Source organism: Episyrphus balteatus, chromosome 2 (genome assembly GCF_945859705.1).
Source record: "Episyrphus balteatus chromosome 2, idEpiBalt1.1, whole genome shotgun sequence".
Classification (NCBI taxonomy): Eukaryota; Metazoa; Arthropoda; class Insecta; order Diptera; family Syrphidae; genus Episyrphus; species Episyrphus balteatus.
Window position 1 is genome coordinate 79,447,090 of NC_079135.1, and position 144,179 is coordinate 79,591,268.

The 144,179-nt window shown below is 31.2% G+C and overlaps 7 protein-coding genes across 8 annotated transcripts; 3 read left to right on the top strand and 4 right to left on the bottom strand.

Annotated features, from left to right (window-relative positions):
- The first annotated feature begins 13,135 nt into the window (after window positions 1–13,135).
- On the top strand, window positions 13,136–26,898 carry LOC129908928 (myb-like protein Q). Of its 2 annotated transcripts, XM_055985767.1 has the most exons (2): window positions 13,136–17,238; window positions 26,758–26,898. In XM_055985767.1, exons 1-2 carry the CDS (start codon window positions 13,839–13,841, stop codon window positions 26,763–26,765), a joined length of 3,408 nt encoding a protein of 1,135 aa, XP_055841742.1. In that variant the 5' UTR covers window positions 13,136–13,838; the 3' UTR covers window positions 26,766–26,898. The 2 variants fall into 2 exon arrangements, with proteins under 2 accessions (XP_055841742.1, XP_055841741.1); XM_055985766.1 differs by lacking the exon at window positions 26,758–26,898 and having other exon boundaries at window positions 13,137–18,288.
- A 3,622-nt stretch (window positions 26,899–30,520) lies between these two features.
- Window positions 30,521–32,474, bottom strand: LOC129912436 (GLIPR1-like protein 1). Its single transcript, XM_055990655.1, has 5 exons — window positions 32,340–32,474; window positions 32,200–32,281; window positions 31,896–32,115; window positions 31,660–31,805; window positions 30,521–30,636 (listed from the first exon to the last, which is right to left on the bottom strand). The coding sequence occupies exons 1-5, from the start codon at window positions 32,433–32,435 to the stop codon at window positions 30,542–30,544; spliced, it is 639 nt and encodes a 212-aa protein (XP_055846630.1). The 5' UTR covers window positions 32,436–32,474; the 3' UTR covers window positions 30,521–30,541.
- Window positions 32,475–46,757: 14,283 nt separating this feature from the next.
- Window positions 46,758–50,834, bottom strand: LOC129910152 (uncharacterized). Its single transcript, XM_055987425.1, has 3 exons — window positions 50,783–50,834; window positions 48,458–48,625; window positions 46,758–47,314 (listed from the first exon to the last, which is right to left on the bottom strand). The coding sequence occupies exons 2-3, from the start codon at window positions 48,619–48,621 to the stop codon at window positions 46,774–46,776; spliced, it is 705 nt and encodes a 234-aa protein (XP_055843400.1). The 5' UTR covers window positions 48,622–48,625; window positions 50,783–50,834; the 3' UTR covers window positions 46,758–46,773.
- A 26,964-nt stretch (window positions 50,835–77,798) lies between these two features.
- LOC129910151 (mitochondrial outer membrane protein SLC25A46-like) lies at window positions 77,799–84,956 on the bottom strand. The gene is made up of 8 exons (XM_055987424.1): window positions 84,764–84,956; window positions 84,522–84,692; window positions 84,242–84,444; window positions 84,053–84,176; window positions 78,995–79,153; window positions 78,858–78,914; window positions 78,586–78,801; window positions 77,799–78,519 (listed from the first exon to the last, which is right to left on the bottom strand). Exons 1-8 carry the CDS (start codon window positions 84,793–84,795, stop codon window positions 77,973–77,975), a joined length of 1,509 nt encoding a protein of 502 aa, XP_055843399.1. The 5' UTR covers window positions 84,796–84,956; the 3' UTR covers window positions 77,799–77,972.
- Window positions 84,957–88,417: 3,461 nt separating this feature from the next.
- On the top strand, window positions 88,418–88,964 carry LOC129912237 (probable small nuclear ribonucleoprotein G). Its single transcript, XM_055990390.1, has 3 exons — window positions 88,418–88,556; window positions 88,614–88,761; window positions 88,819–88,964. The coding sequence occupies exons 1-3, from the start codon at window positions 88,525–88,527 to the stop codon at window positions 88,867–88,869; spliced, it is 231 nt and encodes a 76-aa protein (XP_055846365.1). The 5' UTR covers window positions 88,418–88,524; the 3' UTR covers window positions 88,870–88,964.
- Window positions 88,965–93,722: 4,758 nt separating this feature from the next.
- On the bottom strand, window positions 93,723–120,696 carry LOC129909537 (zinc finger protein 91-like). The gene is made up of 21 exons (XM_055986612.1): window positions 120,475–120,696; window positions 120,125–120,415; window positions 119,922–120,067; window positions 119,687–119,859; window positions 114,363–114,915; window positions 113,977–114,301; window positions 109,844–110,095; window positions 109,532–109,785; window positions 106,446–106,916; window positions 106,075–106,384; window positions 105,894–105,977; window positions 105,719–105,817; window positions 105,493–105,636; window positions 102,296–102,436; window positions 101,968–102,225; window positions 101,658–101,899; window positions 101,374–101,589; window positions 98,163–98,506; window positions 95,387–96,107; window positions 94,990–95,314; window positions 93,723–94,070 (listed from the first exon to the last, which is right to left on the bottom strand). The coding sequence occupies exons 1-21, from the start codon at window positions 120,616–120,618 to the stop codon at window positions 93,885–93,887; spliced, it is 5,679 nt and encodes a 1,892-aa protein (XP_055842587.1). The 5' UTR covers window positions 120,619–120,696; the 3' UTR covers window positions 93,723–93,884.
- Window positions 120,697–122,430: 1,734 nt separating this feature from the next.
- LOC129912236 (DNA-binding protein K10) lies at window positions 122,431–125,778 on the top strand. The gene is made up of 2 exons (XM_055990389.1): window positions 122,431–123,541; window positions 125,638–125,778. The coding sequence occupies exons 1-2, from the start codon at window positions 122,609–122,611 to the stop codon at window positions 125,671–125,673; spliced, it is 969 nt and encodes a 322-aa protein (XP_055846364.1). The 5' UTR covers window positions 122,431–122,608; the 3' UTR covers window positions 125,674–125,778.
- Window positions 125,779–144,179: the final 18,401 nt, after the last annotated feature.

A 144,179-nucleotide genomic window follows, 5' to 3' on the forward strand; every position in this document is an offset into this window, starting at 1 on the left:
TGCTCCGTAACACAAATTCGGCCTTCCACTTGGGGCCTCTTAAAATTTCAATAATGTAATTCTGCTGTGAATGCAGATTTGTTTGTGATCCAAACATACCGTCTATAATGTATATGTACATTAGGGCGTTCGTTATTTAGGTTTTTTTCGGGAATAAAGTTCCTAAGTGGAGAAACTGTTTATAAATAATTTTTAAAAAATCCCCGATTTTTGTTTTGACGCTAGATGGCGCCCCAAGAAGGTTAAAGGTTTTTCATATTTGAAAAAGATATACATATGTTGACTTATGAGAAAATTTTTTTAGTTATAGCCTTATAATGTAAATTTTTTTGATGAGGTTCTTGTCTATATTAAATACCTTTTTCAAAAAGGTATAAACCATTTTTCTAGGGCTAGGGGTTTAGTCAGGACATGCATGTCTTTTTTGGGTTTTATTTTATTTTTCATGCTAATCATAAGCTTGTTTTAATAAAATATGCTTGGTTCAATAAACCCAAAAAAGCCATGCATGTCCTGACTAAACCCCTAATCCTAGAAAAATGGTTTAAACCTTTTTGAAAAGGGTATTTAATATAGACAAGAACCTCATCAAAAAATTTTACATTAAGGCTATATCTAAAAAAAATGGCCTCATAAGGTACCTTTTTCAAATAAGAAAAAACTTTAACCTTTTTGGGGCGCCATCTAGCGCCAGAATAAAAATCTGAAAAAATCAGGGGATTTTTTTTTTAATTATTTAGAAACAGTTTTTCCACTTAGGAACTTGATTCAAAAATAACGAACTCCCTAATGTACATATCTATGTAAAAAGCCCCAACATAGTATGACTGAATCTAAAATGTTCCTCTATAAGAAATGTTTCAGTGGATATAAATTAATATTTACATATAGCTATCTATGTGCGTAGATTTTGCGCTGTGAGCTTTTTAAATGGGATAGGTCGCACGAAACTTTTAAGTTACGTGCGTATAAAAATGAACTCTGGGCTGGGATGTTAGATTTATTGGATTATTTAAGATTGTCATTCCTTATCTTCATTTTCTATCTGCTTCCATATATGAAGAATTATTGAAGATGTATTCATTCTTTTTCTTTTATCTTTTTAAGAGACGCTATCTTAAGTATCTATTGGTTTTCAAAGATAGCAGTTACTCTCGATAATACGTTACGTTCATAAATTTTCCAGTGTGAGACCCGCCGACGCGCATCTGCATTGTTCAGATACAAAAAGAAAAAAAAAACATGAATCCAATAAATTTTTAGCAAAACGCACATGCGATTTTCCTTTTCTCGTCTATGTTTCTGTTGTGCACAGCTAACAAAAATTCTTCTATCCTTCTATTTACTTAACAGATAACCTATATAATATACCTATTTATATACCCATGTACGTTCGGTGTATAGGTAAAGAACCAATACTTGCAAACAAAGATATTCCTTTTGTTCGATTGCAGATGCGTTTTTCAAATTCCAATGCATGCATGAGTGCACAAAAATCTGGGTTTCACTTTATTGATATTTCAGAAATTCAATAAACCCAGGAATACCGATAACCGATGCAGCAAGCAGCACATTATTGTAATATGTGCCACACAACACATAGATACCTATACATTGAAGCAATCATGAGAATCCTTGATGTGGCGGGATTTTTTCTAGAAAACAGTTTTTTATTTTGTTTTCTTTTTTTTTTTTCAGGAAGCTGCGTGAGATGTTTGCGTCTTGTGTGATCTGCGGTGGTGTGTTTATTATATTTAAAAGGATTTTATGTTTGTAGTGGTTTATTTGTACCTGTGTCAAATGTATGTCAATGTTATTTGACCTTATTCCTTCTGTATTGGCATATGGTAAGCTAAATAAATAATGAAAATTCTGAGTTGAATTGTGAATTTTTAAGGCAAGGACGAATAAAAATTAATTGATTTTTAAGATTTTTACTTATATTTACTTAATCTTAACCATTTATCTCACATTATTGGCGCAAAATTTAAACAACTGCTACTTTAAAGAGGTTTTATATGTAGTTCCGTCAAATATTTCTAAATTCACTTTAAAAAAGATTTTAGTATTAATCAATAAACATATAAACATTAATGCCTTTAATGTTTAATCGTTAGTACCTATTACCAAAATAAATACATTCTTGGGATTGTATAACGTTTTCCAAACAAAACCGAATTTGAACTTGAATATGTAGGTATTGATTTTTTTTAACTAAATAGCAAATTGAAATTTTTCAGCCAAATAAAAACAAAATTGCAATTTTAGGCCCTAGCTTTAATAAATTATTCAAGAAAATAACTATTATATTATTTTATAATAATAATAATATAGACAATACAGATAAATAATTTTAAATTGTTTTGAAAACTAAATTTTGTTTGCACTCTTTTGCTATGTGCCGAAAAATATTTGTAAACAAAAATATAACAAAAATAATTGCAGCAATTAAATTGGCCCTAGTGCTTCATGGTCCATGAAGTTTTCACGAGTTATCAGTGTTGAAATATTTTTACCGAAAATATATAATATTTAAATTGTTGACAAATTTTTCTTAATTTCGTTCTACAGGAATTGTAGCCAAGGATTTTTGGTGAAATACTCTGTTGCTTACGTCACCGATTCCAGAATGATTTTCGATTTTAGTCTATGTCGAGCCCGCACCAAATTTTGGGGAGCGGAGGTATAACCAAGATTTGGCTATGTGAAGTTGGCACCCCCAAATGCTATACCTACCTATTTTTTTTTTTTTTTTTCAAACCTGTCTGGTTCGATTGCTTAAGGTTATACCAAGGATAGCCCGAGATTTTTTTCGCTAGCTCACCCTTAGTTCTAAAATTGTAAAGGAATTATTTTTTTTTCATCTCAAAAATAATAAAAAATAATTCTTTTTTTATTCAGTGCAAAAATTGTTGGTTTTGCGCTGTGGTTCGTTTGCCCAACTTTAACACAGGATAGTCCAACTTTTTTTTCTTTATTCCACTATTTTTTCAAAAGATAAAAAAAAAACTTTTTTTCATATCTGAAACCGAAAAATGATTTTTGTTTCCTATACAAAAATTGTTAGTTTAAAACCGTGGTTTGTTTGCCCAAGGTTAGCTCAGGATAGCCCAACTTTTAGTTTCCATATCCTATGCGCTTAGTTTAAAAATTATAGAAGCATTAGTTTTTATTCACCTCACAAAAAAAAAAAAAAATAATACGCATACGTCATAGTGACCTTTTTTAATTTATAATTTATAAAAAGTACCTAAATGCACTGGTGTGGGCATTGTGCCTCAAATGTTATTTATTTGATTTAGATTTAGAATTCTTACTTGATTGATAACATTATATAACATTATTGTTAAGAAGCTTAAGTCAATTTTTTTCATTTCACCTTAAAACCACAAAATACGAATATTTTTTCAAATGTAAAAGTCATTGATTTTTTTTTTTGGTTTGCCGTATAAGCACCTAGAAAAGCTTCATGCTTAGTAAAATCTATCGAAACATTTTTCACATGTAACAACAAATATAAAATGGTGAGGTGATTATTTTTCAGTACACGAATAAAACTTTTTAGGCCTTTCTCAACTAATCCTGGTAATTCCAACAAATTACATCACTTTCTTTCGTTAGCCCACCCTTATTAAAAAATTATGACAAAAAACTTTTTCAAATTAGGTACTTTTTCTTTTTCTTTCAGTGAAAACAGACAAAATTTCAAATGAAGTCTTCTTTTCTACGAATTTAACTATCTATTTGGTAGTCACCGTTATTTTTGCTTGTTGGTACAAAATTAATTCCAAAAACACCCCAGTGCCCCTGTTCTGTAACTTTTATCACTGGCGATAAAATTTTTGAACGACTCTAAAATCCATTTTATAACATCAAGAAATTTCGTTCAATATCATATTTCTTTCTTCATAATTTTGGAATTTGAAAGAAGTTTTGCTTTATTTATAGAAGAAAGTGGATTTTTTAGACATTCAAAAGCGTTTATCGCCAGCGATAAAGTTACAGAACAGGGGCCCAGGAGCAGGAGAGTCTTCAAAAAATGTAAGGTTCCATGTTTGAAGTTAATCCCCCATCCGTTGAACTCTGTAGCCTAGCTTCCTTGATAAACTATAAACAGCAATGAAATAGACAGAATGCGAGGGCTCCTTTTTTATTAATTAATGTAATAAAATCTTGGAACTAAATTTTGACCCACTTCTAATAATCATATCGACCTGAAACTTCGTACATATATGTAGTTCGGACGGCAACACACTATTTTAGTATTCCGGACCCTGGGGAGGAACATTAGGGGGTTGATATACTCCAAATCAATTTTAGCCTACTTCCAATTATTGTTGTATCGAACTTAAACTTTGTACTTGTATGTAGTTCGGATGACAACACAATATTTTTGTAGTCCGAACCCTAAGGAGAGTCATTGGGAGTCGAAACACCCCAAATCAATTTTAGCCTTGCAGGTATGAGTGAAAGAGAGGGGCTTCGGAGGCTAATACAACCCAAGACGAATTTAACCTACTTTCAATTATTATGATAAGACTAAAAAGTAAAAAATAAAATATATAGTTTAAAAATACTAAAAATACGCTTTTATCATGCACTAAAAACCACTAAAAACTATAAAATAAACTAATTGACTTATAGGAAATGGTAAGATCAAAAAGCGTAGAGCCTATTTTGTTGCTAAATTAAAACCATCCTACCTATATAAGTTTAAGGAACCATGACCTAGGTATACATGTTAGATACTTAGTCGTTCCAGACTGATTTAATTTGTAAAGTCCCTAAATTATGTATAGGTATCTATAAAAGAAATTATCTATCCATTTCTAACAATAAAATAAACAAGTGTTGAGTTTCACGGCTATCGCTATGCTAGTACTAGGACCCGATAACATAGGTACATTATTTAAAGTTGATTGAGGTAGGCATATAGACACCACCTATTCAAAAATTAACTCGCTTTTTTTTTTGACAACATAACCTTTACCACATTATTATAGATAAACGAATATACACATAGAGGATACAAATTATGACCTGAGAATAAAAATTAAAAATATTTACGGATCAAGAAGTCAACGACCGACCCAATCCTTAAGCGTGCCACAACAGTTAGCCCCTTTGTCAACAATAAAAAAAAAAAATGGGTTTAGCGAGCCTAAATACCATCCTTAATGTAGGTAGGAAGGTAAATTTTATTTCTCAAATGTGGTTACATATACCTACGAATTTAGGTATCCCTTCATACGAATTTATAAACACCATTCAATCTTCCACCTTCGCCTTGAAAATAATCTCAATATCTTATAGCATCTTGGTACCTACCTATTCCAGTCAATTTCAACAACCACATGCACCACTCTTTTATGATGAACAAAAAAAGTCCCAAGGAGCGCCAAAAAAATCCAAAGTAGCTAGGTAGAAAGGCACATTCCTTACATTAACTCTTGATTCATAATCTCAAATTACGAAACCCAATGTGTGGGATGCCTTCATTATCATTCATCATTTAGCAACAACCCCACTATCAGCAGCCAATTTAACCAAACAAAAAAAAATAAAACCAACCCTTAGCAAATAATGATGTCCCACTCAACTTGAACTGTCATCATAATGCAAAAGAAAGTCTCCCGGTTCCTATTATAAGCCATAGCTACCTACCTACCCAATGCCCCATGTAAACCCCAAAACTTCAGGCTCCCAAAACCTGATTCACTTGCAGTTCGGTCTGATTTCCCAGTGTGTAGGTATCTTTTTCCACATGTGGTGACTCACTTCGAATGCATTTACAAGGTCAAATGCGTGCCAATGAAGCCATGGCTCCAGAGACGCGGTACGGGGGAGACACTTTTTCATTCATCGTGTGTGCATTTAGCAGCAATCCCTGAAGCCCCCCCTCAACTCCGTAATATCCTCATCTAAACACCATCTCCATTCATTGAAGGAAGGACCCACATTCCGAAAAAATACAACAAAAACAACAACAACAACAAAAAAAAAAAGAAATAACTTTCTTTTTCCTTCACTAGATAAAATGTTTATGGTTCGGACGGATACATTACCTATATCCGAATTTTGCTTGCTTTTCAAATCATTTTTCGTTTGTTTATTTTCAAAAAGAATAAAAAAAAAAAAATTGAATGTGTAGAGAGAAGCCTAGGTTTCATTGTTTTCTTCTGCATTTTCATCATTCTCTTCTACACATACTTACATGGTGTAGGCATGTATGATACGTATATATGCAGTATGGAAGATTATATATATATTACATACTACCGTAGATGATTGTCTTTGGTTGTCATCTTCTTTTCGTATTTTTTTCTTTCTTAGATCATGGAAAAAAAAAGACGCGGGACCATGTGCTACAACTACAACATTACCCGGTCTGACTCAACTCAAGTCCATCTTGATCTCCATTTTTTGTTCACTTTTACTGCTGCTGCTTCTTCTTTGGACCACCACGGGTTAGGGTTGCCATGATAAATATTTTTTAAATTTTTGTGGACATGAGAAAGACTAAAGCCGTGTTTTTGTGAGAATTAAGCAAAGTACCTAACACAAATTTTTTTTCTCATGCAGTCGCTACATTTTTTTTTATTTTTAAACTCTTTTAAATTTTACCATATTTCACAACTTATTTTGAGTTAAAGAAAAAAAGTAGATAATGACAGTTAAAGTTACCTTGTTTCCAAGAAGATTTTGCTGTCGGTTAAGTTCTTTCTGGCTAGATTTCAAAGTTTCAAGGAAAGACAATGTATGAATCATTGTTGATTGATTGAGATCAAAAAAGTCTTCAATGAAGAGAAAAAACCCACCGAACCACAGCCGTGCAATGATCAAGAATTACTTGTTACACGCTTTGTATATAGAATGTATAGTAGGGTGGGTCAAAAAAATGGAAATTCGTTTTTTGATTTGGTACTTCGAAAACTCGATTACTAGACACCTCTAGTATATACTCACCAAATATGAGCTCTTTATCTTAATGGGAAGGTCCTCCGCTTTTCAATTTTCCATTTTTACATCAAGCTTCTACCAAAAAAAAAAAATTTAATTATAATTTTTTTACATATATTCTTGTAGAAAATTGAACGCTCTACAAAAAAGGTTAAATACACTTTTTTGAATTATCTAACCATTTAGTAGATATTTGAGGTCCAAAAATCGAGAAAATCTTTAAAAATTCGTTTTTTGTTCTTAATTTATAAGAAAACTATTGAAAAGTCTACATTGGTTTGGATGCGAATATCTTCTAAACGGTTAAAGCAACTTATTTGAGACCAAGGATTTTTTTGTAGAATATTTAAGCCCCTACAATAATCCATCTTACTAATTTAATAATAATGACTGTTCAGTGAATTAAAAAATTTTGAAAAGTAAAAAAAGTTTTTATATTTTTGTTTAACTTAGACCTCGAATATCTTTCAAATGGTTAGATTAACAAAAAAAGTTAATAAGACCTTTTTTGTGGAGCAATCTGTTTTCTACAAGAATATGTTATGCGCGTTTGATTATTATAATTTTTCAATTTGTTACAAAATTAAGAACAAAAAACGAATTTTTAAAGATTTTCTCGATTTTTGGATCTCAAATATCTACTAAACGGTTAGATAATTCAAAAAAGTGTATTTAACCTTTTTTGTAGAGCGTTCAATTTTCTAGAAGAGTATGTAAAAAAATTGGCTATAAATTCAATTAATAAAAAAAATATTTTTTTTTAGTAGAAGCTTGATGTAAAATTGGAAAATTGAAAAGCGGAGGACCTTCCCATTAAGATTAAGAGCTCATATTTGGTGAGTATATTCTAGAGATGTCTAACAATCAAGTTTTCGAGGTACCAAATAAAAAAAACAAATTTCGATTTTTTTTTTGACCCACCCTAATGTATAGTATAGTATCATGAAGTGAAATTTTTACTTGGGATATCAAGTTATGCATTCGTACAGAAAAAAAGTTGAGATAACAATTTTTCCATGACATTACGATGGTGGAGAATGCCATAAAAGTGGGTCCCGGGAGTCCGTCTGTCTGTCTGTCTGTCTGTCTGTCTGTCAGTCTGTCTGTCTGAAAACGAAGCTACAGCCTAAACGGATGGACAGATTGATATCAAACTTGGTATGTAGCATTATTTGGTGACTCTCCAGAGGGGTTTTTGGAATTAATTTTTTTGGGCCGGTACTTGTCATATACCGATTTTAGTAAAGTTGAAATTGCTCAAAAACGGCTCCAACGATTTTGTTTAAAAAAATCAAATGTAAGTTTTCAGACAAGGTGTATCTTTAAATGAAACATTTTTTTTTTTGAAAACCATTATTAACGGTACCTGCCATAGAACCGTTTTTTTTTTTTAAATAAGTTTTCTCCGAAACTACTTATTCGATTTCAACGAAACTTTTTATGAAGAAGAATTTATATAATTTAAATATAATCCAAAAATAAAATTAAAAAAAAAATAATTTTTGGATTTAAAAAAAAAAGATTAGAATTTTTTTTTTTGAAAAATCAAATTGTCGAAAACGTGACATTGAATTTTTTGAAATTTCGTTTTTAGATGTTGATTAGTGATTTCTACAAAAAAGCATACCAATTTTATATTTAAAATTTTTGTCCAAAAAATTATTTATAAAAAATTAATTTTTTTTTTTTAAAACGGCTCTAACATTTTTGAAATTTTTTTTTTCTTAAAATGCATGTTAATATCAATCAAAACTGCATACTAGTTTTGTGGGACAATTTGATTTCAGATGTTGTTTTATTTTTTTTGAAAAACGAATTTTATTTTTTTTTATAAATCTACATTTCCCAATTTTTATATAAAAAGTCGTGCATTTTATTTAGTTTGTTCGTTAGCTGAGTGGTCACTTAGAGCCATTCCCATAATAGGAGTAACTAGATGATATAATACATTTCTATTTGAAAACTTACATATTTTTTAGTTCGTTCATTAGCTTACCATTTTTGTGACGCTTTTTATCTCCATGATAGTATAGATTTTATATAAAAAGCTTACACGAACCACAAACGCATGCAATGAGTGGCGCAATTTTTATGTCAAACGTATGTATTTCGTCGCTCAAAACAAGATTATTTTTTAATAGTTAAATTTTCATTTTTACTCGGGAATTCTAAAATACGCCACATATGAAATACGGTGCATATGAGGCAACACCAAAATTCTATATAAAATTAATACTTTTAATGCATTATATTTCTTAATCTAATACAAGATTTATTAAAATTTAATGTAATTGAAAATAAAGTTATATTTTAGGTGGCTACACAGTGTTTTCCCTTACGTGTTAAATTATAGCTTTAATATTAGTCCCGTTATATGATTTTAAAAAATTAAAAGGATTAAGGAATTAAATAAGAGATTTCTCTTAATACCTACTTTTAATAAGCCGTAATTTATTAAACCCATGATCTGATCGGGATTACTTTTCTTTCCAATAAAACAAAGAAATGACATGAACCTGCTTTGTTGATTCCATTTGTATATTGCAGTGATCCACCAAACATATGAACCACATTTCTATCAAGTTGAAAAAACCAATGTCTTAGAAAAAAAATTTACTTAGAAATGTAGTATTAATTTAAGGCCCTTTAAAATGTATTTTTAACTATCCCTTATATTGTAATGAACAAATTAAGAACTCTCGCGTATCGAAACATTCAAAATTGGCCAAATTACGGGCATTTTTGGAAAGGAATTGACTCACTACGGTCGGTTGACTTAATTTCTTTTGCGATTATTTCGAAACTACATTTTTTTGACCTCGTACCTTCGAGATCTCGAAAACTACTTGTCCGATTGCTTTCAAATTTTTACTGAATATTCTTTTGAATATACAAAATATCTTCAATGTAGCGTAGGATACTTTTTTAATAGATGGATTTGTTTTGTTTTTATTAATGTTTTTACTTGAAAAATGTTGGTATGAAATGTAAAAAAAAATGTTTGACGGCTCACCATAATTTTTCTTAAGGTCCCAAAACGAAATCGGCTACGCTACATTGTAGTCATTACTACTTAAAAATAACTTGATTTTGTATTTTGTTTTATTTAGATGTACCAAAACCGATTACCAGATGGGACAAGGACAGTGCGTTTCGTGTGTAGGACCTCCGTGGTGACCATTATAACGGCGCCATTTATCTATATTTTCAAACAAAATTTAACAATGTTGATCTTGAAATCCTTTTTGATATTGAGTTAAAAAATAAAAATATTCCGGCCCATAGTTTTTTAGGCATTGAATATAATTTTTTTCTAAATAAGTACCTACTTTTTTATGAGCGGTAATTAACCATTTTTTTTTTTTTTTTCAAGTCATGAAATTCTTCTAGCTATGTAGGTACACTTTCCAATGATCCGAAAATGTATTAAATTTGGATTATAATCACAATCATGAAAATAGACTTATCAGACTTTCAAAGACACGCGCATATTTTACTTCTACGGAAAAAATTGGATTTATTATTATAAACTTGTAAATCTTAAGGCTATATTGTTCACTAGTTTAAAAATACATCTGAATGTGAGGAAATTTAAATCCATAAAATGAATCCAAATCCATAATATCCACTATACTTTAATCCAAACTTTAATCCAATTTTTCAAATCCAATCTTGTTAAATCCAAATAAACTTAAACTGTTCTCTGGAGGGCTGTTTAACTTTATAAATATGTAGGTACAGATGTAAAAATCTCATTCAAAGTGTTCAGTTGTTTTTTCAAGTATTTTGAAAAAGACAAAGATAAATGCAAAATATAAAATAGGTATTTGTTGAGTAATCACATACATAATTTATTTTGAGTACAAAAAATGAAATCCTTGGATTTATGAAATTCGGATTTCAGCGATTGGATTTAAAATTAACTTTAATCCAAACAAAATCCAGAGTAAATAAAATGGACATTAGCTTAACATTAAAAATATCGAACAAAATTTAATAAAAAATTCTACTTATAAAATTTATTTCACCTTTTCATGAAGCGATCTTGAAAAAAAAATTGTAAAAGTGCATATGGCATCCCTATTCTTCTTCAGTACTTTACTTTGCCAAAAAAAAAAAAAAAAAAAAACACATCTCAAGCAAATAGAAACCAAACAAAAAATCTGTTGTCATGCTTTCTATTCTTTTGCTTGCATTTTGTTCGTTAAATTTAATTAACAGCAAAAAATTATGAAATGCATTCTTTTGTATTCCTAAATGCATACATATGCCTCTAATCATTTACCCCGTTTGTATGGCGATTTGAATCCGAATTGAATCAGGATTTAGGTCTATATATACCTGAATCGAATTGAATCCGGATTTGTCGATCCGATCCGACTGGGGGAGCTGAATCGAATCGAAAATATGCATATATACCAAACGAATTGAATACTCGAGATATAATTTATGGTGGAAATTGTGTGTGATTGTCTTCTTATTTGAAAATTTTACTGTATGTATGTATTATGATACAGTGGAATCTCGCTAACTTGAACATACGATAACTTGAACAATCCAATAACTTGAACATTCTATTTTCTTGAACTTTTTTATTGCTGATTCTATAAGTTGAATAATTAAAATATTTGAAGCTCTTTAACTTGAACTAAATTGTATTTAAACAGATATTTGAATTTGCTCAATGTAGGTTACTACGTTTGTAATTATTGTATTTTGCGTTATTTACATTAATTTATAAAAACAAATTGAATTCATACAAAAACGAAGACTTTTTATATGTTCCAGTAACTTGAACAATCCAATAACTTGAACGGGCCTGGTTTCGTACGTGTTCAAATTAGCGAGATTCCACTGTATCTAGTTTTACTTGCACTTTGTTTTTGGTTAGATTTTTCTATTTTACTGCAAATATATTTAAAAGAAAAATTGTGTTTTCGATTCTATTTCAATTCGATTCCTCGATCTGGTACTTCCATATACCTGGATCGAAATTTCGATTCAGTTTCAATTCGATCTTTAAATCAGTCATACAAACGGGGTAATTTTCTCCAATTCTTAATATTTTCTTCTCATTTTGGCAACCACACCAAAGCATTTCTTCAAACAAACAAAAAAGAAATCTCATCTCTTTTGGGTATCTCTGAAATTCAGCCGATGTTTAACAAAAAAAAAAAAAAAAAAACTACTCACCTCCACACAATGACACAAAATCCAAACATAATTTTTGCCATCGAAATTTCTTTTTTTTTTTTTGTTGTTGCTATTTTTTTTTTCCACAATGTCCGTTTGTTGGATAGAGGACAGTGTGGAATGGAGAATACTCACAAAACAACCACTCTTCTTCATCACTTCCACTAATATACACACATGCACATTTATATCATAAGTATAACATATAGCTAGATAGATATTAGAAATTATCTCACAGATGTGTATTGTATGGATATTATGCTGACTATTTCCGAAGGAATGTCCATTTCTTAAGCTTGGCCATGTGCCTATAAATATGTATGCGTGGTAAACAGGTAGGCAAAATTTATCAAAGTGTATGTGTTAACAAGCAAATATAATTTTACACACACAAGAAAAAGTCACTATGTGTGTATATTTAAGTAGTATGGAGAAATTTTGAAGTTTTTGCCTTTTGCTTTATTTCCCCTATTTTCTATCATAGTATTTGTAAAATATATGAAATGATTATTTTTCTTCTTTTTTTTTTTTGTGATTCCTCTTTCCCCTTTTTTGTTCAATTTTGTTTTGTATTGTGTGTAGAAAATGCGAACACAGAATCTAAAAACCGAAATCTATCGTCATTTGTATTTGCAACGTCGACCAGGACAAACGCTTTTTTTGTTTTTTGGAAATTTTTATATTTCTTCATAACCCATTTCGGCTCGTTGGCATAATTATTAAAAAAAAAATTTATTAATTTTTTATTATTTCTTCTTCTTCTTTTATTATAATTTTAAACAAAAAAAAAAATTAAAATTAATTATCTTTTTTGTTCTCAAAATTAATACAAAATTCTAAAAAAAAAAAAAAAATCATTAACGATTTTAATTATTAATTAATTACTTTTATTTTTATGATTTCTTTATTATTTTACTGAACTCGAAATATACAAAAGAAATTAGCAAATATAATTAAAAATAACGAATATAAAGTAACGACGTGCAATCGGTAATTTGAACAGTTGATTATTTGAATTTGAATAATAACGATCAAAATTAAATTTATTCGGGTCGTGATTTGAACAAATACAAAAAAAAGAAAACAAATATTAAACAAAAAAGAAAATTAATTAACTAAACAAAACTCAACTCAACCAACAACAACAAAAAAAAAAAGTGAAATGCAATTAGTGCGTTTGCATGTATGTGTGTGAGTTTAATATAAAACAAAATCTACTACAAGAAGTAAAGAAAAAGTACAAAAAATAAGTGAAGGTGGGCAACACAGTACAGTACTATAATAAATAGCAAACACCGCCAACAGCAGCTACAAGTGTTTTCTTCTTTCGTGTCTCTGTCATTTTGGTGGTTCTTTTTTTTATGAGAGAGATTTTTGTTTTGAACGCGGCGGCAAAAGAGAAAACAAACGAAAAACCAAGCACACACAAAGATTTTAGAAAGTGATTACTACAATATTTTTTTCTTGTCCATCGTTGGTTCATGTGTTTAACTTAACGTTGTTTTAGTAAGGTGCTGCGCTCTGAAAACAACGGCAACGTCGTGGTGTGGACTTTTTTTCAACCTAACCTCAAAATTTTGGTTCGTTGTTTATTATTTTTTTTTTTGTATGTAATTTTCTCTCCTCTTTGTTTTGATTGAAAAATTAAAAAAAAAAAACGGTTAACGTTTTCGTATTAAAATGAAATGAGCCTAAATTGGAGTAACACAGATTCTATCAAAACTCTCCAAGGTTCATCTACAGAGAATCAATTTACTCCATCAACAAACATAAATACCGGTGAAAGTGAAAGAATCACCGAAGAGAGAGAAGGTGGCAAAGCCAACAACGTGTTATGTGGTGAAGCGCCAATTGTTGTAGCAACCGATTCGAGTGTATTTACTATAAGCACTCTATTATCACCTTCACCGTCGCTACTAACAACAAATGTTGACACACCACCAACTTCGGCAGAAATGGCAGGAATTAAAACCGAAATGCAACCGTTGCATACGGTGTCAAATAGCACGGTGAGTGCTGCGGCCGATTCAAGTGACAATCAACCGCCAACACCAACTCCCGATCAACATCAGCCAACGGCTACTTCGTCAACATCGTCATCATCAACAGCATCCACACTTCATCATCATCATCATCAGCAACAGCAGCAACAACTTCAACAACTCCATCATCATCAGCAACAACAACAGCAGCAAGCTCATCATCATCATCCGCTTTATGGAAGTACCGGAGGAGCTGGTAGTTTAACCAATTCCAATCAAATGTATCAAGATATGCATTCATATCATCCTCCGGGGGCAGGTTATTTGGGTGGCTATGAGCAATTTTATCATGCACCACCAGCCGGTGTGGATTACGGCAGTGCCATGCAACAATTGCAACAAAATCAAGCTTTGTCTTATCAAATGCAAAATCAAAGTTTAGCTGGCACTGCCGCCGGCGGTCATACAGATTATAAAGTTATGGCTTCATCTCAAAGATTCCACCCGTATTTAAACAATGGTGGTTTACATCATTTATCGCCAGTTGCTGCGGCTAGTCATAACTCGCATTCGGTAAATACTGGAGCTTTAAGTGCCAATGGTGGAGGTCCAACGGCAAATAATACAAGTAGCTCGGTATCGAATAGTTCTCTAAGTCCGAGAGTTGTTAGTTCGTCTAGTCCATCACAGAATTCTTCAGCGAATCATGGAATGGCTGAAGTTAAGAGTATGTCAAATCGTACTCCGACACCATCATCATCAAAGCAATGCAATAAATGTGGGATACTATGTGCCACTGAGGCAGAGCTCAATGAACATTATTCGACTATTCATGGGGCTCCATCGAGTGAGGATTGTATAAACTCTGCAGAACGTTCAGCATCGTCGGCATCAGAAAGAGGGCAATATCATCCATTTGCTCCATATATCAAAGAAGAACCTCCTAGTTCGGATATCCTTGATTTAGACTCTCAGAAAATGGTCTACCCACCACAGCCGGAAGATGAAGCAGCAGCAGCAGCTGCTGGAGTAGTCAATTCGGGTTTGCTTCCAATGCAACGTCCAATGACATGGCCACAAGAACTCCATCCAGCTTATATGCCTGGACCACCACATCTTCCTACAACCGACAACAAACATGGAGGAGGTTATTACTCTAAACAAGAATTCCCCATAATCAAGAGTGAATTTCATCCCATCAAATCCGAATACGGATCGCCAACAAACTTTGGAATTACATCACTAAAACCATCAATAACCAGTGTTGAATATGGCCAACCAATAGCTCCACAAACACGTCCAGATGACAAGCCATTCGGAAGTACCGATTTGGCAACAGGCCAAAATCCAGTGTCATCATCTCCGTCGGAGTTTCCATCGACTACAACACCACAAGACAATATCAGTCAATATCGCAATTTTGAACCACCATCATCATCATTGCCAAGCAGCGGTGGTTCGGCGAAGAGTGCTACTTGGAAGTCGAATGAGGCAAGGCGTCCGAAGACATATAATTGTACTGCTTGTAATAAGTGGTTTACTAGTTCGGGTCATCTTAAACGACATTATAATACAACTTTGCATAAAAATGCAGTGAAATCATCGGGTCAACCAGATCCAGCAACAATGCCAATAAGCGCCCATCATCATCCATCCCGCGATCCGAATTCCAAACACCATCGGAATAGCCAAGCAAGACAACCGCCTCCTATACCGCCGGAGCCTCCGAGAAGTCCAGATTTCTCATCACAATACACAACTCAATCGCCAAATGGATTTTCATCACAATCTCAACAACAACAACAATCACAAACATTCCAACAACAATACCACCCACAACAAAGCAATTTAAACGGTCACCCAAACGGGCTAGCAGGTCCCTCCGTCCAAGCCTCCCAACCGAGGGGCCTGCTGACCATTTCGAGCACAGAAGTATCCATCATGGATCGGGAGGAGGAACAACTTCACAACAGCAACAACACCAACAGCAGCAACAACAGCCTCCAACTGCAGGAGGAACAATATCTTCATCAGGAATTGGAGGAGGAGGATCAATCCAGTCCCAACAACAGCCCACACAGCAGCAACAACAACAACAGCCTGGAGGAGGACTATCATCAGTCAACAACCATCAGCAGCCTACATCAGCAGCAGCAGCGGCTGCAGCTGCCGCCGCTTCAATCACCCCATATTATCTCCCACCACCAATACCGGGAGGTCCACCACCACCACCACATGCCCACCCACCACCACCAACAGGAGCCCACCACCATTTTCAACACTCCCACCACTATCCACAGTATAATGGATCAGCAGCAGCAGCTGCCGCTGCAGCAGCAGCAGCAGCAATACATCATCAACCCTTTGGCTATCAACACCACCACCCCCATCACACTCAACAACACCACCACCACCATCCCATCATACCAACATCTGCAACAACAGGTGGCGGAGCACCAACAGAATTATCCCACTATTATTGGTAATGATGGACAGGATCTAATTCAACTAAACTCATTCGTTGACATTGCATCGTTAGCAAATGCAACATCCTTTCAATCGAATTCACAACAAAACCAAATGCAACAGCAAATGGTAGCTCTAGACGCTAATGGTCATATTGTCCAATTGATACATCAGCCGGGAATGTTGGATTTGCAGCGATTCTCTGGAGGACTTCCATCGTTTAAAGAAAATTTGATGCAAGCTTCGTCTCCAGCTGTTCCAGAGTCATACTACGGTCGAATGTCACCTTTCGGCTCACAAAGTTCACCCCAAGAAGCTGATATCCCACCAATGCACACTACAGCTGCGGCACCACAACAAACCGATCAAACAAATCCCTATTCCCCAACTGTGTCCTCATCGACAACGAATCAACTCTCTAATGGAGATGAACAGCCGCCACCCCAACAACCAACAATTCGAAAACAAGCTGTAAAACGTAAGCGAGAAACCACCACAAATGCCACTTCCACAACTCTGCCCACAGGACGTCTCAAGTGTGAAGAATGCAACAAAGAATTCACCAAGATTTGCTACTTGACGCAGCACAACAAGAGCTTCCATTCCGGAGAGCAGCCATACAGATGCCAAAAATGCGGTAAGCGCTTTCAATCTGAAGAAATTTATGAATCCCATTTAGACAGGCACAAATCCCAAGACAAGCCGCACAAGTGCGATTTATGTCCCAAACAATTTCATCACAAGACAGATTTGCGTCGTCATATTGAGGCCATTCATACTGGTTTCAAAGCGCACACTTGTGATTTGTGTAATAAGAGTTTTTGTCGCAAAGATCATTTGCGCAAACATAGTGACATTCATTTGCGTCCGAAGCCTGTTAAAAAGCCCAAGGCACCTGTAAGTCGTAAGAAATCAGCCAAATCATTGGCAGCAGCTGAAGCTGCTAATCAATTGGTGTCATTGGAGAGTAGTAATTCTCCAAATCATCAAGTTATCTCGAGTGTTGATGAAAATAATTCAGATTCTTCTTCTACAACAAACTCTAACACCACCACTACATTATTGCAGCCAAAGTTTGAAATAGTTAAAATAGAATCGTATTCAATGGCTGGACAGGATCTTGTTTATATATAAATTATTATTTTTATTTAATTGTATTTAAAAACAAATATATATATTCCGTGATAGCCATTTTGTAACGACAAATATTTGAAAAACAAAAAAAAAAAAATATGTATAGGAACATCTCAGGGAAAATAGATTATAGTATTTTTAATTTTTAAGTTTACTCAGGATCAGCCATTATATTCCATAGCCATAAACCGTCCTTTAAATAATAAAATTACTCACTAAAATAATAGGATCTTCCAAAAAAAAAAACTCAAGTAAAATACCATGATCTCAGGAATCACTACCATTGTTTTTACTAAAATAAAAAAAATTAAATGAAACTTAACGAAGGTTGTAATATCCGATACAAATAAAAAAAAGCATGATTTATAAATAAAAACTCCTAAAAACCTTAGAATAAGAAAAAAAAAATAAACTATAGCTTTGTGTAAATATTAATTTTATTATTAATTAATTTTTTTGTCTTATATACCTCACAAATGATATTATAAAAAATGTTAATTTCTAATTATTATTATTGATTGATTCGTTTATTTAAGTCACAAAAAGACGTAAAAATATATTTTATTTGGAATGTTGCTTCCCTATTTTTATATTTTATTTTAATTTTTTTTTTTTATTTTAATTATTATTTTAAAAATTAAGAAACAAATACAAATTATAAATGCAAAATAATTAATGTTTATGTTATTTTTGTTTTGTAAAAAAAATATAATTATTTTATGTATAAAGATAAAAAAAAACGAAACTCAGAACAAAGTAAAGTTGCCATTTTGAAATTATTTAACAAAAAAATGAAACAAAAAAAACGAAAATATACAGATTCTTCCAAAAACAATTTTTTTTCTTTTTATTTTTTTTCTTTTGTTTTTTTTTTCAGATTTTTATTTGGTTTTTCTGTTTTATTTTTTTTCCTTTGGATTGCTGTTGTGTTGTTGTTGGTTTTTTTCCTTTTTTTTGTTGTTGTTGCATGTTTGAGAGAATTGATGGTTTAAAAGGCGAGGATCTTTTTTTTTCTTAATTTTTTTTTTTTCATTTAGGTTGTGGTTGTATTTCCTGGAGATTAGGATTTGCTTTGTGTGGAGTTTTTAGCATGATATGTGATAAAGATTTTGGAAAAAAAAATATTATAAAACCAGTTTTGAGAAAGAACAAACAACATACAAAAAAAAACTAGGAATTGAAAATCGAAAACATAAAAACAGGTTACCTATATTTATTGTGTGGAGGATGACAATAAGATAATACGGGTGGACGTTAAGCAAAAAAAAATATATATATATAGGTAAAACTGAAAATAAAGTAATAAAGGTGGAATTTTTACCCAGTCATTTTTTGTTTAGTGTTTGAGAAAGAAAAGGAAGTAAAAATTTGTCCTTTTATTTAAGTTAGTTTTTTCTGTTGTTGTTCTTGTAGGTAGATATTTGAGATAGTGTGTGCATAATATATATTATTTACTTTTTTGTACCTATATGCATATGGGTGTGTTATAATTTATCAAATAAAACCTGCCCAAAAAACCAGACACATTTTTAGTATTTGCCACTGTTAAATAAAATATATGAATATGGTGGAGTTAGAATCAGTTTGAAGGTAGTTAAACAATTTTTTTTATTTTTTTGAACTTGAATGAAAGATAAGATCCAATTTTTTTTATTAAAGTTAGGTTATTAGGTGCATAAAATTAGTCATAGGTAATTTTGAAAATTGAGAGTTTTGTTTTAAATAATTCAATTGAGTGAAAAAAGAACAAGAAAATATTCTCGAATTGATACCTATAATAAAAAAGCTGATTATTTTTGTCTAGTTCAAAAAATGCATGATAATCGAGTAAACGGAAACTAAAATCAAATGCAATAAATTGGATATTGTTCATTGTTAACCCTTTCGAACCCAGTTACTAGTTACTAGTTACTGGATTATTACAAAAAGTTAGTCAAATATTAAACTTTTAATTTTTTTTTATCGAAAAAGGGACTGACATTTTTTTTATATGGTCATAATTTTGAAAAAAAAGACATAAAAAATGTAAATCCAGAAAGTATCTTGTTTCTTAGCTTAGAAGAAGTAGTATAAATTATAATTAACACTGCCGCTCATCTGAATAGGTTCACATTTTAGTTCATTTTACATTTGGCCTGTCTTGGTATTTAATGCAATGGCACATCTTTTTTATGTATGTAACGAGAGAACATCTTTATGCGCTTAGTTTAGGAGAAAAAAAATTGTCTTGGGGCTACCGTTCTTCTCACACGGTAGCTAGACCAAATCTAGTCATAAAATCAAGCATATTTTTTGGCTCATCTGAATAGGTTCAAAAGCAAAAATGTTAATAAATGTTGAGTTGCATGGGTCTGTTGGACTCAAAATTGTGTCTGTCAATAAATCTGATTGTGTATAACCTGTAAGGATGAAAACGGGTCGTGAAAAATCTTTAAGCGCGGAAAAAATGTGGAAAATAACAGAAGCCTTTGAATTAGACCGAAACCAACGATGCATTGGGACAAAAACAAACACACGTTAAAATTTAGTAAGCAGTTATTTGCGCAATATCCAAGGGTATAGAAACAACATTAAAAGTCGATGTAACTCAGTCACAACACGGGCCGATAGATGTGCAATGATCAGAATAGCATGACTTCGAGCTTAAAATAAAGCTGAAAACCGGTATAAAATGCAGTTTAACGACGGAAAAACGGGTTGTCAGAAGTGGTAAACATTTGAAGAGAACAAAACTTCGCAAAAATTATCACTTTACAAACCACGAACAGAAACTCACCTCCAATAAAAAAAAAAAAAATTGTCGTGAAAGTCGAATTTGCAACCGATGATTTTTCAAAGGAAAAAAAATGAATTAAGTGGGCCCTGAGGGCTAAATTCCTATTTTTATGAGCTTCGTAGAGAGAAGCGTTATTTTAAGGTGTCTACATAACTGTGAAGGCAGTGTCATTAAGTGCAAAGCTGTTTCCTTCTACAAAACTTTCGATCTGCAATTTCTAACACAGTTTTTTTTTACGATTGAAGGTGAGTTTCTTTTCGTGGTTTGTAAAGTGATAATTTTTGCGAAGTTTTGTTCTTCTCAAATGCTTACCACTTCTGACAACCCGTTTTGCCGTCGTTAAACTGCATTTTATACCGGTTTTCAGCTTTATTTTTAGCTCGAAGTCATGCTATTCTGATCATTGCACATCTATCGGCCCGTGTTGTGACTGAGTTACATCGACTTTTAATGCTGTTTCTATACCCTTGGATATTGCGCAAATAACTGCTTACTAAATTTTAACGTGTGTTTGTTTTTGTCCCAATGCATCGTTGGTTTCGGTCTAATTCAAAGGCTTCTGTTATTTTCCACATTTTTTCCGCGCCTAAAGATTTTTCACGACCCGTTTTCTCCTTACAGGTTATACACAATCAGATTTATTGACAGACACAATTTTGAGTCCAACAGACCCATGCAGCTCATCATTTATTAACATTTTTGGTTTGGAACCTATTCAGATGAGCCAAAAAATATGCTTGATTTTATGACTAGATTTGGTCTAGCTACCGTGTGAGAAGAACGGTAGCCCCAAGACAATTTTTTTTCTCCTAAACTAAGCGCATAAAGATGTTCTCTCGTTACATACATAAAAAAGATGTGCCATTGCATTAAATACTAAGACAGGCCAAATGTAAAATTAACTAAAATGTGAACCTATTCAGATGAGCGGCAGTGTATAATATAATTTATAATAATAATTATTATATAAAAAAATATTTTCTCAGTTGTCCGGCTTTTATTTTGGTGTCATAGACAGTGTATGAAACTTACATGTAACATGAGAGTAACACATTAGTTTTTATTTTTTTTTTATTTTGAAAAATGACTTTGCTATTCATATTTCTTAGTTGTAGTTTGTAGAGCGGAATTCAGAGTCGTCACTGAAGTTAAAATTTTACTCAAGTTAACATTCGCTCTTGCGTTTGGCTCACTTCAGCTACTTGAAGGGTTTCTTTGATTTTAGCTTATAAATACCAACTGAGGAAATTTTGAATTAAAATGCGCGAGCAAACACTCAGAAATCTTATCTCATACTTGTACTTGAGAAAAAATTGTACTTGAGGGACGTCTCTGAATTTCGCCTGTAATGTGTTTCGACACGATAATACTGAATTTTTGTTTTGTTTTAATATTGATATTCATAGTTTGGGTTCGAAAGGGTTAAAAAATTCATTGCTTATACATTGTATTAAGTTATTATTTGCTTCATTCTGTCTTTAAGTCGGTTTGGGAATATTGCTGTTGTTTTACGAAAGAAAAGTAACTTTTTGATATGAAAATATTTATACGAGAATCGAGATACTATCTAATCTCTAGGCAAAACATGATTTTTTTTTAAATTGCTTTAAAACGAACAAAAAGAATTATGTATTTCTTTGAAAAAATAGTTTCCGAATTTAGGTAGATATCGTCGATTGAAATTATTTTATTTTTCTACAGTAGGTACATAATCGTCGCACAAATCCAGAACCAGCCTAGGTCACAATTTCAAAATTATTCAGGAGAACGATTTTAAAACTTGGTCAATGAGAAAAAAGGAACAAATTCTCAAAATTTGTCAGTTAAACTGAATTACCAAAAAGTGTATTTAATGAGTAGGTATATTAAAAAAAAATAAATAACATTGTAGTGTAGTATGTAATACCCAGCTCTGGTAAAAAAAAGGAAAATAAAACTTGTCAGAGTGCGAAAATATTTTATCTTTTGCAAAGTTTGAAACTACAATAACTACAAATTATATTGTAACAAAACAACAATTTATATTGAAGAAGGGATTTTTTCCCTAACGGTAAAAGGTGTTTTTTTTTTCAAAACATAAATTAAAATGGAAAATGTAAATAGTGATTTTGAAAGTTCCATCCATGGGGTAAGTAAGTAAGTTAATAGTCAAATTCGACAATTTATGGAGAATTTTGACTATGAACTATCGACGTTAGTCGAAGCGAATATGTCTAATGAAGCTATTAAAGTAACGTTGCAAAAATTTAAACTTTGTTTTAGAGTTTTAAGAAAAATAAAAAACGAATTTGTCTAGATCAAAAAATAAATTGAATGTGCTGATTCTGAAAACAACATTAATTTTTCTCTAGCAGCTCTAGTTTTTAAATTATTTATACATATGTGTGAAAAATTAAATATTTTAAAAACTAGAGCTGCTAGAAAGAAACCAATAATGATTTTTAGGTTTAATGAATCCAAACCCATAAAATTTCATCTATGCAAATCTTTCTGGAAAATTTTAAAAAGTTGAAAATTGTTGCCTGTTGTAATTATTCTATAAAATGAGATTCTTTAAATGTTGTCGTAACGAGTTTTGCATACAAGATGCCGACCTCCCGTTATTGTATTAACAAAAGAAACATTTCACAAAAAGTGTTAAAAAAGTGAGTGCTGTCATCAACTGGAGGTTTAGTTAAAATTAAAATGGCAGCAAAAACTAAAAATGAGGCTTCGTTTGTCATTTATTTGAATATCAAAATTGATAAAACTATGCAATTTTTGACAAAAACTTGAATATTAAAAACGAGATAAGGTTCAAATAAGCCAGTCATTTCAGTAACTCTACGTAGTAAAAATATACACTGCATTGATTTTTTGGGATACTAAAGAATAGATAAGATCCGTGAAGTCAGAAATGCGACCTCAAAATTTTTGAACCAAAGGAGAATGGGCAAGTTTGTATGGAACGTGGACGTTTCGCGGCCAGGAAGGAATTTGTTATTTTTTGATGTAATTAAGGTTTACTAATATTGTGCAGAAGTTGTATCCTTGTGACGTACTTCAAAAACGAATAAAATGCATTTTTGCATTTAACACTTTATATATATTGCCTCAATGTTATAACTTAATTGTGTATTTTAAGTGCAAAATATGATACTCTGTCATTTTCCCTGAGTCTGAAGACCTTTATCTTGAATATCCAACCACTAGAACCCAAACTAAAAGCATTTTAAAACAACAATTTCAAGCCTATTTTGAGAGTTTCGTTGTTTAATTTTTTGTTAGTTTGAATTGTTTGAAAACTTTCGAACAAAATCTTGAAGTGGTTGTCTTAAAAATCTTATATTATGAGTTGTATTGGTCGTATTTTCAAGATTAATGTCTTCAGACTCAGGGAAAATGACAGAGCATCATATTTTATGTTCGAAATTAAAATATGAATCAATTTGTTTTTCATACATTAAACCATGCATTAATAATACTAATATTGCATTATCTTGCATTCTAAACGCAATACAGCGAAACGTCCATAGTAAAAGTTTTTCATAGGTTATAATTCTTTCATTTGATACCAATTTCATTGATGGCCGCTCAACGTCCAAAATGCCCATTCTCCTTTGTCTAATTCGTTTGTCCACCGTTTGCCCATGTGTGTGCACCTAAAATTTTCATTTGTTCACTCTTCAAAAAAATGTTTGAGCGCATTCTTTTTTTTATTGTAGATAAGTCTGAAAAATGAAAAATAGTCTTAAACGCTCAAATTTTGAGATAGACGTATAAAACCAACTGCAATCGTTTGTCCACCTTGAATTCTACTTACATAGCAATTATTATCGTTTTTACACCTCCAGTTTAGGAGCAATTCAAAAAACAATTTTTGCACTGAAAAATTGAAATTCCCCTAAAATCCCCAAAAATATTTTTTTTTCAAAAATTCAAACTGCTTTCTTTTGTCCATCTCGAGCTCTTTACTTTTACCAAAAAACATCGTTTGTCCACCCTCCGTTTAGGAGATATTCCAAAAAGAATTTTTTTTATAGCAACTCTCATACGTTTTTTCTAAAATCCCCAAAAATTATTTTTTGTTTTTTCAAAAATTCAAACGGCCATCGTTTGTCCACCTCGAAAAATGGATACATACCGAAAATCATCGTTTATTTACCCTACGTTTACGAGATATTCAGAAAACAAATTTTCAAAATTCCCATAAAAAAGTACGTATACACCACAGTGTACCTACTGAAAATTTCATCTTCTTCTTCTTCCTTTTTCTCGGCGCTGTTATGATCTCGATGTCGAGGGGATCATAACTATCCCACGTAACTGCTTCACACTAGTGATCCGCCTGTGGGGTTCGCCGGGTTGACGGCAAGCCTCCCGGTTTTGTATTGTTCCATTTCTAAGGCCAACTGAATGCTGTTGGTTTTGCATTTGCTTGTACCAGGAGTTTTTAGGCCTACCTTTCTTTCTATTTCGTGTTGGAACGTTGTATGATATTGCTTTTTTGACGGGGTTCTCAGGATCTCTCCTTTGAACATGGCAATACCAACTGAGTCGGTCGTGTTCAATTTTTTGGGAGATGGTGTTTTTAACATGAAGGCTTCCTCGGATCTTCGTACTTCTAATTCTATCAAGCTTTGTTACTGTACCTGCTGTCATACGAAGCATCTTTCATAGTTCCTATAATTCCCAAAAATTACTTTTTTTTTCAAAAATTAAAATTTCTGTCATTTATCCACCTCGAGTTCTTTACTAATACCAAAAATCATCGGATTTTAGGGGACTTTGAATTTTTCAGTATAAATTTTGATTTCTTAATATCTTCTAAAATTAGGGTGGACAAACGACGATTTTTGGTATATGTAAAGAACTCGAGGTGGACAAACGACAGAAATTTGAATGTCCACCTCGAGTTCTTTACATATACCAAAAATCGTCATTTGTCCAACCTGCATTTAGAAGAAATTATAAAAACAAACAAATTTTGTACTGAAAAATTCAAAGTCCCCTAAAATCCCCAAAAATGACTTTTTTTCAAAAATTCAAATTTCTGTCGTTTGTCCACCTCGAGTTCTCTGTAAATTCCAAAACATCTTGAAATAACTTACTCTAAGAGCGGAATTCAGAGTCGTTACTCAAGTAAAAATTTTTCTCAAGCACAAGTCTGAGATGAATTTTCTGAGTATTTGCCCAAGTATTTACTTCAAAATTTCCTCAGTTGGAATTCATTAGCTAAAGTAAAGGCACCCCTAGGTTTTCTTAACATAATTAGTAGTTTAAGTGGACCAAACGCAAGACCAAATGTTCACTTGAGTAAAATTTTTACTTGAGTAACGACTCTGAATTCCGCTTTAAGATTTAAAAATTTTTCCAACAAAGTAGAAAAGAAAAAATTATATGGGTTTTGGGTGAAAGTTATACAGTCATGAGCCCGTTGTCAAATAAAAGCTGGATTTCGCTTCATACCCCTTAAGAGCGGTGGTTACGCTCAAATTATACAAAATTTTATCTTCTTGTACTAGTTTCTAGAATTTTTTTTACATAATATGGAGATGGACCCTTTAGATTTTTAACCTAAAAACTGAAAAAAATCCTAAATTTAGCGGTTTTTCTTGTACCACCACCGTTTTTGTTGTCCTAGGTGACTGGCCTATAATTTAATTAATATTCTTGAGAAAACATAAAACAAATAAATAAAATAAATAAATTACTAAAATACACTCAATTTTAATAAAACGTAGGTACGAATTTTTCCAACAAAATACCTATAACACCTTGTTTGTTCTTTCGCAAGCGTTTTTTTTTTATAAAAGAAAAAAAAAAAACTACACAGATTTGAGGAAAAAACACTATTATTGAAAAGAGTAGAAATATTTCTGTGACCCAAACAAAATATTCCTGCGAAAAATGGAAGCAGAAACGGATAGTATGACGCTACACAATGTTTTAAGTCTTCACTTATCCATTTTTTTTCATTTTCTTAAAATAATTTTTTTGTCGAAAAGGAGTAGGTACATAAAATGACAAAAAATAAAAATTGTCAAAATTTTCTAAAGAACGAAAGAGAATGAAAACCCCTTCTAAAGTTCATCACTTTATTCACTATACGAATTATGTATACATATTACATATACATATAATTCGTTTTAAAAGAGTCTCTATTTTAACAAAATTATTTATTCTTACTTTCATGAATAAAAAAAAAATACCTGTAGGTATCTAATTAGTAAAATTGTTGAAATTTTATTTTTTTTTTTTTTTCAGTGAAATAATAAAACAACAAAGCTGCTGCAACCTACAACTTTAAAACACAACACGAAATGAAAAACAATCGAAAGAAAAAGCTAAATTTAATCAGGTACTGATTCCAACTTATAATTGTACTATAACTTCTTAATTTTTGATTATATTATTCAAACACAAAAATTTCTTTTAAAATTAATATTATTAATATTTAAATTTTAATTTGTTGTTAAAAAATATTTTGTTTTTTTTTTTTAATTATGTTTTCCTGTTGATACAATCATATCATTGTTATATAGTTAATAAAAAAATATTTTTCATATAATAATACATACAAGATAAAGATAATAATATGAATAATCAAAAAAAAATCTCAAACGCAATAATAAATTTTACTAAGATTTACAAGAATATTTTATTTTTTTTTATACAAAACATAAAATATAAAAATAATATAAAAAATAAGAAAAGCAAAAGTCAATTTGTTAGTTGAGATCTATTTCAAATCACTGATTAAGTCTATCACAAATACAAACTCTAATCAAAGAAACTTCTGTTCTGTACCCTTAACTACATTGGCCTAAAAAGTAAAAAAGTTCAAGATTACTAAACTTGTTGTCTGACCTTTTTTTCGGCTGCAAAACTTAAAACAAATGATTCAGCTTAGATTTTGGCCTGAAAAACAATTTGTTGAATTTTTTTCCCAAAAAAATGTGCATGTTAAAACAAATTTTTAACTTTTGTTCTTTTGCCAAAAGTGTCCAATGTAACTAAGCTTTTACAAAAGTCTTTGAAATGCTTTTCTGACATCAATCAGTTACTTTTTCAACAAAATAGAAAAACTCTATTAATTGTCGACACCATTGGTTTCGATAAGCAAACTATAATAAATTAAATATTTAAGATTTTGCTATAAATCTCAACTTACTCAAATTGACTTGAAAAACAAAAAAAAATAAACATATCTACCTCAGCATCAGACATAAAGAAAGAAAACTCATCATAAAAACGACTTCATATCAACCAACAAAACTACCTCTAAAGTGTTTTACAAAACGAAAAGAAAAAACTTAATAAGAAAAACAAACGAATAATAAACAATTGCATAATTTATTTGTAAAAATCAAAATTTATTGTATTTAATTTAGTTATCAAACTTTTTTCTTTAAAAAAATTATGTGCAATATATTTTATAATTTTTTTTAAATTAATTTAAAAATAAAATTCAAATTTAAACATATCTACTAAACTAAAAAAAAAAAAAGACAAAACATTTAATTTAAAGGTTGTACATGTATATAAATAATAATTTAATATAAAAAACAATACTTCAAAAGTATACAAAAAAAAAAATAATTCACAATGCCCTATTTGCAAAATAACAACACCGAAACTGAAGATACGATATAAAAATGAAAATAATAATTATAAATAATAGATAGTAAAATGCTCAAATAAAACTTACAAACTTATAAAAACGGGCAAGTTGTGAATTTAACAAGAAATGATAGGAAATTAATTCAATTATTGAATCTTCGATATAAAAAACGTAGTTTAAACTCTAATGTTAGTAAAACAAAGAAAATATGAATAAATTATTGTGTGTTTTTATACTATGTGGAATGTAATCTATGGAGTTTAAAAAGTGTGTAATCATTTTCGAATGAAATCAATTGGTGTTATCATTCTTAAATGATTGCAATCTTTTACAATTCTATTCACTCTTTAAATGTATATTTAAATACTATTCAGGGTATCACTCTTCAAATAATTTAACAGCAACAAAAACAGTCCACAAAATATAAAAGCATTTTTAATAAATTTGTATTCTGAAGCAATAAATGTTATCTTGAATTTATAAATATGAAAACAGAATAATTATTATCTTTACATATATAACTTTCACTCTCATCATACTGAACATAGTATTGACGAATGAAACAAAAAAGGAACACGTGTACCTCAGCGACTCAAGAGATATTGATAGTTTTAGCTTTAGCTATGTATGTATAAATATTTGAAAAAGAAAAAAAAAAACTTTAAATGTCTTTAAAGTATATATATAAAAATCTTAAAACAAAAAAAAAACAACATATAAAAAAAACTTTATAAAATCTTGTGAATTTCATTTTTAAAAATAAAACAAAAACAAAAAAAAATGACGTTAACAACTAAGGTTGACATCTTTAGATGTTTAGAAGTTTTGATAAATATGTATTTTTAAACTCATTGTGTAAAAATAAACCCAAGATAAACTTTAATTTGATATACAAATTTCAGGATTATATTAAAAATTAAATAAAAAGAACAAAACATATATAAGAAAATAAAAAAAAATCTAAATGTAAAAATTTAAATCGAAGATAAAAAGAATGCAAAATACTGTTTAATTTTAATTTTTGTTTATGAAACGAAAAATAAAAATGAAAGAAAAAATAAACAGCGACTTATCCGAATAAATAGTTAATTATCATAAATAAATAGTAAATTATTTTATTTTTTGTTTTTTATTTTATAATTTTGATTTTAACTACATAATAAAAATATTGCAAACTTTATTTTTGTAAATTTTCAAATCATGTATACAGACTCACCACGTACAAAAGAAATTTAAGAAGAAACAAAAAACAAAAAAAAAACATTATGATATTTGTTAATTAAGAAAAAAAAAAAAAAAAAATAAAAACAAAAAATGAAAACATTAAATGTGTATTATAAAAGAACTTCTATTTAAATAAGATGTCGTAGAAAATACAACGTTCAAATAAAAGTATATTATGCAAAATTTGTTTTATTTTTGAAAATTTTGAATTGCAGCAGAACTATCTTTTGCTGGATTGGAGGAGGAACAATAGATGCGGTGAATATTTTTGCCTTTTTTACTTAAATAAAATATAAAGAAATGTTGCCCACTGTAAATGTTATTAGGTTACCTATGGAATTGTTCTAAATGAAGTGTATACGAATAAAGTCCTTAAAGGCTTAAAATAAAATCTCTACAGTATAAAATTGGCCAAGAATTTTTTTCAAGTATATTCTAACTTTCTACAAATGTACCAACGTTTCGACTCTTAAGATTCGACAAGGTGACTTCAAGTGATATTTAGAACAATGTATTTAATTTCAAAAATAGTCTTGGCTTATATTAATTCGTCAAGTAATAAACAATCGAAACCGTTGGAAGGAAGAAATACGAAATTTTGACTGCCCAGAACAATACTAATGGGAGCAGAATTTATTGCTGTTTTTTGGTATTTAAAGCGTTGTTCTTATTGATGTTGTTTTTAATATACCTAAAGCACAACTTTTTGTGCTTAATGAGAAAATTTCTGTTCCTAAAAAAATCGTTAGATTTGAGTTTTGATTAATGCTGAAACACACCTTATTTTAATGTTATTATTTGTTGTGGTTGAAAATGACCTTTCAAAAATTAATAATTATTCTTTATTTTTTACTTTCATTGGTTGCAAGAAACATTAAGTTGTTTATGTTTTAAAATGCCATAAAATGGTAATAATCGGTATGTTTTGGACTTTTAAAAGTTAACTGTTAAGTTAACTGAACTTGAAGGATTGATTAAATTTAAATACATATAAACTAATAATGACAAACAAAAAAATTAAATTCCATTCTTATGGCCTTGTGTTTTCTTTTAACGAGAATTTTTGTAAATACGGACACGGAGCGAATTCAGACAAATCCACCGGGAGTTCAAATCTATACATTATGTGCATCAGGGTTCTTTTTATTTATTTGTTTTAAATTTATTGTGATAAAGTTTCAATTTATTATTATAATAATTTATTTAAAAAGAATTGAAAATATTTACAATTATAAACTGAACGAGATAAATAATAACTGCTTGGTTTGCAAGACCACGTCCAATATTGTAGGGAACATCTGAAATGGAAAAACAATAACAATATTGAAGTTAATTTGAATATTTTATGAGTTAAGAATACAAAAGGGTTATTTGTACTTGCTTTATAGGTAATGTAGGGCAAGTATATGATTTTTCGAATTTTTTCGAAAAAAAAAAATCGAACTCGAGATAACTAGAGAACAAACTGAAATTTTTCTTTTATAACCAAAACTAACGGTACCTGCCATATAAAGGAAATAGAAAATTTAATTTTTTCGGTATACCTACCAACTTTTTTTTTTGAAAAATATTACAAAATTTTTGTTTTATAAAAAAATATGGTTCTAATGATTTTCGAATTTTTTTTTCTAAAAATTTTGTTTTATACAAGAAATCAAATTGCATACTTAGTTTTGAGTAAAAGACCATTTAAAACGTTTTTTTAGGTTTTTTTGCCTCACTTAAATATTTCGAAAATCAATAAACGTCGACACAGAAGATAAGATAAAATCAAAACAAGACCTACATTTTTTTAGTTAATTATAAAAACACTTGTTATTTTCTTACACTACTTATGAAATTCCTTAAGCCTTGATTTTTCAATCGTCAGTTAGACTATCAGATGAATAAAAACTGCCAAATGTCAATATAAAAAAAAACTTTTATTCCTAGGAATAAGCTCTATCTGAGGTTTATCTGACTATTGAAAAATTGGATTTGTTCTCACAGCATATTTGTAGGCAACAAAAATGAAATTAAGATTTAAAAACCATAAGTAAATTCAAACGTTTTGTGCAGAAAAAAAATATAAAAACTTCTTTGCTATGTGAGTTGAATATCAATGTTCTTTTATTTAAATTTATAAAATGGTATTCTATTGTATTCGGCTCCAAAAAGACTCTTATTTACCAAAGGCTTAGAAATAAACTTAAAACTTCTTCAATTTTTTAATTTCCTAATTTAATCCACCAATCGTTGGAATTAAGTATAATATAAGTAAATTAATCTTACAAACCCAAAGCTCATGGTAAATTTGTTTAAAATTTTTTTTATTTATTTACCTAATCCACAAAGTTTAGTGAAATCCCTCGAACAAGTAAGCCTTTCTCTAGAGCATTTAGTACATCCTTTGCCATGAGAAAAAACATTCCAATTTTTCGAAATTGAAGGGTGATAGTAACATGTTACCATATAGCCTTCAAACATTCTATAAAAACAGAATTCAACTTTGTCGTTAGCAAGTAAAAGGTACGAATATTTTTTTTAAATCAGTATTTCGAAAAAGGAAAATACATACTTAGCTGCAGCACATCCAATAAACTCCACTGATGGCCAAATCATTTGAGTAATCTCTGTAAGAGAAATGTTTTTCTTCTCAGCTTCTCTAAATTGGTCCCAGTTTTTAATATCATAACCTAATTGGGAATACCAATGACGTATTGTTCTTCCAACCCATCTTGATCCCGGAGAAGCTTTTGAGAAGAAGACATTCTGACCAATTGTAATGTCTTTGAATACTGGAAATAACAATAATATAAAATTATTATTTGATGCTTTATTTTCCCAAGTCTTGTTTAAATATTTAAAATGTATTTACCTACCCAAGAAATCGCAAGGATCTCTTCTGACTTGACAATCTATTAGAAAATATTTCGACAATTTCTCTAGCTCCCGGCTCCAATGCTTGAGTTTAAAAAAAAATTATTAATAAGTAGAGAGCTTGAAAACCACCAAATTTTACCAGTATATTCATGTTGGCAATATCCCATTCTTTCGCAATTTTATTTCTTATTCCATTATGTCCCAAAATCATGGTGTTAATTTCTCTTCTTGACATATCCAAAAAATTAAAATCCTTACAGCGTGTATGGAGTTTAAACTTAATAAAAGAAATTACAAACCTTTTTTTAACCTTGTGGCAGATATTTTGTACTTACGTCGCGGCAAGCAGTGTGTTGCAGATCTCCTTTGCAAGTCAAATTGTTACATAACGGTTTCGTTTCCAAAAATATTCCGTGTCTATAAGCCTGCGCTTGATAAATCGAGACGATATTTATCAGTAGATAAAACGTCATAAGCATTACCAAATTTCAAAATTGTAACTGTCATTTAAACAATTTTGAAAAACATTTTCGAAAACTTACGATGTTTCGATTATTTTTTTTTTTTCTTTTTTGAAAACCAAAAGTTTTGTGTCAGACTTGCTGATTGTAGTGAAACAAAGAAAGTAACATGCTAGGTTTTCAGACTCGAGTGCCGAACGCTATATTTTAAAAATTGCAAAAAAAAATGACTTAATATTTAAGGAAGCTCTTACAATCCATGGTGAATCTCGTCCTCAACCAACATACAAAAATTTCAATATCAAATAAAACAAATAAATAAATCTGTTTAAACAGTGGTAAGCTTATAAACAAAATCCTAAAACACTAAAAAAAAACTTAGAAATCATAACACTTCAAAATATTAACCGATTTCGTTTTTTTTTTTTTATTTGTTAACCCCGTTTGTAAATAAAATTGATTAGGAGGAGAGGTATTTTAGTTATCACAAAAATAAGACCTATTCGATTCATCATCAGTTTCAGTCTTCCCAAAAGCCAGCTGCGGCATTATTCTCCGAATTCATTAAGATGATTTTTTCAACGCGCCTGTAGCAACAATACAAAGTTATTTGCATAATTTAATCGTTTTAATTTTTTTTTTTTTGCTTTCGTTTCTTATGTTCATCATGAGTATAATATTTTTGTTTCGTTTGGTTTTGCAATCACAAAGATTTTCTTCGCTCAGAATTAAAAAAAAAAAAAAAAAAAACAAATTCCTTGGGACCCCTTTGATACAACAATAATATGAACATTGAACAATCTTATTGTGCACATCATGTGTAAACGTTTCCTAGTTCGATAGGGAAGAAAATTCCCATCACATTGAAAGTCCTTTGCTTCACTATACCACAATCTGTTTAAAAGAGATCTCTCTAAGGATGATGATGATGATGCTCGGTTCGCCTTCGAACACGCATCTTCCCTTAATCTTCCAGGATGATGGCAACAAGTAGAATAACAGTTTTTACTTCCTGTGTGTCAAGTTCGTATATATGAAACATCACCATCACCAGACAGAATCAAATAAGAAGGGAGCATTATAAACATTAGGGTAGTCACCCAGTAAAGTAACTGCTCTAATTCTTATAATTTCGCACTAAAGATTTCTAGTAATGGTTTCTGTCTTCCTGTGTGCTGTGACAAAAATATTAAGAATTTGGTCTTTTTTTTTGTTGCTTGTTTTTTTTTTTTCTTTTTAACGGCTGGCTCTTTTACGATAAATAATGAACTCAACAAAAAATTAATTATACGATTGTTATCGTTGATGGTTTTTAAGGAACAAAATAAAAGATTTTGTGTCTGGTTGAAATAAAATTTACGAACAACGATTAATAAAATTTGACATTTGCAATTTATAAAGATTTTTATACATTTTTAACCGAATAGCATAATATTTTAAATGTATTAACAGTGTTTGTAGTTTTTTTGTATACAAAAATGTCGATCTATAAGTCATTTAAAATTATTTGACTCAGTACAAGTTGACTCTGTTTGTTAAAAACAACATTAACGATTTTTACAAACTTTCAAAGTTTGTTTTGAGCGAATTAAAACCTATTTCTGAAAGTTTCAGAATATGCACTAATTTCGGCATTTGAGTTTTCTCTGTCACCTGGATACAGAGAAGTGGGAGGGGTGAAAAAACGACTTGGTTTTTAACAATATTTTCTGATAAAACTAGGTACTTAAGACTGTATGATGTGAAATTAAAATATATTTAATACACCTCATTACTAAAAAATTGATTTTAAAAATGCGTATTTTGGGTTGTTTCCGTTTTTGACAGTATTTTTCTATAATAGGTTTAAATTTTTCTACACCATCTTAAAGTTAAAGTTATAACCAAAAAAACTGCTGTACATATTAAAATCTTCAAAATTAATGATTGAAAATGATGTAATTGAAGTATACACAAACGTTTTAAAATTTTGTAAGAACAATTTCTACAGATTTATTAAAAAAAAGGGTCCCATCTATCTTGTATTTTACAGGATACTCCTTTGGAAGGTAAATCCTGTATTCTGCAATTTAACTTTAACTCTATTTTTTCTGTTACTTTTTGCAGTAACATTATTGAATGTAAACTTCAACTTATTGTTTGAAATACAAAATTAATGTCTCAGTTAAATGTATTAACATGAATGAAAACAATCGCCTCATCTCATAAGTAAGTACTTACCTAGGTATTTTTTTTAAGTTTTGCGAAAAAAAAAATAAAGGATAACACAAAAAAATAGCCTATTATCCCTTATTCAGAGGCTGTTTTTAGTGCATGTCTTTAAATTTCTTACAACTCAAAAAATACGATTTTTTCTAATTATATGTTCTTTTTCATTGCATTATTGTTTTGATTCGTGATAATGATGGATATTTAAACATTTGTGCAAAATTTGGTTACCGTTACATAACTTTTAATGGGTTTTCGGTAGTAAGTTTGCTTCTAAGATAATACAGGTATAAATTCTTAAAATATGCTCTTAATTATCGCAACTTAATTGTAATTGCGACTTGAGGATAGCTATGAGATTTTTCTAGACTTTAGAGATAAGTTATAGAATGCCAAAAAGAAGATATTGGGCAAAATAACTTCTATTACACGGTGTATCACTCAAAATATACGCGGGCGGAGACCTATCACGTTTTGTAGAGCTAGTCGCACTGATTACGAAACGGTATTTAAAAAGTCCCTAACACCCCCAAAATCTGGAGTTAGGGGCAAAAAACAGTTTTTTTTACCTTCACCCATTGAAAAAAATCTAGCTTCGTCAAATTTTTACCCATTTTCGATTTTTTTACAGTTTCTGATAGGATAAATATACCTTTTCAACAATGTATAAAACATGTTACTCGGTTAAACCACCTAGAATTTATAAGCTGTCAAAGTTCAAAAATTCCCTTTTTTTCGTCATTTACCCAACTTCGACATCAAATTAAAATATATATTTTCACAACAACATGCTGTTTTTAAAATATATTTTAAAATTATATTCATTTTAAAATCAAACGAGGTATTTTTTATGAAAATCAGTTCATTTAATTGTAATTTTAAAATCAATATATTTCAACCGATAGTTTTTGAAATAATCGATTTCAAAGTTAAAAATAGGCGAAAAAAAATTTTAAAAACTCATTAATTTATATTTTTGTCCAGACTGTGAATTTTAATAAAAATTGACTCATGAAGAAAACTGCCTCAATTGATTTTTTATCAAACAGTGAAAACTATAATGTTTCTATGCCTTGTAGGTTTGAAAAATGAAAAATCTAATAAAATTATTTTTCAATTTTCTCAAAACTTAGAAGGCATAGAAACATAAGTTTTCAATGTTTCAATAAGTGAAGGTAAAAAAAACTGTTTTTTGCCCCTAACTCCAGATTTTGGGGGTGTTAGGGACTTTGTCAAAAACCGTTTCGTAATCAGTGCGACTAGCTCTACAAAACGTGATAGATCTCCGCCCGCGTATATTTTGAAACCTCATTTTTGTAACACTGTGTTATCATTCATTCTGAGGTTGAATCCTTACCTGTTTACAGAATTTAGGCGTTTTTGATTGTAAAAAAAAATCAGTCTGAAAGTATTTATTAAACTTCGTGTGTCAACATTTAGAGTTTGAAGTCCAGTCAAACCAAGAAACCACCAATTTAAAAATTTTTCATTTATCAAAATGCAAAAATTATCGGATAAGAAAAAAAAATCTAACATGACCAAAATGAGCGTCACTCTTATATCCATCAATTTTGTTAATGATATTTAACCAGCATTTACAAAAATCTTCTGATTTAAATAATTTGCACTTCATAACATGGTCAACTGGTTCAAATCAACTACACCCCTTATAATAATAAACCAACACAAAAATTAAAACTATTTGACCTCAATATTATGATGCACAAATTTAATTCATGAATTTCTTCAAAAAAAAAAAACCCAAATAATTACGGATCCCTGAGATAGAGGCGTTACAATTTAATAGCCTTTGATTACTAAGGAAACTCGAATCAAACAAAGAGAATAAAAATGCCATTCACATAAATTAAACCAAACAGATATAATAGCTCATTGTTAGAATTAAAAAAAAAACAAGACTGCGGTTCTTGTGATAGTTGTATACCTACAATTTTATGAATGCAAAGTAATGTTTCAAAATGTTATTTATTTGGTAGAAATTTGTAGCTTAATAAAATTTTGTTTTTCTATTGCTAAACATTTTTTTGGCATGGTTATTTTGGCATTGATAAAATAATAAGCCATGGATTCAAAAGCATAGAAAGTAGCAGGTTTAGTACGAATTAAGTCCACACTTCGATGAAACATAGTTCTTGGAAGTAAAAGCTTATGCAACATGGATTTATTTATGTCACTTAAAGGTGTTTTCAAATCACTTGGACGTTTCATAAAGGCTTTCGATTTTGTTTGATTTAATAAAATGTACCTATAACTGACTTGTCTGAATAGTTTCTTTTGTTCTTGTACTACACATCAAAAAATCTCGTTCCTGTTTCATTCACACCATATTAATTCTTTTGACACAAACATATTTTTTTTTGTTTTTGTTGCTGGTCCAATGAGTACATTTTTCATTCATATAATACAACGTTATTCCGATATATTCAAACAAAGGCAATTTTTGTTTATAATTTTATATTTACGTCACGGAGATAAGCCTTCCTTAGTATGCATAATTATAGCACTTAAATTTCCGTGAATTTCTTTCTCTTTGTGGTTTTTGGATTTGGATATAGTCTTGTGTTTTTGATTCGTTCGTTACACACTTGCTTATTAAAATTGACGGAACGTGATGTGATGCTATCAGTTGGACATCTTAAATGACAAAAATATAAAAACAAAAAAAATAACACAAACAACAAAAGACAAAAAAATGTTGAGTTGAACCAAGCCTTTAAGCGTAGAATCGGACATAAAAATGTTGACATATTCATTAGATACATCAAAAACATGTTTCGGTACTACAACAGTTCGTGTAAATTTATTACATCTTTTTTTATCAGAATTTCTGTTAGTAGGTTAATATGAACGAGTTTGTCTAGAGATGGTGTGGTATAAGCACGATGACATTTGAATTGAATGTTTTTTTTTCAAACTTGAAGTACAGATAAAGAGATTTTTTGTGCACGTCAAGACCTCCCAAGAAGCTGTCTAAAGCTTAAACTTACATTATTCACAATCGTATGGTTTTTACGAGCAGAATGAATTTTTACTTTTTAGAATAAGAACCCAGAGGATAAGGAAATAAGGTTAGCAATGAAATTCGGCTAAACTTCAAAATATTGAACTTTGTGTAAGTACCTACTAAGGTGAAATCTTGGACACTTGTCGAAAAAAAGTACGGTGGAGATTCACAGTTTTTACCTATCGAATATGTATAGTTCCTTCATGGGTGTCTTGGAGATGGTGTACCTGTACCGTATCGAAAAGTTGTAGACAATTACTGGTCGCAGAAGCTGTTTGAAGATCAAGAGTTTGGTTGATTGGTTTAATCCTTTTTTCTTTAATTCAGGTTTTGAAGGTGATTGAAATCAGGAGCTCGTTTGTTGACTCCTAGTTACATACCTACTTTGTATTGAGTTAATGCTTCTACGTCCAGCCGATCCGCCTGTTCGTTGAAGTCACAATAGTTTCCTCTTGGATGAGTTTATTTGGATACCCCATTTAATGTAAAAATTGTACAGTGTCCGAATATGAGCTTCGACTTTCCTGACAAAATTACTAAGTCAAACACACAAAATTTATTTCCGGTTTATTATTTTTGTTAACCCTGCTTCTTAAAAATCAACTTTCGAAATTTTAATGGGACACCCTTTCATTTTGTTCTTTCTGCCTTAAATATAAATTGGGTAGAATTTGGTCCAGTTTAAACACGTTCTAGGGGTCGCTACCACAATTCAAAGTTTTGAAAAATACACCAAATTTTGTTTTTTTTCTCAGAAAATTTTAAAATTTTTAATCAGAATTTAGTAGGTACTTTATATTATATCTTTAGCTGTTTTGAAAGAAATTTTCATAAAAATACAGTGGAATAAAAATGACGTTTAATTTTGAATATTTTTGAATTTTAAATTTTTTTTGTGTTATTCTGTAGAATAGCTAACTGAATGATTTTTCTAAATTAAAAAATTCAATGTTTTTATCTGATTGTTTTTGAGCCTAATATCTTTATTCGTCAGACAGTTGAAGATTGAAAATACGGGTCTTAAGCGTATTTTGTATTGTAACAAAAAAATTTTTGTTGAAATTGATCTTTTTTTTTTTTACTTAAATCTTTAGTGAATGGTAGCGACCCCTAAATTTTAATATTAAAATCGAAAAAAAAAAATACTATATTCTATGCTTATATGGTGTCCCATTAAAAAATCGAGAAAAAAAATGTTCGACCATATAAGAAGCACCGTAACCTACATGCAAAGTTAATAAAACATGGCTTTATATTGAACTACATACATTATTGTTGGTGGAAAGAAAAATTGTCTAAGTCCTTAATAAATCCTATGGAGTTAGAACAATTTTGCTTTCCGCAGACACATGTATGTATGATGTGAGTGTTGGGACAGGAAAAATTATTTCAAATATTTTTGTTTTTGTAACGCTTATAAACATTGAAGTTAAATTTTTAAATCTTACTTTCAGACACATCCCTAATTACTAGCAGCACACTGTTATTCGTTTCAATCCCCCGTCTACTCGTCATGTCTACCTGTCGTAATTAAAATGAAATATTTTCGAGACCGAAAAGAATCCGTTTCACTTCAGCTCAGTTAATGTATGATTCCTTGGTTATCTATAGATGCATTGTCATGAATACGTTGGCGGCGCCGGCTTAGTCAGATCACAACCACAGGTGGTATAAAAAAAAAACTATGGTTAACGGTACAAAAGGATGATAGGCAGGATAGGGTCCTGTATGAAAAGAATTTCAATATATTATATTGCTTTTCCTCTCTCACGCTGACTTACAGTAGAACAGCTATAAAAAAAAAAAAATGAAAACAAAAAAGAAATCAATAATAAATTATAATAATACTGGCGAAAAGTTTTCAAATATTTAAAACTGTCCTCGAATCAACTTAAAAATGGGATTCTACTTAAAAAAAAAATCACTTTATATGAGAGTTAAATTTAAAAGTGCGAAATGCTTATTTATCTTTAAAAAGAATGCTTTACTCACTTTTAGTTTGTGATTTAAAATAAAAAAGGAAATAATAGTGTTAAGTAATGAAAAAAATTCTAGCATCTTGATATTTTTGAAGGTTAAAAAAAAAGCAGCGCATGTAATTTTTCGTTTTAATTTTTTACTAAAAGTTAAAATAATTTGCTCTATATTTTTTGACTATTTTTATTTTTGTTTTTTTAAGTTGTTAAGTCCCACTGTTAAAAAGACACTGTACGTGATATTCAATTTCACGTGAGTAATTCAAAATAGAAAATGAATTCGATTTTTTTTTTTCTTTCAATCCTTAGAAAAACTATTGTTGCATTTTTCTACCTGAATAGAATATAAAAGAAATCCTTGGAAGACTGTTGGATTTAGAGATTATTTTTTTGTTGTTAAAGATAAGAATTCTCACGCAGCGCAAATATATTTTGGTAATTGTAAGATGGTGACAGTAAATATAGAAAATAATTGATTTGACAGGCGTAGAACTGGCGGTGTATACAGAAATGAGACAAGAAAAGCCGAAAAAATTTAAAAAATCAGGACTGAAAAATTGATATTTATGTTAAATTCTATTAAATTGGCACAATCGTTAAGATATAGTCAGTCAATGGAATGGAAATCTTTACTACATCATGATCGAGCATTATATTTATATTTGAAAATAATTAATGATGACATGGGTGTGCGCTTATGTGCGGAGCAGGATCAGGATTAGTGCATTTCCGTCATCAAATCCATCGAATTATTAATATCAAAATGACCACCTTAAGATAGAGAAATTTAAAATGTTCAAAACGACCAATATTAATGGTAGTTGCGATAAAACTAAAATGGAAAAGGATGTTTTCCAAAAAAAAACCGTTATTAATGGTTTTATTGATTTCTGACTTTTTCATAATTGATTTCAATGAAATTTTTTTGTGCGTAAACGTCGAAAAATTCAATTTTGGATTTCTGAAAAATATTTCAAAGTTTTTTTTTTTTTTAAATCAATTTTTTTCAAAGTTTGACTCTGTGCAGTTTCGAAAAAGGACTGTACTCTTTAACAATATTTTTTTAATAAAAACAAAACCGACTTCAATTACATACTAAAAACATTTGTCCACGTTCGACAATACATGAATTTGAAATTTTGACATTGAAATTCCTAACTGATCTTCGACTATAATGACCTTATACAAAATCGTTTGTGACGCATAAAAATTATTAGTATTATAAAAAATAAATTCTCAGAAAAGTAAGATCAAAATAATTATTGGGTACTAATCAATCGTCTTCATTTGAAATAATTTTTCATTTGATATCTTGCCGCCAGGGAATAACGTACATTATAACATTGACATTTTAATCCCATTTAACATTTTTTATGTGGATACAGAATTAAAAGGAGAAAAACAACAAATAATTCAAAAACAAAAATAAATTGTTAGCACATCTGCACATGGTATTGTTTTTTTTCTTCCAAAGACAATCATAAATAGAGGTAACGAAACAAAAGTTTCATCGTTCAGAGTCTGAGTCTGAAAGCCATTTAAAATGTAGTATTGCGTTGACACTGTCATTGATTAACAGAACATATTCAAGGCGTGTTCCATCAGAGATCAGATACCCATTTTAATCCAATCCAATATATGTCAATAATTTATTCAAAGGTTAATACCCATTCAGTACCGCTATAATAATGTGATACATATATATATTTTTATAGGTACATATCTATATATAGAAGTTATAAATTTTGACAATATGATGCGTAACATGGAAATGTGATTAGACATTATATTTCATTGTTTGTTATAAGGGATGCAATGGATTAACCATTATCCTTCAATCCGAAAGAAGATTGATTGTAATAGAAGTATGGTACATAGATTTAATTTTTATTTTGATTTGTACTTTCCCATGAAATACGTTTAAGAATTATCTGCAGCAGGAGTCGGGTGCACTAACAGTAATTTATAACTCAAAGTGGTGTGTGTCAAGCAAAATTAATTTGCGGCAACAATAAAGGAATTAACTATTCAAAATGTTACCCCAAAACTTACACTAAAACTAGCAATGAAGATATAATGAGCGTCAAAGCTTGTACAGAAAAAAACCTGTTGTCTATAATTTTGTCAGTCAGAAGTTACTGCCGATAGTGGTCGCAGCAAGGAATCATCGTCAGCCTTTCGGAATTTAAGTTGCCATTATTTTTCTCTCTTCATGACCGAAACGCTAGATTCTTTGGGATCTAAATGCTGAGTTATTTGCAATCGAAATATGTTTTGTTCTTTCATTCGGATCAAAGTCTTGAAAAAAGTTTTGGCAAAAGGATATGTCCAGTCCATAGGGAACAGGCCTATGCATTTGGGTACCAAAATTACAAATCTATTTTTTTGGACTTTCGAAAAAAATTCAAGTTAACCCTTGCCGAAAAAAATGCATTTAAAAAAATTTTCTCCAAGTCCATCGAATGAGATAACAAAAGAAAGGTATCTCTACGCTCTATTCATGACTGAAACCGAAAAGTTTCTTTGAGGTCTGGTTGCTGGGTTATTTGCAATCGAAATATTTGTTTTCTAACATTCGGAAGCAGATATATGTACATATTCGGATCAAATTCTCGAAATATGTTTTGGTTCAAAGATATGAGTTCCCAGTAAATAGGCCTACGTTTATGTACAAAAATTGCAAATACATTTTTGTCGATTTTCGACAATCGATTTTCTTTCTTTTATTCGGAAACATTTATTTAAGTACAAAATTTAAAAAACTAGAGACCAGTAGACTAAAATTTAAAACGGCATCAAATCTTTCCATCAATAAAGAGTTCTGCTATATCAAAATATTGAACGAATTCGTTTACAAAAATAAATTAAACGCAAAAAATTTAATGAAATGGGATAGTTAAGGCCACATACCAATTAGATAGTCATAAAATATCATAATGTGTCGTTTGTAATCTTCTAAAAAATATCAAACTTCTACTGTCATCACAAATGAGCTTTAAATAAAATAAATACATAATTTATACATTTCCCACAGACTTATATTCATTTTTTTAAGACGCGATGAAGCAATAAAATTGTTTTTCTTTTGTTTTGTTGTTACCGAAGTCAAGCTTAGACATGGGAAAAAAAAAAGGTTTTTGTTTTTATCTGGGGCTTCTGATCCATACGTTATAATATATTATCAGAGATTTAACTGCTTCATGCGTATCGCATAACATTAAAAATATAACACCTCTTTTAGGTGTTCGGGATTATGTTTAAAAATACTATCTAGAAAGTAAAAATTATAAGCTCTAGCATAAATCTGGGAATATACATATTATTTTATTAAAAAAAAAAAACATACTTTTCTTTGAACTATTTCAGTGGATTATTTCTTATATTTTTGCAAATTCACTAAAAAACATAGTTAATAGTTAAACAAAATATAAAAATTATGTTATATTTTTGTATAAGGGTGTGTCAAAAAATTTCACCCATGAATGTTGCTCGTACCCCATACATTTCTGGTGTGGTCTTCATCTAAGCGTTTAGAAAATATTCGTTCAATAGTACAGGAAAGTTAGTAAAAAAACAGGCATATTGTGGAACGAAATATAGGACGGCTGAATTTTTCAAATCTGCAAGAGATGTATTAGAAAAGCTTAAGTCCTGGTTTTCGGGACGCCACCCCCCTGGCGAAATCCGCCATTTTGGAAAACGCGAATCGCTCTATATCTTCAAAACTATAGGTCCTATAGAAATGGTTATCAGACCAAAGTTCTTGGAAATTTAATTATCTTTTTCTTTGTAATACATTATTTTTCTGAGCGGGTAATAGTTTTGAGGTTATGTTGCTTTAAATTATTTTTTTTCGGTTTTTTTAAGATTTTATCATTCCCGGTTTAAGTTACATAATTCTTTAAACAGTAAAAGTTATAGACCATCAAATTTCCAATAATTTGGTATATTTTTGAAAGTCATGCGATGTATGAGTCAAAAGTTATTTATCTGAAAACTTTAGTCTATAGTACAGTTAAGTTAGTAAAAAAACAGTAATTTTATGGGACGAAATATAGGGAGGCTGATTTTTTCAAATATTAAAGAAGGGTATTAGAAAAGCTTAAATCCTGGTTTTCGGGACGCCAACCACCTGCCGAAATCCGCCGTTTTGAAAAAAACGTGAATTGGTCTATATATACTACACTATTGGCTTGATCGAATGAGTTACTCAACCAAAGTTGTAGGCAATGTAAATACCTATCTTTTCTTAGAAATGCACTGTTTTTCAGCAAGGACAATACTTTTGAGGTTATGTTGTTAAATTTTTTTATTTTTCCGTTTTTTTTTTAATTTTTCTCAGTCTCTATGATAGAAACATAATTTTTAGCATCATAAAATTTGGATGTTTGACTTAAAACAAAATATGTGTACCATAATATTGTAAGTTTTACCATTACCCACCTTAATAACTCCCTCTCATATCATTTTTCTTGTTTTTACATTACGTACACGATTTAGCCTTTCTTTCATGCCTTATGCAAAAACATGTTAGTATATTTTTTGAAAATATTGAGAGGGATTGCTCTTAAAATTCCGTAAATTTGGTTTGAAAAGTTATATAATTTTCAAAAGTAAACCAAATTAATAGAAATTTGATGTTCTACAACTAACTACGACTGAGAAAAATTAAAAAAAAAAACGGAAAAATAAAAAATATAACATAACCTCAAAAGTGTTGTCCTTGCTGAAAAACAGTACATTTCTAAGAAAAGATAGGTATTTACATTGCCTACAACTTTGGTTGAGTAACTCATTCGATCAAGCCAATAGTGTAGTATATATAGACCAATTCACGTTTTTTTTCAAAACGGCGGATTTCGGCAGGTGGTTGGCGTCCCGAAAACCAGGATTTAAGCTTTTCTTACCCTTCTTTAAGATTTCAAAAAATCAGCCTCCCTATATTTCGTTCCATAAAATTACTGTTTTTTTTACTAACTTAACTGTACTATAGACTAAAGTTTTCAGATAAATAACTTTTGACTCATACATCGCATGACTTTCAAAAATATACCAAATTATTGGAAATTTGATGGTCTATAACTTTTACTGTTTAAAGAATTATGTAACTTAAACCGGGAATGATAAAATCTTAAAAAAACCGAAAAAAAATAATTTAAAGCAACATAACCTCAAAACTATTACCCGCTCAGAAAAATAATGTATTACAAAGAAAAAGATAATTAAATTTCCAAGAACTTTGGTCTGATAACCATTTCTATAGGACCTATAGTTTTGAAGATATAGAGCGATTCGCGTTTTCCAAAATGGCGGATTTCGCCAGGGGGGTGGCGTCCCGAAAACCAGGACTTAAGCTTTTCTAATACATCTCTTTCAGATTTGAAAAATTCAGCCGTCCTATATTTCGTTCCACGAAAAAGTCTATCTTTCCTGTACTACAATGCATGCTTATGATGAGGGCACACCATTAGTCCAAGGTGCCAAGTAATAAATTTGTCTGTGTCAAAACAAAAAAAAAAAACCCTAATTTATATAGGGCAGTGCTGGTGACATTTTATTGGCCAAATCAAGCAACTCCAGCTATGAGTACTTTAATTCAATTTTACAGAACTCATTTCTTTTTAAAAAGGTAAACTCAATATTTTCAGTTAATAGACATTTAAACAAAAGAGTTCAACTACAAACCTGATTTAGTGAGTTGGTGCATTTTGGAGTGAGATTTGCAGTAGTTTGCGATATCTAAGGTTTATTGTCATGGAAATCCAAGTCGAAAAATGTATAAGGATCTTTGCCAAAATATACACTAGCAGAAAAAAAATGAAGGGATAAAGCAAATTTCAAATTTTTTGAGGTTTTTCCCTTTAAAATGGTCGCACTGAAATTAAAAAAAAAAAAAAACGGTTTTAAAGCACGAACTTTCTAATTTTGAGAAATAACAATGACATTTTTTTCAAAATAGGTACGTGTTCGGTTTTTAATCCTTTATGGAATACCGAAATTTGTTTTAGAAATTTAACAAAACAAATGTTTTTCCAATTTTTGTTTGCATTTCTATTGATACAAATGTTTGAATGTATGACTTTTTTTATCAATAGTAATGCATAAAAAATTGGATATCTCAGCGTCGAAATATTCGCATCGAACCCAAAAAAAAAGAAAATTTAAGCTGAATGAACATTTTTTCCGATCTATATAGTAATTAAGTTGGAAAAATTTGTTCAAGTTCTTAGACAAAAAAAACGGAAAAATTAGTTTTCAGTGTTCAATAGGATTGAGCCAAACACGTAGCTTGAAAAAAAAAATCATAGTAATTTCTCAAAACTAGAAAGTTCGAGCTTTAAGACCCCCTTTTTAAAATTTCAGTGCGTTCCTTTTTATGGGAAATACAGTCACTTGAAGAATTTTTTTTGTATCCCCAAATTTTTTCCGCTAGTTTATTCTGTTCGTTTGCATGTCGTTATTGTATGTGTTATGGAGACTTTTCACGAGTCGATTTTTGCCGTGCGGCGAAGCTTTTCGACTCGTGTGAACGTAAGGTGCAGGCGACTAAAGTGACAATCCCCATTGAAAATCCTAGTCGACCGACATATCGTGCGGCTAAAATCGATTCGTGAAAAGTCCCCATTTCAAGTATAAGAAATGAAATTAAATTTACAAAAGAGTATTTAAAAACGATTGTTTTCGTTTTTTTTTTGGAAAGAAAAATCCACTTACTTATTCACCTGTCCAATAAGTGCATGAAATCAAAAAGTTTGTCTTCAATTAAAGCTGATCAGTATTTTGTTTTCACGAATATTAATTAAAAAAAAAATCAAAATCGCCCCACTTTCAAATGATACAATTACTAACAAAAAATATTTAATTTTTTGAATTATATACATTAAACATTACACTCTCAATTTTTTATTTACAATCTGTTAAATTTTTATTATTCATTGTTACACGTATAACTTTCAAAATATCAGGATCAAGTAAATTATTTGGTTGTGTTTCAATTCTTGGTGTTGGAGATACTAAATCCTTTTGTCTAAACGGTCTCAATGAATTACAAGTTTCAATCGTGACATAACTCATTTCATGACTATCATGTGATATTGGAAAACTGCTATTGAACAAATCACAAACACACTGACAACAATCGGTCAGTTGGATTTGTATTCCATTTCGTAAGAAATTAAGATCATCTTCATCCGGATCATAATCGTCGGTATTGCTTTCAACATTTGATGAGGTTAGGTGTGTAGCTGCACTTCCTACTTCAAAACCACGGACTATGAAATTTTCATCTATATTCTTCTTATCGCGTTGGTAATTTTTTTTAAGACTTTTGAAATGAGTACAAAATAAAGGCATTCTATAGGGAGTTCTTGTTATCTTCTTATCATTGTTGGTGTTCGGTTGGTCTTCCAAGTTTAATGAAATAACTCTCAGTTCTGGTGGTAGCCTGATGAAACAAAAAAAAAATAACATATAAGTCATCAAATCAAAAATTAGACAAATTTGTATTTTGATACATCTTTAACAAAAATGACAGCGTGGGAAATCTTTTTCGCAATAAGACAACCTTAAATCGTTAAACAAGCTTAAAAACGAGTTATTGGCAATAGTTAAAAACTTGCGAATTTCTAAACAAATGGTCTTCCATAAGCATAACTTAAAACATTATGCAAATAAAAACATTTAAGTCTAACATTAACAATCAAATAAAAAGATAATATTTTATTATGACCAGAATATAGTATTATTTATCAATTTTTCATTTCCGATAAGCTATATTCATAAAACTCTAAAATATCAAAGATAATAATCGAGCTTGGGCGGCGCATTAAGAAGCCAATATCTCGTTGGGCATTATTCAAATGAATATTTCTTTTCAAACAAAGAAATATAGGTGTCCGCACTCATGGAGTTCGAAAAGCTGCCGCGGCAGACACAAAGACCAAAATTTAAATAAATTTCCTATGCCACCATGGTAGTGTTCCAATTTATATGCAAAAGGCTGAATAATATTCAAGACTAATTATAACGTGTGTTAGCCGTATAATGTCGTTTGTAGCGTCGCGTCGCATTGGGTTGTAACTGATTCGATCATCAGTTTGTTGTATAGTTTGTAGGTTGTTTTTGGGTAGTTTGTTGATTTCGATGATGATTTACCATTGGAAACAAAGTCATGGGAAATTCAGTGTGTATCGGTTTTTGGGTGCGAGATACAATGACTTGGGAAATTAATAAAACTTATTGATCGTTTTGACAGAGATAAAAAAGATATTCGAATTAGAGTGTCATAAATTAGAAGAAGGTTACCATAATTATTTAATTGACAACATTGTATAGATAAATTTTGTATGATTTGGATATTTTGAATACTATACGATCTTTTGTTTTTCAGTCATAGTTTTTACCTATGATAGTTGTTTAGATACGTAACTATTAATATCTAGATCTAAATAATTAGGGTTCGTTATGAACATTTTGTGTTACAATATATAAATTTCTGTAAAAACGTAACAAAACTATTTCTAAATCCGTTGGCCAGTGTAAGTCAAAAATAAATAAATCTTTTTTACTAAATTTTACTGCAAGTTACCTTTTTTCTGTGACATTTTGAATGTGTGATAGCTTTTGTGGAACTTCAGTAATATTTCGCTGAGTACAAGGCCGTACAACTATAGAATCACCAACCGTGTTACTATGAATCAGTTTTGGGACCGACCTCCTTTCAGAAAGTTTAAGCTGTGAACACTTCAGCATTTTCCTATAAAAAAAATTTAAAAAAAATTGGAACAATTTCAAGTAAGCAAGGGACCTCTTGGATCAACCTAGTTATGCGCATTTTTTCTAAAAGTAAAACGAAAAAAAAATTAGGAAATATAAAATTTTGCAAAACCACTTCTGAAATTCAAAAAAACTATAAACTACATAATTAACTGTAGCAATTTTCTCAAACTCCTCAGTCCTCAATATATCTCGAGTGCCTTGTTTACTCGAACTCATAAGCCGTGCTATGCCATGGAATTAAAAAAAAAATGTAACATCATTTGAGAGATCCTTTTTATTTCCTAGAATTTAATAATCCTATTGTTTCTTTTTTTCACATGGGAGGGCTGAATGCAACATAAACTATATAGAGAAACTTGCCTTTTGTGCGTGAACAATCAACATCAACATGCAACAGATAAATCAAAATGACAAGTGATTGCGGAGAAAATGTTTAAGGGGATGGGAAAATAGTTGGCATCAGTGACGCATGAAAAATCAAAGATGTCAATTTAAATCTTTTTTTATTTTTTTTTTTTTTTTGAGTGGCAAGCACATGCAATCATTATGCCTTTTGTGGTATATAATTTTTTAGTCTGACGTACAAAAACTAGATTATCAAGAGTGTATGCGAGTTATATGAACTTGAATCAGAAATTAAAAAAACAAATAAAAGAAATAGGATCCAATTGATAGATATATTTTTCAAAAATAAAATGAGCCTGAGATTTTTATTCAATTTATTTGCTTTTATTTAACAACTAGTTTGATAGGACAGTACATAACAGTTAAAAATTTTAATAAAAAAAAATTCGATCAAAAATTCTTAAATCGGTTATATATTACGGAAATATAATTAGATATCTTGTTAGTGGATTGATTTTAGTAAGAAATTTTTATTTTTCAGTTTCACATTGGGTGCGTGCCAAAGAACCAAGTAAGAAAAGTAATATACTTTAAATTTGAAAATTTTTGGTTGTTTTGAAATAAAAGTTTGGTATTTTTAAAGACAAAGATATTTATAGGTATACATTTGGGCGTTCGTTATTTTTAAATCAAGTTCCTAAGTAGAAAACCTGTTTTTAAGTAATAAAAAAAAAAATTATCTAATTTTTTCAGATTTTTATTTTGACACTAGATGGCGCCCTAAGAGGGTTAAAGTTTTTTATCATTTGAAATAGGTATGTGTTGACTTATGGAGGCCATTTTTTTAGATATAGACTTCTATCAAAACTTCTTGATGAGGTTCTTGTCTACATTAAACAACGTTTTCAAAATGAGACGTCCACACTTAACTGAGAGTGTGGACGATTAGCATAATGGTCAACAATTTAGGAAAACAGTTTTTAATTTTGTCGATTTTCTAAGAAATGACAAAAAGTGTTTTTATCACTCCTCAATTTATTATTTTTATAAAAAATGTAAACAAATTTTTAACTTATTAATAAAAATTCGAAAATATTTTTTAAAAATCGTTTTCACCTCCAAACGCACAAATGTCACACTTTTTTTTTCTATACTGATTTTTTTTATAACAATAAAATTGTGTGTAGGAATATCTTCCCCGCAAAGTATACGAAAAAGGAAAACAGTAAGAACCATATCTTATCCAAAATATTAAACGAGGCATGGTCCAAAATTTCGCTTACTTACATAAAATCTTACACTGAGGGAAAAAACGCTTCATTCGAACCGTTTATTGGCATAAATTTAAGAAAATATTTAAAAAGTATTAATTTACTAAGGCCCAATTTATTCACACTCCATTAAATTTTAAGTCTCCATTAAAAACGGGAAATTTTAAAATTTGTATGTGATTTGACAGATTTTTATTTTTTAATGGCGACTTTAAACAAAATGGAGAGTGGAGTGGGCCTAAGCTTCGCCCTCGCCCTTATTAAAAGGACCAACATTTTTAGTTTAGAAAGCATTCGTTTACTCAAGTGTTTGAAGTTGTAGGTGGATGAAAAAACGTAAACAAACTTACCCAATTATTAATTTTAAGCTAATTCACATTTTAATCACTGAGTTTCTAGAACTTCTTCAACATAAATTTGTTATTATTAATCACAAATTTGTTAAGCTAGGTTCAGCTTAATTCCTTGAGTTAAACTCAAAAAACAAAATATAAAAACAATCTACTATGAATAAACACCTGGAATGTCCTGAATACCAGAAGCACAACAATAGACTGAATGGAATACAGGCCAACGCAAAATGCTGTAGCTCACATTAATTTCCTGGCATATTATTGTAGCAAAAGGTATCTCATGACATGCATAAAAGACATACGTAAAAATGTTAACATGCTATACCGCATCAACTTGGCAGAAACTTTGGCAGACAACAACTTACTATTATAACCTCTATACCTTTCATATTGTCCTATATACATTTTTTTTTTATTCATTAATAACTCATATGAGGTATGATAATTCCATAAGGGGGTCGATATTAAAAGCTTTGGAGGAAATTATACATCCTTGATATTGTGCCATGATATAAAAATATGCAGGATGATTCCTTCAATATTTATGAAGTTGTCTAAAATATTTTTTTTTTCGAACCAACGAACGGTGTTAAAATACCAGTAGAACTTTTCTTCAAAGAATGGCTTAAAATGTTCGATGAAAAAAAATGTAAATACGAGCAACTTGTTGATTCAAATTGGGAGCAATTTGAGGCAAAAATAATTTTGCACTTAAAAAACTGCCAATCGTTCAATCTTAGATGTTTTTCCAATATCAAATAATTCATCTACTTTTTTATAAAGCGTTATAATAAGTTAAATAATTCCACTCTTAACAAATCCTAAACTAGTTTGGTTTCAACGCTACTTAGTTTCTTGAATTTTTTTAAAAAATCTTCATAACCACCCTGTGATTTCCAACAAGTGAATATTATAGATATTTTTGTGTAACACTTGAAATGTTCATTTTCTGCCTTTATACTACCCATCATACAAGTTAAATGCACATTATAACTTCGCTAAATAGATTACTGCCAGCGATTATCCGACTGCCATGAAAGTTTCCTCGCTGTTTATGTTGTTTTTTTTTTGTTTTTGTTTATGCTTTGTTTTTATTGACTTCCCTTGTTTTGAGGATTGTAGAATTGTGTGCATGGGGAACTATGTAGATATAGAAAGTGTATACTGAGGAATTGAAGCCATCACCTCATGAAACATTATTAAGGATATGTTCAGTCTTCAGTACCTACGGGGTGTTAATTCGACAAAACATGGACTGGGTGCAATCCACCCAAGCATATAAATATTTTGACACGCGATTGTTGTAATTTCAAACAAAACAATAGAAGAACAATACCTATAATATTTTCTAGGTCATTTAGTTAAAAAAGCTTTTGTATAGTAAGGTTACTTGAAGAAAATCATCTAATGCGTTTGCTAAAGAAAATCAAGGCTAATATTGTAATCAAAATTAATAGAGGCTTTTAACTGAATTGGAAGTGTCTATTTTTAACAGCACCGTAGAGGGATATTAGCTATCAATAACAACTAAAGAGAGCAATGATTAAGTTTTTCAATCATGCTCGGTTTTCTAAGTTGTTTTTTCGCTCTTTTATTTTTTTTTTTAATATTCCGGAGATTTTTCCTTATGCAAGTATTGTCCGCCATGTGAGTTTTGGCTGACAAATACCCTAAGAAAGTAATTTGGAGTTTTCTAGACCAAACTTAACTTTGTTAAGGTTTTAAAACATGATTTGGAGGTTGTTTTAAATTCTGAATCTGTGTAAAATTTCAACAAATTTCTCCGAGAGTTTTCATTCAGAATAGGGCTGATTATTTTAATACTTCGTCGTAGCTAATTTAATTTAAATTACCTGTTAATAAATGATAATAATAATAATAATAAAAAATCATAAACTATACCTAAAAAGGAATTAAATTCTGAAGATTTGTTATCATCACCATTTCTCAAAAATACTTAAATGTACAAATACTACTTTTTGCCAATATATCTTGAACAATTTATAAAAGTAAGCTCCCTCCATTTTCGAAATAATTGAACTTAGTTCTCGTGATATTTACTGCATGCAATGCTCATTTCTCCATAAATGTTAATTATCCTTGTTTTTTGAATGAAGTCATCCAATGACGAAAACTAATTACATTCAGGATATTAAGGAAATATTGCATGATTATAAATACAGAAAAATAAAACTGAAATTAAAGTTTCTTATATCTATATTTATAAATTCATAAAAAAATATATAATTATCTATTTAAACTTTTGTTTGGCAATATAAGAAATACTGAGTTGCAAATAAATTGAACAAAAAAACATTATAATTACGACCACAAAAGTTTATGTTTAATAATGAAAGGCTAACTACCTTTGAAATAATAATTATCAAAAAGGATAGACTAAGGAAAAAGTTTTTAGTTTACAAATTAGTAATATAAATCACACTATTCAAAACATTCTTGCTTTAATTAAGCAAGAAGACTTTTAATTCGAAGTCAGATATCTGAATTTGACAACTGGAATAGGTGGCGTACTTTGAGGTGACAGGGCCCCATGACAAGACAAATGTAGTCTTGCCTTGGAGACCCTTTTTTTCTATTTATTTTTATATTTAAGTAATTGTATGGAGATTTAACAACAATTTTACTTCCAAATTTTGAAACTTAAATTCTATTGGTATGTTCCTATGCTGCCTACGCTGATATACATACAGTACCTTGCCATATTATTAGGCCCAAGCGAAAAAAATACAATTTTTCGGTTCAGTTTTTGCTGAGTTTTTCAAGTTTTTGTCGAAATATCTTGAATTTTTTGTCCCATTTACTTGCACATATCATGTAGATACGGATTGACTTGAAAATAGTTTAAAAATTCATACTTTTTGATAAAAATAACGTACAAAAGGGGATAAGCTCCAAAAAACGTACCCTGTGGAATTCACGCCCGGATAATTACCAGACCGGTCCAATACTTAATTTCCGAGGAATAACGTGACATTCTTAACTTTATGGCAAGGACCCAATCTTGCATCTGGAAAGTAAAAAATGTTCTTAGATTTGGGGTAGTTTTTTTCTTTTTTATAAGACCAGACGAGCACAGCTATTCAAAGTACATTATTCCAATAAAAAAACATCCTCTGGTCATTCTAAGCTTCTATATTTATGCAAGATTGGGTCCTTGCCATAAAGTTAAGAATGTCACGTTATTCCTCGGTACAAGAAATTAAGTATTGGACCGGTTTGGTAATTATCCGGGCGTGAATTCCACAGGGTACGTTTTTTGGAGCTTATCCCCTTTTGTACGTTATTTTTATCAAAAAGTATGAATTTTTAAACTATTTTCAAGTCAATCCGTATCTACATGATATGTGCAAGTAAATGGGACAAAAAAATTCAAGATATTTCGACAAAAACTTGAAAAACTCAGCAAAAACTGAACCGAAAAATCTTTAAAACTGAGCAAAAACTGAACCGAAAAATTGTATTTTTTTTCGCTTCGGCCTAATAATATGGCAAGGTACTGTATGTATATATGTAATTATTCTTTTTAGGATTTTCTCTGGAGCTATTTAAAGTGTCTTTATAGGTGCAACGAAAATATTTTTTTACATATACTATAATGTTTTGATATGTGTTTTTGTGCCCCTATAGGAATCCGCGCCAAAGTCCTAAAAAGCTTCTAACCCAACTAAAATTTTGATTCTATAAGATTTTTCTAATACTAACAGTTGTAGCTTTTGTTAGTAGAGTTTCAAAGCTCAAAAATTGGCATTATTAGGGAACCCGGCCGAAAAGCTTAGATTTTGATGATCTTTTTTTTTCAAACGTCGGTAATTAAAAATACTTTAAAGTCTATAGATTAAAAATTGCCGGTGTTGCATTTTGATTTTTTAAATTTAATTGAAGATTTTTGTGAACAAAACAAATGTTTTTTCAAAAATTTTTCTTAAATTTCATAAATTAATTGATGCCAAAAGATTGTCTAGAAAAAAAATATATTGGAGTGAGGGACAGTCTTCCATCGTTCAAGCGATAGATGCAATTTTCTTATTAATTGACTTCAAAAACAAAAAATTGAACACAACGGCAACACCTACAATATTTAAATATACATTTTTAAAAAGCCAGGAGCTTTTTCTTATTTATAAAATTAAAATTAAGAAAATTGAATTAAGGGCTTTTGAAAGAATGGTCATTGAACTCAGATTTTTGAAAAACAAAATTACTGACAAAATTTTAACATGTCGTTTTTAAAACTTTTTCGTAATATAAAATGCATTTATTTTTCAAATTTTTGTAGGCCACATTTATTATGATTTGAAATTATAAAAGGAAATGTCAATATGTATTGCGGTTTATGAAAAAAATTAAAAAGTATTTCATTTTCAAAGAACTTTTTTTAATAGAAGTTTTGAAAAAAAAAATTAACTTATTTTTTTTTTAAAGTCCAACATTTAAATATAAAGTTATTTTTATTTATTCAATAGCCCTTATTGTTGAAAGTTAAATAGCAAAAGTTTGAAGTTCTTATTTGCCAAAATCTTTGAGTAAATCAATTATTTCAATGCAAAAATTCAGTTTTTATCAAAAAAAACCATTGAAATTGAAGCAATTTTTTATTTTTTTTTTAAGTGTGATATATATTACCTTTTCTGCTTCGGAATTCAACTGATAATATTTATGCCCAAACATTTTTTTTTAAATAAATTCATATTTTATTAAAAAAAGTTTGAAAAAAAGTAATTTTAAATTTTTTTAATAACATTTTTTGTTTAATTCTGAATTTGAGGACCATTTTTTCAAAAACTTTTAATTAAATTTAGTGGATTTAAATTTAAGAGATAAGAATGAGTTTCTGGCTTTTTAAAAATGTATTTTAAAATATTGTAGGTGTTGCCGTTGTTTTCAAAGTATTTTTTTTTTTTTGTGTTTGAAGTCATATTGTGGGAAAATGGCATTTATCGCTTAAACGATGGAAGATTGTCCCTTACTCGATTATATTTTTTTTTCCTTAAATTACCTAGAGAATCTTTTGCTATCATATCAGAGCTGTTCGGCCGGGTTCCCTAATAATTTGCTTTAGTTACTCCACTATGTAAGGCTTTATAAAAACAAAATTTGTCCTCAAAGGGTAAGCAGCATAAACAAAAAATACCAAGACTGGAAAATTTCGTACGTCTTTCCCCCCGAAACCCTTTTGTGTACAGTGCTGTCTGTGAATATATGTGAAAGCCACCACGTTGGTAAATGACGTTAACACGCACACATTTATAGATTCACGACATTCACCACACATCCAACACGAACACAACGAAAGGTTCACGACATTCACCACACCTCCCAGCTTGTAGGCAAACGTCAGTTGACCGCCGAGTTTCCAGTCTTGGTATTTTTTGTTTATGGTAAGCAGTCTGTCAATAGTCTCTTAACCCTTTCGGTAACAGCGTTACTCTCATGTAACATATCTTTAAAATTTCGTAAAAAATATTCCATCAAATAATTTTTTAGGTTTCGATGGCTTAGGTAATTGAAATATAATAATGCCTAGTTACGGGATTAGTACAAAAAGTTATTCAAATATTATACTTTTAATTTTTTTTTATCGAAAAAGGGACTGAAATCCATATTTTTTTTTTGCAAACAAAATTTTTTTTATAGATATATGGTTATAATTTTGAAAAAAAGATATAAAAAATGTTAATCCAGAAAGTGTTTTGCTTTTTAGCTTAGAAGAAGTAGCATTTATTATTGTTCTATAAAAAGTTATTTTCTCAGTTGCCCGACTTTTTTTGGTGATCATAGGCAGTTTATGTTACTTACATGAGAATAACACATAAGTTTTGCTATTTATTATTTTGGAACATAACTTTTTGCTATTCATATGCGGGTGGCAATGGTGCAGTGGATGTAGTGCTTGACTGCTAGAATGGAGGTCAGCATTCTTTTCTTATTCCCCAGTTTGGAAGCCACCCGTGGGATTATATGAGATAATAATCATCTTATTCTCAATTCACTGTACCAACAAAAAATCTTTCCTATCTTTCTATTACTTCTAACTAGTGCCGTGCAGTATGCATTTAAAAGACCTTAGGTCTTACAGGCATATAGTTAAAATTATTATTATTAGGTATTATTATATTTCTTAGTTGTGATGTTTTTGGCACGATAATACTGAAAAAAAAAAAAAACATTTTTTAATATTGTTTTTCATAGCTTGGGTTCGAAAGGGTTAGTTTAACGTAAATTCATTAACGCTCAAGTGTGTTACTATCATTTCTTTTGTGTAAAATAGTAGGCAAAGATAAAATATCAAAAACGGTTAAAAGTTAAGGAATTCGGTCAATGTTTACAAAAAACATCAAAAAAGACCACACACATGTGAGCTTCCATGGATTAATTGCAATTGCATTGTTTTTTCTAGTGTTTTGACGTTATGCAATTTTCTCAAAATATTAAACAAGAGTCAAACCATACTCATTATTTCAGGGCGTTACTCTAAAAAAAAAAGAAATTAAGTTTTAAAAAAACTTGGAATGCTTACCTAATTAGTTCTTGGGAAAATAGAAAATTAATTTATTTTACCTATAAGATTTCCGTACTCTTTTCTAGTCACATGAAAACGAATAAATAAGATCAAATTGAAAAAGAATCCTAAATCTAATGTGTACCTACCTACATTAGTATATAAATTGGTATTTCACTTTCATTTCTCAGAACTCAAAAGGATTTTTCAAAATAAAATCAACATTTCAAAATCTTCCATAAAATTCTATTTGATACCATGAAATTGAGGATGACAACTGAAAATGAATAAATAATTAGTATTTACGGGAAAATTTGGATATGCAATTAAAGCTGGGGATGAAATGTCATTGGCGTGACGAAAGGTTTATTTTGATGATACATATATTTCTTTTTGCATCATTATTTATTAAGGGTATAATAGAAATTTTAATGATTTAATGTCAAATTCGACCTCTATTCTTATTTCGATTCCAAATAAATTTGGTCATAGCCGATGTTCTTTGGAATATTTCTGCTAACGAATTTAAATTTCTTTAAAGCGGATGCTCGTATATGTTATGTCAATTATATGATTTATTTTGAAATGGGAAATACTCAAAAAATAATTTAAAAAACTTATACGTGATAGCATTACAACATTTTATATTTTAATTTATATTGTACAAATAAAGAAGGTGGGTTTATATTTAAAATTTAATGAAATAACAAAAATTTAATTGATAACAAATTCATATTGTTTTCTTGATTCACCTAAAAATATAACGTTTAAATCGTCGGCGGAAAACAAAATTGTTCTAAGTCACAAAAAGCAAATTTAAAGGGGACGATTTTTAAGTTTCAAATTGATTGAAAGCGTTATTTTTTTGTTCGTCGGTAATTTATGTTATATTTTTTATAGTCTGTTCTTTCCTTTTGAAGAAACCACGCAAACTTACTTCATTAGTAAATACACATACTATTTTTTAATATTTCTTTAAAAACTAAAAACTCAAAATTGGACATAGAACAATTCATATACAAGTACGCACTTTCATTAAATAAAAAGTGGACTTTAAACAAAATATGACGGGACTTAGAACAATCAAGAATACTCGGGTTTAATTTTTAGAAGGCTACTTACCTGATTTTATTTTTCGATGTCCCATTAAATTATATTATACATATCGTCGGTGAAACCAGAAAAGTGTGTAACTCCAAATTTTCTGAAAATTAGATTTGAATGCCATCTGTTAGACAAACCTAATATCTACCGATCCTTGAACTCAGAATCCCCTTTAAGTTCATATTTTTTATTTTATTAGCAAATTAGAAAATGAAAACTCATACAAATGCCTTCAAAACTATTTTGTTTTTTTTTGCTCTCCTATATAATTTGCTAAAATGGAGTTACACAGTTTTCTGGTTTCACCGACGATATGCTGAAGAAATTTTTTAGACAAACACTCTTTTCAGATTCGGAAAGAGCACTCTCAAATTAGTAAATTAATTAGTGGATTTAGAACAATTTTGCTCTCCGCCGACGAAATAAAGAAATAATCAAGTTAGTTTTTTTTATGAATGTTATTTTTAAATGTTATTCAAAGTAAAGTAAGCTTGAAATCAAATTTACGTACTTTATGTGTGTAGGTTTTGTAAACCATTTTATTAGAATTTCATGGTTGTTCCGAATTGCATTCATAAAAATTTTATAGGAGACTAAAATTATAGGTTTGAAAAATTGGGCAGTTATAACTAAGTTTTGTACATAGAAAAAAATGTTACGTATACACCACAGTGACTTAATTTATATAATTTAATGTAGTTGACAGTTCTTCTTCGATCTTAAAGATTGGTGTATCAAACAAAATCATATAAAATAATCAACATAATCCAAACCAATTTTATTAATCCTACTAGAGCAAAATAATGATAAATGATAAATGATTTTGATTTCTAGACAATTTTATTTTTTTTTTTTTGGCTGGAGATTGGCAAAATGTGTAATATTTATAACCTTTATTTGGTTTATTTATAAAAAATAAATAACAGGGATGTAAGTGAAAATTGTAAAATTTTTGTACAACGCGAAAACTAAGAAAAGTAGGAAAATGCACATACATACATGCATACACAGGTTAATAAATTTTTTAATATCAAAGGAAGGTCAAAGATTGGGACTGCTTAGTACAAGCATTTATTATATCTATGCAAAATAAAAAAAAATCTAAAATGAACAAAAAAAATAAATTTAATATTTCATATTTAATTTTCAGAAAGTGTCAAAATTTCAAAACAAAAATGTTTTAATAGTCAAGAGTGTTGAGAAAAAAAAAATAATTCAATATACATATATGCCATGCCTTGTATCTTACATTGTTTTATCGTTATTTTTACAAGCATTGCTCTGATAAAATAGCAAGTTGCATTCTTCCCCTTCAAACATAACTCAACCGTAATAGGTACAATTGCACTAGACGAATGTAAAAGGCGTTACCGCGGCCTTTAGTTTTCCATCCAATTTAAAAACTCAGAGTTTCATAAATCATAACTATTGTTGATCAGTATTTTCTTCCAAAGCCTTAACTATTTTCCTAATGCCCGTACCTACTATATTTAACTTTTTTAAGCTAGATATCTTAATCTTTTCACAGCGTGTTAATAAAAAAAATTTCCTAAGTTGAATTTACTAAAGTTTTGACATTTGAAATAAACTTATTTTTCGCAAATCACTCGCTCTTCATAAATTATAATTTAAATTTATGGAATTCTTTTTTAAGTTGCATTTTATGTTCATCATGAATCTAAAGGCAATAGGAAACTTAGTAACTAAAATTACAAATAAAAAGTAAGTAGATGGCCCAAATGTGGTAAATCATATCACAGAATAATATTACTTTTATTTTCATGAAAGTTCTATAGTTCATAGTTCTCGCAATTATGTAGATAACAGTGAAAATGATTTTGCATACCTTCTTAAACATATACAAAACCATTTTGACTAAAATTTAGTTTAAAAAGTAAAAATTCACCTTTAAAGTTTCACAACTTCAATTGAACTAAACGAAGCCAATTTGTTTTATAGTAGATATGTATATGGTATTTAAGCCAAATTATAAGTTTGCATACGCATAAGTATGTATACAGCAAATATGCGTGAGTGTATCCCCTCCCTATCTTCAAAAATATAGTATAGAAGCCAAGCATGTTGTATATCCACTAATTTAAATTTCTTTTGAGAAACTTTTGTTTGCATATTACATCCACATTACAGGACCAAACATATTCTACACTATACCTACTCTACTCTACTTACATATCTACATACATATATTTCTATATGTTTAAAAGTGTGTGAACATTCTCCATACACATTATGCCTCTCTGTGTTCACATACATACATATATATAAATGTATGTATGTTTAAATTTATGTCTAAAAACCAATCTCTTGAAATCCCTTATGTCCTGCATATATTGTAAACTTTCAAACTCCAATGCCTATAGTTTGTTTATGAAAACTTTATATATTCATACAAATGTATGTGCGTGTGTTTTTATGTACGTACGTAGTCATCGTCGTCCTCCTCGTCGTCGTCCGTCCTTCTTTTGTGCCCTGCTTTTAGCCAACTCTGTTTTGTGAGGCTCCCCCAAACGCACGTTTATCACAACGCTGCTCGCTCTAGCTATACATTGTGGCTCTGTGCTGCCCAAGCCCATCTATCCCAGGCATTAGAATATGCCAGTGATATATCCAATTCCATATAGTTCACAAAATACACACATACCTACTTATAGCTACAAGCTACATACATATATTTAGATATACGGATTTAAAGTTTTCTATCGTCGTCGTCGCCTCACCCCGCACCGCACCAACTACCGCCCCCGCCCACACTTCAATGTAAAACTCGGACACGTTACAAGCCCAGCAAATCCTTCCTTCGTATAGCTCCTGTGCTACGATATCCTTTAGTTGTAGCAGCATCGCTGCCCAAATAGAATATAATATGGTAAACAGATTTTCGGGGGTTGCTGTGCTGTGCTGGGCAGGGCTAGGGCTAGGGCATTGTGCGTTATCTCTTCTTCGCAATTCGCAACGGCATCATAGGTATTGTATGTGACTTTAGTGCTAGTACTTTAGAGTGAATCTAACTCTTGTACCACCATCAACATCCACATCCCCATCCCCATCCACTTTTTCTAACTCACTCCCTTCTACCACCCCATCGTCATCAGGCAAACATATCCCTTCTGCGTATGGAGTATAGGATATTTTGAATTGAGAGAACTTTACCCAGGACGAGGACAAGGACGAAAACGAAGCACGGCGACAACGACAACAACGACGATGAGGATAATAATGTGTTGTGTATACGATACCGGAGAAGGACACAACTTGTATGTGTCCATGTCCACATGCGGCATCTCTCACCCTTTCCGCGTTATAAGAAATATCTAGTTTAAGGCCGAAATTGATGACGCTTTTAGATATGTGTATATGCATACAATTAGAGGACACGGGGTGCTAGTTGTTTTTTGGGGGGGGGGGGGGGGGTATCCCATCCTACATATATATCCGTTGCCTTTGGTTGTCGTTCTTACTACGATCCTTGTGAATATTAATTTGATCTAAGCCTTTTGGTGGAAGCACCTTTTTCCGGTGAAGCATTAAGATTCATTAGAAATTGCCTTTGCTCGTTCATAATGGAGGGTTTACTGCTGTTTTTCAAATAAATGATAGTTTATAGAAGAAAATCTTGCAACTCCTTCTTTTGGTTAATTTTGTTGTTACAATAAAAAAAACATACAGGTTAAACCATAAGTGAATATGTATAGGTAGCTCTTTCTCCCAACCCCATCGTCATGTCGTCGTAAATTTTGATAGAAGAAGACAGAGAAAATTAACAAAGTCCAAGATTTATATTGTTTACTTAGAAAGTTGAGATTTTCAAAGAGTTGAAGCATGACTTGTTATTATTTTAGATACCAAAGACCCATAATACAAAATTAAAACAAAAACAATTTTTAGGCTTTATGTGTAGATATCTACATACATATGTATAGGGTGCGTTGCAAAATAATTTTTTTTTTAATTAAATATTAATTTTTTGATTTAATTTTTACAATTTTAAAGCGGGGTATTAGAAGTCATTTTAGGACTCCTGCCATGGTAAATCACCCCTCAGCGAGTTACTCTATTTTGGAAAACTCGAATTGATATACATATTGATTTGGCCGTAAAAGTTGTTTGAGTAGAAGGGGTTTGTGTATGGCTTTTTTTCATACGCGCGGTTATGCTGCCAATGAAATCAATTCAAACTGAAGATTTTGAATGAACAGTTTTGACTCTAGGTAATTTGAGTTCAATTTTCAATTTTATTCAAGAAAATGATTAAATCTATAGCCTTTTTGATGAACCGTTATAAAATTCCAAACTCAAAAACACAATCTTTTCCATGTAAATCATATGGGAAATAGAAATTTGCGATGCGGCGGTACCTAATGTTAATATTAAGGGCTAAAACTTTTCCAGTATTTTTTTTTTCGTCATTTCCAACAATATTTTCGGTATAACTTTGAACAAAAAAAAATTTTTTTGAATCAGTATAATACAACAGTACTTTGAGCTTTTTCAAAGCATCTCTGAATATAGCCATCTAATTTCTACGACCTCATGCCGTTTGAGATAATTTTAGCATAGTCACTTCGTGTGCTTCAGTTTATTGAAACTCGTACAATTCCTCATTGTAGTTTTTAGTCAGATGTTTGTTCGGGATAAGATTTTATTCTTCAATTGCTTTTTTCAGTTCTAAGAAACAGTTATCAAGATATTTTCATCATCCTAAACTTGATTTCTGATCTGATGTTTTTTGAAAGGAAGTCATGAAGTTTCAAAGTTTTCGACTTTTGATTACTTACTTTTCTTATTAATTCAAGAACCTGTAGATAAAAACATGGAGTTTTTTGTGGGGAAAAGGTCTTATTTTTGAAACAGGTTAAAATAAAAAAAAAACACTAGTTAGTGTCCGACCGAAGCTTCGGATTCGGCCTTCGGCTTCGGCCGAATTCGGCCAAAAAAAACAACAAGTTTTGGCCGAAGCCGAAGAATCTGTTTATTACATCGAGCATCGTACCAGGCACCGGAAAAAATTTAAATTTTTGAATACCGAAGAAAATATTGCAATTTTTTCTTCGGTAGGTATTCAAAAATTTCAAAACACATTTGTGCTATCATAGTAGCCGCCGAACAAAATTTCAATTTTTGAATTTTTTAGGAGAATTCTTGACTTTTTCAACCTTAGGCTTCAGCCCAAGATTTTCTTTCAGCTTAATAATTAGGCTCAGGCTTCGGCTGAAAATCGACCTTCGGTCGGACACTACTGGATATAGCGTGCAGATTCCGAAAACATTAGTTTTTTGTTTCTAGTTTTTAAATTTTATTCATATACATACATAAAACCCGGATAAGTACCTTACCTTAAATGTCCCATTTTAGGCACTAAAGCGGATAAGGTACTTACAAGAACCCACTTAAGTGCTCAAAGGCACTTATCTCTGTATTTATTTAATAATGAAAAAACATATTTGATTACTAAAAACATAATCTTCACAAAACAAAATTACTTTGAAAGTTTAAAATAGCTAACTAGTTAATTTCTACCTTTAGTAGAATTTTTGAATTTCAAAGCGGTTCAGGAAACGAAGTTTTTCTTACAGTTTAAACTTGTTTCAAATGTGTATCTACTTAAAAGAATTTTTTGCAAGTAAATTCAATAATTATAAGTATGTATTTGAAAAGCCAGGCAATTAAGCGGGGAAGGCAGTTAAGCGAAAGGTACTTAAAAGATGAATTTTATATGAAAAAATCCTTAAAATTTTAGTTCTAAAAAAACAAAGGTACTTATGCGGGTTAGGCATTTAAGCGAGAGGCACTTATCCGGGTTTTACTGTATTTATAAAAAGGCATACAATTTCATACAATATTTTTTTGCTAAATTTTTTTTTTTTTGTTTATAAATTTTTAAAACTAAACTAAACTTTAAAAACGCATGTTATAAGAAAAACTTAAAAAAAATAGTATGAAATTATGTACCTCCAAAATGTTATTGACTTCTCCAAAAAAAAATTTCAGGAAAAATACTGTTAAAATTATAAACAAATTAAACTTTGTGGTTTTGGTAATTTTTGTATTTTTAAATAATGACGAACAATACGCTAGAATTACATAGGTTTGCATGTTTCAATTGTCAAAATCTTAATAATTTCGTTCACCGTGGTGAAATTAATAGCTCGCATTGAAGAAATTCAGTACTCAAGATATTAAAATTGCGTTACTTTTTTTTAACAATGATTATTTCTTGCAAACTTTCTTCAAAGAACTATAGCTGCTGTTAAAGATACATATATGTACAACTCACACGTTCCTAATTAAAGAATAATATAAAATTTCTTTAAAGTTTAATTCCCCAAGTAAATATCGAAAAACTTAATTATTCCAAAAGCCAGAACATGTGCGTGCATATGCATATGGATAGACAAACAAAAGACAAGTATTTCTGACTGAGTTCAGTTCATACCTTTACTTCTATTTGAAGCATATTCAAAATGTCCATATTTTTAATAAAAGACTTTTAAATTTGTCTGGAAGGAAGCCCACAGGAGAACGATGTCTTTTGATTAGGTAATAAAGACCAAGCATAGTGAACTTAAAACAAATTTTCTGTTCAAAGGATACTATCTGTATCTATGTTTGTACAAAGGATTCGTCTCTGAACAATTTGAAATTGAACAATTATATTTAAAGGTATTCATACTTCAACTGGATAAACACAAAAAGAAAGTTATTAAACTCAAAGTTAAAAACTGCTAAACATATAAACAAGAAATTAATTCTTAATTTAAATTAAATTTTTAAATCTGAGATTCAAATGATTATATTGAATCAAATTTAAATTTATGTTTCGTTTTTCACCTGAGGAAATCAAGAAAAAAAATCTTAACAAGAACATGATTGTTAAAAAGGAGCCAAGCACTGAGAAAGAAAAGGGCACAAAGTTCAAAGATTTGGTTTTAAAGGAGGATTGGTGGGTTTTTTACCTGATGAAAAAAAAAATTATTACAGAATTATTTTTTGGATTGAAAAAAAATTCAATGGTTCGGCCCATTTTCGATGTCATCAATAAAATAACTTTTAATACCAAAACACTAATAACTCGAAATTTTAAATTAAAAAAAAAATATATACATATATATATATAATGTGTGTCGAGTCCAAAGCGGTAAGCGCTATCCAAAAGTATGAGACACAATTTTCCCCAAAAAAATATTTTTATCGCATTATTTCAAAAAACGCAAATTGTCAAAAATGTCGGTTCAATTTTCATAAGCCGTTAATGTTAACAAAAATACTTTCATACAAAGTTTGTTTTAAATATAAAAATTAGAAAAAATGGGTCAATGCATTTCTTGTTGAATATTACCTGTTTTACGAGTTTTGTATAAGCTTTCGATAGCGTCAACCGTTTTAAAGTTATAAATCAATATTTTCAACATTTAAACTTAAATATATTGTGATGCGGACACGATTTTTTTAAGACTTTTGAGGAGTCATTCAGGGTGCCAAAGTATATCCAAAAAACACTAAAGCACTTCTTATGAACTGTTCGGAGTTTAAATTTTCCTATATTCAGTGGGCTATTTGTATAAACTATCAGTGCTACCATTCTACCAAGTTTAGAGACTACGAATCAGAAGTGCTCTATAATGTTTGGTAATAATTCAACGAAAATGGCATCAAATGAAAACTCATTTTTTTCCTTTGTAAGCAGCAGAAGGCCAATTACAGTTTTTTTTTAATTTTTGAAGACGTTCTTCTCATGCCAAGTATCTAGCTGAAATTCATCTTCTAAGGTGGTAACCACAAAATGGTAATACATATTCGAGTTGTTAAATTTTTTGAATACATATGTATTTACTTTGTCGAAATTTTTGAAAATTGCAAAGAACTTAATTTTAAAGAACCGTATTCATTATACGAAGTTTTCAAATTTAAATAGTTCTAACGTTCATCGATTGGGCAACATTAATCACGGTTTAATCCCTGCCATTAGAGCAAACTATAAAGAAAACGTTGCCATGGTATGGGATGGAAAATGCCTTTCTTTTGTTTATCTGGCGCAGGGACATAAGTCCCCGGGACACAAGTCCCGAATTTTTTTCCGGGACTAATGTCCCACTTCACTGGGTCATAAGTCCCGAATCCAATTCAGGAGTTATGTCCCACCCTACTGAGACAGTAGTCCTGAATTTTTTGGTCGAAAATGGGCCATAAGTCCCGAATAAAGTAAAAACTATTTTATATACCTACATATTTTTACTATAAATGTTCATATAGGTACTAAGTAATCCCAAGTGAAATAAGGAAGTCATAGAGAATTGGCATAATTTTAATTTTCAAAAGAGAAATAAAGCCATTTTTCAAGATTTGACTTTATTTCTCTTTCACGTCAATTTATTTTCAGAAAAAAAAAACAAATGTGCCTAGTTTCGGTTTATTAAAACGAAATAATACCATTATGATTTTTATATCATTCCAACTTTTCAAAGAATAAGTTTTATTTATTTGTCTTACTTCAGTTTGCCAAGGAAAAAAAAAGAACTCAAACTTCAAAGAGAATATTTTGCCATTTTAATGTTTGTTCCACAGATATGCTTGTGTTATAACTCGATAAACGCGAAGCGGACAAAAATTTCTCAGATTCGAATTCGAAAAATTAGCGCGAATTTTTATTTCCACACCTCAAAATGGATTCTCCCGTTGACAAAATTTTTTTCCGCTTCGCGTTTGGGTTGTGCAAATTAAAGAGATTCTAATCTGAGAAATTTTTTTCCGCTTAACCCTGGTAAGAACTCATATCGGTTATCACAAATTTCAATTAATAAACTGTCACTTTATACATTTGTTTATATTTTGTCGCGATGCAATTGCGACCAACCAATAAATTTGCAAACTTTGCTTTTGTTTTTCAACAGCTTGTAACCGTACCTTACATTGGAGTTGGTACTACGAAAAAAAAATCGAGAGAACAATTTCGGTTCTATTATTTCGTCAGCTGTAGTCTCTAGTAGTCTCTATAGGTATATTTATGCAAAAAAATACGTGGGACATAAGTCCCGAAAATTTTTTTCGGGACTAAAAACGAATAAGATGGCAAGTACATGGATTGTTTGCCACCCTTTATTTTTATTTTATTCATTAAACTTAATTTTAAAAATTATTTTTTGAATTTCAGGTGCGAAATAATTATAAAGGCACAACTGATTTTCACATTAAAAGTGTGGTTTAGCGAGATCAAATGTAACCAAAAGTAAGCAAAACAGTTGGAAAATGAATTTAACCCATTATGAACATTTTATAAGTAAAATTGTTCGGTTATTTTTAAATAAGGCGTGAAAAACCCTTGACGCAGGCAGAAATGGGCAAAATCAAGGCTTACCATGAAAATTGATTGTCCAACCGCGAAAAATCTGTAGGAGTAGAAAGGTCCGATTGTGTAATTGATAATTTAATTTACAAAGATGACAAGTATGGTTACCTTAAACGATCAGGAAGGAAGCCTTTGGTCGAAGAGAGAGCCAAAAGTGACAAAAAATGAAGTAATTTTCGTGAGAATTTGACAGCAAGAGAAGTTTTCGAGAAAATAAACTTGGTAGTGGAAGTACGACAAGTGCAGCAAATAATTAAGGTGGAATTAAGTCATTCCTACAAAAGAAAATGTGGAAAACCGGAGCTCTTGTCAAGGCATAAACTTTCCCGCCTTCGCCTCGGTGAAAAGTATAGATTCTGGGATGAAAAATGGAAAAACCGATGTGTACTAAAATAAAGGGTGGCAAACAATCCAGTATATACTTGTCATCTTATTCGTGCAAGGAGTAAAAATTAAATATCCTTTATATGGTTTAAAAACGAATAAAATCGACTGCCTTTATAATTATTTCGGTGGGTGTAGAAGTAATTAATATTTCTAAGCAACTACATTTCAAGAGCTAGCCGATACAGAAACTGCATTATTCAAGAAAATTTTTAACTCATTATGAATATACCCAGAAAAAAAATAATTAGATAATATTTTTACATTGTACATGAGTTTTTCATTTACAAATATGCATGAATTTAATTTAAATGTCAACCTGGTAGACGGCTTCGGCCAAACCACACAAGACTATGTGATACCTTTATTATATAAGATTAAAAAATGTGTATATTTTTGAAGTCAATAAAATTAAAAAACTAAACTTTAATCCCTGTTCCATAATGTTTTGATTTGGTTCTACATTTTAACTTAAGAAAGGAAAAAAATAATGAAAATTATTTTTATTTTTAAGGGGAGTGATTGAATATAATTCAATTAAAAAGTAAGGGTATGATGACAGCATCTGACTGATGAGCCCACTATCATACCTGGGCGAAACGCATATGAAGTTGAAATCTACATTTTAACTTAAAAACGTTTTGGTTCAACACTTCCATTTTCATTTTAAAATTTAAAGTTTTGTTTTTTTTTTTTTGTTGTAGCTTTCTTTAAAACCAACAATACATCCCACACAAGTAAATATTAAGTTTAAAAAGCAAAAGTCTATAACTATGAACACATCATATATGTACAGTACATCCCCACCCCATAGCATACTATAGAACAAACGTTTATACATAATATGCTGATAGATATGTATATCATCCAAAATGCCACTATAACAGAATCCTATAGTCCTAGAATATCATCAGCCCCATAAATTGGACTGGAAAATATCGATCCAATCCAATTTTATATGTAGATTTTCAAAATATATATTTCTTAAAATACAAGTCGCCAAAGTCCAGCAGGAGTTGAAATCTCTCCCCCTTTCTCTCTAATGGTCCCCGATCCCCACAACAACAAAACAACCAAATGTGAATCGCTGACGGGCATGATTCTACCTAACGAAAAGGATGTTCGTATAAAATTTGTATGTCACACACGTGTGTATGCATATAAAATATTAAGATAAATTTAAGTACAACACTGCTTTCTGAGCGAGAACACTGTTTAGAATATGTGCATATATAAATATTCGCACGCACATACATATAAACATATAGTATATTTGTGATATGTGTAGCAAGCAAGGATATTGTGTGTCCTGCTTCTGTTGTATGAATAGAAGTGTTCGCCTGTTCGCATATGGGCTCCGAGGACCGAGGCCGAGGACATCCCCATAGTCAGGACTCAGGACCAACAGGACTATAGTAATTGCTATAGATTTTGTGCTCGTCTGGTGTAAACAAAAAACGGGAACGAGAGGGCGAGGATGAGGACAAAGACGACTTCAACTTCGACTACGACAAGGAATTGAGTTTTATAAAATATGTAGATGTACGCATCTAAACCGATCCATATAGTCACACTTGCCAACATATTAGATTAAAATGGAGGGGTGGAATGGAAACTTCCGTACGGGCAACAAATCAATACCCTGGAGATTTCTATAGTAAAATTTACTGTCCCTTTGCCCAACTTCCAGGACGCTTTTTGTTCGATGGCTGTGCAAGGCGGGCGAGCTCACAAAGGGTATGGTAGCGGTAGGTATAGGTACTGCTATACTGCCTATAGACTCCATAGCCGGCAAGTGTGTTAGGATTTTGCTTTAACCGTCCTCGGTTTTCCTTTGACTTTGCATATAATATAGGCACCACCGACCGTGCGTTGTATTTGAAACCTATGTGAGCCGTAAAGTATATGTGAAAGTACTTTCTTGTTGGATAGAATATTGGCGAATGTCGAATTGGAATAAGAATTGCCTCCCGCGCGCACCGCACAGACATCTTAGTTTAAAGTCGCCAAAGAAAAATAACATGCTTTGGCTGTGCGATGGCCATCATCCTCCCACATACATATGAGGGGGAGAAAATGTGTGAGAACTTTTGCAGCCCTTGAATGCGGGCGCATAAATCTGTGAATCCATTCAAAAGGGAAATTGGGCCGAATAACTTTCTACTAAATAAAGTCCCAAACTATACTCGCATGTGCGGATTTGGGGTTGGGGGAAATATACACAAGTATTTTGAATTTGCTGTAGATTTTCAATTTAAACGTGTGTAATCTAATCATATTTTGACAAGGGATGATTATATATTGATGTATGTAGTGTACATATGTGTTTGAATGACTGATTTGTGGTTTTATAAGTAAGTTGAAATGTGTTTGAATTTGGTTTCTATAAAGTGACTCAATAAAACCGTAGAGCTTAAAATAAGAGCAATATGAACTCAAATTTAGTTTCTATGGATTGAATTGAAAACCTTGTTATACACCATGTTTTTTCTATTTTTGAAAATATTTTACACCCGACTGAAAATTTGAACTTTTACTGCCATAATTCTGCTATTAAAAGCTAGTTGAAATCAGACTTTAATAAATATTGTTTTTCTTCAAAATTTCAAAAATAAAAAGAAGCAACGCTTTCAAAAATAGAAGATTTTTAGAACGAAATTGAAGTTATTAAGCATCGAATAGCGGAAAAAATCTGTTAGTTCCGTATCCGAAATAAATTATCGCGGAGAGGCTCACCACTTAAGAAAATTTGAACTTTTACACGTAGACTTTCATATAGCAAACCTCTTAATCGTATATGTACAATTAAAACACCTTCTATATTGACTTTAACATAAGTATTTTAAATATCTCACTAAGAACGGATACCTCCTATATAACGATAAAAAAAATCAAATGATGAAAAAAGTTCTTTTTAAAAGTCATTCATTACTAAAGGTAGGTACCACCCATAGAACTTTTTTTTCTAATAATTTTTGACATTCCAAAACGACTACAGTGTAACACTGATAAAAGAAAGTCTAAAAATCCCAAAAAATTTGTTTATTATATCCGAGTTTTTCTTATATAAAAACTTCGGATATAAGAAAGAAAGTTTCTTATATATTAAACACGCATATAAGAAAAAAATTTCTTATATAAAATTCATGATTATCTGATGTGTTAAAATCCTGAAAATGAAGTCGGTCACAGAATATTTCTTTGCTGCCGGGTACGGGTACAAATGGGTTAGATAAAAAAAAAATCGTTTTTTGGATTGCCATTGGATTTCAGCCAGTTTTTTTCTATCGTTTGGTCCTATCGCCATAGGTCTAGCGTAGATCCTTCCTAAAGAAATAATTCGGGCCAAAGGATTTAAATCAGAAAGTTTTTAAAATTGTGTGGGGTGTATGTATGTTGACTTAACTCTTTTTTTTATATGCATTTTTTTATTTAAATAATTAAAAAGGGAGATAAAAAAGAATAGGTATCCATGTTTCTACGGTATTATACTAGCTCAAAAAACATTCTCACATTTGGTAATAATTAATCTTTAATCACATTGATATTTCCAGCTTTCTTCTATAAAATAAACTTTCTTATCAATGTAAAAAAAAGATTTTTCCTGAGTTTGTTTAAACAGGTCAAGTCAACTTTTTTTAAAAACTTAAATTTTTTTGGTCAACAGCAAATGGATATTAAAAAAGATTTTCTAGGTGATGTTTCTGCATGATTACTTTTTTTAATTAATTATATTTGGATTAATAAACAAAAATTGAAACATCAATTTCATATTCCGCAAAATAACTTTCTGACTTAACCCCTTTTTACTTGGCGCCAAAGATTTATACCCACAATATTAATCCACGTACTTAATTATACAAACAAAATTTCATTAAGAGCCAATTTTTCAATCGTTTAATAAACAGTCAGTTAATTGTTCGACGAATAACGTTATTAGGCTCATAAACAATCACATAAAAACATTGAATTTTTCAATTAAGAATAATTTATTCTACAGAATAACAAAAAAAAATTGTCAAATTCAAAAATATTTAAAATTAAACGTCATTTTTATTCATGATTGTTTTTGTTTTCTTGTGTTCCACTGTATTTTTTTCAAAATTCTTTCAAAAAAGCTTTGACAACTGACACAATATTTTTGTTGAGATTATTCCTAAGAATAACTTTTATTCGTCTCTGAAAGAAGCAGATAGTTTTATTCATAGGAATAAGGTATATCTGCTTGTTGAAAAATTGATTTTTTCTCCATCCTTAGCAATAACTACTAACTGACTGTTTAACTGAATATTGAAAAATTGGCCCTTATATATATTTTTAAACAGTAAGAAACTTTAATGAATAACAAAAAAAAAAAATGAAAGTCTTTTCTTCAACAAATAAAACTTAAATAAATTCTTCAAAAGAAAAAAAAAAACGATAAAAACAATATCTTTGCTATTAAATTGCTAAGGTACGAGAGTTTCTTATATAAGATTACTTTTAAAGTTAAATATATCGAAAAGACACGGTGTTTTTGGTTGTATTTCTTATAAGCGAGTTTTTTCTTATATAAGTGTTTCTTATATCCGTAAAATACTGTAGTTCCATTTCAACAAAATAAAAAAAAAAACACATTTTTTGATTTAAAAAACAAAACCTACACCGAACCTAATTTTTTTTTTTAATTTTGATGATTTATGATCATTAATTGATTGCGTACCATTTTTTTTTTCTTTTTCAAAAATTTTGTATAAAAAATAATAAAAAACAAACGGCTCTAACGGTTTTGATTTTTTTCCTAATATGGATCATGAAATTAATGGAATCATATTGCTTACCTCTTTTAGTCCTCAATTTCTATGTGTTTTGTTTTTTTTTTTTAATTTTTTTACTACTACTTGAGCAACTTGACCTCTTACATCAAGTTCGTGCGACCTCATGCATTTTATTTACATAACTCGACTTAAAGTACCTATAACGCAGTTAAAAAAAAGTTTTTGAAATTATATTGAAATTGAAACTTTCGCAGTGAGAATGAAATCTTTTTTGTTTTTCCAAAATGGTTTTTCTCTTAAAAATAACATATTTTTGATCCTAAATCTAGGCCGTTTCGATTGCGACAAACTATACAAAACGTGATAAATCTCCATGTAAGTACACATTTTTTTAATTTTATACCGTGCAATCAATCGGGAACAACTGCCTCTTCATACGCACTTGCCTCTTCATATATATGCACTTTTAAAATTGAAATATCAAACAACCACAATTTATAAAAATAAAATAAAAAAAAACTCGTAGTGAAATTCTGAAGAATCTATGTTATTTATGCAGTCAACTATGGAGAGGTATCTTGCCACACTTCGAAATCTCTCATATATTTTCATATTTTAATTTATGCCTATATTATAATATGAAGAAAAAACGCCTCATTTCCACTTTTGGTCAAAAATAGACTAATGATGAGGTCTTGCAGTATTTACTGAGCACTATCTGATGACATTCTTACTCTTAGAAAACAAATTTAAGCTTTCCTAAAAAAAAAAATAAATAAATGATGTGCCTTTAGTACAAAGTTGTATGGAGAACCAAAATTTAAATTGGGTTTTTCTCGGAATGAGTTGGAATGGACTTGTGCTTTTTACCCTAGACCCATCATCTTCTTCTTCCTTTTTCTCGGCGCTGTTATGATCTCGATGTCGAGGGGATCATAACTATCCCACGTAACTGCTTCACACTAGTGATCCGCCTGTGGGGTTCGCCGGGTTGACCTCAGAAATCGGCGGCAAGCCTCCCGGTTTTGTATTGTTCCATTTCTAAGGCCAACTGAATGCTGGTGGTTTTGCATTTGCTTGTACCAGGAGTTTTTAGGCCTACCTTTCTTTCTATTTCGTGTTGGAACGTTGTATGATATTGCTTTTTTGACGGGGTTCTCAGGATCTCTCCTTTGAACATGGCAATACCAACTGAGTCGGTCGTGTTCAATTTTTTGGGAGATGGTGTTTTTAACATGAAGGCTTCCTCGGATCTTCGTACTTCTAATTCTATCAAGCTTTGTTACTCCTGCTGTCATACGAAGCATCTTCATCTCAGCTGCCGTTAACTTACTCTCATACTTTTTGTACATTGTCCAACATTGTGAACCGTATGTGAGTGCTGGACGCACAACTGCGGTGTAGAGTCTTCCTTTCAGCTTAGGGGGCATTTTTCGATCACAGAAGATGGCAGAATTTTCCCGCCACTTCATCCACCCTACGCTTACGCGATGATTGATATCGTCATCACAAGTACCTTCGTTATTTATCATAGACCCCAGATATTTAAACTTTTCACACTTGGGAAGCACTACACCATTCAAATAAATGTCAGGAATAGGCCTGTGTGGATCAGAAAATGGGCAGCATAGGTATTCTGTCTTTTTCGCGCTTATGCGGTACCCACTACCTTCTAGAACATCCACCCATACATCAAGTGCTCGTTGCAGGGATATCGGGTCTTCACTTATGATGGCTCCATCGTCAGCAAAGAATAACTGATGCACTTTTGGGTCCGTCACTTTGCCTTCAAGCAGGTAATCAAGAACGGTAATAAAGAGCAGAGGACTCAAGACGCTTCCCTGGTGTACACCTACTGTGATTTCGAATTCTTCGGTGACTCCAGCTGCACATCTTACTTTAGTTACTGCTCCATCATACATGTCCATAATTATCCGCACATAGGTTTCCGGAACTCCTCGTTGTCTGAGGGCCACCCATATCAGATCTCGTGGTTGTCGATCGAATGCTTTTTCAAAATCAACCAATACCACATGCAAATCCTCCAAGGAATCTCGATGTTTTTCCATAATGATTCTTATACTCTGGATTGCATCTGTGGTTGATTTACCCGCAACAAACCCGCACTGGTCATCAGATAGCCTTATTATTTTTCGCAGTCGGCTACCCAAGACTCGCTCAACGATCTTCATGGTGTGTGACATCAGCTTAATCGAACGGTAATTATCACAGCTTCGAGTATCACCCTTTCCTTTGTATATTGGAAGAAGGTAACTTTCCCTCCATTGATTAGGCATTCGATCACCTCGTATAAGCTTGGAAACAAGAACCATGAGCCATCTAGACCCGATGTCTCCCATCTTTTTCCAAAACTCTGAGGGTATTTCGTCTGGCCCAACAGCTTTTCCCTTTTTGGAGTATTTTACAGCCTCACTAACTTCTTCGACTGTGACATCGGATACTTCGCTTAAGTTAGGTGAAGCTATTGGAAAGTGTAGCCTTGGAAATTGTTCATTTAGAAGTTCGTCACAGTACTGTCGCCACCTGTGGAGGATTTCGTCATTTTCCACAAGTAGTTGGCCTTGAGCATTGTTAATAGACTTCGGCGAACAGATCTCCTGAGCATTTCTTCTTCTTTGAGCGGCTATTTTGAAAATGGTTGCGCCCTTATTCACGTTTTGTCGTAGCTCTTGAATAGCACCAGCAGTCGGGGTAGAAATTTCATCTAGCTCCCGATATAGGTCTTCCGTATTCTTGGCTTGAATTTGGGCACATATCTTCTTCGCTTCTTTCTTGCAGTTTCTGTATTCCACTTCGAGGCGTGACTTTTGCTCTGTATTATTAGAGGGGCACTTCGACCAAGCTTTGAAAGCCATTTTCTTTTTACTTACAACTGCTTTAGCTTCATCATTCCACCACCATGTTTCTTTGCCTTGTTGGTTGTGTCCTTTTGAAACCCCTAACAGTGTTTTGGCTTTTTCTATGCAAGTTCGCTGTAGGAGGTCCCACATACTTTGTGCTGTACTCTCTTCATTTCGAAAAATGTTGGTGTTGTTATACAGATAGTTTTGCATATTCGAAATAAAAGCTTCGCCTTTTTCCTTATCCAGATTATACCATTTGATCTTCCCAAAAGTCTTTGTCTGTTTGTTGTCGTTCACTGTCTCCATAAAAAATTCTGTCAGTAGGAGACGGTGTTGGTGGGCGATCGCTTCTCCCAGTATCACTTTACAATCCTTGACCCGAGGTTTCATGAAACTAGATACCAAATGGTAATCAATCTGGGTCTCATTTCCACCACTGCTGTAAGTGACCAGGTGTCGGCTTTGTTTGATGAACATGGTATTTAGTACGATAAGACCATATGTTTTGCACGAGCTCAGGATGTCTTCACCAGGAGAGTTCCTAGTGCCGTATCCGAGGCCTCCATGGCAATCTTCATAGTCTTCGTTTGTTTTCCCGACATGTCCATTTAAATCTCCGCCCACGAACAAAAACTCTTCCTTTGGGATGTCCTTAAGTAGGTTGTGAAAATCAAGCCACCCTAGACCCATCATATGTATACAAAATTGATCAATTAAATATTTGGATTTTTCCAAATTTAAAAGAGTTTAAAAATCATGGAATGTCATGATGTCACTATTTGGTCTTCTTGTTGGACTCCTGAACTTTGAACGGAAAATTCTCCAAATGGTATATATTTATTAATGTTATTCGATAATACTTTGACCATGAGCCAAAATCAAAGTCTGATAAGTTTGAACTTGAACCTTGGACAAATAATGAATACTTAATTCACTTCTCTTTAAAACAGATAATGGATTTAAATGAGTTTTAAAATTTAGTATAAATTGGTACAGGGGACCAATTACAGATTTTACTGTCTCTTCGACAAAAAACACCCTTTCACCAAAATTTTTTTTTATGAAAACTCTTTATTCTTTCTTTTTATCCCAAAATCAATGTTTTTACCAAATTTCACTAGGGTGACCCATCATTTTTGTTTTCACTCAAAAAAACACCCTGTTAACCATGATATTTTTATAGACACTTAAGATTCTTGTTTCTTATCTTAACAGTACCATAATTGCTAAATTTCAATAGGGTACCACTAATATTACTCTAGTATTACACACTTTTTCAAATATACCCATATTTTCTTTACTTCTAAAAAAAAAAACACCCTTTCACATAAAAAAAAAATTATAGACTTACATTATTCGTAATTCCCATTGAAAAGAGAACATATTTAATGAATTTCGTAAGGGTAACATTTTATACCATTGATTTTATCGGACTTATCGCGGATTTTTTCCTATTTCCCAAAAAAACACCCTTTAATCTAAAATATTTGTATAGACTTTTCGGGTTCTTGATTTCTGTTATAAATGAAACATTTTTACCAAATTTCATTGGTGTTACAATTTTTTCCTAGTTTTTGTGGTATTAATTCCGAATTTCATCATTTCCTAAAAAAAAACAAGCACCCTTGTTTTCAATCGGCTATAACTTCTCTTAGAGCAATCGTATTGACTTTATTTTTATGTCATTAGATTCAGCATCAAAAAATACCTTGAAAACATGTGTCATATGATGATATTCAACAAACAATTTTTTCAGTATATTTTTGACCTTCACCCCCTCCCTCTTGTCCGCGAAAAAACACCCTTCCACCCAACTATTTTGTATAGACTTTTTTTTTGTACATGGTTCTTATCCCAAAAGCAAACTTTTTGCCAAGTTTCATGAGTGTAACAATTTTTTTTCTTTTAAATGCCTATTTTACCTGTACTAATGATGTTTCGAAATATTTTATTAAAGATAAGAAACAAAAAAATTACCTGAAGTTTCTGCCATGTAAAAGTGTCGGTATATTTCATTGAAATTTGATCTTTTTAAGATGACTATTCGAACGCTGGTATGAGTAAATCATTGTTGATTGTAGTTCGACTCAGCTTAAAATAATTTTGATCTCGAAACAAAAATATATCAACTAGGCAAAAGTATGTATGTATAGAAAATTTGATAGAGACAGAGAAAAATACGAACAAAAATGAAATTCAAACTGAGTGTTGTATTTCTATTCTGATTTTATCACAGTTAAACTAAGAAAAAGAGATTTTTAATGATATATTTGGTTTTTTATACACAACGCGTAATAGATTATTTTTATTTTTTTAAATAAGTTGTTAGTTTATTTGAACAACAATAATAAAAGCTCGTTTTTTATTCTACATTTTCGACACTTCCGGCAATATTGCTGCTTGAACTAAGGCTTCGCGAAATCGTTGTCGAGCTCGAAGCAGCTGCTCTATCTAAATTATAATATTGTACGACTTTAGCTGGAGGTTTACTCGATATAACCTCTGTTATTTGACCAACAACCCATTTGGTTATTTTAATAACAGCAATATGTGCAGCAAATTGAAGCACAATTGCTCCAAATCCTTTGTATAGCCCACTTATGCCTTCTGTTGCAATGGTTGTCCTATAGCAATCTCTAGCACCTTGATAGTTTGTCAAGATAGCAACAACCGAATATCCACTATCTAAATTATCAACAATAGTCCTGGTTCCTTGAAGTTGCAACCGATGGAGAATCGTCTCAAATGGATAGAAGAGAATTTCTGATGTCAGAATTGATATAAGGTTCGAATAGATCTGGACATTTTGAATGATGAGCGAATCATCTTTCACTTTTGCTCCTTTTTGTTCTTGGTTGTTTTGAATACTCCTGCGAATAATATGGCTGGATATTCCTCTTACAAAGAGACTTGCAAAATAAAAAAGAAATAATTTTAACAATTCAAATTAGCTACTAAAAACTGTTTTGTATTACCTAAAAATATATTTGGTAAGGCCAAGGGACACACTTGGTCCAAGTAGTGCCCAAACAGGTAGCATTCTTCCCTTTTGTGGAGAGCTCCAGGACAAAAGTCGCTGTCCACCCTCACGGAAGACATCAAATATTCCAGGTTTTTCACTGGCTATGTCACTTTGAACAGTTTCCACAAGAGAAGCTGCATAGAATGGCATCACAACAGCAATACTTACACTGAAATTTAAATGTAAGTTAATTCACTGTGTTCAGGAAATTAGTTAGAAACTTACCATTTTAAAATTAAATGCTGTCCGAAGCGTTTCACTGATGTGCGGCTATCAACATCCCTTTAAAAAATTTATTAGTTTCATAGACCTTGAAGTACCTAACTAACTAATTATAAAAGGAATACATTTTATTTACATACTTTGGCCATGTGGTAAGTTTTGCAATTAAATCATCGACTCCCATGGACATGCCACGAACAAGCAGACAACTGCCTAAACCTTTCCATAGCGTGGTAACACCCTGTCGTTTATGAAGATGAATAATGCTGGGTATGAGACTTATCGGAGTAAGATGATATCTGAAATAAATTGAAGTGTTTTAAAATATTATTTTAGGTGTATTAAAGAATACTGTGGGCTTTTTACTTTAAACTAGGCAAATGTTTAATACTAAACACAAGTTGACTATTATAACTAATGCTTTTATAACTTACGTTTTTTTTAATGCAACTTGCATGGGACTAGTAAGAAGAAAAAGAAAAATACTACAGAATTTTTTGTACCGTTTATTAAAAATCTAGATCCCATCCAGTAAAATCATATACATAACAAGCTCCTTGCTTTCCCTATCACTCTGCAAATTATAAATATAATGCACAACTGGGTGTCAAAAAATTGCCTAACCATTGAAAATTTAAGCTTTGGGTTATGTTATCAAAACAAAACCGAGAATTTTTTTTAAATAATTTCCAAACCTTTTTTGAAAATATAAGCGTTATCTGAATTTTTTGAGGTTAAACTAAAAGCGCAGTTTTGTTAGAATAACTTGCAGTATTTCTCTCACTAAATTTAGTCGGTTTGAGAAAATTTAATACCTCGAAATTGTTTTATGGGAGATATTCGTTTTAAATGAAATTTCAAAAAAACAACGGATCTTAAAATTAACGAAAAAAATCATCTGTATCTATCAAATCCATCCATCCGATAATGCCATAGCTTGACGTACCTACAGGCAAAAATGTTTCAATACAAGTCCATTGAAATGTTACAAAAATTTGACCGAACCTTGCATTTTGGGTAGGACAAGATTTTTTTTGTTTTGATCTGTAGGGGAGGTTAATGTGAGTATACAATCCAGTTTTCGGGGTTGAAAGCCCCCCCCCATTTGGCCGCCACATTGGAAAAAGGGGTGTAAACTGTTTTTTATTGATATCTTGCGAACCGTAAGTCCCACAAAAAAAATGTTCAAAGCGATTTTGTAGATAATTTATTTCTCTACAATTTTGAATAAGGTACTTTTTTCTGTAAAATTGAAAATAAGAAAGTTATACTTGAAAATAGATGTACATTTCCAAGAAAAAATTCTTTGAAGGACCATAGCTTTTTTTCTACAAGTTTTATTGAAAAAATACTCATTACCGTTTTTAAAGATCATTTAATTTCCAACAATTTGATGTGCTCATTTTGCAGATATCGTTTATATAAAGCTGCTGCAATGGTTTTACAAAAAAAGGTAACAATTTATTTTCGTACTTGTATATAATTCAATATATGTTTATTTTATTATTTTTTTACTTCAATACAGGCTGATTCAAAAGGATATGTAGGTTGGGTTGAAACAAGAAAAAAATCATAAAGTATAGGGGGGTCCATACCCTACCGTTTGGTCAAGAGAGCAATATTCTAAAAAAATTGTCTTACTTTTGAAAAAAAAAAATACTAAAAATCAAAGGTTACACCTATTTTAACGTGTTATATTTTTTTGTAAAGCCAAAAACCTTTTCTTTTATATTATTTTAATTAAACCTGTTTTATAGAATAGGTTTTGAAAAAATAATTTTCAAAATAAAAGCCAAAAAAAATTACAAAAAAAAATTTCGAACTAATTTTTTTCAAAATTTTATATAATTAAGTACTAATTAAATTTTCAAAATTCAATGCTGTTATGTGTTTTCCAACAAAATCAGAAAACCGGGTGCAAGAGTCTTGTCGTTTTCGAGAAATTAAAAAGAAAACAAAACTACTTTTTTATAAGAACCCCCATTATTTTTTGTTTTTAAGTGGCTGGATATGTTGGTTAATTAATTTATGAAAAATTAACCTTTCTTCTATAATAAAGTGAAACAATTTTCGATGAAACTTGAACTAACCAAAACCATTATTGATCAAAAATGTCTTGTGCACACAATGTCGATGTTTATCTGTTTAAATTTGTGCAAAAATATCTTACGGCCGTATTATTCACTAGTTAAAAAAATACATCTGGATCTAAAGAAATTTAATTTCTCGAAAACGACAAGACTCTTTTCATCCGGTTTTCTGTTTTTGTTGTATATACGTTTGTCTTTATATCTAGTTTTAAGAAAACCTACACATTTTGTAAACTCTGTAAGTGCCTTTGAGCAGCACTAAAATTTGTTCCTATTACTATATAAGTTTCCTATCTTAACATATTATAGAATTACCAAGTCTATTAATTTAAATATTGAAATGTTAAAGCTAGACCAATTCTAAGTCAGTTTTTTTAATTTACTAATGTATTTCTAACATAAGTACTTTATTGTAATCAAAAATAAGTCTCAATAAATCTAAATTTGAAATTTGAAATTTGTATAAAATTTTGAAAAAAATTAGTTCAAAATAGTTTTGTATTTTTTTTTTTTTTTTCAAAGTTTTTATTTTGAAATTTATTTTTTCAAAAGCTATTCTATAAAACAGGTTTAATTAAAAATTATATAAAAGAAAAGGTTTTTGGCTTTACAAAAAAGATATAACACGTTAAAATGGGTGTAACCGTTGATTTAAAGTAAATTTTTTTCAAAAGTTAGATATTTTTTTTTTTAGAAAATTGCCCTCCTGACTAAATGATACGGAATGGACCCCCCGTACTTTAGGATTTTTGTCTTGTTTCAACCTAACCTACATATCCTTTTAAATCAGTCTGTATTGAAGTAAAAAAAATAAAATAAACATAAAAGTACAAAAATAAATTGTTACCTTTTTTTGTAAAACCATTGCAGCAGCTTTATATAAACGAAATCTGCAAAACGAGCACATCAAATTGTTGGAAATTAAATGATCTTTAAAAACGGTCATGAGTATTTTTTTCAATAAAACTTGTAGAAAAAAAGCTATGGCCCTTCAAAGAATTTTTTCTTGAAAATGTACATCTATTTTCAAGTATAACTTTCTTATTTTCAATTTTACAGAAAAAAGTACCTTAATCAAAATTGTAGAGAAATAAATTATCTACAAAATCGCTTTACAGATTTTTTCGTGGGACTTACGGTTCGCAAGATATCGATAAAAAACAGTTTACACCACTTTTTCCAAGATGGCGGCCAAATGGGGGGGCTTTCAACCCCGAAAACTAGATTGTATACTCATATTAACCTCCCCTACAGATCAAAACAAAAAAATCTTGTCCTACCCAAAATGCAAGGTTAATGTAACATTTCAATGGACTAAATTAAGTTCGGAAAAAGCAATAAAAGAAATTTGCGTCAATTTTAGTTAAAAAGAAACTCATTCTGCAGCAGTGAAATGTGATTCGCTAGTAGAAAAGAGAACTTTTTTTTCAGAGCCAAAATTAACGGTTCAAATATCATTTTTTCCGCCATATTTGGTGGTAAAGAGTTCGTTTTATATTAACCCTCTGTAGGCACACCTCTTTTTTGCGAATTTGGTTTACACTTTTTCATGTGGGTAGAACTTTTTTCAGAGGGTTAAAAATGCAAATGACTTTAAATGCCTGCCATTTGTATTTATTTATTTAAATACAACAAAATATCACCAAAACGATAGAAAATGTTATTTTCTATATTGTGATTCACGTCGAATTGTCTTGAAGGAATTATATTTTTCGATGGCAATACATTGCTACCGCTTATTTTTGAAGTTTTCAAGAAAAACTATTTGTTTAAATTTAATTTCGACTCCCATTTAAACGCTTTTTATTTAAGACATTCACATGAATCAAAAAGGAGAATATTCTATATTTTTTAAAACATCCAATCTATTGCTATTCCATTCTTATAAATGTAAAAAAAAACTTAATTTCGTAACAAGTCAAAATAATTTATATATAATGCGGATAGAAATTTACAATTCTATTTGTAAAATATATGATCTCAGCACAAGTATGCTGTAAGCCCTGATTCAATTACCAATTAGACTATACTGGTCAATAAGGTTTTTGCCACAAGAACCAAAATATACTTTTCTAAAGGTTTTTGATGTGCTGAACTCGAATCTGAAGTGAGAAAATTTTTATTGGCCATATTGAATTACCCTACATAAAAACAGAACCTCGAAAACAGCCAAAATGACGTTTTTTTAGCATTTTATAACGGTAATATTTTAAAAACGGAGGCCAATCAAACTTTTCTGATTTTTTTCGTATTCGAGTTCAGCGCAGCAAAATCTTCTAGAAAAGTATATCTTGGATCTTGTGGCAAAAAAAAGTTCTATTTTTGTTGACCAGTGCTATCAAACAAGTAATGTCAATATAAAAAACAGAGATATTTCAAGGAATAAGCTCTGATTATTGAAAAATTAAAAAAAGACATCGCATCGAATTCACAGAAAGAAATCGAGTTATTGCCCAAATCTGAGCTTCAATAATTAAAACAAAACATGAATAATGCATTTATGAGCAATGAATTACATTTGACAAAAAATTATACTCAAATAAGAGCCATATAATGGTTGCAGTGTCAATAGGTTTAAATAATAAAAAAAACATTATACTCAAAATTTGAATATTCTTTGTTTGTATGGCTTGCAAAAATAAAATGGAATATGTATGTATTTGTAAATCTTTAGTTTTATGTATTTATTATTTATTAGCTGATGGATAGTGTAAACAGTCTAGCTACGAGGACTATTGGCTCTGAGTGTTCTTCAATAAATTCAAGTCGTCTTATAGTTTGATACGAGATTGTTAATATTTTCAATATTTTGCATGATTTGGAGTTGCAAGTAGTTTATATAAACTTTTTTTGATATTATGTACCTAAATATTATCCTATAGGCTATAGTAGAGGACGGGTTATAGTCTAAAAAGCCTTTAGGCAATAAAAAGTGACTCCAAAATAGAGACCAGACCTAAGTGGGGTAGCGGTAAGAAGGAAACCGTCCTAATAAACATCACAATATAGACCGTTAAATTATATAACTTATGTCAATTAAATACTATCGATAAATACGTTAACTAAAAAAGTTTCCTTAACATAAAACACGTTTATTTTGAAACTTACTTTTCCGATGCGTGAAATACTTGACATTGTCGTCTTAGTACAATGAAAGGATGACTCAAAAGATTCTCGGTAATAAGACTCACTACTCCAACGCTTACTGCCAAATACTTTCGTACAGATAAATCTATAAATTTCAATTAAGTTTTTCTTTGTTTTTGGAGTAAAACAAATTCAAAAAAAATAAGTTACCATCCTCAGGAGTATCGCAGAAATTTCGAAAATCCGTATGCCTGTCGAGCGACAACGATAAATCTCTTTCTGTGTTTATGTATCTGTATTTTGTATCATTATCGACCGGTGAACATAAACTATCTTGCAATCCAGAGCCACGTTCGGCTCTTTTCGAGTAATGTTGTCTGTTATTCAAGCTATTATCATCATCTTCCGAATGGCTAGAATGTGTTATTCAAAAACAAAAATAAACTCAAGGTAAGGACATTTACAAATTCATATAAGACAACTAATTTACATGAATGAATATTGATCATCGAGTTGATACATTTCTGGACGTTCGGCTGCTCCTGGTGCTAAATATCGAAAAGCAGCAGAACCATCATCATTTGGAAAAGCACTGTTATTTATGATTCTCCTTGATGGTACATGGCCAGCTGACATTTGCCGCTCTTCATCTGCAGAATATCTGAACGAATTTTTATAGTTTTGAAAAAAATCTATTTAGGTCTCTCAATTATTTTTTTCATTCAATTATACTTTAGAGCAGAGTATTTTTGGATTCCGGCCATAAAAACAAAATGTTAGATTTAAATTTTGTTAAATCTTGATTGTTGATTTAGTAATCGTTCGAAAATATATAAATCAATTAAATTATTTTTTCACATAAAAGTTATAAAATTGCGAAACAAAATTTTACCCAGATCGTATACAAAAATGGGTAAAGCAAATTTTGCACAACGAATGTCAAATTGACAGTTGCTGAGCTCGTCAAACTGTTTTGGATGTAAAAAGTTTAGATTTTGTTCCACATAAAGCTGACAACACATCGCATAGCATGAAAAAATACCAAATCCAAAAAGGTTGTGTTCCAAGGCACTATTCACATAAGCGCGACCAACGAACGACGAATGAATGAAAAAAAGTTCATACACCTTTCAAGCACAGTTGTACACATAATAAGGTAATATCTTCCGAACGTTGTCAAAATTTGTTTGTCAAAAATGGGCACCAATCTGGCAGGTCGCCCTTTAATTTTTATTTTTCAATCGCAGTAAGCACGAAATTTGTTTTTGTTTTAATTTATAAAATGTCATTTGAAAAAATTATAAATTGAAAAATAACAAATTTTCTTCGTGTTTCAACGCGGAAAATGGTCAATATTTGTTTAAAAATTAGTGGTGCGCGTGGTTTATCGGGTTTTGTTCATTTTTCGTCGGCAATTTAAACTATTAAGAATTCGGTAGCTGACATTGGTCGCCAATTTGTCATGTTTTGACAATTTGGCGACCAATGTCAATTCGGAATATATTAGGGGTATTCACGATCTGGTGCAACAGGCCTAGTAAAAATGTAAAATTTTATTTTTTTACAATAGATCGTGAACGCCCCTTTTCTTAACTATAGTAAATATTGAAGCATGAAAGAAATCCATGATGTTCTTTTTTTAACAGGGTTATTCCTCCACTGTTGCTTCTTCTTTTTTTCCATTTTTTATAATTTAATTCTTTGTTTTGTTCGGGTTAATTAATTTTCACAAATTATTTTACATCAAAAGAAACTAAATTACGGGACATGAGTACCGACAAGCCGACAACCATAATAAACAGAATAAAAAAGACAAACTGTTTATCATGGGCAACGCGACGGTGAGCTGCTATCTGTCAAAAATAATTTTACTCTATTGTATTTTTATTTTGCAATAGGTCTAGCCCAACTAGCACAACAGCTTCTATAAATTGAGATCTCGCAGGTACTACTTTTTATACAGCTTGTATTGAGCTTTCTTCAGAATTTAAATGTTTATAGAAGTTCGAACTTGTTTAACAACCTCTAATAAGTTGTTTAAATACTGTTAAAGAAACTTAAACGAAAAAAGCTTTTTTTTTCGGAAAAGCCTGCTTAGTGAATTTATAGAAGCCTTACAGAAATTACCAAGATTAGTATTTGATTTTTGTTTTTGATATTGAATAATCTAGCTCGGACACTTTTTGGTTTTGACATTGAATAATTTAGCTCAGAAATTTTTTTTTTTACATTTCTGCTATTTGAACTGATTAAGTTTTTGATTTCATTAATAAATTTACTAGGATGGCCGAGTGGGTTGAGTGGCGGACTACCACCAAGTAGGTACGAAGTTCGATTCCTGGGTGTGGCAAAAAAATTATAGGTATACTTTTAAAATTATTATCAACAGATATACTAAAAACTAATGGAATAATATAAATAATTTCAGGTCAAAAGATAAAATTCATGATTTAAAAGCAAATAAAAACCAGTTAAGGCTTGGCCACACTGGAGGGTATGCGGTAGCGGTACGGGTAGCGCTGAGGGTACTTGTATGAAAAAAATTCCAAACTGACACATCAACGTTCGGGTGTGGAATTTTTTTAGTACAAATATCGTTACCGCTATACCGCATACCCTCCGGTGTGGCCAAGCCTTTAAAAAAAAATTCTTTTTTGTTTTTGTAGATGTTTTTTTAATTTCAATAAGACATGTATTCAAGAGCTATACAAGCTCTTCCGAAGCTATCTGTCAAATCTCAAAGCTTCGGTAGAGCTTCGGTAACGCTTCGTTTAAACTTCTTATAGAGGGTCAAACTTGTATAACGTTCTCCTTTTTCCATGCCCAAAAACCTTACTAAAGTTTAAAAGAAGCTGAAATGTAGCTTTTGTAATACCTTAACCAAAGCTGAAATGTTTGTTGGGAGGGTATAGCAAAAGTGCAAGACTGTTGTAAAATTTTAATCCGTATATTTTGTTGTTGTAGTGTTGTAAGATTTTACACTTTTGCACTTCTGCAATAGCCGTTTTTTATTATCAGTTGATCCATATAGATCATTAATTAAAATGTATTACAACAACTACATGAGATTTTGCAAGATTTCGATTCGTGATCCAGATGAAAAGCAAGATCACGATTCGAGTTTTTCTGATGAAAAGCAAGATCTCATGTAGTTGTTGTAATACATTTTAAGTAATGATCTATATGGATCACGTGATAATAGGGGTATTCACGATCCGGTGTAACAAAAAAGTGTAAAAATGCAAAATTTTGTTTTCTACTACTACAACCACAATAGACAAATTTTGCACCATTGTATTTTATTTTTGCAATAGGGTTGGGGTATAGCAAAAGTGTAAAAGTGTAAAAAAAATTGTAGTCTGTATATTTGGTTGTTTTATTTTAAGAAAATGTTACACTTTTGCACTTTTACAACGATACAAGACCATTTGCATCGAATCGTGAATACCCCTAATAAAAAACGGCTAATGATACAAGACCAGTTGCATCGGATCGTGAATACCCCTATTACTTTTTTATGTTTACTGTGCGTTTCAAGCCATATATCCTCACAAATTTTCTGATACATTTATTCACTTTTTCAGGTATAACTACAAGGGCCAGTTTTCGCAAAAAGTGGGAAATTGACAAAGTGCCGGGCTACACGGTGATTTTTCAGTCGCCTAACCAGTCAGTTTGTAGGCCAAAGGGGTGAGGATTTTCTTCTTTTTGACGTTTGTTCCTTGAAAATGTGAATTGGAACGTGATTGGGCACAACACTGTGTAGCCAGGCCCAAAAGTAAATTTTTTTTCTTCCTAGGCCCATCTGATTTTGACAAAAAGTAGAAAAATTGTTTTTGTAACCTAAAAATAAGCTTCCTGCATCATTGTTTTTCATTTTGGAGTCGGAAAACTATCACAAAATGAGTTTGAAAATTTTTCAGTTTTTGACTTTTTGCAAAAAGTGCTAGTTGTGGTTATGCAGTAGTTAGGTAATATACCTCAACAATTATTCTTGTTTTGGTTTTGGTGGTAAACGTTGATTCAAACTTCAATCGTGAGAAATTAAAAACTCTCAGGTGAAAGATATGTCAAAATCAACGAATTTTCCTTCATTTGTTATTCTTGCTCATGTAAATAGTGCTTAAACCTACCCGTTTTTATTGTTGTGGGCAATGGTTACTTCAACTGTTTGTAATAGTGGATTATAGAAATTTAAAAACCAAGAAATATCTTTTCGCATACATTTAGGTAATTATCGATCGTACAACAAAGTTTTATTACAAAAAATGAACAATGTGGTGCCAGCGTAAATTAAAAACCTGAACGTAGTTTGTGGATTGTATTTATGTTCCTCTTTTTACCTACAAAATCGAACAGTACCATTTTCTACTGTCAAATTTTGGCGTTTTTTACATTACCTTTTTTTTTGGGCTTATCAAACACGCTTAATAAAAATTAAATAGTACAAAATTCGCATTAATTTATTAATAAAAAAACAATAATTATTTAAAATGTCGAAAGCACATCCACCAGAGTTAAAAAAGTTAGTAAAAATAACAAAAATGCATTGAAGCAAGTTTTTCTATTCATTTTTTTCTAGGTACATGGATAAACGTATGCTGCTGAAGTTAAATGGCGGTCGTTCTGTGGCCGGCATTCTTCGTGGTTTCGATCCATTTATGAATGTAGTCCTTGATGAGACTGTTGAGGAGTGCAAGGATAGTACAAGAAATAACATTGGAATGGTGGTAAGATAAATTTACAATACGAATATTCTGTCGAATCTAACTGAAATTTCATTTCAGGTTATTCGTGGCAACAGCATAGTAATGGTAGAGGCATTGGATAGAGTTTAGCCCTAACCACCGAAAATACGGTGCATGCTAATTATATTAGTTTTAAGCAATTCCATTCAGAATAAAATTAATAAACTAAATAATAGGAATATCAACTTCTGTTGTATTGAATTCTGCATTGGTACACAGCGATCCGATCATCAAAAGTAAGTAAAGATACTTTTGCTCTCTAGCTTGTTACATTTTATTGCAAAAAGTTTGTAATTGGGGACAAAAATTATAAAAAGACAGTAGGACTTATTCCATATTAAAATCTTGGGGAACTTTTATTTTTAAAGAGCAAGGGTTCAAAATCAAGGTAAACGGAAATTCTTTGATTGGGAGCACCTTTATTGCAAAGTACCTATTGATTGTTCACATGAGACATGAGTTATCTTTTCAAGAAGTAAGGACAAAAAATCAGATTTAATTCTAAAGAACCAGTTCCTAAATGATCACAAATGTCTTGCAAAAAACATTGCCTCGATTCCGGAGAAGGATGTCCTCTTAAAAAAAAAAAAAAACTTCTAGTAGCTCCTTGCTATTGCAAATGCAACGAAAAAAAAAAAAACATTTAAATTCTCTTGTGACATTTTAATGTCAAGATTGGGAAAGAAGCTTTTATCAAGCTTATTAACTGGGAAGAACATAATACTCAGTAGCACATGATTTTCCCGTCTTTACCAAAAGCACAAAAGCATTTGATTGTCCCTGCTGGTCGAAATTGCCAAAAATCGATAATATTCCACTCGATTTTGGCAAAGGTACTCCTCTAGAATACTTTAACTTAGGATATGTTACACTATAATGCACGTGTAAGTATAAAGAAGGAGAACCAGAAAAAATTATTTAACTATAAAAACGGGAAATTATTTTTGAAACGAGATCTTATAGCTAAGGAATGAACTAGAGATAGAGATGCCGCGAACATTGGTTTGGCCGAATACCGAATATTCGGGCACGCTCCTCGGCCGAATACCGAATATTCGGCCAAGAAAAAAACGTTGGTAGTTTCAAAAATTTTATAATTTGTTTCAAGAATAGATGTAGCTTAAAAAATTCCCAACAACATCGTATCCAAAAGAAGACATAACGCAATTATACTCGTACTTCCAAAAGCAGATATACCGACTTTTTAATAAGGAATTTTCAATATAAAGACTTGAGATATATTTATTTTGAAAACTTTAATTTTATTAAAATTTCGTAAAAAATAAATTTGTAGAAGATTATTTTGCTCTATATCTTCTGTATTACGAAGTAAAGGTTTTTGGCATTTTACTCAAAACTACCTTCAGGTCAGATAGCTGGTTTCAGAAATCACCTCCTCATTTGCTTAAGTCTACCTTTCTTCTGGGACAAGTGTTTACAGTGAAAGACTATTTTTCGAAGCAGGAATAGTCTACGAAGATAAACGTAATCGTTTACTACCAACAAATGCGGAACAAATAGTTTTCACAACACCACAACTTGCCTTTAGTAGATTTTAAGTGCTAAAATTAAAATTTTTTAATCAAACACCCTTTTTGGTATAATAATTTATGTCTTTTTTTTTCTCCATTTGGTATTCGGTATTCGGCCGAATAGTTAAACTATTCGGCCGAATACCGAATACCAGAAAAATAGGCCGAATACCGAATAGTGGCTGAATGTTCGCGGCACATCTAGAATGAACCATAAAGATGGGTAGCTTCAAGGCCGAAGAGGAACAAATACACACCCCTATTACGATTGTCAACTATCAATTGATAGTTGATAAATACTGAAATTTGGTGTTAAATGGTAAAATCTAATTTGGGGGAAAACTGATCATTTTTTAATGGAATTTTTCAATAACATTTCAAATAATAACCGTTGGCATCATTCTTTGTTTTAAATTTTTTTTGCTAATTAGATAAGAAGAGATCGAAATTTATTTTTTATCAACTATCAATTGATAGTAATAGGGGTGACAGCCTTTGCACTTTTTGAAAATATCCTTAATAACACTGTGCTACAAAATAAAAAAAAAAAAAATACACCCAAGAAATAACATAATGTAGGCTGATTGTATGGTCGAATAATGCATAAAAATATTTTTGTTATATTTTTGGAACCCTCCATTTTTTTTTTATTTACAAAAAACCATTTTTACAGACCTTACGATGTAATCTATCAATATTTCAGTCATTTTTCTAATAACTCTCAATATGTTATATGTTTTTGGAAAGAGGATTTCCAGAACTTTTGAATGATGTATATAAGTCTATTGTTAAAACAAATTAAGTGTAGGTTTTTATCCCACAAATCTTGAAAAAGTGATTTTTTTCCCAATTTTTTCAACTTTACCCAATTTTTTTTGCAAAATAAAACAAACAAAAAAATAAAATAAGGTTATATTCTGAAAGAATATACATTAAGGCACAAATTGGCGTATTTTTTATTGAATTTGACCAAAACTGCGGAATCTATGCTATTTTTTCGTAAATAGAAAATGTGGCTTTTCATGATGTGAATAGCAAGGTGCACAATAGGGTGTTCGTTATTTTAAAATAATAAGAATTTCTATGCTCCTAGGATCTTATATGGTTGAAAATAAACTAAAAAAAATATTCCCCAAGTTTCAAGTCTCTCCGCCAAGCGGTTGAAGTTTCTTATGGGAATAACATGGGGTTTCTTGGACCTTGTTCGATCAATTTTAAATTCCAGCCAAACCATTCGTTCAAAAAATTAAAACTTTACAGACTCAAATTTAATAAGTGCAGCTATCATGTGAAAATTTTTCAGATTTTTAATTGTTATAATTTTAGAGATTTAGCTTGGTAAAAAAAAGTCATTTTTTCAGACTTTTTCAAAAATCGCTTTTTACCCGTTTAATGTCAAAAAATTAAAAAACATACATTTTTATTCACAAATAAGCGTTGTATGTATATTTAAAATTTATATTTAATTCAAAGTTATATAATTAACTAGTTTTTTATTTATTTACTACAGTACTTTTTCTTAAATAGGGAACACGTTTTTTGAATATCGATGTGACTTGAAGAATGAATACACAACTAATTTTTTATATAACTATGAATTGAATTTGCATTTTAAATATACATGCTATGCTTATTTGTGAATAAAAATGTATGTTTTTAAAATTTTTTGCATTAAACAGGTAAAAAGCGATTTTTGAAAAAGTCTGAAAAAATGACTTTTTTTACCAAGCTAAATCTCTAAAATTATAACAATTAAAAATCTGAAAAATTTTCACATGATAGCTGCACTTATTAAATTTGAGTCTGTAAAGTTTTAATTTTTTGAACGAATGGTTTGGCTGGAATTTAAAATTGATCGAACAAGGTCCAAGAAACCCCATGTTATTCCCATAAGAAACTTCAACCGCTTGGCGGAGAGACTTGAAACTTGGGGAATATTTTTTTTAGTTTATTTTCAACCATATAAGATCCTAGGAGCATAGAAATTCTTATTATTTTAAAATAACGAACACCCTATTGTGCACCTTGCAATTCACATCATGAAAAGCCACATTTTCTATTTACGAAAAAATAGCATAGATTCCGCAGTTTTGGTCAAATTCAATAAAAAAAATACGCCAATTTGTGCCTTAATGTATATTCTTTCAGAATATAGCCTTATTTTATTTTTTTGTTTGTTTTATTTTGCAAAAAAAATTGAGTAAAGATGAAAACATTGGGAAAAAAATCACTTTTTCAAGATTTGTGGGATAAAAACCTACACTTAATTTGTTTAAACAATAGACTTATATACATTATTCAAAAGGTCTAGAAATCCTCTTTCCAAAAACATATAACATATTGAGAGTTGTTATAAAAATGACTGAAATATTGATAGATTACATCGTAAGGTCTGTAAAAATGGTTTTTTGTAAATTAAAAAAAAATGGAGGGTTCCAAAAATATAACAAAAATATTTTTATGCATTATTCGACCATACGAACAGCCTACACTATGTTATTTCTCGGGTGTATTTTCGGTGTCGCACCGTGTAATCAATTTCCTGACAGGAATTAAGTTAGAGAAGGAGTTTTAATATGAGGAACCAACTCAGCCAGCTTAAAAATATGGCACAATCGATCTTATAGGTCACAGTGCATCATACTCCCAAGACAAAAATTTTCTCTGTAAACCACAAAACCGATTACTTTTGTTTATCCTTAGCTTGCTGAGCTAAGTGCAGATTTACCAATAAAACACGATTATTGTGACTAAAAGAAAAATAGGACGTTCCGATTGCTATATGTAAATAAAAAGGAGGAATGGAATTCGTGATAAGGCCAATAGAGATGCTCTTACAGCAATCAAATATGAAAAGATCTAAGAATTTACAGTCCGCTCGGAGTCTTTTTAAATAAGGAGGGAAATATACCCTAGTGAATAAAGAATCAATATTCATTTGGAAATACAATTTCAGGTTCTCAATATTGATGGAATCATACATTTCACCAATATGCACACAAGTTTGCATTCTATGTGTCAACTTAAGAGGCATAATGCTTTAGAAATAACACTTTTTCCCAGATATTCACAGCTACAAATAGTATAAAAGACCCAAGAAGAACTGGACATATTGGCGCTCCAACCCGTAGTCTTCAACGTCAAGCCAAAGAACAACTTAACCGAAGACGACCTCATCTCTGACGAAACGATGAAGGTTGGAGTTGATTTCTAAAGACTGCAAAATTGGACATGAGTAGCTAGAGATCGAGCCCGAAAGGTCTATTGAAGGTTGTTTTTAAGGCACAAAGTAAAGCAAATAAGTTCAAGTTTATATTACTGACTGAAAATAAAACACAAAAACTGCACGGTGCACGGTCGTTTATTCAGTAAAATCGGAAGATTTTACAATATTTACCCATTTCATGTCATGAATATGTGAACGCATTTTTTTTAATTCTGCCCTCACTTTACTTTTTATTTGTATATGTATTTGAAAGATTACATTCTACTTATTTAATTTGCTACATATTATAATATAAGAAGTATTAAACAAAACGTACAACACACATACAAACATATTTTTGTAAAAATTTAATGAAGCGTCACACCACGAAAGACCAGGCTTGTTGCAAGAGCCATTTGCATTTTTTCTTCAGGATTATTCATCATTGTTGAAAGACCCATTTGTAATTTGTCTACAGGATCAGGATTCATCATAGTTACTTGGCCCATTTGTAATTTTTCGTCAGGATCGTTCATAACTACTTCAGGCAAAACCTAAAATTAAAAATAAATGTAACAGTAAGTAATTTTAATTTTAAAATTCTAGGTAAAGATATACATATAAGTTTCAAATTTCTCACATGAACCTGCATTGCTGAACCGATTTTTATGAAATTCGAAAACTTTTAAGTTTTAAGTAATCTAAGTTGTACTGAATTATATACTCCCAATTTAATAGATTCCTATTACGTATATGCCATGGTGATCAATTTGATAGTTTATCTAAACCTAAACTTTTACAACTTTATGAAAACAACTAACCGGCAAGACAAACAAAAAAATAATAAATATACTTGGGAGAATCCAAACATGGGCGCGGATTTCCCTTATTGGAAGGATTAAGGCCACGCTAAACCAACATCAGTAGTGCCCTTAAGGTGATAATAGCCCGTCAATTCTTCCAAAAATATTTTTTTTAAGTTTTTGTCTCTGGCCTAAACTATGTAAATTAATTGTGCCAATCAAAGTCACGAATAAATACTACAGGCCGCCATTTTGAAAATGCGTTTTTGTGATTTTCTCGGCTCCTGTTTATTGTAAAATGGATTTTTTGTCTTGTTTTGTAGAAAAACGTATTCTGTAATGTATCTGTATAAAAAGTTACTGAGGAAAATATGTAAAATTTTCGGAGATGATCGTGAGTTTTACATTTTTTTTTCGGCTTGGGTTCATCTAAGCGAAAAAGTTATCATAATAACTTAAGTACAACTCTAAGAGCGGAATTCAGAGTCGTCACTCAACTAAAAATTTTGCTCAAGTCAACATTTGCTCTTGCGTAGTAGACCTTTGCAAAAGAGCTATTCAAACGATATGTACGTATTATTTGGGCCCAGTTTTTCCTTAAGTTTTTTTTAAATTTTTTCGGACTTAAATCCTATTAACTTATGCAAGAAAATCATTATAAAATACATACCTGATGAGGTGGCTCTGATATATTTACTTTAACCACTCTGCCTAAACGAGATTCTTTTATAATGCCATGGGCATCAGCTTTGTGTTGTGTTAAGTTGTATTTTTGTATAAATCCAGCTCCACATAACTCGCATCGAAATCGCTCTCCAGTGTGCCTTCGAATGTGTGCCTTTAAATCATTGCACTGAGCAAAAGCCTTTGGACAATGCATACATTGATAGGGTTTTTCGCCAGTATGAATCCGCATATGTACGGACAATTTGTATGGTCGTGGGAACCCTTTGCCGCAGACATTGCAAAAATGTGTTTTTTCTCCGGTGTGACACCTGTAAAACAAGAATTTCAAAAAAAGTTCAATATAAAATTCACAAAATTAAAAGAATATTTAATTTTTATACTTTTCATGTGCTTTTAAGTCGGTTGATCGTGGAAAACCCTTATCGCAATATTGACATTTGTACGGTCGTTCACCATTGTGCCTTCTCATATGAATAATAAGATAATTTTTCCTCGGGAAACACAATCCACATTCCGAACACAAAAACGGTTTATCTTTGCTGTGCGTTTTGCTATGCTCCTTTAAGGCTTCATTTGTTTCAAACACAACTGAACATAGTTTACATTTCCAACATTTTTCTGTGTGTTTTAGCATATGCTTTTGTAGATAGGATTTTGAACTGTATGACTTATTACAAATTTCGCAGACTTCACCTTTGATGGGAGTAGCATTTGGATCATTGGAATGGTGCATTTCTTTGTGACGTTTAAGGTGATCTGCACGACCATAACTCGCATCGCAACTATCACACTGGAATGGCTTTACTGGATTATGTTTGGTCATGTGGTTTTTTAGATGATCAGCTCTATTAAAGCGCATCTCACACATTGTGCATGGGAATGCTTTTTCTTGTGTGTGTGATAGGAAATGCCTTTTGACGTGATATGAAGATTTGAAAGTCTTTTCACACAAATTACAACCAAATTTCCCATCTTCGATTCTGTGGAAACAATCAAATGTCGATTCATTTTTTGTATTCTTTTCTTGTTTGGGCGGTTTATAAATAATTTCGGTAATGTTGAAGTCTGGCTTTTCTTGTTTTATTGTAACTTTTTTTATTTCTGCAACAAAAAAATAAATAATTGGGTAACATTTTTTTCACATGGTAAAAAAAAACTAAAGGAAATATTCCTTCGCTTGACTTTCAAAGGACGAAAGAAAACTTGACGGTTTAAAAAAAAATGTTTACGATTATTAAAACTTTTAAGAATTGATATTTGGGTATTTCAAAACCTTAAACCAAAACAACAGGAATAACTAAAAAAAACAAAAACTTAAATATTAAATAACAACTCCCAGTCTTGGCTTGGAATTGGTTATAAAAAATCCTGCCATTTTCCTATCAAAATACACGCAAAAAAAAAATATCCCATTCCTCGCTCCTAACCTAAAACTGGCTGTTTTGACGAAACTTTTACCCCCAAAGACCTATGGAATTTAAAAGTAGGTAGACGTTATAACCATTAATCTAAGTTTGGTTTCATCAATTACTTCGTTGAGGTGCAACTTTGCTCGCCACATCTCGGGCCAGCGTTCCTCATACAAAGCGTTCCCACTGAAAAAGCCTCCAAGAGTATCATTGGAAGTGCTTTCCCATTAGCCGTTCCTACTAGGTAGAATATTGTTCGTTCGTCCAAAAAACTTGATGCATAAAACATTTTCTTAAATTTCTGCCTTTCATCTAATGCAATTATAACAAAATTGTTGATACAAATTTTTTCAGCAGCTCTTCCTTTACAAATATTTGCCGGGGAAATATTGTGTTCTTAAAAAAACATTTTTTTTTTTTGTTGTTGTTTATTTTGTCAATGATGTCTATCTGAGACTTGGTTTTGCTTTTTTTTTTTTGAAATTTGTGATATTCTACATGAATATTAATTCCTGTCTGAGCATATTTTTTTCCTTCCAAGAAAATTGAGAACAAATAAACAAAAAAATCAATACGCTAATCAACTCAAAAATAAAAACAAATAATGCTTGTTTGAATGAAAGAAATGCTAGTGAAAACAATAAACAAACGAAAAATCTGAATTTGTTTATAAATGATTTTATGGTGATGACTCCAAAATAATTGAAAAATATTAAGAAGATATTTAATGCTCAGTTATACAAATATAAAGATGTGAATAGAATTTTAAGTTTTGTAATCATCATCGGAAACTGAATTACTATCATATAAACTGGTTATTTCACCCAGACGTAAAACATTATATTCGTTAAAGATGTCCTAACTGCCTTCAAATGAAAAATAATTGTACTTTTTTGTATTGCCCGCGGATATGGAACGATGCAAACCCGGAGACTTGCTTCCTTTTTCTGAGGTTAACCCAGCGATTCTCACAGACGGATCAATTAATTAAAAAACGTTATTTTAGAAAAAGTTCAGCTGCGTCATAAATGCTTCTTTCCAGTGAGCGAATGAGATTTTTTTATTTTTTTTTCGCCCAATTTCATCACGATTTTCATTTTCTAGTTAGTCTCCACAACTTTGCATCAAGTTGTTAAGTTTATGTAATGTGTAAGTATGTTAATAAAAATATAATAAATGGCACCTATCTAACCATGTCAAGGTGTGAAGAAACACACATTACTCTTGCTTTTAAAGATTTCCAGTTTTAAATTTTGCAAACTATTTTAAGATTTGTATAGTTTCATAAGCTTAACAATAAAGATCAGTCATTTTAAAAACCGTTTAAGTTAAATCGTTACAATTTTGTGTCAATAAAAACTGATTCATACATAAATAAAATAATTTTTAAATTTAGTATTAGAATCTTAGTAAGGGTTATATTCATCTCAACAAATTTCTCAAGAGTAAGTTAAGATATTTTAAGCAATTTTATTCAAACTTGATAGGATATTATTGCGTTCTACCTATACCTTAATTCACGACACCGACTAGCATATTCTCTTTAAAATTCAATTATTTACTTAAAACACAACTCAACTAACTTAATTTAAACATTCATTATATAATCTTAAAAAAATATCATCATTCATTCCAGAATTCATACAAAAATTTGGTCAATTTTGTATTTTCAATTGTTCTCAGACATATATAAATTCGACTAGGTATGGTTTGCAAAAAGTTTCAAAAAAAAACCTTAAATATTTACCTTCAGTTGATGGTGGAACTTGTAAGGTTTCTGCTTCACATTTAATAAAACTGTTTGCCGCTACAAATTCAGTGTTGGTAACGACTGCATCTCCACTTGAATTTAAACCATCATCATTTTTACTATCATTAGCTTCATTATCATCCCCATCATTGTCATCAGCATCAGCATCATCATCATCTTCATCATCCTCGTCACTTTCGTCCTCATCATCATCATCATCGTCATCCACATCATTACCACCAATATCCTCATTATCATAATGCCCTTCATCATCTTCATTAGAATAATTTCTATAAACATCAGGCTCAGCTAGTAGTTCCACTTCATTTTCAAATGTGTTCCTAGATTTTTTTTAGAAAATAAAATAAAAACATACATAATGTATACAGGGTATCCCACAATCACCGCATCAAATAAAAACCATAGATACCAGGGGTCATTTAAGTCGAAAAACTTAAGAGGTAATTTTCCGTTTTCGTCCCGTTTTCGAGTTTTAACGGTTTTTTTGTTTTCTGCTCTCTTTTCCCTTAACTGGCCTTATCTTTGCCAAACTACAGGTCGTTTCAAATCAAAAGTCCCATGGAAAATTGAGCAAAAATAAAAAATACTCATTCGCTCACTGGAAGCAAGCATTTATGACGCGTCTTGACGCAGCTGAACTTTATTTTAAATAACGATAAAATAAGAAAAAATAGTTCTTGATATCGCTTTTTTAATTAAATAATCCGTCTATGAGATTCGCTGGGTTAACCTCAGAAGGGCACCCGGGCTTGCATCATTCCATATCCGCGGGCAATACAAAAAAAAATAAAATTACTTAATTATTTATTATTTGAAGCTTGAAGGCAGTTGGGACAACTTTGCCGAAGATATTCTTATAGGACTAGGTGAAGATACATCAGAAATGTCCAGTTTATATGACAGCAATTCATAACTTAATATTCTTTTCACCTCTTTTTATTTGTATAATTGGGGAGTAAATATGTATCTTCTTTTTATTTTTCAATTATTTTGGAGTCATCACTATAGAAATCATAAATACACAAATTCATATGTTTTCGTTTGTTTATTGTTTTCTATAGCATTTCTTTCATGATTTGTTGTTATTTTTGAGTTGATTTGTCCTAATTAGCCGATAAAATTGATTTTTTTGTTATACTCAATTTTATTGGCTCATTGCAACAAATCAACTCAAAAATAACAACAAATCATGCTTGTTTCAATGAAAGAAATGCTAGAGAAAAAAATAAAGAAACGAAAAATCTGAATTTGTTAATTACCTCCAAAATAATTGAAAAATAAAAATAAGATATTCACTGCCCAATTATACAAATGAAAGGATGTGAATAGAATTTTAAGTTATGAATTGCTATCATATAAACTGGACATTTCTGGTCCATCTTCACCTAGTCCTATAATAATATCTTCAGCAAAGTTATCCCAAGTGCCTTCAAATGATAAATAATTAAATGAAGAAGCTGGAAAATACTAGCGAAACGTTGGTAAAAATATGAATTAATTTTTTATTTAATTAATTGCATCCACAAAACTGATCATTTAAGCCCAAACATCAATAAATATAAATAATTGTATGTTTTTTGTATTGCCCGCGGATATGGAGTGATGCAAGCTCGGGAGACTTGCCTCCGCTTTCTGAGAATAACCCAGTGAATCTCACAGACGGATCAACTAATTAAAATAGGGATATCAAGAACTGTTCTTCGTTATTTTATCGTAATTTTAGAAAAAGTTCAGCTGCCTCATAAATGCTTCCTTCCAGTATGCGAATGAGTTTTTTTATTTTTGTTCAATTTTCCATGGGACTTTTGATTTTAAACGACCGTTATAATTTTTTTTAGCTTATATAATTAAAGCCCAGTTTATTTTCTAAAAAAAAATATTTTTTTTTATTAAAAAGAATATTGATAGTTAGTAATTAAACAAAAATAATAAACAAACTGAGTGAATTAAAAACAAAAAAAACTCATTTTTTAATACAAAATTATTCAAATGGTTACGAAAAGAACAAATAGAAAACGCTCAGAAAAAGTTTTAAATTCATTTGAATTTAATTATAGCTGCGTTGCTTTGGGAATATTTTTCTACTGCCTAGTACTTAAAGCTGCTTTGAACTATGTACTTTTTCAATATAGCAAAAGTACTAAGCAGTAGATAATTTTCCCAAAGGATCGCAGCTTATTCATTTAAAAATTAGTTTTTTTTTTAATTCACTCAGTTTGTTTATTTTTTTTTTATTACTTTCAGTATCTTTTTTATAAAAAAAAAAATATTTGTTTTTTTAAGAAAATAAACTGGGCTTTAATAACACTGGCCAACAATTTTCAACTTTATAAAATTTTCCAGAAAGATTTATATCAAATTTTATAGATTTGGGTTCAGTAAGCTGAAAAATATATTAAACTCAATGTATTTGGGGTGAGTAAACCTAAAAATCACATTCACTTTTTTCTAGGAGCTCTATTTTTTGAAATATTTTAGTTTTCCACATTTTTGGGGTAATTTCATACTATTTTTTTTTTAGATTTTATTATTAAAAGAGTTTTTAAAGTTTTTTTTTTTAATTTGTTTCTAATGTTATTTATTTCGGTTCAGTTAGTAAAAAAAAATACAAAACAAATTTTTTTTAATAAAAACAAATTTTAACAAAAAAAAAAAAAATTGTATTTCTATGCCTTTTCATGTATGAATAATTTAAAAACTGGAGCTGCTAGAAAAAAACTAATGTTATTTTTTGGAATCAGCACCCTAAATTTAGTAAGAAATGATAAACAACGGTCTGGTGTGTTGGGCAGTGTAATAAGTGAACAAACATTTATACTCATGAAAGTGAAAAACAACTTTAAAAACGAACAAAATGGGGTTGATGCAAAATTTCGCAAAAACGGTTGTCCGCAGAAAAAAAGTTTTGGGACAAACTAAAACTGTATCTAATAAATTCTTGATTCGTTATAAAAAAAAAAATCTTATGAATCGGACGTAGTTTGGCAAAGATAAATCCAATTAAGGAAAAAGAGAGCAAAAATCATAAAAACCATCATAACTCGAAAACGGCACGAAAACGAGAAAATTACCTCTTAAGTTTTTTCACTTCAAATGACCTCAGGAATCCATGGTTTTCATTTGCGGTGGTGACTATGGAACACCCTGTATAACCAAAACAAGTATAAATAATAAATCAACTAATTACATTTCACTATTTTGTTCCTGCTTAAGGATGTTGGTGGAATCCAATTGATGAATTTTCATCATGTGCCGATTAAGACGGTTTGGACTTGAAAAGTTTTTATAACACACAAGACATTCGATTAGCTGTTTGATCTCTGATTTCAATACACCATCTGCGTTACATTCTCCCTCTTCCACTATTGGATTTGTACATTCTTCGCTGTTGTCTGTTTTTGTTCTGCAATATAAAAAGACCAAAATGTTTATTTAAACTGTAAACAAATTATCCACTGCTTTGTAATATACATTTCTAATCCCAAGTCCATTCCAGAAGTATGAATTTTATGAACATTTCTAATGTGACGTGTAACATGATCTCGACGTGTAAACATTTTATTACAAACATAACATTGATTCGATGAGTTGTGATAACCAATTTCTGGATGTGCCGCACTAATGTGACTTTTTAGTCCTGCCAAGCGGTTAAATGATTTGTTGCATATTCGACATAGATTAGCCGATCCCTTGTGTGCGACTGCACGGTGTTCCTGTAATTAGTTTATAAATATAATTCAAAACTAATTAACTCTTTCCCCCGTTTCCCCTCATTATTTACCCTCAATCGTTCATATTTAATAAACTTTTGATCACACTTTTCACATGGATACAATGTTGAATCTATGGTTTGGGTAGATTTTTCCTCCGTGGGTATGGGTTTGATGTCACCAACTGCCTGATATTTATTGATTGAATCCAAATATGTAACAAGCTTGCGATGGGACTGCTCAAAGTCCTTTTTAAATGCATAAGCATTTTCAACTCTTTCAATGCATTCATAACAAATAAGATGTGGAAATTCATCATGCCGATGAACCTGGAATAAATTATTACAAACTTTCTCATACACATTTAATTAATTTAAAAGAAAAAAAAAAAAAACATACCTTGTAAATTGTTAGTTCAGAAATCATATCGCTGATACTGACCCCACCGATTTTCTTTGGCTCTTCAAACAACAATACAGATTCTAAATTGGTTTTCAAACAAACTCTACACATTTTTTCAATATCAAATTCCATGGCTATGTTTCAATAATTGATTTTAATAAAAGATTTAATAATTATTTTTAATAAAATATTCCTGAGAAAGTTTTATTTCTGTATGTACAAGAATTATAATTACGAATATAACTTTTTTTTTTAAGTGGAAATGGAAACAAGAGCATTTGCTGTCAAACAACGCTGACGTAAACTTAACGTGAACGGGATGATGCGCCATTTTTGTTGTTACGTTACATTTTAGCGTTGTTCAGGTTTATGAAATCTAATGTCGTTTTCTATTGACTTTTGAGATTTTTGTGTAAAATTCTCAGATTTTCCACTGCAAATAGAATATGAAATCTAGTTTTGTAATTGTGTGCGAAATCTGTGCGTATAAAAAAAATAAAACAACAACAAATGTTCAGACAAATGTCAAACAGAGGAGTGTATGTGAAAGTGCTTGTGTTTGTATGCGTGAATCTTGATAAAAATCCAGAATCAGATTCTTGAATCTCAGATTCATTTTTTTGTCATTTTTTTGAATCTCAGGACGCAAATAGATCTTGAAATCTGAGATTTGTCCACTATTTCCCCTCTTCACCCCCCCCTTTCAGCTGTCAAATTCACAAATCTCATTCTGAGATTCGTCAATAGAAAACGACATAAACTATTGTTCAAAGTGGTTAGTAGCCGCGTTCGTTTGTAAGTGATCCTGCAAAAAAAAAAAACTAAAAATTCATTTAAAATAAAATTAGTGTATTTTTTCAAGGCCCAATTTATTCACTCTCCATTATTTTTAAAGGCTCCATTAAAAATTATAAACTGTCAAATCGCATACAAATTTTAAAATTTCCCTTTTTTAATGGCGACTTTAAATTTAATGGAGTGTGAATAAATTGGACCTAAATCAATAAAAATATAAAAAAAAGATCAGCTTTTTAGTGTGCGGTGTTAAATCAGGGCTAGTTAATCCTGCAATGAAAATTAATCACTCCAGTTAAAGCCTAGTATGCAGATTGACTTCAATTTGTCTATACAATTTGGCCGAGCTAATTTGTATGTGTCACAACTCAGCGAAGGTTATAAAAACGGAGACGAAAATGTCAGCTAAATAGGATAATATAATAGGATTTACCTTTAAAAGCCTAGTACGCAGCTAAAACGACACGAAATTTTCCATACAAAAATAGCATAACGAAATCTTGAACGAAAAATTTCGTTCGCAGCTCTAGGGAAAATTGGAGAGTTTTCGCTCATTTTTCACTTCCTTTTTATTGTCCTGTTCATTTTTCTTGACTACAAACGCAGTGTTGAAGGTTTTTTTTTTTCAACTTTTAAATAAATTAATTCTTGATTTAAAAAATTTTTTCACGATTCGTGATCCCGATGAAAAGCAAGATCACCATCCATGATCCTGATGAAAAGCAAGATCACGATTCGTGATCCTGATGAAATTAAGATCTCATGTAGTTGTTGTAATACGTGTTAAATAATGATCTGTATGGATGAAGTGGGATATTAAAAAACTGCTAAAGCTTAAAACTAGTTCTTCTAGCAAAAAAAAAATGTATTTCTTATGGGAGATATTTTTTTTAGATTTTTTCCGAAAAAAAATATTTTTTAACTCACCACAGCTGTAAACAAAATTGAAAAAAAAAAATGTATGCTCACCACGATGTTTTTTCTCGCAAAATATTGTGCAGCCCATTGTTTTTGCGGAAAAAAAACTTACAGCTGCCATCTGTTCACCATAGATAATTTTTTTTTTCTTCACCACTTTTTTTTATCAAAAAGAACTGTATACTAGGCTTAAAGCCTTAAATGGAGTTCGAGCTAAATTTTAGCTGTCATACAAAATTCTATTCAAACTATTGATCTTAGATTTTGGAGAGAATTTTTTGTATGAAAGCTTAAATTTAGCTCGCACAAGTAGTTTTAAATCCATTTAAGAAATAAAAGAACAACAAATTATTTGATCGGAAAAATTGTATGCATTAATGAAACTGTCATCACTAATGTCGTTTTCTATTGACGAATCTCAGAGGGAAATAGTGGACAAATCTCAGATTTCATGATCTATTTGCGTCCTGAGATTCAAAAAAATGACAAAAAAATGAATCTGAGATTCAAGAATCTGATTCTGGATTTTTATCAAGATTCACGCATACAAACACACGCACTTTCACACACACTCCTCTGTTTGACATTTGTCTGAACATTTGTTGTTGTTTTATTTTTTTTATACGCACAGATTTCGCACACAATTACAAAACTAGATTTCATATTCTGTTTGCAGTGGAAAATCTGAGAATTTTACACAAAAATCTCAAAAGTCAATAGAAAACGACATTAGTTGTTGGCATTTCAATTTATCTCTCCCACATACTTCTAAATTGCTCTAGACTTTGTAGACTCTAGACGCGTGTAGATATTAAAATTGTTGAGATAAAATTAAGTTAAGCGCGATATGCTTACTTGAATTTTCCAATACATTTTACAATTTAAAAAATTTCTAACTGCCCCTATCTATTTTTACAGCGCTAACTCTGAACGTTTATTTGGATGCGTGGATATGAAATCATTTTAAGTTTGGTAAAGACAGATACATATAAAACGTCACCCAAAAACATATAATCGTTATAGCTCGAAAACAAAACGACATAATTACCACATGCATTATTCTATGTAGAATCATCGCAGGAATCTATGGTTTTTGTCGGTGGCGTTGACTGTGGGACACCTTGTATATAACGGTTATTGAGTGTTTAGCTTTCTCTTTCAGATTGGAAGCATCTTAATTTGTAATTTACACATACATAGAATACAAATATATTTTAAGCTTATCTGTTACAAATTCTTATTTTAATAAAATAATTTTATAATACATATCGAAGTTATTGAACAATAGCCAGTACCGAAAATAACATAAAATAGTAGCTCAGAGATAACAATTACATATAATTTAAAAAGGAGTTCGATCTTATTACATAAATATGATACGAGTTTTTTCTTTATTTTCCTTTTTTTTTCATCTAAGTTAGTTTTGCAAAGATACAAATCAACATCTCAACTCCCAAAGTAGGGTTCTAGTCAACTCCTGCCTTGCGGCTATGTTGTGGAGCAAAAATTGACTCCTGAAAACTCGACAAAGTATTACCAGAAAGCTCTTCTTTTTCAACAATGGGCTGGAAATCTTTGAAGAATTTCACAAGCGTCTCATTTGTTTCATCAGTCATTGGGGGGTCCTTAAAAGAGAATAAATTGAAAGAGAAAGAATAATGATTTGATACTTTTTCGGAAATAATGTAAAAAGTTCTAAGAAAATACCTGTGCGATAGATTGATCTGACTTTACATCAGTAACTGAACTTTTGTTTTCGCCCTTAATCCCAGTCATTGGAGACCTATAAGTCTTTTTAATTTTTTTCTTAAAAAAATAAAATAAATTGAAAACAACAAATAATGGTGATTTGATACTTTTTTTCCAGAAAAATGAAATTTACCATTTGGGTAGATTGATTTGGTTTTGCTTTCTTTTCGCTCTTTATCCCAGTCTTTGGGAGGTCATCGGCGTCCTCGATTTCGTTCTTAAAAAAATTGAATCAAATTAAAAACATCAGAAACTAAATTGGTGGTTTGATACTTTTTTTTTGAAAATAAAAAAATAATAATAATAATAATTACCTGACTTGGTTTTACTTTAGTAACTCGCCCTTTTCTTTCCCCTTCAAACCCATGCGCTTCAATTTTGTGTTGCGTTAGATGGTAGCCTTGTATAAATCCATCTCCACATATATCGCACTTAAATCTTTCACCAGTGTGCCTTCGAACGTGTGCCTTTAAGTCATTGCATTGAGCAAAATCTTTCGGACAATGTAAACATTTGTATGGTCTTTCACCAGTATGTACTCGCATGTGCACAACTAAGTTGTACGAACGTTGGAATCCTTTGCCACAAACAGTACACAAATGAGTTTTCTCGCCCGTATGATATCTAAAATAAAAAAAAAACATGTGATTTATAAAACTCAGATAAATTGAAGATTCATCATTACTTAACGTGAACATTTAAATCTGTAGCTCGTGGAAAGCCTTTACCACAATATTTACATGTGTATGGTTTTTCTCCAGTGTGCCTTCGCATATGAATTAATAAATAATCATTTCTAACAAAACGTAAACCACATTCCGAACATAGAAACGGTTTCTCTTTTCCATGTGATTTGTTGTGTTCTTTTAAAGCAGCTCTAGTCTCAAAACCTATTGGACATAATTTGCATTTCCAAGCCTTATTCGTATGCTTGTTCATGTGTTTTTGCAGGTAAGCCTTACTGCTAAATGGCTTTTTACAAACTTCACAATTCCACTCTGTCGATTTGACTATTATTAAGCTGCCGTCAGGATTGTGGTATTTGTCTAAGTGCCGTTTCAGCATAGGAGCTCGGTCATATGATCGTTTACAAAATGCACATTTGAATTCTCTGGTAACATCATGCTTGATCATGTGAGTTTTAAGATGATCACGTCTGCCGTATTTTTTATCACAGAATTTACATTGGAATGGTTTTTCATCAGAATGCAATAGAAAATGACGTTTAAGGGAGCCACTTCGCGCAAATGATTTATTACAAACGGAGCATTTGAATTGTTTTTTTAAGCGTTTGGTTTGTTCGTGAGATACATCTATAATAAGAGTTTTATTTTCTTCTGGTTTTGGGATATCTTTAGTATCGGTTTCGATTTCTATTTCGATTTCTTTTTTTAATTTTGGGTCACAAGATGTATGAAGAACGGCCAGACTATCATCAGGTTCCGATTTTATCGAAGTATTTTCCAAGTCTTTTGAGATTTATGTGAAAAGAAAGAAACAAATTGAATACTAGTGATAATAATATTGCATTGGTTTGTTAAAAGTCCACAAAACAAAAACAAATTTTAATCATAGTCTTTGAACAACAACAACAACATTTTGAAGGTCCTAGTACCAAGTGTTTATGGCTAGAGTTACAGCACTGTTTTACGGGTGCCAACCCCATCCAAATTTTGTTTTCGTTTTCTGCTTGTTAGTAACAATAATAAATAACTTGAATAACTAAATAATAGATCCAAAATGCAAATGCATTAACTCATCAAATAAAACAGATTTTGTACAGAATAATATTGGAGAATATAATATAATACCTTTGCTATGGTTCGCAATTTTATTAACAGTTTTAGGGAACACCACAAAGATTTCGGTATGGTATTTCAATATAAAATTTGATACTACAGTTTTTTCCGTATATATAATTTGGTATTATTTCTCGAATATTACTATTTCTGTTTCTTTTGCTAGATATGTATATTGTTGTTCTGAGCACCTGCTCAAAAAAGCGCAATTAGCGCTAGTGAGAGCCCTGAATAGTTGGGCAAGAAAAATCTCCCTAACTCGATTTACTCGTCTACCTAGATTTCCGTTCAGAAAATGACCCTGACATATTTAGTCCCTAATATTTCCTGAACATGCCCAGTGACATAATGTCATCAGGCATTCTATGGTGGTTTCATGAATAGGAGCTGAAAACCAATTTAATTTCCCAGTACTACTTAGTTTAAAAGAAATCACAAGCAATGGTAGAGAGAAATATACAAAACAAAATATCCAATTTAGTTGTTCTCTGAACCTGCAAACATAACCTGATACTTCTGTTCTAGAGTATTAACGAATAAAAAAAAGGTAAAAATGAAAGCAAAAATAAGACCCTTAAAATTTCAAAAATGAACTCAACTTTACTTTGGACCCTTACCATAATAATAAATAATTTAGAGATTTGAGCATACCTTTACTTTTGGAATTTATTGAACTAAGCAGATTAGCAAGCGGTTTGTCATCATCATCACTACGAAATGAATGTTCTTCTGTTCCAAAGCTCTTATCATCATCGTCATTATCATCATCATCATTTACATTATCATCATCATTATTATCATTATCATCATTATAATCATGAGTATCCTCATTTGATACTATTTCGGAGGCATCTTCGGCTTTTGTTAGAGTAGCATAATCCTCTTCTGTTTCCAAAAGCATATCTAATTCATTTACATCATGTTTTCTGTTAATAAATGATAAATTCAAATCAAAACTAGAGTACAGACGTAATGGGTCATCTTCAAGAAGAATGAGTTTAAGCTATATCTTACTTTTCAATAGATAGATAGATCTCAAGAAAATGTACTGAAAAGTGAGATTTTTCTTGCATACGACTTAGAGCGGAATTTATAGTCGTTACTCGAGTTAAGATTTTTCTCAACTCCAATAAGTTCAGAAATATTACAAGCAATCGCTCAAGGGAATTAAAAATAGGGCTGTCACTTGAGTAAAGAAAAATCTTGTCTTGAGGAAATTTTTTTCTCAAACTCGAAAATTTTACTGATTTGAATTAACTGTCATCAAAAAAAAACATTTTTTTAATAATAAATCGCCATCGATTTGCTTAGAATAGTTGTCCCACTCGTACAACTCAAGCAAATACTCGCGATTCATTTATTTTATTATAAAATAAGTACAAATTTTAATTATAAAATTAAAAAAACAAACCCTAGCAATAACACTTGCGTTTAATGTCAATTGACATTAAACTTAATCGTTTCCTCAAGTAAAAAAGCTTCCTCAGACGTTCACTTTAGAAAAATTTCGACTTCAGTAATAATTTTTAACTATATGCCTGTAAGATTTAAGGCCTTTTAAAAGCATACTGCACGGCACTAGTTAGAAGGAATAGAAAGATAGGAAAGAATGTTTTGTTGGTACATTGAATTGAGAAAAAGATGATTATTATGTCATATAATCCCACGGGTGGCTTCCAAGCTGGGGGATAAAGAAAAGAATGCTGCCTGAGGTAGGGCTCGAACCCACACCTCCAGGCTAGCAGTCAAGCACTAAATCCACTGCACCATTGCCACCCGCTATGATTAAGGATTCGCTTATCCGAATGCTTAAGATATTTCTCAACTTGAGTGACGACTATGAATTCCGCTCTTAATGTAATAAAGACTGAGGTTTTTATTGACGAGTTATTTAATGGAAACACAATAAATGCTAATGTTTGAAATGGCTGTAGGTAGGTACATATTTAAAAAAAAAAAGTTCATTACTTACACTTCATTTGGTTTATTGTCTTCCTCTTTTGATATATTTGTTCTTTCTATTTTGTGAATTTTTTCCATGTGACGATGTACATGTTCCTTGCGAGCAAACTTTCTAGAACAAATAAGACATTCATGAGGAGTGAAATACTTTTTATCTGAATGATGCATGGCAATATGGTTTTTAAGATCTCCGATGCGATTGAACTTTTTGGGACAGAACCGGCAGTCGTTTGCTGTCCCTTTATGGATGGTTTCACGATGTCTCTATAAGAATCATGTTTTAATACTTAAGACTGATAAAGTTTAAGATAAAAAGCAATACCCTGAGATCTTGTAAATTCATAAACATGTCATCGCATTTTTCACATGGATATAATGTTGTGTCCTCTGTTTGGATAGACTTGTCATTTTGTCTATCTGGTTTAATATCGACTGTTATTTTGTTAATAGACTCTAGATATGTTAAAAGTTTACGGTGAGATCTTTCAAATTGTTTCTTGAGTTCGTATGCACTTCGAACTCTTTGCATACACTCGAGACAAACTTGATGAGGAAAATCATCATAACGACGAATCTGGAAATAAATTAAATATTTTGTTTCCAACATTCATCAATTAATAAATATAAATTTCAAATTAGAATACTGTAAATATTGTCATTTCTGAAATCATGTTGAACAGGTAGACTCCATCAATTGCATGTTCCTCATCGAACAACAAGAATAAATCAAGATCTGTTTGGAGGCAGACCCTGCACATTTTATCAATATCGTAGTCTAGCATTTTTAATTGAGAATATTGTTATTCTGTTTTTTGTTTATATTTTGAGTCTTTTTAAATCATAACAATTAAAATAAAATTATTTATTTGATTTTTGTTTTCGGGAGAAAAAAAAAATTTATTTGATGACATTTGTTTTTGTACAAAAAACAATTTGGGATGTGTTCCAAGAGTGCAACAAAAACGAAGAGCGTATGACACTGCATGCGTTCATTTTTCTATCTATTTATCTGGCATTTTTTGTGTTTCAAAGATTTTTAAAGGCTTGGCCACACCGGAGGGTACGCGGTAGCGGTACGGGTAGCGGCAACGATATTTGTATTAAAAAAATTCCACACCCGAACGTTGATGTGTCAGTTTGGAATTTTTTCCATACAAATACCCGTACCGTTACCTGTACCTCTACCGCGTACCCTCCGGTGTGGCCAAGCCTTAAAGGCTTGGCCACACCGGAGGGTACGCGGTAGCGGTACGGGTAGCGGCAACGATATTTGTATTAAAAAAATTCCACACCCGAACGTTGATGTGTCAGTTTGGAATTTTTTCCATACAAATACCCGTACCGTTACCTGTACCTCTACCGCGTACCCTCCGGTGTGGCCAAGCCTTAAGGCTTGGCCACACCGGAGGGTATGCGGTAGCGGTACGGGTAGAGGTAACGGTACTTGTATGAAAAAAATTCCAAACTGACATATCAACGTTCAGATGTGGAATTTTTTTCATACAAATATCGTTACCGCTACCCGTACCTCTACCGCATACCCTCCGGTGTGGCCAAGCCTTTAAGGCTTGGCCACACCGGAGGGTATGCGGTATAGCGGTAACGATATTTGTACTAAAAAAATTCCACACCTGAACGTTGATGTGTCAGTTTGGAATTTTTTTCATACAAGTACTCTCACCGCTACCCGTACCGCTACCGCATACCCTCCAGTGTGGCCAAGCCTTTAAGTGAGACAAAAGTGTCATGCTGCGTTTTCAATGGAAATAAAATCTACAGGCTGTAGCCAAGCAAAATGTATATATTGGGTATATTGATTCTATAAATAAATCGATCAATAATGCCAACTTTTCACGAGTTAATTTTTACCGAATGGCGAAGCTTTTCGACTTAAGATTAGACCAGTAGATTAGTAGCGGTGCGGCTAATGTGCCTGGCTACACAGTGATTTTTCAATCGACAGTGGCTACACACTGTTGTGCCCAATCACGTTCCACTTTTACATTTTCTACGAACAAACGTCAAAAAGAAGAAAAATTTAGCAATGGAACTGTACTGCCCTCAGAAAATGCATCTTCCCCCTTCACTCCTCATCCCTCTTGCCTACAAGCTCACTGCTTATGCGATTAAAAAATCACCGTGTAGCCAGGCACATTGTATGAAAAAATTTCCACAGCTGAATATTGTTGTTCCAGTTTTTCCAGTTGAAAATAAAATTAAGCGTTGCTCTGCGATTTTCTCTATTTTATTATCGTTTAAAATTAAATTTTGTGCGATCCAATGCGATGTTCTCTCCCCTATTTTTCCCTACAGCAAATAGTTGCGGAAACTTATCTTTTTTACTCCAACTCCTTTTTCCCATATAACGGTTTTTTACTTTATCTTAAAAAGACTAAAGCGATTTCAACAGAACTTTGTGCCTTAAGGTACATACATATTTGTATTTTGTTTATTTTTATTTTTTATTGTTAAACAATTTCTTTTCTATATTGAAGGTTTTGAATGAACAACAACAACTTGTGTGTGTTACAACCAAGTTAATGGGCTGGAGTTATAGCTATTTCACGGGGACCAACCCGATCATCAGACTCCTTTCAGTGGTGGTAAGTCGCTTATGTTCAATCAATTTTGAAAATTGCCCGAGCTGGGCTTGAACTCACGACCTAGCGGTTGGGAAGCCGACGCACTACGCATCGCACCACCGCTGCCACTTGTGAGTTCATAACCCCGAACAGGTTTTCCAATTATCAAGTTCACTTGAACCAACTAGCATTTTTATTAACTCAGACAAGTCTGTTATTGTTCATTCATAACTTTAAAATTTTATTTTTTGGAAAAATACTCAAAGCTAGTAGTCCTAGCAGCTAGGCTCTTAACACTTTTCATTAGTCATTACCAAGTTATAAGACATCCATTTACTGTTAATTCATATAATGCTCATTTCAATGTTCAATATTGTAAATTAATACTTCATGTTTAATCACTTTAAAATACTTTATATTTGAAATCATAGATTTCATTGATTTAAAATTATTTCAAAAATCATATAAAAGGCAGAGCTTGATTCAAAACAAATCACTCTTGTTTGATATTTCATTGAGCAAAGGTTGCCTAGCGCTAACGTTCTCAAAAAAGTATCACACCAGGAGGAGGGGCTTTAATTGTAGCCAACCTTGAATCGTTTAATTATTTTTTATTATTTACGACGTTTTCTTCAAAGCGCTTAGATAATTTTATAAAAAAATAATTCAACGAAGTTTATGGTTGCCAACTCAATTCATTTAACGTAATTTTAATTACTCAATTATTTTATTAATAAAATTGTTTGTATATATATTTGAAAATACAATAAAAACGTCTTTTCATTTATATTTGTTGTTAATTCAATTTTAAATACCTTTGTTCGTTTATCTGTTCAACATTTACTGCGGTCTTGGGACAGTATAAACGCCTCAGAATAAATCTTAGAGGATATAATATATAGAGCGCTTGTTCCTATACCTAATACATTGTAACGCCATATGCATGGATAGGGATCGCTGCCTTCGTTTTTCAGTGCGAGTCCGGTTCCGCAGCTGTAAATAAACACGCTTGTTGATGACAGCCTATATATCCTCTAAGGAATAAATAAACAAAGCTGCGATTTCTAGATTTGTGGCAGATAATTTGAGAACTGATACTACACAATAGTGTGTAGTCACACCCACAAACATCCTACAAAGTTACTTTTAAGTGCTTGTTAACTAATAGTAATTAAAAAAAAACATATTATTAATTTTAAATTCAATTTATTAATAAACAACCTCATTGTTATGGTATCGTAATGTGAATGTTTTTTAAAAAATATACGAGCTTATAAGAAATATTTATAAACTAATCTATGTTTGACTTAATAAATAGTTAAACTACATTTTTCAAAAATGAAAACTTATTAATATATGTAATACAAAGTCCAAGACAATGTACTTTATAACGGATATCACGGCATACAAAGTAAAATATTAACGTTTTGAAATTATCTTCTTTATAGGGTTTCTTTAAAAATCTGCAACTAACGCGTTTTATCAATCGAAATTAATTTAGACAACAATCGAAACCCAAGATTTTGATTCTCGCTTTCCTTAAATCAACTAAGACTTAGCATAGCATTTAGAGTCTTTTATTGTTTAGCTTAACCCTAAACGGTACACTTGTGTGTACCTGTGTAGTCAAAAGATCGAACGTAAAATTTTTATTGATATTTTGAAAAATATCGCAAATTGGGTTAGTGGCGTGTTTGAAAAAAATTTAAGTCAAGCCTCTTTGTCCCAAAATCTCAAATAAAATTTGTGAAACTTGTCAAACCCTTTAATGTAAATAATAACTTTTCCAAAAGAAAAATAGTTCAAAAGTATCGTTCCCATTGATTTATGAATTTCACTCCGCAACATTTGTTAGACAGGGTTTGTTGACTACAGTTGGTTCTGAAACTTCTTTGTTAAGCTTAGCAATACGAATTATTCGTGATGGCACATCGACACCATGCACATTGCGCTTATGTTGGTTCAATACAAAAACATGTATAAATCCCATAGAGCATTGATCGCATTTGTATCGCTCGCCAGTATGACGTCGTATGTGCGCCTTTAAATCACTGCATTGTGCGAAATTCTTTGGACAATGCGGACATTGGTATGGTCGTTCGCCAGTATGTGTCCTCACATGCACCACCAGATTATAAGGTCTCTGAAAAGCTTTACCGCAAATGTTACAAACGTGTTTTTTCTCTCCTGTGTGGTATCTGAAAATAAAACAGTTCAAATTATATTAAATTTCTCCTCTGATAAGAAGTATTAATTTACCTTTCATGTACATAAACTTCAGTTGAACGAGTAAATCCTTTATTGCAATACTGACATTTATATGGTTTTTCACCTGTATGCCTACGCATATGGACAGCTAAATCCCCATTACGGACAAACCGTTGACCGCACTCTGAACACAAATACGGTTTTTCTTCGCTGTGCGTCTGCTCTTTGTGACGTTTTAAAAGATATGCTTGACCGAATGATCGCTCACACGAGTCACATTCGAATTGCTTCTTTCCATGGCTCGACATGTGCACCCTTAAATTGTCTGTTCTGCCGAATTTCTTATGACATATTGTACACTCGTATGGTTTTACTTTTGTGTGACAAAGTAAATGTTGTTTTAAATGAGAATTCCTTTTAAATGATTTTTCACAAATTTCACATTGAAATCTTCTTTCGGGATTAATGGGTTTCTTTTCTTTTGAGATTTTTATTTTATCTTTTTTCGAAGTAACTTTTTGTTTTTTTTCTTTTGTTTTTTCATGTGTTGATATTGTTGATATTTCCATGGAGTTGATTTGAGTGTCAGTTTCATCTATTTCGGCTGTTAAAAACGATTAATAAAATTGAAAATAAAAGGTTTTTGACTTCAAATAGGATCAGATAAAGAAAGTAAAATTAAATGCCAACGGTATCGATATTAATATGACACCCAATAATAATAAGGTCTGATGAGGATTTCCTTTTGCTCCCAAAAATAATTTTTGTGATCTCTTAGTTTCCAGTAGATAGATATTAACAAGTCAAAAACTATATTAATGTTCTGCCCAGCTAAATTCGAAATAAAAGAGTTGAGCAGCGAACTTTGTTTGAAACTCATCTTTTATTTTTCTGATCTTTCAAATATTTCTCAAGCTTTATTTTATTTTTCAGTACAAATTGTATGGCGCAATAAAATTCTAACTTTATGTGATTAATAACTAATAAGCATGATAAATAAAATGGGAATCTGTACATTAGGTAGGGACAAATGTCGTGAATAAATATACCTACCCACTATCCTATACCCAACGATTTTCTATAGACCTAGTTTGTGATTTACGAGCAGGCTTGTAGAGTTAAGTATTTCAAAGTCAGAAAAACTATATTAAACTATTTTCTATTCTTTAATTTTAATAGCAATTTATGCTTACGGGCTCCTAACTAATATTTCCTTATACTTTACTTATATTTGCTAAGCCGAATGATTGAACACAGCATTCAAACTCAAATTACATCTTTCCATGCTTTGATATGTGCACTTTTAAATTGTCTACTCTGTTGAATTTCTTGTTACATACAGTACACTCGTATGGTTTAATATCTGTATGAGAAAGTAAATGTTGCTTCAAATGATAATTCCTTTTGAATAATTTTGCGCACATATCACACTGAAATCTTCTTTCAGGATCTTTTGGTTTCTTTTCTTTGGATCCTTTGATTTCGTCTTCTTTCAAAGTATTTTTATGTTTTTCTTTGTTTGTTTCTTCATTTGTTGGTATTGCTGATATTTCATTGTAGTAAGAGTAAAACTCAGGTGGAGAGTGATCTTTTACCCCTATAAATACAAAGCCAAAGAAACATCAAGTTAGAAATGTAGCAGATTTAGTATTTGGAAGTTTGGAAAACTTTGCATTGCACTTTTAATAAGAGTAAGTGTTGTTAAAGTATATTTTTGCTTGTATTTTATTTTAAGGTTAAGTTTGAGCTATATTCTCTAATTTAATCAATAAAAATTCTAGAGACCCCTACTTCGCAATGAGGGACGAAATTGGGCTCATCAGATAGATGCTGTCGTATTGTACCATCAGAAATTTGATCGAGTTTACCGAGCTTTATTAAATTTACTGTGGCTTTTAATATGTTGGGGGAAATTTGTTTAGTTTCAGAAACTCAAAAATTTATGCCAATCTCAGTCTACTGAATAACAAAAGTAAATATGGATACGACAGGTTTTATGGATTTATGCTAACTGGGCGAATCATAGGCCCTTATTGCGTGTGTCGTTTGTCAATCGATAGACGATTTTTGTCTATAGTCGATCATCGAAAATGACTTTTGGTATTGTGAATCTCTATCGATAGACGATTTCTGTCGATAATGGAGCATCGAAATGAATATTGGTGTCATGAAATTCTATTGTGAACTATATTTTTTGTTTCATCCTTCGATCTTTTGCTATCGACTTAAATCGAGTTCATAGTTCACAATATCAAATATCTTTGTCAAAAGAGATACACTATAACACAACAGATATTTATCGATTCGATTGACATTTATCGCATCAAAAGTTGAACGACACTCGCAATATGGGCAATATTTTGGCCTAGAGTTCACTTGAAATTAAAGTAATCAAATTAAATTCAATCGCTCCTCTTAAAACTTTGTTTTCCAAATACTTGTTTATACATTAATATTATTTGATTGATCAATGCAGGCAGACTCAAATTGATTCTTACCATGCCTTGAAATGTGCGCCTTTAAATTGTCTGCTCTGTTGAATCTCATACAGCATATATAACACTGGTATGGTTTTAGATTTGTATGACTAAGTAAATGTTGTTTTAAATGCGCATTCCTTTTATATGATTTCGGGCATATTTCACACTGATATTTTCTCTCTAGATCAATGAGTGTCTTTTCTTTTGAGCTTTCGTTTTTTTCTTGTTCAGTTTCTCCATTTGTTGATATTGCTGTTATTTCCATTGAGTTAATTTGAGTGTCGTTGATATCTATTTCGGCTGTTGAAAAAAAAAAAACACAAAACAAAACCAATGTGATCAAAGGCAAGTAAGGCAAAATAGATGCGTACAATATAAAATTGTTAGGACATCAAGGGGTTCTACTAATAACTCTTATATGAAAAAAGAATACACATACATCGTGATGAAGAAAAACTTCGAACGCATCATGAAATCGTAGGAGCCATCAGTTTGCGCTTAGCTCCTTATACAAAAGACATACTGAAGAACTGACAAACTGACAGATAGACATACAGACGAACTTGCTTGTGACCTCAACTTCGATTGTACTTATATTGTAAGTTAATGAAACGCACGAATGCGATAATTATTTTATCACCTGAGAAATATTTGAATTAAATTCGCTACATTTCTATAATCGGCGAAAATGTTTCTAAAGAGCTTAAGATTTATGAGTGGAGAAATTCGTTTCAAATTATTTGGGTCAGTTGGGTGATTGTTCAACAACACTAATCTTTGAAGTACTTTTCATTGACACGCAGTTGTAGGGTCAGGTTCAAGGAGATATCAAGGAATTTTAATTTCTTGAACTATAAGCAAATATTGATCCAATCTTTGTGACCTTTGTTGAATTCAAATGCAATCCTAAGGGGCTTGAGGTCTTGCTAAAATATTTTTCCTGCCTTTTAGTCCAGGTTTCGACTGTGTTTACAGTCTTCTTCAAAGTCATTATAAAAAAATTTTTAAAAAAATTGTGATAGATGCTAAAAACCTAATTTCTTTACTCACAGAGTACTTTGTCTTCTAATCTTAAGAATTCAATCTCAATAAATTCTAGTTTGATAGTTTTTGCTTGCTTTTATTTATTGTAATTTAAAATATTTTAAAAATTCAAAAAAATTCGAATCTTATGTTGTTTTCGATTGGTTTCACTCAAGAATTCAATCATTCTGAAATCGAATGGAACAGGTCAAGTCGCTTCCACTCAATTCTGTTCGTTTTTTTGTGTTTGTGAAATTTCAAATATTGATTTTATTTTTTCTTTCTTTCAAACAAAAAATATTTATTTTATTTTTTTTTTTCTTTCAAACAAAAAAAAAAATTATTAAAAATTATAAATCTGAAAACGACGATGAAGAAGAAAATGGTAAAAAAATCATTCCATTGCATTAAGGTACCCATTTTAGTTTTCTAATTAGTTTTAATTTCACAAAACAATAAAAGAATGATTGAGTATTTAGTGGAGTAACTAAAGCTCAAAAGTTGGCAATATTAGGAAACCCGGCCGAACAGCTTAGATTTTGATGATGTTTTTTTTCCAAACGTCGGTTAAAAAATACTTTAAAGTCTATAGATTAAAAATTACCGGTGTTGCCGTTTTGTTTTTTTAAATTTAATTGAAGATTTTTGTGAACAAAAAAATTTTTTTTCAAAAATTTTTCTTAAATTTCATAAATTAATTGGTGCCAAAAGATTGTCTAGGAAATTCAAGGAAAAAAAATATATGGGAGTGAGGAACAATCTGCCATCGTTCAAGCGATAGATGCATTTTCTTATTAATTGATGCATTTTCTTATTAATTGACTATTGAATATAAAATTATTTTTTATTCATTTAATAACCCTTACTGTTGAAAGTTAAATAGCAAAAATTTAAAGTTCTTATTAACCAAAGTCTTTGAGAAAATTAATTATTTCAATGCAAAAACTCAGTTTTTTATCAAAAAAAAAAAAAACCATTGAAATTGAAGTTATTTTTAATTTGTATAGGATTTTATGTCATATATATTACCTTTTCTGCTTCGGAATTCAACTGATAATATTTATGGCCAAAAATTTTTTAAAATAAATTCATATTTTATTAGAAAAAGTAATAACATTTTTTTTTAATTCTGAGTTTGAGGACCATTTTTTCAAAAACTCTTAATTAAAATTAGTGGATTTAAATTTAAGAGATAAGAATGAGCTTCTGGCTTTTTAAAAATGTATTTTAAAATATTGTAGGTGTTGCCCTTATTTTCAAAGTTTTTTTTTTGTGTTTGAAGTCAGATTGTGAGAAAATTGCATTTAACGCTTAAACGATGGAAGATTGCTGTTCCGCCGGGTTCCCTAATAATTGGCTTAAGTTACTCTACTAATTTTCTTGTTGACATTTTACTCTTCATGTATTAGTGCTTCTGATTTTAAATCGAGAAGAGAGTTTCTCTTCTGAGAAGCGTTTTAGCTGTCATTTTTCAAAATTCAAAATTTCTTATCAAATCTAGCCTACAGAATCAAATTGAACATCTATTCAAACTAAAATATTTCTTTGAAGAAATTGACTATGAATATTGCTGAGCCCTTCACAATCTGTTCTTCTTTTAACAGTATTTTCTGTATCTAATATACCTAACCTATATATGGAACATTTTTGTTAACATTCTTTTACTGTAATGTTTTTCTATCTGAAAAACATCAACGTCATTTAATTTATTAATACAATATAAAACTAAAGCTAGGAAAATATATTAACAAGACCTTAAGCCCACTTAGGATTGAATTAAAGTATAAGAAAATTTGCCTGTGAAGCACTTGAACCAAATGGGCTTTTACCTTAAAATTAACTAATATAAGTTTATAAATTAATTTTATTTACCTTTGACAGGCTGAATAGTTTCTGTATCGGGAAAGTTGATGGCATCTTCGCTATTATCATTTCCAAAATCAACGCCGCCATCTTCCTCCTCATCACTTTCTGGTTTTATAACATCTTGGATTTCTTTGATAGTTGAAACGTAAAACTCTGCTTTTTCACATTTAACAACAACCCTGGAAGAATAACAAGAAATGTTACTTAATTATAGACCTAGAGTTTTGTTTTTGTTTCAAACTTTTCAATTGATTCTATTTCAAGTCTGTCCACTTCTTTATGCCATTTGTTTATGTGGTTTTTCAAGTGTCCCATCCTAACGAAAACCTTTGAGCAGTTTGGACACTTATTCAATCCGGTATTTTCTGTTGATGTGTTGATTTGATCCTGAGAAAAAACAAATATTTAACAAGTTTCTTAGAAAACAACAATCAAAACAATTACATCAATTGGTTCTTCTTGGAATACATTTTGAACACTAGATGATTCTCGATTCGAATTGGAACGAGTGGATTTTCGTCGTGAGCACACAGATTCATTGGTATCATCAATTTCATTATTGACATTATAAAATATAGCTTCAACTGGTTCTATCGTAATTTCTTTTTTCGATTCAAGCAAAGCTAGAAGTTTGTTTTGGGATTCTTCAAATTGTTTCTTGAATTCATATGCAGCTCTGACTTTATCAGTGCATTCATAGCAGATTAATGGTGGTAGTGCATCGTCTTGTTGTAGCTAATTGATTTGATTTATTACATTTGTTTCAATTAAAATATTGAATCCTGAAAACCTACCGTATACATTGTACATTCTGTAATCATGTCGGAATAACAAAGTCCACCTGGGACAATTTGTTTGTCAAAGAGCGAAACAAGTTCTAGTTCAGTTTTTGTACATGCTCTACATGTTTTTTCTCTCTTGAAACTTTTTTCTAACATTTTTCAAAATAACAACCAATTTAAATTGAATAAATAGAATACATGTAAAATAAATACAATTTTGTATTTTGGTAAAAACACAAGAAGCAAACAAATGAAGTACAATTTGTGTGCGTTCAATGAAATTGATTTGAAGTTTCACGAAATTTTTGGAGACGAAGTGCGTTCTGTCACTTTCATACAAAATATATAAGGCGCGTCCCACAAAGAAAACATATCTGAGGGTTCAAGTTCAAGTAAAAGAGCAAAATAATTTTGTGGGACAAGTTTCTCAGATGAATCCAATTTTTTTTTTCAAATCCAACACTTCAACAACAACTTCACACAACTGCAACTTTTATCAAATATTTAATTGTGAAAAAAATTGTTTCGAATAATAATAATAAAAATTATCTTCAAATTTTCATTAATTTTTTTCATTTTTTTAACACTTTTATTTCTGCACACCATTAATTTCAATATCGAACCAACAGCTGTTTTGTCAAACAAACGTCAAAACAAGAAGAAAAAAAAAAGAAATGAGAAAAATGAATCCAAAAAATTTCATCTGAAAAATCTGCAAAAAAAAAACGAGTTCTTTTTTCACTTAAAAAAATCTTTGAGTCCTCTCCTCAGAGATCTCACTTTGTGGGACACACCTAATAACTTCTTGTTGCCAAGTTGAAGAGTTTGCAGTCATGCATGTGTTCAAGCCATAATGGTTCGTCTGAACGCCAACGACCTAAGGCCGTGTGCGAATTGCGTTAAAATGTTGGTTAAAATTTCTACCACGATTAAAATTTGACGTTTGGTTAAAAAAGGGTTCAAATTTATTTTTTTTCTGTGCGAATTGGCTTAAAATGTATTAAATGGGACTTTTTTCTTGGTACTACTTTGAATAAAATTCCCTCAAGATAAAACAAAATTACTCTCAAAAATGGTTTTTCTTATATTCAATTAACTATTTTTTTTAACAAAACCCAGTTGAAAATATATCAAGTTAAATATTCTAGTATGAAAAAGAAATTTATTAATTGTCTTCTAACACTAATTCGTAGTTCACCAGCTGCCAACAAAATAGAAATATAAAAAATAAAAAACAAACAAACAATTAGTAGATTTTCAATTTTTCAAGATGAATATTAATTTGAGGAAGTACTTTGTATTAATACTTTTAACATTTCTTAAAATATCAACGCATTATAACAAAAATAATTTCAAATCTATCTTGATCTTTCTATCTTGAGAAACGTCAAATTTTAACCACTAGTGTCAAATTTTACCCTGCTCCGCAGCTGGGTAAATTTTAACCCATTTTATTCACCATGCTAGTGTCAAATTTTAACCAAACGTCATATTTTAACCAACATTTTAACGCAATTCGCACACGGCCTAAAATTGTTTTGTGGATTGACCATTTTTTTCTGGGTTTTTCTAGGCTAATTTTTTGTGATAAAGAGAAATTAAAAATGAACAGTTGGCATCTAATATGTGACTTTCTAGCTGAATCTGCGCCCAACTCGACTGAAATTCAGAAATAAATTTTAGTACGGCTAAATTTTTGAGACAATTTTGTACGAGAGCTAAATATTAGCTCAATCAGCGTACTAAGCGCATGTTCTCATCCCACCATCGTGAACAAATTCCAAAATTAAACGAAAAAGAAGTTAATTCTCCAATAATACATTTTTTAAAACAATAATCATACATGCTTGTCCATGTAAACATGACTTAAGATTTGTCATGAACACGTCTAAAATGTGTCCTATCCAAAATTTTCAACAACACTTTCACCAACAAAAACTACAAAACAACAATATCCTCTTCTTTTTCTAGCACTTAAAATAAAAATTTATGTGTGTAGCTTCGAAGCCGACATTTTTCAGAGAGAAAAAAAAAAAATTGAGTATATTAAAATCAAATTCTCTATTGCAAATAAAATCTAAAAAACTACGAATTTTCAAATTGTACAAACTCACATCAATCCCAATTGATGCTATTTTAATTAAACATGGTTTCTAAGAGTGGATATATGCCTACTGTCCGAAGACAAAATCTGCCGCGAGCTGCTAAAATGTTCAAGCAAAACTCGCCAATGAACGGTCCCAATGGACTCAATGCAATGTTCAATGCCAGCCAAATACCAGATAATCCTGGCTACATGGACTTTAATAATCCAACTCCACCAATTGCCGCCCCAAATTCAGGTATAAATAAAAAAATGACTCATGCCACCGGTGGCCGACCACAAAGAAATATGATGCCACCACCAAGAAATATTGGCGAACCACACCGAAATAATTGGTCAGTTGGTCGTAATGGCCGTGGTGGCGCACCTATGCGACACAATCATCCAAAATTTGGTGGCGGTGGAGGAGGAAACAGACAATTCAATGGCATGAACATGCCCCGCAGACCAATGCCACCGATACCGCCCATGCCAATGCGAGGACCAATGCCGCCAATTCCCATTGATCCGATGGCCAATCATTTTAATGTCATACCACCGATGATGCGTAATAATATGGTTGGTGTGAGGCCAGGACCTCCGTTGCCACCAATCCCACCGCCAATGATGCGGAGGTCTAGAAATGCACCCCCTCCGCCTATGAGACGTGGAAATAATGCCATTGCACCGTCTCGTATTATAAAACACAGACGAAATGGTAAACCAATTAAAGCGGCTGCTGCCGCTGCATCCGTTACCAAAAGTGATGTTCCTTCTAAGAAAACATTAAAAGAAATTATCAATCAATATCCATTGGATAAGCCATGGGTAACTGAAGAAATTCGACAGGAACACAATAAGAAGGAGAATATTGAAAACAGATTGAAGGGCAAAAAGAATGATGAATTGTTTGCCGCTTTTAAAGTACAACGCGACAAGTTCGTGGCTTTATATGAAGCTGCTCGTACCAAGCACTTGGAGGATACTAAATCAAAGGTAATTAGAGAATATTATTAAGTTTATAGTTTAACTTGGATAGAAGTTTTATTTAAGTCTGAAAAGAAAATTAACATTTCACTGGCAAATTTATTGTTCGAAGGAAAAAAAAGCAGCGAGTAAAGATTTTTGTTAACAAAGAACCATGTAGATTTGCCGACAAAAAGTTAGTTTTCTTTTATTAATCATACGAACATTGTCAATTATGTATAATTTAGTAATTGGATATTGTTAATCTTATTTATTTATGAGACTGGGTTTTAGAAAGTCAATGGACAAGTTTTTTCAGATAAATTTGGTCAGGAAATGGTTTTTCTGGTATGAAATGAATTTCTTGCAATATCAGATCAAATTCTGAACCAAATCATACCTACTAAGGATTATTTTACTTGTTTTTTGATAGAGCTTTATAGCTACTCCATTTCAGTGTGCCATCTAAGTTCCACAGTGTTCAGTTGTGACACGTATAACGGAACTTATTTGTTTGAGATTTTTTCAGAGACAGACATTTTGATCGTTTGATATGTAGATTATGTCGGATTCTTTTGGTCGCTATGCAGTTTAATGTTTCCATGGCAACTAAATTTAATACATAAAGCGATAGAGAAACGTTTATTGAAATCTATTTTGGTTAGTATGTAGTCACTCTTCACCTCTAGCCCGGCCATTGTGACCAAGATAGACCCATGGCCTTTGGTCCAAGAGCGCTTTTGACTGCGGTATCTTATGGACTCGTCCAGGACTAGAAGTTTTAGAATAATTTCCACACTTGCTTAGTCATATCTCATATGTAACCCTTGTTATTCTTATACAGGCTATTTAGTTTTAAGTAAATTTTGATCCTTATTAACCTCAAAATCGATTAACTTAAATTTTATTTAAAACGTAAGCATTTCGGATCTAAACAGTGAAACGATCTTCAGCGAACGATACTTTTTTACATTAATGATGAAAAAAGAGGATTCAACTTAAGAAGAAGAAAGAAAAGGCTATCCTTTGCATATTATTCCTTTCATTCTTTCCACTGTGTTCATTTTCCATGTTAGTTTGGAATCAAGGATAACTTTAAGATAATTAAGCTAAAGTTTCCGAGTTTTATCATTAATATGAATTTCTAATTGCAATTACTTTTGATCTTCCAAAAAAATTGGGAAATACCTGGCATCTCAAATTCTATTTGACAAAAGACATTTTTTTTTTTTTTTTTGATCCAAGATAAAATTTTTCAGATCTAGATTTTTGACGAGATTTATACCTTTTTGCACACGCACTTTCACACACACCGCAGCATTTTACATTTATCTTAGGTTTTTTTTTTTATAAAACACGGTTATACTATGTTTTCAAAGTGTTTTTAACCAAACATTGTTATACTATATAGATTTAGAATAAATATCAAGATTTATTTTATTTATAGGTACTTAGGGTAGGTGGAAACATAGTATTATGATTAAAAATAAATCTCTTGGCAATATCCATTTGTCACAATAGATAATTGGATTTGCTAAAAAAATGTTTGTTTCAAATGGAAACCAACATAAGTTTGTGTGGGGTAATGTGAGTGGTTGTGTGTTTTATTTGCAGATCTTAAGTACAAAATACGCATCTACAGGTATAAAATATTCAAAATTTGCAATAAATAACCTATTTTTTATAATCTTTGAACAACCTAGTTTGTGTATATGAATATAATTTCACCTCTAACAAAACATGAACGGATCCTCTCAGAAATGATTAATGGGATTATCTAACGTGATAGTTAATCAAAATTTGGCTTATACCAGTTTCTGTTTTCTGACAAAATGCATCTGAAAACCCTTGTTTCACTCGAATTTTGGTAAATTTAATTGGCAGAAGCTATTGGGTAGTATTTTTTTTAGTTCACTGATCAATATTTATAGCTTGTATTGACAATGTTCGTATTTAATATCATTCACAAATTTTTTATGCACGTACATGGAACAATTCCTACTATTAGCTGAATATCAAGTTTCAAAAAATTACAAAACACAAAAACTATTTTTTTTTTTTTTTCAAAAGTTGTGTTAAACTCTCCTGCTCAGTTATTTAGTTAAAATTTGGCATATTTTTTGCAGGATAATGAGACGGAACCGGACAAAAAAAATCGCTGAAAATAAAAATTTTAAAAGTTAAAATAAATATATATACATATATATATTATCTAAAAGTAAACATGCACATTAAATTTTATTAAATTTCTCTTGAAATACCTTAAATTGTTTATTTAAAATTTATTTTAAAAAAAATTAAATAATATTCAAGAGTTTAATAGATTTGAGAAATAAATTAAAGAGTAACAAATCAAATTGCATTAATTTGTTGCAAATATATTAATTTTAAGCATAAAGAATCAAAGTTTTAAAATATTAAAGTCTTGTTTGTCACACAGATACAAATATAATTTAAGTTTAAAAATCGTAAAATAATATTTAATTAAATAATTTTTAAATAACTTTGGACATTGACAAGCATTTTTTAATTGAAATAGTTTAAATAAAACAAATTTTAAATGAATTGAAAATTCAATAACATTGATATCGTAATGTGAAAAACTTGAGATTTTCTTTTTTTAAATTGTAAAATTATAACTTTACTTTGTATTTATTTCGCTGCCAAAAAATTGCAAACACTATGATTTTGTGTAATAAATAAAGTCCAGATCAATATTTCATTGTATGCAAACAAAATGGAGTTGATATTTTGGAATTATTCAAATTGTACGTGTAAAATAAAAAGAAAGGTCTGCAACATTCTATATTTATTCTAAATTAAGGTTTATTTTATTTTTCAATAAATTAAATTTGATGCAATTTATATCTGTAGAATGATTTGCTTAACTGAAATTAATCAAAATTAAAATCTTTTATTTCGTGTCGAGAAAAGATTTATATTTTTACTCAATATTTTATTATACAGCATTATTCTGCTATCCAATTTATGTACGCTTAGAATTTCAAAAACCTAAGGATTTTTAACGTTAGTAAAAAGTTCTATTTTGGAAAGCAGAACGAAACCTTATTTCAGAAAAATATCTAGAAAGTATTGCATTGGTAATGAATTCTTATGACAAGTTGATTATGTATTAGGAACTTCTAAAGTGAAATGAAATTCCGTTTAAAAAAAGTTAATTCTATCAAAACAGCTACAATTTTAAGTATCCCATGTTATCGCTTTATTAATAGTATGAAAAAATTAAGCTTTAGATATGAGACAATATTTTCTTTTATTTTTACAATTATTAATATTTTGACTACATAATTAACATGATTTAAAGCACTAGCTACCAGGAAATGTTTGGCACTATTTTTTTAAATTCAAATTGCTATCAATCTGTCCCTTTTTTACATTTCACGCATACAAATATGTATTTCTACATGCATGAGACCAAATTTTCCTGCAAGATGTCGGAACTGTTGTTGTGGTAGCACCTTCGTTGGTTCGTAGTCCTTACATAATGCAATGTGTCAAAGGAAAAGCCCGGATTTAATAAATAAAACTTTAATATTGGAACATATTAATTGATACACGATATATGTATTATACGAATGCGTATAATAATGATTTATTAGGTTGTATCATACATGGAGGAAAACTTAGTTGGATGTCAGTGTTGCCGTTGACAGCTTGGCCTCTCCTGATTCTCCATCTTCGATGAGTTGGTTGTCTTCTAGCATATTGTCACTGAAATCGAAGACGGGTCTGATATTGTACCACGGTTTCGTGTGGTCGCTTGAGATGATGTTGCAATACCGCCTACGTTTGAGTGGTTTATCGGGTTCCGAGAGAATTCATGAACTTATTGCACGTTTGAAGATTGAGATAGTAACGTTCTTGTAAGTAAATCATTTAACCCATTAATGGTTTATGAATTTATGGAAAAATCCTCCAACTTACCTCGTCTCCCAATGGTGAGATTTACGTAACGTAGCAGTATTCTGTCAACGATTCTTTTTGCTTGCGCCTCCATGTAAATCAGCTGCGTTTACTTCTTCCAAGTACAATTCCTCTGTATCCACTTCATCGGCTGCTAGTACTTCTATAAGCTTCGCTATTTTGTGGGTTTTATTACCTGCGATCGGTAAATCGTGACTTTTCAAAAGTTTATGTAATTGATTCACTTCAAGTGCTTCTAATTTAATCATTTTAATAAAAACTTTTCTCGAAATAAATTATTATTATAAGTTAATTAAATTGCAAATAAATTACAAAATAACAAGAATTCAAAGACGAGCACAACCGCTCAGTACCAACTCTACTTCCCGACTCCTTTTGGTCTCTCTTCTCCCCATTCTTCTCTCTTACATTTCAGTGTTGCTGTTACAGACTCGTCCATCCTAACTCTTTCGATATCCTCGTCGAAGTCCGTATTTATAGCTACCCATCGTTTCATACGGTCTGCTGTTGTTGTTTGTTTTGATTGTGCCTTGCCGCGTGTTGTCGAAAGTTATCTCTTATGCTTTCATACCATTTGACCTTTTCAACGACTTCAGTTATTTTCTTTAGATCGCTGGCTGCTAAGCTTGACATCATATGATGGTCGTCGATGGTCACTGAGATTAATTCTTTTTCCAAACATGTTCATCTCATGGCAGTATGTTTCGATAGATTCATGAGATCTCCTTATACGTTTTGTGAGCTGTTGATGCATTTCTACCTCGCTATCGTGCTGGGGAAAGTTCGCCTTCAGTCCTTTTGCGAATTCGTTCCAAGTAGATGATACCTCTTGCGTGGTATCCCACCTGTAGCGAGCTGGTCTATGCATTTTGGAAGCGGCAGCCCTCTCGTCCCAATTGTAAATCTCTATTAGGCTCTATACTTGTTTTATCCAACTCTCTGCCGAGATCAAAGTTATTTCCCCAGTGGTAAATGATGGGAGCGCATCACCAATTTCTCGGATGCTACAGTTGACCTTATTTCTCTGTCTGTGGTCCTGACCATAGTTCTTTTTTCGAGCAATTTTAGCTTTTCAGATATTTCTTTTTCTCGTTTCATCATAGCTCGTTCCTTTTCAATCAACTACTTTTCGCTTTTTATAATGTCCCATTCCCTCGCTCTCAAATCGCTATCGCCCATGCTTGGGCATTCTGAACTTTCTTGGACGTTTTTAGTTCGATTTCTGGTACTTCTAAAGGTGTTGAGTTTTGGGCATCAGTAATTTCGTTTCTTACATGAATTGTCTCTGTCGTTCTTTTTGATCTGTCGTATTGTTGAATTCTATTTATAAGGACCCTCTTTGCCCCAGTAATTGGAAGTTGTCTTTCCTTCAGTTCCGCTAAGAGCTGTTTAACGTTTAGGTTTTCCATTGCTAAATAATTAAACGTAGCAATGCATCAAATAAAGGTATAATTTCTATTTAGAGTTCATGGACAGTTTTTTTTAAGTCTTTTCAACAAATTATAAATTGTTTTTATAATTGTAATATCTGTATCTTTACTAGCATTAAATATGTCATTGTCAAAATTTACATTTTTGTAATAGTTCTTTTCTATTTCAAGTTCAGTTTCTTTTAGTAATTTTTCAATGTAAGTAATATGTGTTATATGAAAAATAGTTCCGTAATCATTATACAGAGCTGCATTACCATTCTCTAGTAGTAAATAGTTTTCTCTCGTGTAGTCAACTATGTCGCATGTTCCAATTGCTATCAATGTCATTAATATAAATGGTGTTTCCATTTTTCAATATTCATTTTAATTAATTCTGGTTTTGATTTTTCTGCTTTTATTCCTGTTTCTGCTGCTCCTATATTGTTGTCACTGGCTGATTGAACTGGTGAAACTGATGAAATAGACTTCAAATGTTTTTTTTTTTTTGTTTTTTAAGGTTTATTTCCTGTTTTTGCACTGATTATATTTAATTTTCTTTTTTTTAAATTATTTTCTTTATTCACACTTTTTGTTTATTTATTTTCTGTTTTCTCTTTCTTTCGTTCGCCTTCAGTCCTTTTGCGAATTCGTTCCAAGTAGATGATACCTCTTGCGTGGTATCCCACCTGTAGCGAGCTGGTCCATGCATTTTGGAAGCGGCAGCCAGTAACACTGCCCTCTCGTCCCAATTGTAAATCTTCATTAGGCTCTCCACTTGTTTTATCCAACTCTCTGCCGAGATCAAAGTTATTTCCCCAGTGGTAAATGATGGGAGCGCATCACCAATTTCTCGGATGCTACAGTTGACCTTATTTCTCTGTCTGTGGTCCTGACCATAGTTCTTTTTTCGAGCAATTTTAGCTTTTCAGATATTTCTTTTTCTCGTTTCATCATAGCTCGTTCCTTTTCAATCAACTACTTTTCGCTTTTTATAATGTCCCATTCCCTCGCTCTCAAATCGCTATCGCCCATGCTTGGGCATTCTGAACTTTCTTGGACGTTTACTAGTTCGATTTCTGGTACTTCTAAAGGTGTTGAGTTTTGGGCATCAGTAATTTCGTTTCTTACATGAATTGTCTCTTTCGTTCTTTTTGATCTGTCGTATTGTTGAATTCTATTTATAAGGACCCTCTTTGCCCCAGTAATTGGAAGTTGTCTTTCCTTCAGTTCCGCTTGGAGCTGTTTAACGTTTAGGTTTTCCATTGCTAAATAATTAAACGTAGCAATGCATCAAATAAAGGCATAATTTCTATTTAGAGTTTATGGACAGTTTTTTTTAAGTCTTTTCAACAAATTATAAATTGTTTTTATAATTGTAATATCTGTATCCTTACTAGCATTAAATATGTCATTGTCAAAATTTACATTTTTGTAATAGTTCTTTTCTATTTCAAGTTCAGTTTCTTTTAGTAATTTTTCAATGTAAGTAATATGTGTTATATGAAAAATAGTTCCGTAATCATTATAGTCGGAGAGGCGACCGTCGAGTTACTTAGCTCATAAGGTTAGAGGTTAAAATTGGTGCCAAATGAAAGATAAGTTGATACTGAAAATAAAAAAATAGGGTTGCCACTTCTAAAATGGGAACTTTCATGTGGCAACCCTATTTGAAAGGAAAAATTGTCACATAACTAATACATTCATATCTTTGTTGTTTGGCCAGATAAAAAAAAATTTGAAAAGCCAACCGAAAGCCAAAATAGTAAAAAAAAATAATAAAATAATATAAAGAACGTAACCCTACAAATGTGGCAACCCCATCCAAATGAAAACAACACTGACAAAAATCTTCTTTGAACAAAACAGTATAACTTTTTATGCACTAGAAAGCTAAACTATACGCCATATTTTAGATAATACTCCCTTCTATCTAAAAAATGTCGGGTGCCACGTCGCAAATGCAGACAAGTACTCGGCAACCCTACTAAAATGCTAAAAAACGCAAAAACCATTTGTTTTTTGGCCAAAGTGTATAATTTTTGATAGAGTTAAAGGCTGTAAAATACATCATGTTTAGCTTAGACTCTCTTCTATCTGAAAAATGTCGGGTGCCACCCCACAAATGCAGACAAGTACTCGGCAACCCTATCCAAATGCTAAAAAACATAAAAATCACTTGTTTTTTGGCCAAAGTGTATAATATTTGATAGAGTTAAAGGCTGTTAAATACATCATGTTTAGCTTAGACTCTCTTCTATCTGAAAAATGTCGGGTGCCACCTCGCAAATGCAGACAAGTACTCGGCAACCCTACTAAAATGCTAAAAAACGCAAAAACCACTTGTTTTTTGGCCAAAGTGTATAATATTTGATAGAGTTAAAGGCTGTAAAATACATCATGTTTATTTTAGACTCTCTTCTATCTATAAAATGTCGGGTGCCACCCCGCAAATGCAGACAAGTATTTGGCAACCCTATCCAAATGCTAAAAAACATAAAAATCACTTGTTTTTTGGCCAAAGTGTATAATATTTGATAGAGTTAAAGGCTGTTAAATACATCATGTTTAGCTTAGACTCTCTTCTATCTGAAAAATGTCGGGTGCCACCTCGCAAATGCAGACAAGTACTCGGCAACCCTACTAAAATGCTAAAAAACGCAAAAACCACTTGTTTTTTGGCCAAAGTGTATAATATTTGATAGAGTTAAAGGCTGTAAAATACATCATGTTTATTTTAGACTCTCTTCTATCTAAAAAATGTCGGGTGTCACCCCACAAATGCAGATTAGGAATCGGCAACCCTATCCAAATGCTAAAAAACCCAAAAATCACTTGTTTTTTGGCCAAAGTGTATAATATTTGATAGAGTTAAAGGCTGTAAAATACATCATGTTTAGCTTAGACTCTCTTCTATCTGAAAAATGTCGGGTGCCACCTCGCAAATGCAGACAAGTACTCGGCAACCCTATCCAAATGCTAAAAAACATAAAAATCACTTGTTTTTTGGCCAAAGTGTATAATATTTGATAGAGTTAAAGGCTGTTAAATACATCATGTTTAGCTTAGACTCTCTTCTATCTGAAAAATGTCGGGTGCCACCTCGCAAATGCAGACAAGTACTCGGCAACCCTACTAAAATGCTAAAAAACGCAAAAACCACTTGTTTTTTGGCCAAAGTGTATAATATTTGATAGAGTTAAAGGCTGTAAAATACATCATGTTTAGCTTAGACTCTCGTCTATCTAAAAAATGTCGGGTGCCACCCCGCAAATGCAGACAAGTACTCGGCAACCCTATCCAAATGCTAAAAAACATAAAAATCACTTGTTTTTTGGCCAAAGTGTATAATATTTGATAGAGTTAAAGGCTGTTAAATACATCATGTTTAGCTTAGACTCTCTTCTATCTGAAAAATGTCGGGTGCCACCTCGCAAATGCAGACAAGTACTCGGCAACCCTACTAAAATGCTAAAAAACGCAAAAACCACTTGTTTTTTGGCCAAAGTGTATAATATTTGATAGAGTTAAAGGCTGTAAAATACATCATGTTTATTTTAGACTCTCTTCTATCTAAAAAATGTCGGGTGCCACCCCACAAATGCAGATTAGGAATCGGCAACCCTATCCAAATGCTAAAAAACCCAAAAATCACTTGTTTTTTGGCCAAAGTGTATAATATTTGATAGAGTTAAAGGCTGTAAAATACATCATGTTTAGCTTAGACTCTCTTCTATCTGAAAAATGTCGGGTGCTACCTCGCAAATGCAGACAAGTACCCGGCAACCCTATCCAAATGCTAAAAAACATAAAAATCACTTGTTTTTTGGCCAAAGTGTATTATATTTGATAGAGTTAAAGGCTGTAAAATACATCATGTTTAGCTTAGACTCTCTTCTATCTGAAAAATTTCGGGTGCCACCTCACAAATGCAGGGTTCCAGATGGAACTAGATTGCCAGCCAAACGCAGTGCCAAGTACTTAGGAATCAACTTTAACGAGCTCCTCAGATTCAACAATCACTCCCGTTTGGTCCTCAAAAAAGCCAACTTTGCCTTCCATCGCCTTCACCCTCTGATAAAAAAAAGAACAGGATTAAGTCAACCAACGAAACTCTTGATCTACAAGCAGCTTCTGCGACCTGTCATTGCCTACAGCTTTCCGGTATGGTATACCATCTCCAAGACAGCCATGAAGGAACTACAAATGTTCGAGAGAAAAATACTGAGGATGTACACCGGACTCTACTTCGATCGACAGCGACAAAAATACTACAGCAACAAGCGACTCTACGAGGAAGCAAAAATCATACCACTGGACAAGTATCTACTGCGATCGGCGAAGATACTTATAGGAAATATCGCCAACCACCCCAATCAGCTGATGAGAAGAATGATAGCCCAACAACGACATCCGGAACCTAGGTACCTTTGCGCTTTGGATATACTGGATGAGCACATAATTTCAATAGACAACGAAGAAGCAGTTAACTTTTACGCCGACACCCAGTCGGCATACTATCGTGGCTAAACGCCAATCAAACCAACCCAACTCAACCAACCCCACAACTGGACATCCGGGTCTGAACACCCCGAGGACAACCTAGTCAGCAGACTTTTTAAATTAAGTTTATCCATGTATAATATTTATTTATATTTTATAACTTAGTCATTGTATAAGGTTAGGCCCCTTCTGTGCCAACAAAATTTTATATCAACCAATGTATCTTAGAAATAAGTTAATTTTAAGTCAATTGTAAATAACAAGTTCAATAAACTAAATTGAATTGATTGCACCCGACATTTTTTAGATAGAAGAGAGTCTAAGCTAAACATGATGTATTTTATAGCCTTTAACTCTATCAAATATTATACACTTTGGCCAAAAAATAAGTGATTTTTGGGTTTTTTAGCATTTGGATAGGGTTGCCGATTCCTAATCTGCATTTGCGGGGTGGCACCCGACACTTTTTAGATAGAAGAGAGTCTAAAATAAACATGATGTATTTTACAGCCTTTAACTCTATCAAATATTATACACTTTGGCCAAAAAACAAGTGGTTTTTGCGTTTTTTAGCATTTTAGTAGGGTTGCCGAGTACTTGTCTGCATTTGCGAGGTGGCACCCGACATTTTTCAGATAGAAGAGAGTCTAAGCTAAACATGATGTATTTAACAGCCTTTAACTCTATCAAATATTATACACTTTGGCCAAAAAACAAGTGATTTTTTATGTTTTTTAGCATTTGGATAGGGTTGCCGAGTACTTGTCTGCATTTGCGGGGTGGAACCCGACATTTTTTAGATAGAAGGGAGTATTATCTAAAATATGGCGTATAGTTTAGCTTTCTAGTGCATAAAAAGTTATACTGTTTTGTTCAAAGAAGATTTTTGTCAGTGTTGTTTTCATTTGGATGGGGTTGCCACATTTGTAGGGTTACGTTCTTTATATTATTTTATTATTTTTTTTTTACTATTTTGGCTTTCGGTTGGCTTTTCAAATTTTTTTTATCTGGCCAAACAACAAAGATATGAATGTATTAGTTATGTGACAATTTTTCCTTTCAAATAGGGTTGCCACATGGAAGTTCCCATTTTAGAAGTGGCAACCCTATTTTTTTATTTTCAGTATCAACTTATCTTTCATTTGACACTAATTTTAACCTCTAACCTTATGAGCTAAGAAACTCGACGGTCGCCGCTTGGACTATTATACAGAGCTGCATTACCATTCTCTAGTAGTAAATAGTTTTCTCTCGTGTAGTCAACTATGTCGCATGTTCCAATTGCTATCAATGTCATTAATATAAATGGTGTTTCCATTTTTCAATATTCATTTTAATTAATTCTGGTGTTGATTTTTCTGCTTTTATTCCTGTTTCTGCTGCTCCTATATTGTTGTCACTGGCTGATTGAACTGGTGAAACTGATGAAATAGACTTCAAATGTTTTTTTTTGTTTTTTAAGGTTTATTTCCTGTTTTTGCACATTATATTTAATTTTCTTTTTTTTAATTATTTTCTTTATTCACACTTTTTGTTTATTTATTTTCTTTTTTCTCTTTCTTTCACTATTATCTTTCTCTTTTATTCTTTACAGTCTTTATTTTTACTCTTTTTATTCAACTTTACTTCACTGAATATAATTAAAGATGTTTGAAAAAACTTCAATTAAATATTATATATATGTATATTAGTGTGGTCCACGTTATAAGGCAAAAAAATAAACCATATAATTCATTAGTTCCCCACCCATTATTTTGCTACAGACATCAATACCAACATATGCTGAAAGTTTTAGTCTTCAAAACTAAAAGGAAGAGGGCGCTCATCAGCTTTGGAATATTAGACTTTGTTACCCTTACCTTATCCTTAATATCTGATTATATCGTATTAGGACTTGGCTTGAGGTTGCAATTTGGATTAAACATGATAAGCACGCATGTTCCCGACAACCAAGTAAATGATTTTCACGTTTCTTTGGTTTTGAGTCATTAGCTCGTATTTCATTGATTAATTCTGTTTTGATAACTTTAAGCAAAAAATACTTACAGACGAATTTAAATGAACAAAAATTATTATCTGTGAAAATATCACATAACTATTGGTTTTTTATGAAAAACTTTACCACATCATAACTTAATTCACTTGATAAATCAAAACAAGAGTTAATTACTAGGCATGAGGACCCAGCTATACCAGCATCTGAGCAAAAACTTTGAGCCTGTTGAGCGCCCACTTACACTTCACCTAAAAAGCTGAAATTTCACGTGTGTAATACAAAACACATATGCAACCAATTTTTGAGTGGGGAACAACGGAAATGTAAAAACCAAAAAATTGGACCACCCTAATGTATATATTTAATAATTTTCCTTTTTTTTTAAATGTTTTTATTTGCATGTATGCATATACATATTTATTTCACTTTGTATTTAATTATTTATTTTTATTTTTTTTTTATTTGAAAAATCTTTTTGTCCCCGTTTTTGTTTAAACTCTTTTTTATTCATTTATTTCTTCTTTATTTTTTATTTATTTTTTTTTTTTATTTTCTTAAATCACCTTTTTGTATTCAATTTTAATTTGTTCTCTTTTTCGAAAGGATACTTATTTAGGGTTTTTGTTTTATTTTTTTTTTCTCCTATTCAAAGGATACTTATATGTTTTCCACTAATCACACGATATTTTCATACTTTTTATTTCTGAAATTTTTATATTGTGGATTTCACTTCACTTCACTGACAACGCATTATAAAACCATACTTTGTTTTTTCTGGCCCACTTTATAACGGTTGTCCTGTCACGGTCGCCAATTAATTTATTGCTTACACATTGTAAGTTTAAAAAAATATCTTTATTCAAAATTAAACCGAACAAGGGTTACTTATGAATATCTTAGCACTAACGGGTACAATATCAGACTGACTTATATCTAACTTATAATTCATTTCATATGGTGGGAGATGGTGATCTAATCGACTAGAGTCTGGAACACTGCATCCCAGGGGTATTGATTACCTGCATGATTGTGATCGTACAAGTTTAAGTTATAATTTTGGATTGCATCATGCTCTATTGATATGATGTTCACTATATTGTTGAGAAGTTTAGCAGGCTTTATTGGTTGATTCAAATATTCTTAATTTGACGTTTGGGGTATATGTAAACATCGGACCTTAACTAATTATTTTAATGTTGTCTATGGATGGTGATTTCAGTAGTTCCAACATCGGTTCATTGATGCCGTGAGATGATAGAGTTCTTTTTATTGATGCACAGTTGGAGGCAAGGTGTGAGACCGTGAGTGGCCCGCCATTACATAAGTGAAATAAATTAAAATAAGACTTTTTCACGTTTGCTTTTCGAGAGAAAAACAGATAATATCATATATAATATATATATATATTATTTCCGTTGTCGAGGTCCCTTTTCCGGGACTCCCACCGGACAGATTTTGATAAATTATATTTTAAAAAGGGGGAATCATCATATATATTATTTCGGTTGCGACCCCCACAGGAATTCGCACCGAACAGATTTTAATAAATTATATCTTAAAAAAGGGTAATGTAATAAAATTCCGTATGGTTTTAAGGTTCTTTCCTAGATTGACGTCTAAAAAACTTCTCCCTTTCCGAAAACATCAGTAGTCTTTTCAACAGCAAACCTAACGCTTTAATTTTCTACATTGGTTAGATTAATAAATTTGGTTTTGTCATTGAACACGTGGGATGTCGCCCCACTATCTATAGACCAGCCTGAAGAGAGAAGCCACAAAAATCTGAATCTGGAAAAAATTTTAAAAAACAATTTACAAAAAATGATTGTTTTTTAATAAGAAGTTAGTTTTAGATTTAAATAAATTTAAGTTAGTGAATTTTTCAATTCATTCGGGAGTCCGTTGAAAAGTTGAAGACCTTTGTTGGTTTTGTGTTTGTGCTCGCCTGTACAAAGGTAAAATCTACAGCATTTCTTAATGCATATCGCTTATTTGTGATGTATTCTACATTATTCTGTAAATAAACGGGAAATAAATTTTGTTTTATTTTGAATATCATGATTAATGCTTTATATTTTAAATGCTGAATTTACCAGCCTAAAGAGCGTAGCATATCTGCAATCGGAGTATACCTATCGCGTTTTAAAATAATTCTCATCCCTCTATTTTGTAGGACTTGCAGCTTTGTTTGTTTTTCCATTGTACTCATAAATATTATAGAAGAGCAATAACTAAGCTGAGGCAGTACAGTTGTATTGTAAATTTATTCCATAATTTTCCTGCCTTTCTTTAGTGACTACTTTGCACTTGTATTTTTAATTAAATTACTGAAATTTACTTCATTATTTTCCGTCCTATCTTTATTTACTAACTCATTTGCACTTGTATTTTTAATTAAATTACTGAAATTTACTTCATTATTTTCCATCCTATCTTTATTTAGTAACTCATTTGCACTTGTATTTTCATTGATTTAGGAATAGCACCGGTTTTATTACCTAAATCTGCTAATCTTAATTTCTCTAAAGCTGTTTGTAGAACTTTAGTTTCATTATCAACTTTGTTTTCTTCCTCTAACAGAACTAAAAATGTTCTTCTCGAATAAATTTCATTTTTAAAATAGACTAAGTAGTCTTCACCTTCTTCACTATCTTTACTGGCTTCTTCTTCAGAAATTTTTTTTGTTTGCCACTATTTCAAAAACTTTTAAATTACATATGTTCCCGGTTTGAACCCCAATGCATTGAAGTTGGGAGTCCAGTATTTCCTCACTAAGGTTCGATTCAGAATTATTAGAAGCCATAATTCTAATACACAGATAATCAGCAATACAATCAATAATATTACTCAAACAATAAATCTTTTTTTCTCCTCGTGATCCGAAGTTTCTAACATATTTATAAAACTTAAACAAACTTACATAAAAAATTTCATAATTGTTATTGTTGTAAAAGATGTCCTCACCTGAGCATGTATTTAACTGCTTATTGCCTCTGTTGATCTTCCTTCTAATATCGTTGGGGCTCTCGATTGGCCTTCTATTCTTTTCGATCACGTTGGGGCTTGCACATGCCTCCTTCTTTTAACAGTTTTTAATTAAACAAATTTTGTTCTTTTCTGTTTTGTTTTTTTTTTATATATTATATTCGATTAATTTTCACTGAATTACGTTAATTCCACAATCTTTTTGTAATTTTTAGGCACATAACGCACAAGATATCAGTCTCTTCTTTTTTTTTCGTTTTTAAATCTCGTGTCGAATTGTTGATTCACCCAAAGATTTTAGGGTTGAATCTCGACTCTTGATTTTTTTTTTATATACTTTTATCTTGATTTCGAATTAAGACGACGCGAGCTTATAGAGTTTAAAGCTGGTCTCGAAATTGAATAATTTTTTGGTATATTTCACAGCTGCCACCAATTTGCTAAGCACGAATTTCTTAAATAAAATAAAACAGTATATTTTATTTTATAATGAATTAAACGACTTTATTTTTCGGAGTTTTACTTAAGACTAACTTCAAAACAAATCTGAAGCATCAATATTCATCATTGTTTATTTTATGAAAGGCATCGAATATGATACTCATATTCGACACACAAGCGAGATAAGAAACGAAGTGGTATGTATAAACAACATTTAAGATGAATTTAATAATGAGAGGTTTTGGTCTCTACTTGAAAGATAAACAAAATATGTTCTATGCAATAAGTGGACATTAAAAACGAAAAATGTGCAGACAGTAAAATAAAAAATTATGGTTATGGATTAACACACTACTTATAGTGAGATCACTAAAATCTTCATGAAATTAAATTTATTAGATTCATGTTGGTTTTAATTGTAAAAAAAATGTATTAGTTAGTGTTTTTATAGATTTATTACTTTAAGTTTATGTTTTTAATCTTATGTCTTTAATTCGTTTAAAAAATTAAATTCAAATTATTACTTATATTAAAAATAATTTGCTTAAGTTTCTTAGTCATTGACCTATTATATATGGACTGCTAGTTGATTCTCGTTTCAATACAAAATTTTTGAAAATGTGGTTCAATGATTACTAGCGCCTGTGGAAGAAAGTGGTAAATAGAACTCAGTTAGCGTAGCGACATCTTCCGTCAGATGGCTTGAACTACCATTTTTGTACATAGAAACTATGGCCATCTACATATTTTTGTTCTTAGTATATATTTAGAAATTTTAATTTTAAGTATGTTTAAGCATTTAATATGCCTTATTTAGCCACTGAATTACTTCCCAAAAATAATGTTCTTCGCAAAATTATAGATACGTCTTCGATTTATTTGTAAGGTTTGGGATACAAAATCCTCTTTTATTCAATTTTAATAATAATTAATATAGCATTGATCCCCGCAAAAAATACCCTTTTTAACTCTCGCAATTAATATAAAAAGTATGTATTTATAAGTAAATATGTATTTATGAAAACAACTTTACAAAGAAAACTCACCCTTTTTATCCTTCTTTAGTGGCAACTGCTGATTTTTGTTGATTTTTTTGAGGACTTCAACTCTCGTCCACTCACAGATTTCAAATTTTAATACTATTATATATCACTTCTAATTACATGAGTTACATTAGTTTAAGTACGGTTCGCGTACCAATAAAATTCTTCTAACACTCTTTTGGTCGAAGCAACGCGGTGAGCAAAAGTATGGCAAAATTAACAGAAACACTTATTAAACAAAAAAAATCTTATTTGGTTTGGGATTTGAACGTCAAACCCTCCCAGCTAGTTAGCATATATCGGAGCGTTAGGCCTCTGAGCTATGTACCGTCTGAAGAATCGTTTGACTATTTTTAGTCGGGTTGTATATGATTCTGTCGGTTTAAGTTTTCTTGAATCCAATTTATTTTCTTGTTGAGTCAATGACTAAATTTCCTGTTTGCCTGGAAGGTATTCTAAGGTATATTCGGAACAACTTTTTCTACTTTTTCCGGAAGCAATTTTCCTAGTTGAAATTTCCTGTTTAGTACCGGGGCAGAAGAGATATGACGGCTCTTATATTCAAGAACCGCCTATAATTAAAAAAAAATTAATTAAACAAAAAAGATCACAAATAAGGGTCAATTAGTTTACCTTAAAATATAAGTTCACAACTTATAAATTTAAAAAAGGATAGTTTGACTATCTTATAATAATTGTAGTCTTATGACTTTAAATTTCTTTCCGCACACAAGAAATACTTATAACGATTTTATCTTTTCGCAATGACGATCACGGTAAGTTGTCTTGAATGATTTCTCCTACCGTAAGATAGCGTTCAAAATTTTTGAAATAAAAATTTTGCTTCTTTTACCGAAAGTCATTGGACCAGACCGTAGCAACCTTCTCTTTGGGCAACAGTTGCTGCAACAAGTCTTTGTTTATTAATATCTTTACCGCAATATGGTTGTACTATGTATTGCTACATTGTTGCACTATCGACTACAACATGGTTGCACTATGGACTGCAACATGAATATACATTTTGATTTCTGTTGTATCTTTTCAAACAAAGTCCTTGTTATTTATATTAGATACAATAACTAAATTGGTAACATCCCTGGTGTTTTTTACATCGTGCTGCTGTGCTGGCAGCGTCAGGTATTAGGATTCCTACCAACTGTTGCTTCAGAAGCTCCACCAATTTATAATATTCGGCATCAATCAAGAACAGATAACTCCTCCTCTCCTGCTATTTCCACAAGCTGTATAAATAGCTTGTTCGCTTTCTTACACAATTGTAGAAGCCGATCCGCCTGGATCAGCAATCCCTCCTGGGATGTCGCCTCATTTAAATCGTTTGCCTCGCGGTTGATTTAAAAAATAACATTTAGTTTTCTTTTTTTTATTTCATTCTTTTTTTATTTGAACCTTATATTATTCCTTTTTTTTTTACAATTTAATTAAATACTAAAAGAATACACTTCTCTAAAGCTTGGTGGTTTAAAGACTGACTTAATGATAAATTTCTGATTTACTCTATGGGTATTTATGTTATTAACAAGGTTAATTTGGATTTTATAAAATCCAGACGCCAAATCTAACGTTGTGAAATACTTAGTATGACCCAGTTTGTCAAGGATTTCACTTATTTTCGGTAATGGATATGAATCTCCTACCGTGACTATATTTTTTGCTTCCCCAGTAATTTGAGTTTGTATATAATCGATGAATATATATATTTTTGAGTAGATGTAGCTAATGCAAATACACGGTAACAATTAATAATAAATGATGAAAATCTTCGCGATTTCCATCAAATGTTTTTATGAATTCTCTGGATGATTGAAATATCCATTTCGTTGGATTACGTTGTCAACGATCTTCTTCAAATCCGGGTTCAAATAGCGACTCAGACTAATAGTTTGCCAATGGTGCTTAGCTCCATTTATACCCAAGGAATGCATTTTATTGAGAACCACATTGGACCATAAACTTTCATCACGTACGTAGCTAATATCAAGAATTTTTCTTCGGGATCTGTCTTAGTAGCATAAAATCTTAATATTCGATTTGCTTTCGTAAGCCATCAAGAATGGTTTACAGGCCCAGGTTGTATATAAAGCAAATCAGAAGAAAACACCAGTGCTTATAGCAATCATTATAGATATTTTTGTTGAGTACTCAAATCATTTCTTGTAAACTGAGGTAAAGTTGACGGAATGGCACTAAATTCTACTATTGGCATAGTTTCACATTTTTGTAATTCGTATCCAATGGGACCTGAAATGCATTTAGGCCCTGTACTTTTTCCATCCAATATATTATATAGGTCAATTCCTTGTTTGAACAGTGCAGTTTTTCCAGTTTTTTTTTTTAGTTTGATGAAATCTATGTTTATTGTTCGCTGACTGGTATTCCATTGTTATCATTCGCCATTTTGACTGTTTTAAAGTCTTGACTATCAAAAATGTCCAGGTTTTTATTTATTGAATTTAAAACGATTGATATCTTTCACTTTAGTTTCTGTTTTCACTGTTGTTTTTTTTTTGTTTATTTATTTAAAACGATTGAAATTTTTCACTTTTGTTTTACGATTTTACAAATAATCTTTTTTAATGAATTTTACAAATAATCAGTTTATTATAAAAAGAAAAGATGATGAATAATTCATGTATTATTGAAAATAGTTTTAAGAATGAAAAGATAAGTTATATGGAATAGATTTGGCACGTCCGATTTGCAAGGCAACGTTACTACGATTGCCCAACTACATAAGTATGGAGAGGAAGCAAACTTCCTCTTTACTCTCTTCGCTCTCTTCTCGTTACAACTTCGACCATCCTGACTTTCTTTGTCAATTTCAATTCAATTTCAATTTAGTTTATTGAACTTGTTATTTACAATTGACTTAAAATTAACTTATTTCTAAGATACATTGGTTGATATAAAATTTTGTTGGCACAGAAGGGGCCTAACATTATACAATGACTAAGTTATAAAATATAAATAAATATTATACATGGATAAACTTAATTTAAAAAGTCTGCTGACTAGGTTGTCCTCGGGGTGTTCAGACCCGGGTGTCCAGTTGTGGGGTTGGTTGAGTTGGGTTGTTTTGATTGGCGTTTAGCCACGATAGTATGCCGACTGGGTGTCGGCGTAAAAGTTAACTGCTTCTTCGTTGTCCATTGAAATTATGTGCTCATCCAGTATATCCATAGCGCAAAGGTACCTAGGTTCCGGATGTCGTTGTTGGGCTATCATTCTTCTATCAGCTGATTGGGGTGGTTGGCGATATTTCCTACAAGTATCTTCGCCGGTCGTAGTAGATACTTGTCAAGTGGTATGATTTTTGCTTCCTCGTAGAGTCGCTTATTGCTGTAGTATTTTTGTCGCTGTCGATCGAAGTAAAGTCCGGTGCACATCCTCAGTATTTTTCTCTCGAACATTTGTAGTTCCTTCATGGCTGTCTTGGAGATGGTATACCATACCGGAAAGCTGTAGGCAATGACAGGTCGCAGAAGCTGCTTGTAGATCAAGAGTTTCGTTGGTTGACTTAATCCTGTTCTTTTTTTCATCAGAGGGTGAAGGCGATGGAAGGCAAAGTTGGCTTTTTTGAGGACCAAACGGGAGTGATTGTTGAATCTGAGGAGCTCGTTAAAGTTGATTCCTAAGTACTTGGCGCTGCGTTTGGCTGGCAATCTAGTTCCATCTGGAAGTGTCAATGTGATGCTTCTGCAGCTTCCAGCCGATCGACTGCCTCTTCCTCCTGATCGTCTAAGGCACAATAGTTCCGACTTGGATGAGTTGATCCGGATACCCCATTTACTGTAGAACTCATACAGTTTCCGAATGTGAGCTTCGACTTTCCTGGCAGCTATGTTTGGCGAGATGGACTTGCAGTATGTGAGTGAATGTGAGTATGTGACTTTCTTTGTCGTCCTGTCGAAGTCGAGGTCGAGGTCCAATATGGAAGCATATTCTTTTCCCTCGACAGTCACTCTTTTATTACAGTAATCAAGTTTGTCTTGTCGAGAGATAGTATTTATTCGTACATTCTTATCGTTATGTCTTTCGGATTTGGCAGGATATTTAGAATTATTTTCTTTGTCATTGGTCCATGATCTTTTTCTGCTTTGTCTGCATTGTCGAGCGAAGTGACCAGACCGATTGCAGTTATAACAAGTGGTGAGAGTCTGTTGGCCCATAATAGGGCGATAGGGCTTAGTTATTCTTGGGATTGTAGTTGGTTTGATTTATTATATTTGGTCTAAGAGTTTCCGTACTAGACGATGGTTTGTATCGACCATTTTCTCGAATAGATTCACACCATTTTACCTTTTCAACAAGTTCAGCTATGTTGA

What these genes read in the sequence shown, in the direction of transcription:
- LOC129912436 (XM_055990655.1), bottom strand. Translation starts at nt 32,435, where the DNA reads ATGTCAAGAAGAGAAATTAACACCATGATTTTGGGACATAATGGAATA. An exon ending in TTGCCAACATGAATATACTG is followed by an intron (nt 32,282 to 32,339) that starts GTAAAATTTGGT and finishes TTTAAACTCAAG; the next exon opens with CATTGGAGCCGGGAGCTAGA. An exon ending in ATTGGATGTGCTGCAGCTAA is followed by an intron (nt 31,806 to 31,895) that starts GTATGTATTTTC and finishes CTGTTTTTATAG; the next exon opens with AATGTTTGAAGGCTATATGG.
- LOC129912237 (XM_055990390.1), top strand. Translation starts at nt 88,525, where the DNA reads ATGTCGAAAGCACATCCACCAGAGTTAAAAAA. An exon ending in CATCCACCAGAGTTAAAAAA is followed by an intron (nt 88,557 to 88,613) that starts GTTAGTAAAAAT and finishes ATTTTTTTCTAG; the next exon opens with GTACATGGATAAACGTATGC. An exon ending in GAAATAACATTGGAATGGTG is followed by an intron (nt 88,762 to 88,818) that starts GTAAGATAAATT and finishes ATTTCATTTCAG; the next exon opens with GTTATTCGTGGCAACAGCAT.
- LOC129912236 (XM_055990389.1), top strand. Translation starts at nt 122,609, where the DNA reads ATGGTTTCTAAGAGTGGATATATGCCTACTGTCCGAAGACAAAATCTG. An exon ending in TGGAGGATACTAAATCAAAG is followed by an intron (nt 123,542 to 125,637) that starts GTAATTAGAGAA and finishes TATTTTTTGCAG; the next exon opens with GATAATGAGACGGAACCGGA.
- LOC129908928 (XM_055985766.1), top strand. Translation starts at nt 13,839, where the DNA reads ATGAGCCTAAATTGGAGTAACACAGATTCTATCAAAACTCTCCAAGGT.
- LOC129909537 (XM_055986612.1), bottom strand. Translation starts at nt 120,618, where the DNA reads ATGTTAGAAAAAAGTTTCAAGAGAGAAAAAACATGTAGAGCATGTACA. An exon ending in AAGAAGTTTCAGAACCAACT is followed by an intron (nt 110,096 to 113,976) that starts GTAGTCAACAAA and finishes ATTTATTTCCAG; the next exon opens with ATTCGTCGTTATGATGATTT. An exon ending in TTAAATATGAACGATTGAGG is followed by an intron (nt 101,900 to 101,967) that starts GTAAATAATGAG and finishes AACTAATTACAG; the next exon opens with GAACACCGTGCAGTCGCACA.
- LOC129910151 (XM_055987424.1), bottom strand. Translation starts at nt 84,795, where the DNA reads ATGGCCGGAATCCAAAAATACTCTGCTCTAAA. An exon ending in CAAAAATACTCTGCTCTAAA is followed by an intron (nt 84,693 to 84,763) that starts GTATAATTGAAT and finishes AAATTCGTTCAG; the next exon opens with ATATTCTGCAGATGAAGAGC. An exon ending in CTTACCAAATATATTTTTAG is followed by an intron (nt 78,520 to 78,585) that starts GTAATACAAAAC and finishes TTATTTTGCAAG; the next exon opens with TCTCTTTGTAAGAGGAATAT.
- LOC129910152 (XM_055987425.1), bottom strand. Translation starts at nt 48,621, where the DNA reads ATGCTGAAGTGTTCACAGCTTAAACTTTCTGAAAGGAGGTCGGTCCCA. An exon ending in CAAAATGTCACAGAAAAAAG is followed by an intron (nt 47,315 to 48,457) that starts GTAACTTGCAGT and finishes TTGTTTCATCAG; the next exon opens with GCTACCACCAGAACTGAGAG.